The 129,120-nt window shown below is 35.0% G+C and overlaps 5 protein-coding genes and 1 pseudogene across 9 annotated transcripts; 3 read left to right on the forward strand and 3 right to left on the reverse strand.

Annotated features, from left to right (window-relative positions):
- The first annotated feature begins 6,678 nt into the window (after window positions 1-6,678).
- On the forward strand, window positions 6,679-35,603 carry LOC126966811 (uncharacterized). Its single transcript, XM_050811069.1, has 6 exons — window positions 6,679-6,821; window positions 21,707-21,870; window positions 26,096-26,312; window positions 31,841-31,968; window positions 32,691-32,874; window positions 34,235-35,603. The coding sequence occupies exons 1-6, from the start codon at window positions 6,788-6,790 to the stop codon at window positions 34,285-34,287; spliced, it is 780 nt and encodes a 259-aa protein (XP_050667026.1). The 5' UTR covers window positions 6,679-6,787; the 3' UTR covers window positions 34,288-35,603.
- LOC126966812 (histone H2B-like) lies at window positions 30,185-30,556 on the reverse strand (annotated as a pseudogene).
- A 14,560-nt stretch (window positions 35,604-50,163) lies between the features above and the next one.
- Window positions 50,164-64,263, reverse strand: LOC126966801 (uncharacterized). 2 transcript variants are annotated; one of them, XR_007729821.1, is made up of 16 exons: window positions 64,019-64,260; window positions 63,646-63,757; window positions 63,287-63,434; window positions 60,927-61,350; window positions 60,271-60,484; window positions 58,643-58,950; window positions 57,813-58,005; window positions 56,562-57,459; window positions 56,269-56,446; window positions 55,677-55,834; window positions 55,397-55,555; window positions 55,166-55,266; window positions 53,763-53,973; window positions 53,142-53,247; window positions 51,902-51,995; window positions 50,164-50,217 (listed from the first exon to the last, which is right to left on the reverse strand). XR_007729821.1 is itself a non-coding variant. In XM_050811053.1 (8 exons), exons 1-8 carry the CDS (start codon window positions 64,080-64,082, stop codon window positions 56,526-56,528), a joined length of 2,397 nt encoding a protein of 798 aa, XP_050667010.1. In that variant the 5' UTR covers window positions 64,083-64,263. The 2 variants fall into 2 exon arrangements, 1 of the variants encoding a protein (XP_050667010.1); XM_050811053.1 differs by lacking the exons at window positions 50,164-50,217; window positions 51,902-51,995; window positions 53,142-53,247; ... (3 more) ...; window positions 55,677-55,834; window positions 56,269-56,446 and having other exon boundaries at window positions 56,526-57,459; window positions 64,019-64,263.
- Window positions 64,264-67,021: 2,758 nt separating this feature from the next.
- Window positions 67,022-69,773, forward strand: LOC126966810 (26S proteasome non-ATPase regulatory subunit 8). Its single transcript, XM_050811068.1, has 5 exons — window positions 67,022-67,253; window positions 67,357-67,532; window positions 67,938-68,145; window positions 69,029-69,199; window positions 69,471-69,773. The coding sequence occupies exons 1-5, from the start codon at window positions 67,146-67,148 to the stop codon at window positions 69,612-69,614; spliced, it is 807 nt and encodes a 268-aa protein (XP_050667025.1). The 5' UTR covers window positions 67,022-67,145; the 3' UTR covers window positions 69,615-69,773.
- LOC126966805 (nuclear RNA export factor 2) lies at window positions 69,763-119,567 on the reverse strand. 4 transcript variants are annotated; one of them, XM_050811062.1, is made up of 20 exons: window positions 118,452-118,507; window positions 117,909-118,244; window positions 113,328-113,401; window positions 112,215-112,265; window positions 111,328-111,363; window positions 107,511-107,558; window positions 102,689-102,925; window positions 101,208-101,349; window positions 98,595-98,751; window positions 97,467-97,538; window positions 95,467-95,562; window positions 93,563-93,632; window positions 90,807-90,977; window positions 89,708-89,828; window positions 87,586-87,802; window positions 81,438-81,636; window positions 80,560-80,732; window positions 78,366-78,563; window positions 70,357-70,472; window positions 69,763-69,907 (listed from the first exon to the last, which is right to left on the reverse strand). In XM_050811062.1, exons 2-20 carry the CDS (start codon window positions 118,223-118,225, stop codon window positions 69,811-69,813), a joined length of 2,592 nt encoding a protein of 863 aa, XP_050667019.1. In that variant the 5' UTR covers window positions 118,226-118,244; window positions 118,452-118,507; the 3' UTR covers window positions 69,763-69,810. The 4 variants fall into 4 exon arrangements, with proteins under 4 accessions (XP_050667019.1, XP_050667017.1, XP_050667018.1 ...); XM_050811060.1 differs by having other exon boundaries at window positions 118,398-118,485; XM_050811061.1 differs by having other exon boundaries at window positions 118,391-118,483.
- On the forward strand, window positions 73,946-76,888 carry LOC126966807 (nuclear valosin-containing protein-like). The gene has a single exon (XM_050811065.1). The coding sequence runs from the start codon at window positions 74,027-74,029 to the stop codon at window positions 76,634-76,636; it is 2,610 nt and encodes an 869-aa protein (XP_050667022.1). The 5' UTR covers window positions 73,946-74,026; the 3' UTR covers window positions 76,637-76,888.
- Window positions 119,568-129,120: the final 9,553 nt, after the last annotated feature.

A 129,120-nucleotide genomic window follows, 5' to 3' on the forward strand; every position in this document is an offset into this window, starting at 1 on the left:
TTTACGTTTTGAAGACCCCGAAACGGGGCCCATATGTCGGGCTCGGGTGTAAACACCCCATACCGACTAAAAACCTCCTCTGTGCATCAGCAATGCTCTGGGCTATCAAGCCCTGAAGGCTTTTACAGCGAAGCCGGGCGGGGGCCTTGGAGGCCGAAAATGTAGCTCACAGGCGCGGGGCATCTCGGAAGAAGAATCGAACCTCGGACCGTCTGCTCACTAGGCTGGATGGAGAGAAGATCACTAACGATCTAATATATCTGTTAGTCCAGTGGACTCTAGGTTTGAAAAGACTTCGCACTCGCCGGCGAGTGCGGTGATATAGGTATGAGTGTTTGTAAATATGTGTGAGTGTATGTAAGTGTGTGACTATTTGTGTCCGGTTATTACGTAATAAAGTGATTCTAGTATTAGTGTGCAGGCCATATTTGTGTACTAAGTAATTGTAATCTTAGTGGTCAGCTGCGAAACCACAAACAATGCGGTTCAACGGTACGTTTCTATAATATTATAATTGTGTCAGAGAGAGACCTTTTATAAAATTTGTTCTATTGGGATAATAAGTAAAACTTGTATATTTCATACATTTTCTCGTTCATAATTTTTTGACGAATTTCTGAAAGAGCAAACGGTGCAAGGCTTTCAAGGAACCATTTCTTTGGATTTTCGGAATAATATGTAGGTTATATTCCTCCCTGTAACACACTTAATCTAAACTAAAGTGTTTGGGTTGTTTAGAGGACATACAGAAAACTTTCACATTTAATTTTTAGTTTGTTACCTTTGTTGCGAGGTTTTTTTATGGTATCTAGTATGTCACTACTGCTGCCCATATTCTCTTGCGATTATTTCTCTTACCAGAGGAATCACAAGAGCGAAGCGTTGTATAAATAAATATATGGATTTGAACACAGATACATTAGTACCGAAGCTTTGTACCTTTTTAGGGTTCTGTAGCCAAATGGCATACATCGGAACCCTTATGGGCTCGTCATGTCTGTCTGTCTGTCTGTCCGTCCGTATGTCACTTTTTTTCAAAACTATAAGGGCAACTATAAAAATATATATACTGTTGAAACTTGGTAAGTAGATGTATTCTGTGAACCGCATTAAGATTTTCACACAAAAATAGAAATAGAAAAAAAACATTAAATTTTAAATAAAATTTCATCAAACCCATACGTGTGGGGAACATATCCATGGATAGTCTTCAAAAATGATATTGAGGTTTCTAATATAATTTTTTTTTCAAAACTGAATCGTTTGCGCGAGAGACACTCTCAAAGTGGTAAAATGTGTTAATTAAAAATACTCTCTTATTGAAACATCGATCAAAGTTACAACGAACTACAAGAAGTTTTATTTTATGTGTCTTGGTGCAACAGAACCCTTCATGGGCGAGTCCAACTCGCACTTGGCCGCTTTTTAAATAATGTTTGAAGTCCATAAAATATGTTCATTGTAAAAATGTTTCGTCATTTGTGTACCTAATAATTATTATTGATATTTATCGAAGTCAATTTGTTAACAAAAATACGCTTGAGTTACCAGGCTAATAATATATTGTAGAAAATGAAATGAGGAGAGGGTGGAGTTATCTATAAATGGGGATGTCTCAATGGCTACGCGGATACTCCATAGGGAGTACCGCTTGCACCTTTCTCTCCCCAAGAGAAGGTCGCCTTCGATGAACGCTTATAGGGCACTTGCCCAAAGGCAACCTCAGATAGTGTTTAGTTGTTAGGCACTTAGCTCTAAGGTGAGTCCCTCATTACCAACGCAGACATAGGCTGCGTTGGTATGCATTATCATTCACCATTCCCTCCCGTCGTTATCCCGGAAGGTAGCCCTTTCCCTTTGTCTGGGCGCATAAAAAGTGCCGAAGGCACACTTCCGCTTCAACCAAGATCAAATTTGTTATAAAAAATCCCTATATTTCTCTCTTATTTTCTAGAATATTAATAATACTACTATGTGCGGTTCACTAACGTATAACGCAATGTATTATAGTTATCTCCGTCCTGAATAAGTTACAGCTTTTAGGATCATAGCAAAACCTTCATGTGTTTATCAGAGCAATTGCCAAAAAATGTTGATACTGGCGTACACCGCGCTTAAAACTTTACGAAATTGTTATTTTCTTTTACACCGACTTTGAAAAATGAGAATCCGAATTCGTAGATTCTTGTTAATTTTTTTTTATGACAATAAGGGACGAGACGAACTTTAAATAATAATGATAATGAACTAAATTGAATAATTGCGTGTCCTTAGTGCTATGCTTCCTGTCTCCAAAAACAATTCAGATTTATTTTATTGAATCCATTTACCGACCGTTAATGTTAATTGAGGGAATTAATTATATGGAAAAACAACCATTCGTATCCTAGCGGCTTGAATATCTTGAGATTCTTCTTAATCAAACGTATAAAATATTAAGAGTTTATAAAAAATAACAACTTCGAATCTGTGTGTAAAACAACTTAAATAGGGTATGATTGTATCGAGCAGACAACTGTTGTTTTGAAGTGAAATATTGTATAAAGAAAATTATGAACTTCTTTTTTTCTTTTTAACGTTCTGATTATTATTATGAAAATTGTTACAAAGGGCTTATAATCTTAACATATATAAATTATGTGACACGTTGTTTGTCCGCGATGGACTCCAATACTAATATACGGATTTTAATGGGGATTAATTCATGGAGTGCACTTTGGTCCAACTTGAGAGATAGGATAGTTTTTATTTCGATTTGGGACCCATAATTATTTTTATTTTCAATATTTGTTTTGTATGGACATATTTTCTATGAGAGAATTTAGTGACGCACGGTTTGACAGTTCCGCTGTGAAAAAATTTCATTATAACAACAGGGAGCATTTTTTACGAAATAATTCTTAATGTTTTGAAATATTATCGGCAAATTCCTATAAAACAGTATTTTTTTTTATTATCTACAGAACAACGTCTGTCGATGCAACTAGTATTTATATACATATTTGCAGCTTTGTGGCTAATATTTTTTTTTTATGGAACAGGAGAACATACGAGCGTACGGGTCACCTGGTGTTGATTAATTTAATTTCTAAATAACCAAAGACTGCTGCAACTGACTGCATTGCGATGACCGCCTATGGGCCTTGTTGAAACCTGCGACTGTGTGCTTACTGCTCTAGCTATAAAGCTTTGCTTTACAATATATTCTGTGGCAAAAAGCGGACACGTATGAAAGCTAATCTGTTCAAAACAATCCTGTCAGAAATTCAGAAAGATCCAGTTTTTTATTATGTGGCACTTTTTTGCTATATCTAAGCATGGTAATGTAGGCAAGGTTTGAAAATTGTATATTTTTCGATTTCAGAAAATCATCATCATTATATCAGTCGCTAGACTGCTGGAGAAAGCCCGCCCCAAAAGATCTCCAAAACGACCGGTCCTGCGCTACCCTCATCTAAGCAATTCCGGCGATCTTGTACCAAATAAATAACTTTTCAACTATAAATTTCTTGGGCGAAGATTTGATAGTCAATAAGTATAGAGTAAAATTTTAATCACGTTTTGGCAATTTGTCACGTAGAAAGAAAGAGTTTAGACAGCATAGTGCTCTGTATATTTTTTGTGTTCTATGCTCGTTTGATTAATTTTGTGAAGTTATTTGTTACATATTAAACAGATATAATTATATCTATTATCGCATTTCTGAGCTTATACCTGAAGTGAACAAAGAAAAATTGGATGCCAAATATGATTGATAAACGGGGAAAATGCACTAGCAAAAGATCTGAAATATTAAATATTGCTACGGAATATTATAAGCATATACAAAAAAGCAAAATATTTTAATCTCAATAATATAATGATTGATGACACAGATGAATCAGAACATATACAACCTGTTCTAGAAGAAGAAAAAAAAACTATTGGAACGCAGAGTTAGGAAAAGCACCCGGTCCCGATCAAATCACTAATGAACTTCTTAGGATATCAATGTCAGTAATTGTACCAAAACTAACCAATTTATTCAACGAAATTATTAAGATATATTCCTGAAAATTAGGTGAAATCTATGATAGTTTTGTTGCACAAAAAAGGGACAAAGGAGACATTGGTAACTACAGACCGATAAGCTTAATGTCGAATATATATAATAAGATCTTCCCAAAAATATTACAACTAAGACTTACCAGCCTAAGTAGCAAGCTGGATTTAGGAGTAACATCTCGACTATAGATCATATCTACGACAGATACGATCAGAAATATAAAGAATACAATAAAATATACTATCTGGGTTTTGTAGACTTCAAGAAAGCTTTCGATTCGTTGAAACATCACTATATATCGGAATCATTAGAGCGACAAGGGATTCAAAGAAAGTACATAAGTAGTTTAAAAAACATTTACTAGAAAAGCACAGCACTAATAATACTACAAACGACAGGCGACGAGTTTCCAATTGAAAGAGGCGTCCGTCAAGGTCCTATATCGCTGAAATTATTCTCATCGGTGTACGATTATTATCCAGTAGAAATAATAATGTTAATCTAAACGCAGTACAATAACTGTTAAAACCTTTTTGTTTTCAAACAATTGACCTTTAAACAAAAGAATGCCACAATTATTATTGTACATTTTCAATGATCATCCATTTTTGTGTCCGAACATTATCTATTCAACTTTAAGCTGTTTAGATTCATTTTAATTACACTCCATTCAATCAATTAGCGTGCGCTCCCGATTATTATGGCTATTTTTCAACTGTTATAAATTGAGCTCTCGTTACCAACATGAGCAATAAAATTCTGCTCTTATCCCTTCGTAATAGCGGTTATAAACTTAAGTACACGGTTCATTGGTGATTGGAGGATATTTACCGGTAGATTCGTTTGTGTCGGAATTGTTCATTTATGCAAAATCATGAACTGCATGAAATTGTATTTATTGATGCGGAATAACTGGTGTAGTGAGGTGTGGCCGAATTTATAATCTATGTTGCTTCTGCTTATTTTGATTTGATAATGAGATCAGCTTACAGTTTGCTAATTTTCTATTTGTGATTGTAGATAGAATTTCGTTCTCTCAGTACTTATAGTATAAAGATTCAATTCAAATGAAGTTTAGAACAACATCTTAACATTCAAGAACGATATTAATATATACATGTTAGGTGATTAGTTAGTAATGTAACATGATTTTAGATATAATTCAATGTGGATAGTAAAAAGAACCCATTGCATATAATATGTATGTTTATTTTATTTAATATTTTCAAGATCCTTACAATTTCTTTATAACTATCAAGATAATGAGGACTTCACTTGATGCAAATTTTATTTCCCTACGTTGCATTATCGAATCTTGAAAACCCATAACAGAGGCTTAGAGTGATGATGATTGCTTGATTCAGATGAGTCAACATGTTAGGAGTTACTAGCTGAATACATCCACTAGCTACGGGTATTAGGGTATGTACTTGCTATTGACATACTCAGGTATACCCCGTTCTTTCAAGCTATGTGTAGAAACGCTTCCGAAAGCAGCACGATGGACAACTTACTTGAATCTTTGTTTAATGTTTGTGAATTATTGTTTAATGATATGGTGAGAAACGATGGTGGATATTCTTTTTTTTATGAAAATAAGGGACGAGACGAGCAGGTGTTCAGCTGATGAAAATTGATACGCCCTGCCCATTACAATGCAGTGCCGCTCAGGATTCCTGAAAAACCCCGAAAATTTTGAGCGGCACTACAACTGCGCTCGTTACTGAAGATGTTAATTAGTCTCATTTGCCCAGTAATTTCACTAGCTACGGCGCCCTTCAGACCGAAACACAGTAATGCTAAAACATTTCTGCTTCACGACAGAAATATGCGCCGTTGTGGTACCCATAATCTAGCCGGCATCCTGTGCAAAGGAGCCTCCCATTGGTGTTCTCATCCAGTCGCCAAAAGGAAAAGTTGCAATTTCATTCCATGAATAGAACAGAGTTGCAGCAGCCGACAGCCTTTTAACTGTAACACAAATTGTGCACATAACACTTTGATTAAAAATTAATGGAACTAATTAAACTTGTGTTGCGGCTATCACTCAACATTAGGGTGACCCACACGAATCGTAGATATTGAGATAGTCAATCAAACAACAGAAAAATGGCAGTATATAGAGTTTGCCGATACAAATGAGAAATCGCAATGTTTAAAATCAATAAAATTGTTAATTTAAATTTATTTTTAAAACTAATTTTCAATAGTATATTGATCAAAAAAAACACTATCTCAACAATGCACAGTATATACACATTGAACTTTTCATAAAATCCATTAAATTTCACTTATACACAGCACTAATGTTGCACAACACGTCTGCTGTATAGCTACAGATATACTGCTATAAGCATTTCGGTGACGCGAACTCACGAGATTTCACCCAAAAAGTGTCTAACTACCTATTTATATATTTATTTTTTAATTATTTATTTATCGCGTGCGACAGTCATGAGCAAGTGCCCAACGGTAAATAAGTTTTCACTACAAAAATGAAATGACCTCATAGACATGATTTGATATAACAACTTTTTTTTATAAAGACCGTGCACCCACATCATGCGAATGTGTATTAATCAATTGTCATTGTGCGCGCGCGCCGCTTCAATCTACCACTTACTAGTAATAATATTCATGTAGTATTGTCAAAGCTGTAATGTAGCATGGACGCGCTGAGTCACACGTTCCATTGTAGTGTCAGTTCAGTTTGAATTGTGTTTGCTTCACGTGACCGCAGAAATGTACTTCAAAATTATCACGTTACATTTACTAGGTACGTGTCAATTACACTTTATACATATAAATAGTTTTTATAGTTATCAATTTGAATATTATGACGATATAGCAAAATCGAAGAATAATTGTACAATCTTATTTCCGCAATTCCATCTACTAGGCTCCGTAAAATTGCTAAATCTTTTAAAGTGGCCTGCGTTGTATTTTATAATAAACTCCCAAATGATCTTAAATATTACCAATTAAAGAATTTCAATGTATCGTAAAAAATAAATTAACATCTAAGGCCTATTTATAATGTGAAAGATTATTTCAATGATAAAGATAGTTGGGATTAACGTTTCTAATTGTTAATGAATATTGTTATACTCATTTGAATGCTACTGTAACTTTTGTACTTCATCCTGACTTGCAATAAATAACTTATAAAATTTAACAGTGAATAAAGATTTTTTTCAATTTAAAGTTCACTTATAAAAATATTATATATTAATTCGTTTCCAATTTCACCAATTTGTATAACAACTTATTCTTTATTGGTGTAACAATCTCTGCGAGCTATCCCGGCGTGCACCGCAAGAACCGTTTGAGTTTCACGTATGTAAAATAAAATGGAATTGTTTATCTTAAATATTCCTACAAAAAAGCCCGTGATCACCGCCGCCCACATTCTCTTGCAATACCAGAGAAATCACAGGAGCGGGCGGGCAAGCCTTTAAAGGAAGATGTTCGCGCTGTTCTTTGAAGGTACCCATGTCGCATTATCCCGAAAAGACCGCACAAGGAAGCTCATTCCACAGCTTTGTGGTATGTGGAAGTAATTTCCTTGAAAACCTCACTGTGTAAGACACACATCTAGATTGTGGGGATGATATCCAATTTTGTGGTGTATCAGGCGAAGGTGGAATTCGGCGGTTCTTACCAGCTTTTCAGAACACACCCCGTGATAAATGCGGTAGAAGACACACAATGAAGCGATCTATCTATGAGTGAAAACAGAATTCCCTTACGTAAGGTGGCTCTTCCGTCAGTTCTCAGTTCTGCAAAATTCTACTTTAGTATATGTAAACTATTACAGTACAAATTTATTTACTATTGTATTATATTTCATTATTACTAGTGTTTTTTTGCAGACATACATATCTCTTAGCTTTTTTAGCAAAATTATTATATAAATCCAGTTATTTCCTTTTTGGAATCACCTCGTGGTTTTTCGTATTTCTTATGTAAATTTTAAACAGACAAGTCAAAAATTTGTAAATAAACCTGAAAAATAAGTCAACAGATTGACCATTATTATGTTTGTGAGAAGATAATTTCCCGTCTAGAATCACATAAAGCTGATCTGCTCTGATGGCGGGTGGAAGGTAGTGGTTTGAACTTGAACAACTAAGGCTCGATCGAAGCGAAGTATAGCCTCCCAACATAATGTGACAATCTCGATCACTTAATCTGAACTCCTAAAAATAACATTTACCAGATGTTTGTAATAAGTTCTTACAAGTACCAAATCATACCAATAAATTAAGAAACAGGCAAAACCAAAGAACAACGTATATAGGTACGAGCTTTTACAATGTTATGCAAAACTTTGGAACAGAAAAATAGTGAAACCTAGTCAAAAATAGTTCAATTTAAACCTGTATAACCGAATAATATCAAAAACAAACAATTAAAATAGAACAAATAATATAAGACTAAGGCTGGCGACAAACGATATTTATTTTTGGTTTTCATTAACTTTTCGCACAATATGGAAGAAGCATCTTCAGTGGATAATTAACATATATAAATCACACAACATGAAAGACTTATGATACTCCATATTTCTTCATAATATACACGTTATACGGCCGCGTGGCTATATTTTTTTTATTCGCCATTTTGATTTAATTATTATTTTTTACTATTATATTATTATTTGTTGGTATAACGACAATTGTCACATGTCAAAACACTGTGAATGTGGATTGCCATATTTTGAATTTATTGCTCTTGAACATATTTTTTCCTATTGCCCCAAATTGTCAATTCCTTTATATGACCTTCTAGCGAAGGATATCCCTCGCCCAACCAACATTCCTTTTATTTTTACTTTATGCCATTCCCCTTTAATAAATTCTACGCTTCTATTACTACAACTTACAACTTTCTACGGTATAAAATATTCCCACTTACAGTCATACATTTCTGCCTTAAATTTTGAAAAGATACTAACAAGTTTGCTAATATTATGGGTGTTTATTACTAACCGTACTTTTGTTGTCTATTCTTCAGTTCACAAAAGGAAACCACAGACACATCAACCGATCATTTTCTTTTACTTAGTTCTTTCTGTACTTCAACCAGCTAAATAAAAATAAAAGATCTCTTCACCTTGACGTTGGCTGAATCGATGACATCCAGTCGACGGTGCCATTTAACTAAAAAAAAATGTGGCTTATAAGTTACACCCCGCGGTTTTACGAGAAGAAGAGATATGTTATAAGCGCGCACAGGTTGAGATAAGAAAGCGTTCTAATTGGGGCGAGTTTTGGCAGTAACATACGTTTGCTTACAATCACCCACAAATGACATTTTCTTTATTGTTCTAATCACACCATCCTTTTTACATTCTTTGAAACTGCCAGTGTATTGCACAGATTTTTCAGTTTCTTTGTGCGATCGGAGATCTATATTATATATACAGACGACCTGTATAGCCGAGTGGTTAGCGATCCTACCTACTAAGCTAGAGGTCCTCGGTTAGAATCCCGGTAGGTGCAAGCAATTATATGATGAATATGGATGTTTGTTTCCGAGTCATGGATGTTAAAATGTATTTATGTATGTTTAAGTAAGTATATTGTATTAAATATATCATTGTCTTGTAACCCATAACACAGGCTATATATGCTTAACTTGGGACAAGATAATTTGTGTAAAAAGTGTGTCAGTATTATTATATTATGATTTCCTCATTTAAAATTATTCTATGTCTCGAGAGTATAGCCGGTTAAAGTAAAGAAGGTATTCATTACAAATACAACGCAGTTGACAACGTATAATATAACCTCCACAGTTTTATATTTATTTTTTCACATGCCATTACTACAGATGTACACTTAATTATACTCAATTGAAGCCAATTACTTAAGCAAAGATGTCTATAAAGGGAATTTAACTTCGCTTGCTCTTTATGGGTCATATAAACTTAAAAGATTACTTTTAAAGCCGTTCAGTTATGGATTTGGATGCTATTAAGTTTGGATGGAAAACAAATTTACAGATTTAAATAAAAAAAATGTTTTTATGTGTTTACACCTGTTCGTAAGAAGATATACTTATATATAATACCAAAAAAAATTGTAGACCAAATATATTTTGCAGACTTGATGCAAATATTCGCCTTTTCTCAACAATATGGCCCCAGCGAAGTTGAAACTATTTGAAATACAAAACTCTGTGATACTCTGATGTCTTAGTTACCATACTAATCTGTTCTTACATATTGACAGTGTCGCGTACAAATATTCAGTGTGGCAATACAATAACGACATTAAACGACGGTTGTCGATTCTCCGGGCCTGCAACGTGTACGGCGAACGAACTGCCGATTAGCTAATACCTCGCTTGCTAAATGAGCTGCCCTTCATTGAGCGGCAAAATTTAAATACTAAAAACATTAATTATAGAATAAAAGATTATCTATTACATAAATTATAGCAGCTAAGAGAATTTGAACCTGCTAAGTCATATTTATAAGTTAGATTTATTCGTTTTTATGTCTTTTAAAATATTTTTACTGTTGTTCATTTAATTTATAGCATAAGTTGTGAGTTGTGACGTATTATTAAGTGTTATTAGCATTAGATATTTACCTTTGTGGTTTTTTATCGGTTGACTAGTTGACCTAGTTTTATATCGGTATATGTAATATGATAAATAAATAAAAAAAAACATACGGGTACTACTTCATCGTAATTATAAAAAAATATCCAAAAAAAATACATAATGCACCTAAATTAATCAATTTTCCATCACACTGACTGACCGAGCAAACGTCGTATTGCCATATAGCATATAAAAAAAGAAAATATTATAATTTTGATGTAACCGATTTTCAGACCTACCAAATATATCGTACTACAATTATTGTATTCGATTGCCATCTTGCAACCCTACATCGGTTTCGTGGATGGAACATAATAATATAAAAATAGTTGTAGATCGTAGAAGGGCGAAAATTTAAAATTGTTTGTATTTTTCAATGATGAATCATAATAAAATAAAAATTTCAAAATTTCATAAAAATTTTTGGGGTGGACTACATTTAGGGGAATGAAAAATAGATAGTAGCCGATTCTCAGACATACTAAATATGCATATAAAATTTGGTAAAAATCAGTAAAGCCGTTTCGGAGGAGTACGGTAACTAACATTGTGACATGAGAATTTTATATATATAAAAATGAATTGCTGTTCGTTAGTCTCGCTAAAACTCGAGAACGGCTGGACCGATTCGGCTAATTTTGGTCTTGAATTGACTTGAATTGAATTGTCGAAGTCCAGAGAAGGTTTAAAAGGTGAATAAATATGAAAATACTCGGAATAAAAAAAATAACAATTGTGTTTTTCCTTTGAAGTGTTCCGTCGTCCAGAAATCAAATTGAAAGTATAGTTTATAATAAATAACTAATTATAATTTTTCTAACTTTCTAAGTTTCTCAGGAGGTAAAAAATAAACTTAATTTTAGCTTACTATAGTAGGTAGATTTACTACAGTTGTTAACTATCTATCAGATTATTTTTATGTAGATTGATAAATCTGGTTTTGTCACAAATTAAAATTAATAAAAATCATTATTTTATTTATTATATACAGAACAGCGTCTGTTGGGTCAGCTAGTATAAGATAATTTTGGAACATCCTGTAAGAAATCTAGTTGCCGTACGGTACCGTAGGTACTGACACTTACTTCGTGCCGTCTCATGAGAAGACCACATAAGAGGGTGATTAAATTTTGTTTCCTAAATGTATAATTACCTAACTAAACTGATCAGCCCAGCAACGAAAATTGTAATTCTAGCCTGTAATAAAATTGTATTAATGATTTGCTTGGTTTTTCTTTGCAGTTCTTTTTAACCGACTTCACAAAGGAGGTTATCAATTCGATCCGTATTTCTCTATTAACTGACAGTAAAAAGTAAAAAATAAAAATATAACTAAGTACGTTTAAAAAAACCGACTTCAAAAACTGAAAAGTATCAAATACCTAAAAATTTAATTAAATATCTTTACTTTTAATATTAATAAACACGTGTGTCGAGTGTAGGTACTTAATAATAATAATAATAATAATAATAATAATAATAATAATAATAATAATAACAATAATAACAATAATAACAATAATAACAATAATAATAATAATAATAATAATAATAATAATAATAATAATAATAATAATAATAATAATAATAATAATAATAATAATAATAATAATAATAATAATAATAATAATAATAATAATAATAATAATAATAATAATAATAATAATAATAATAATAATAATAATAATAATAATAATAATAATAATAATAATAATAATAATAATAATAATAATAATAATAATAATAATAATAATAATAATAATAATAATATTGACACACTCTTTACACAAATTATCTTGCCCCAAGTTAAGCACATATAGCTTCTGTTATGGGTTACAAGACAATGATATATTTAATACAATAATAAAATAAAATAAAATAAGCCTTTATTGCTGTTACTAACAATAACATTATTTAAATATATATCCTTAACTAATTGCTTACTATTTTCTTAACAGCTTGTCCTTCGACATAGGCCTCCTCCAAAGACTTCCATCGTTCTCTCTCTCTCGCCATTCTTATCCATTCTGGGCCAGCCACTCTCTTAAGGTCATCCTCCCATCGTTTTATTTGTCGCCCTTTGCTTCTTTTGCATTCTCGTGGATACCACTCTGTTATGATTTTTGTCCATTTTTCGCTTTTGTCACGTAGCATATTATGTCCTGCCCATTTCCACTTTAATGTTTTGCACACAGTTTTGACATCTTTGAATTTAGTTGTACTCTTAATTTTTGTTAGTTTTATTTTATCTCTTCTTTTAATTCCAATAACACTTCTTTCAATTCCGTTTTGGCAGATTTCGATTTTTTTCAACAACTTTTCTGTTAATGCCCATGTTTGGCAACCATACGTTAGACATGGCAAAATGCAGGTATTATATACTTTTCTTTTTTCTTTAATTGGCATATCTACATTTTTCATAATCTCGCTAAGAGACCAAAATCTTTTCCAGGTGTTGGCTATCCTTCTATCAATTTCTTTAGGTATGGTGTCAGTTGCGGCTATAAGCTGACCTAGATAAATATACTCCTTTACATATTCTATTTGTTTCTTATTTACTGTGATGTTATAGGATTCCGAACCATTGGTCAAAATTTTTGTTTTATTTGTATTCATCGAAAGTCCTGCAATGGCACTTTGATCTGACAGTTGTTGTAACATTTGCTCAAGGGTTTTTGGACATTCAGAGAATAAGATTAAATCATCTGCGAAACGAAGGTGAGTTAGCTTTTCGCCATTGATGTTGATTCCATTCATATCCCATTCTAGGTTTCTGAAAATCATTTCTAGGGCCGCTGAAAACAACTTCGGTGAAATTGGGTCACCCTGGCGGACGCCTCTCTCTATAGGAAACTCTTCACCAATTGTTTCGAGCCTAACTTGCGCTGTACTTTTTGAATAAATATTTTTAATTATTTGTATATACTTCTCTTGTATTCCCTGTCTATGTAGTGCTTGCCAGATATATCCGTGCTCCAAGGAGTCATACGCTTTATTATAATCAACAAATCCCAAATAGTATGTCTTGTTATATTCTTTATATTTTATGAAATCAATTTCATTCTTGTGCAGTCCATTTGGGGAAATCCAAGTCCACCTTTTTGTTTTCTTTTTTTGATAAAAACTATTCAAAATTCTCAGTTTATTTTCTATAGCAAATGTGACTAATCTGTTACCATTTTCACTTCTTTTACCTGTTCCGTATTTCCCTACAGTGTACTCTTCTCCATTATTACGCTTTCCAATATTACCATTAAAGTCGCCCATTACGATAACATTTTTGTGGGAATTTAGAACAGCTTTTCGTAGATCGTCATAAAATCTTTCAATTTTTAGTATTTCTTCTTTTTTGTTTGATTCAATTGGCGAGTATGCTTGAATTATAGACCATTTCTCATTGTTCTTTATTGGCATCTTTATGTCCAAGACTGCTATTCTTTCCGATATACCATTAAATTGTTCGATGTTATTGGCGAGTCTCTTTTTGATTAAAAACCCTACGCCGTACAGACCTGGTGTCTCGCCTTTGTGGTATAAAATGTAGTTCCCATGGTCTTCTATGCCTTCCCCAAACATTCTCATCTCGCTGATGCCAATAATATCCCATTTTACTTCTGATAGAGCGAATTCGAGTTCGAGACGCTTCTCAGCAGTTCATAATGATCTTACATTGTATGTAGCAATGTGTATATCTGTGGTTATATTCGAGGATTTTTTTTCTTTTTTGAGAGGGTTGTGGTCTTCTTCCCCCACGATGACCAGTCGGCTTGGGGGATTTAATACAATATACTTACTTAAACATACATAAATTCATATAAACATATATAAATACATTTAAACATCCATGACTCGGAAACAAACATCCATATTCATCATATAAATGCTTGCACCTACCGGGATTCGAACCCGGGACCTATAGCTTAGTAGGTATATAATAATAGCATTTTATTAATATTAAAGGTAAAGCTGTATTAAATAAAATTTTTAGTTATTTGATACTTTTCAGTTTTATAAGTCGGTTTTTTTAAACATAGTTTTTTTATAACGTTAAAACATTAAGTTTTGCCATCAACAGCAATAGGTAAACTCATTAGATATAAGTCTCAATGTTTATTTGTTATTGATATACCCAAGTGGCAATTTGAGTCCGCCGGGTAAAGTAAATATCTTTAACTCCCTTATTCATAATAGTCTGCTAACTTAAAGCATTGCTAATTCTCACTCTGTCCTCTTCTATTGACCTAAGTCAGAATGAGAAAAAACACTCCTAAGCGGCTGTTTAAAGTTAGCGAACCATAATGAATAAGGGGGTTAGTCTTTACCCGTGTGTTCATTAGTATAATAGTGGAATATTAAGCCTGTAACTGTAACAAAATTCACAATCAATAGCTATAATTTAACATTTGTTCTAGCTTCTGAATTAATGTCAAGTAGGTACTATTCATATCATTACTATCAATAAATATACCTATTACTTACTTAAACTCAGACTTTATCTGCATTCCTCAAATGGGAATTGATTCCTTTCAACCCTTATAAAATCACTCTCCTGTTCAACACCACAAAACATTCCTTGAAAATAAAATACGTTGATAATTGGCAAGAAACAAAACAAATATTATAAAAATGAACCAAACCACTTCAAAAATTTCATTTTCATTAACCGTATGTATCTTATTAAATGTGACATCGCTTACAAATTACACAGTCTCTCAATCTGTCTCACAAACTAATTCCACATAGATACTATCATAAATTGATCTTCCCGCATCATCTTCATTAATTCTATTTAACAGCAAGCATATTACAAGTGATGTCCTATATACAGTATATTAAACATTAGAGAGTGCAGTACACATCAATTCAGCACATTAAGATTGTTATTGTGAGAATGATGTTGTACTAAGTTCTTAATAGGAACACTTATTTTCTACTATTATTTTCAGTTAAGAAGTTGTGTGTGCATTGAAAAACTGTAACAATTAATGTAATTTCTGCATCTACCAAATCCAATCAAATCTAGCTAAAAGTTACTTTTCAACTATGAACCTATACGTTACTGGATCATTGTCCGTAGTTCTTGTGGCTAGCATCGTCGAGCAGGCCGTTATCTTCTTTGAAATGTGGTCGAGAGAGGTGATGGCTGTTCTACGCGTCACGTTCGTAAAATTTTATAGTTATAATAACTTCATATGTGTGAAAGTTCAAGTAAAAGTCAAATTAGTGATTATTAATTTACACGCAATCAGTTCAAGGGACTTTCTGTCGATGGTGTTTGGATCCCTTAACAAATCAAAGAAGCGATTGTGAAACACTGCAATTCTACCATATACAGCACAGTGTTCGAGAAGTAATAAAAGTATAGTGATACTCCTCCGCGTTGGAACGCGGTATTGGGTGATAATACTCTGATGGTCTGACAACAAAAAAGTTGAATTTTAAACTTATAGCTGCAAAAACAAAAAGTTACGTTCAAAGCGACCTATCTGCAGTATTCGAATCACTATGATTTGCAGGAGCCATCAATTCTGAATGAATTCTTCGTTCCGCCAAAAATAGGCGTATAGACAAACTGTCGAGTGGCATGCACATAATGAAATTTAAGAAAAAAAATGAAATACCTGTCCAACTGTGCTGTACAGATCGAATGTTATAAGTCTCTTATTAAGTCAGGCACTCAGTACATTAAATGCCAAGGCTTGGGATACGCTGATCGCAACTGCAATCGTACACCACGATGTATCAAGTGTGGATAGAATCACTTCACCTGGGAATGCAAGAAAGATAGACAAGATAGCTTGCTACTGTAACTGGTAACAAGACCACCCAACAGATTATGCACAGTGTAGAGACAGTAAAATAAATTAACCATAATAGCCCAACGTAATGTTTCTCGTCTCTATAGCCAATGAAGCACCTTTCAAGGACTTTACTGCTCCACCAGCCATCTGTCCATCGAACTATATAGAATTCCCACTGCCACTTCAGTTTCGCATTAATCGGGCTATGTCGGTGACTTTGGTTCTCCTACGGATCTTCTCATTTCTGATTCGATCTCGCAGGGAAACTCCGAGCACAGCCCTCTCCATTGCCCTCTGAGTGACCATGAGCTTTATCATCAGGCACATGGTTAGCGACCACGTTTACGTCAGTCATCACTGGCAACACACACTTGTTGAAAACCTTCGAAAAATTACAAGATCCGATATCAAAAACAAGAAAATGTCCGACTTCCAAATTGAGCTTACTACTGCATCTTATAGTTTAGTTAATAGGTATGTATATCAAAACATGTGTGATCTAATCTAGAAATTGAACGGTTCTGTAAACATTTTGGTGAAGCGTAAAATCGAAAGCGGATCGCTTTAGCAGTGAACACTTTAAGCCTTGTGGAACCGGACTCAGCAATCAACGAACTATGAGCTCTCCATGTTATACTTACAAATACAGCTAGTTCAAATAGAATTTGTTAAATAGATTGTACTCAATTAGTGTATTCAATAAAATGCTTCTTAATTTTTTTTAGCTAAATATGATGATAGTTAAATCATTGGTCATTATTAATTATGATTTAATTAATAAATGAAGCCTTTTTCTAGCTAATCCATTCTAGATTTGACGTCTAACCGTCAAATTTTTATAATTATAGTATGTACGTGAGCGTGAGCGTTCGGGAAGCTCCGTAAACTCTTCCTAAATTCAACAGTGTCTGAAGACGAAGGTTTTTAACCAGTGTGTGTTGCCAGTGACGGAACACAGACGGCAAAGGGTAATGGAGAGCGCTATGCTTGGAGTTTCCCTACGAGATCGAATAAAAAATGACGAGATCCGTAGGAGAACTAAAGTCACTGACATAGCCCATCACATAGTTGCCAAAATGAAGTTGCAGTGGGCAGGGCACATATCTCGACGGACTGATGGCCGTTAGGGCAGTAAAGTCCTCGATTGGCGACCACGTACCTGAAGATGTACGAATTTATTTTATTAAAAAGCTTCACATTTTATACTTTAATGTTCCGATTATGGGTAGGCACACGTACATAACCCAATCACAATTTTAAAATTAAATTTATGTAAATCATGATAAATCCAATAAACCCAAACATGGCTACGATACCTTTCTTCCGGTTTCATGATTAGTGCGATGGCACGATTTTCATTAAAACCAGAAACAAGAGTAAGTATATCTCAGTCAATAAAAACAAACAAATACATACACAAATATAATTTGAAAACAAAATTTTATGATCGATGTGGGACTCGAACCCGCGACCTCTCACGTTCCGTGCGAGTGCTCTTCCAACTGAGCTAACCATTCGAGTGTTGTTTTTTGTGTTAATACTACTACTACTTGGGTACTTTGTTTTCAAATTTAATTTGGGTATTTAATCCCAGAAGTAAGGGTATCACTTTAAAAACATAACAAATTGTGTACATATAGATAACCTCCTCGTTGAATAATCTTAACAGCAATAAACTCTCAAAGATAAAATCTCCAGTAAACACGTAGGCAAGTTGGGGTGAACTACTTATTAAAAAAAACGCTATAAAACTAATGAGATATGACAGCGCTCTGCACAAGTTTACTAATTTAAGGAGCCGTCGATGCATCAACCAATCTGTGTTGTTAAGAGGACAATGACCCGCATGGTGAAAGAGCCCTCATATTTTCATTAAACATTGACGAGAATCAGATTTGATCATTAAAAATACTAAAATTGTAGAAGCATACTTCAATTCCGATTAAATATAAAATAGTAAAATGCAAAATAAATGTGTTTTCAGCAATGCACGTACACTAACACAAAGTGTCATACAAATTACAAATCACGAGTGTAAGACGTAACTTGTCACGCACACTAAAGTATTAAACCTGGCCTTTTTTTATCGGTTGTCTAACAGGAAGAGACACCATCAAGACGTATTAGGAAGTAAAAAACCAGTGGGAGGCTCCTTAGCACAGTATGCCGGATAGATTTATGAGTACTGCAACGGCGCCTATTTCTGCCGTGAAGCAGCCGTAGCTACTGAAATTACTGGGCAAATGAGACTTAACATCTTATATCTCATAGGAACGAGCGTAGTTGTAGTGCCGCTCAGAAATTTTTGGGTTTTTCAAGAATCCTGAGCGACAGTGATGGGCAGGGTGTATCAGTACCATTGGCTGAGCGTCCTGCTGGTCTCGTCCGTTATTTACATCAAAAAATTAAACTTTTTGATTCATTTGTTATTTTTTTCTCGTAAACGCTGACGATAAAACCTCGTATTTTGTGCAGGCATTTTATACCTATTATAAAAATTTTATATGTAACTTTAATAAGTGAAATTAATATATTTCACTTCGAAATAAAATAAATTTTACTTTCATAAAACATAAAATAAACCCTTACGTTGTATACGAGTACAAGTCAAATTATTATTAGGTTCTTGCTTTTTTTCTTTTATTTTTGGTTTTTGGTAAAAAAATGTGTCCTAGGAGATTATTTTTACGGGTCATCTGATGTTATGTGATCACTGCAGCCCATATACTCTCTAACATTTGATCTAAAAATAAGCAAACCGTAGGAAAAATCGTTAGCTAAGGCAAAGAAATTCCTGCATATAGATATATATTTATGTATATTATCATGCCTATATCTATTAAGGGACAGCTAGAGCATTCAAGATGTTCATGTCAATGTTTTCTGTATTACTTCTTACTTTGTGTAAGCATTATTAAATTTTATCCATATATTTGATCATACCTTTTTTTAAGTATTGTCTACGATATCTTACTTCTGGGACCTATTCGATATAAATATGGCGAATAATTGTTTGTAGTTTCCTTGAAAAAGAAAACAGCCAAGATCGGTTGCAATTCACGTAGTATAAAAATTTTTGTGTTCCTATTTATTTCTTTGCAATTATGTTTTCACCTCTCCAGCACGAAAGGGTGCTATTGCTACGTGAAAACTCGCAGCAAAAAACGCGCTTTTTGCTGCGAGTGATTTAAATTTCGAAACCCATGTGACCATACATCCGGGGATGGCTCCGCTTTTAAAATATAAACAATGCGATCCGGTGCGTTCCGAAACTCATTTAAACCTAGCGTATTATGACATTGTCAAAAAATTTATACTTTATTACTTATCGAAATTTAGATTTTTAAATTTTACTATTGCCTTTTTTAAGATTTAATATTTAAAATAAATACTAGTAAACATTATTATCGCTTAATTAAAAATATCATGTTTGGTTTTCATAAAAATTTCAAGCAGAGCAGTTTCCGTACGCAACATCCAAATAAATAAATATTAATTATTTCTCTTACTAAAACCTATAACACTTTTCTCGCTAGTCGAGGTGAAAAGTTGTATGTTTCACAAGAGAGCAAATTTTTTTTTGTCTCGTGTCTTTAAATCACTCACTACCTCAGTAGTCTATATTAGAATCACTCGCTACGCTGGACAACTTCGTCAATTCGTGATTTAAAGTGAGCACTCGCAGCAAAAAATAACTTTGCTCACTTGTTGAACAATAACTATTGTGTTATTCCTCGCTTGGCTCGCACCTAATTTTGTGTTTATATTTCAAGATCTGATTACCAACTAACATCAAGTAAAAGCCACTCCGAAAATCCTTTATTGGCCAAGTGCGAGTCAGACTCGCCCATGAAGGGTTCCGTAGCACCAAGTAGCGGAATAATATAAAAAAGTTCTTGTAGTTCATTGTAACGATTTATGACGTATTAAAAAAATTACTTAATAGATCTCGTTCAAACCAATTTTCTTTGGAAGTTCGCATGGTAATGTACTACCTACATGGTTCACGGGAGGGGGGCACATTTTACTTTGGAAGTGTTTCTCGCGCAAACAACATTTTTGTCTAGAAAAAAATGAGAGCAGAAACCTCAATATCATTTTCGAAGTCCCATCCAGAGATCCTAGATACCCCACCCCACACATGTGGGTTTGAAGAAAGATTTTTTTTCATTTCTAGAGTTTCAGTTATAAGTAATATTTTGTTTTTTTTTTTATTTTTGTGTAAAAATCTTAACGCGCTTCACAGAATACATCTTCTTACCAAGTTTCAACAGCATAGTTCTTATAAGTAAAAATAATAATATAATAAAAGGATTCCATTTTTTGCCAATTTGGCTACGGAACCCTAACAACGTAATTGCGTGCAGGAAAGGATAAAAATTATCAGTTAATAAGAATAATGTTGTAGGTACATTTAATGCACACGGGCCTTCGTGGTGGTGTTGCCTCATCGCGTTTATACTGCTCCCGTCATTTGCATATTAATTATTTAATCCACTCCCAGTAGGCCGATTTGAGTGGATAAGCTTTCTTTCTTAAATGTAAAATAACATGTACAATAAGGGCCTACGTTTATACTTAAACAACTTTACTGTTTAAGGTTAGTAAAATTGAGATTGGAGGAGTAACTTCATTTTCTGGATGAACTATTTTATTTCTCATTTTTAAATATGTTTGTTTGTTCTTTTTATTTTACTTCTTAGATACAAAGACCTTCAAAAGAGCTCATGCATACATCTAAAAGCCCGGCAACGATCTTGTAGGTACCCTGGTATTGGGAGAGATAATGGCCAGCGGTGATTACTTATGATCTCGTCTCCTCGTCCATAAAAAAGAACGCAATGGCGTCGAATAATCCAAATATACCTTAGATTATTTATTGCCATCTGTACGGTAAGGCGTATCCTGGATGTATTAAGTTGACTCGAAATTAGTTTTATGTAGAATACTTTGAAGCTATTGGGCCACCTAAAGATTTTGTGATGTATAAACTTAGTCCTAATTATTTGGAAACCCTTTAATGTGATTGCTACATTTTAACGATGTGATTGATTCTGAATAAGCCTTTTATTGTCGGCACATAATTATTAAGCCTATTACAGAAAGAGATATAGTGTAACAACCCAAGAATTTTCTAATTTGTTTTCGGTTGGAAATAAAATACGTTCACAGGGTTACCACGTAATAGGACTAAGGTATTTTGCAATGCAACCGCTAATAATAACTAAAGGATGTTTATTATTTTCAGTTGGAGCGCTTACGATTACAGCTATTGATTTGGATGTAACCGGGGAATGGAAGGCAGACCTGGGTTGGGAAGTGATTTGCACCTGGGAAACCTGGAGAAATGATACGCTGCAGTCCGTGAGACTATATAACAACGGCCAACAGTTCATGATATACCGGCCCGAGGTGAGAGAACTACTCCAAGTGCCTATTTTCTATTAAACCGTTAAAATGCTAGAATGTTATGTATCAAATTATAGAATAAAATAGCATATTTTGCACAGGATGCCGGTTAGATTATGGGTACCACAACTGCGCATTTTTCTGCCGTGAAGCAGTAATGTGTAAGTATTATTGTGTTTCGGTCTGAAGGACGCCGTAGCTAGTGAAATTACTGGGCAAATGAGACTTAACATGTTGTGTCTCAAGGTGGCGAGCGGAATCGTAGTGCCGCTCAGAATTTTGGGTTTTTCGAGAATCTTAGCACATAATTTCAATGGGCAGATGATGGCATGACTTAGAAATTAACAAGAGTTGGGACCGAATTGACTCCAACTCTGTAAGCATTGAATACTTACTGAGACTATTTGTACAAACTACAGTTAATATTCTTGATTTGGAAAATAATAATATTACATATCTTTATCGAAACACCTACAACTACATTTGTTTGTTTTTATATTTATTTTGCTATTCAGGCAAAACTTTTAATCCCACGCACCAATCGTTTTAATGACAGTAACGAGAACGAGGACATTTTTAATGAAAATAATTGTAGAGAATTGTTCTGTTAATTTAAGAGTATGCTAGAGGAACTATGATGAGTCAAAGATCCGCGCTATTTAATTGTTGATCATGACGATAAAGCGTTGTTATTATGTCTCAGCGTATAGGTTATGCAACATGTGGGTAGAGTTTAACTGAATCGTAAATTAGTGAATTGTCGAGTTGCGACAGTACTTTTTAGGCAATTTTCTAGGAATGTAGGATCCCTAGTATCAGCTCGAAGTTTAATAATAATAATTTAAAGTTTTATTTGGTTCAAAAATACAGAAATCTTATTACTAATAACAATATTATGGACATTACAGAACCAAAATGGTGTCTAGTCAGCGTTATGTTGGGAAATCTTACTTCTCAACACTGGTATTCTCTAGACACCGAGGCACAGACTTCGAGAATTAAATATTTATATATTTATAATCCCCCAAGTGTACTACTACCATTAACTTTGGCAATGAAAATAAAATTATATATATATACAAAATATATAAAAATAAAAACTAAATCTGTTAGTAACTAATACACTTATCAATTTGAGGAAAATAATAATAACATAACATTAAATCATAATATCATAACATTGGTAAGTATTCGGCAAAATTTTCTTTTTCTGTTAAGTGCCTAAAATTAACAGAAGACAAAATTTGCGAATAAATAAAAATAGTTTTGATAATCAATGTCATGTAATTTTTATATTAGACTCTTAGGCTGAGACCTATAAAGCGGAGGTACTAACATATAATAGAACTAAGTAAAAAGATAAATAAATTCTCGTGCGCACTTTATGAGCTTGCAAAAGTCGCTAATAGACAAACTGTCCTGACAGCATATCATGGATTCGTTGTATCCAACTTACGATACGGTATAATTTTCTAGGGAAACTCATGCGAAAAAGCATTAAGTCAATGTGTAGTCTTAAAATAACGGATAGTTGTAAACCATTCTTTAATCAACTTAAGATTCTTACTTTGACCTGACTATATATTTATGAAATAGCATTATTATTATAGCTGTTTTATGTTAGTAGGGTCGAAGCAAAGACTAACTACGATCTATAAATTACAGCCTTAGTACCAATTAATTAAAAATTTCACATACCCTTTGATAATTAGTTCCATTTTTGCCATAGAAGTTCTACAAATGATTTAAGTTTTCTTTAGTGTTAATTCCGCCAATATTTGTTTTTAAACAATTCGACAGATTTTGGCGAGACAACACGTCCTGAGGATGCCTCGTGTAGAGGCGAAACATGTGTCAAATTGTTTAAAAACAAATATTGGCGGAATTAATTATGGATTTCCGCACAGTACCGCCTACTTAAATAAATTTTATAGAAGTTCTGTAAATTATGTGACTCTGTAACCTACAACAACTTAATGAATAATTTTGTAACACGAAAGATAGCATGAATAACAAAGATATAGTGATCGTAGGTTTGCTTACGTCATCTCATAATAATTCCCTAGTAAACTAAACATACAAAGACTTGTCCCAATTTCGTACAACTACATTGTATGTTTTATGAATTCTGACTGAGTAGCTCTACTAACACACACAAATAAAACTGAAAACAAAATTTTATGAACGATGCGAGACTTGAATCTGCGACCTATCGCGTTCTGTGCGAGCGCTCTTCCCAACTGAGACAACCGTTCGAGTGACGTATCGTTTATAAAATCTTGTATGCTTTGTTCAACTCTCAGGTCGCGGCTTCATCTACATGATCTACTTTACAGTTGATAGCCTGCTCAACCCCTATATTTGCATATAAGAAATTGCAAATCTAAACAATTTGTTATGTTTTTAAATCGTTTCAGTTTTATTTGTGCAATGAATCCCAGATATCAGTGTTATCACTTAACAAATTGTTTAGCTCTACTAAAATGTTCCATACAACTTATTTGGTACAGAAAACCACATCAATTGTAGTGACTCCAGAGCCAATAACATCAAGTCAATGAGAAAACTTAACTTTTTTCTTAGCTCTCTTTGATTCATCAACTTTAAATGTCTAATGTGTCTCATCCGTCGGTCGTTGGTCAGTTCCTGCTTACCATATACCAGCATGATAGCTTCAATAGATGAAAGGAAGCTTAATTAACTACTTGAGTTTTGATGTTACGAAATATTAAGTATGGAACTATTTGTATGATGCTTGTTATTGAATTTGGTTTGAGTCACATTATTACTTATCAAATATTTAAGAAATTCAAACAACTTATCAGTTCCTACCTATCTAAATATTGGATTTATTATAGAAAAGGCATTTATTTTCTTAAAATTGATTCCTTTAGAATTCTTTTTGATGTCATTTCTAATATACTAGATACGGCGCAAGAAACTATACAATAAACAATATTGGTCTGTCATTGCTATTGCTAAAATATACTCATAATCTAGTACCAGGCTATCCGATCACTTAGATATTTAGCTGTGGAGTAGTAGAATTTACGACAGAGATATTTAAAAAAAAATTAATTTATTTATAGATAATACCTGAACAGTGGCTGGAACTTTATTATAAAAGTTTATACATTTACCCTTAAAGCTATTAAGTATCTTATGAAGCCCACTTGAATGAAAATTAAGGTTTTGCGCGTTTTTTTTAAGTGAATACTTATTTAGCCGCGTTGGGCATTTTTTGGTAGGGGAAAATCTTATGTGTTCGCGTCACCGACATGCTCATGATTGGCGCACGCGATAAATTAATAATTAATAAAATAAATATTACGAGGGCAACACTGAAATGATCGGGAATAGAATATTTCGGAATGAGTTACAATAAAACCATTTTAAGGATTTGAATACTGGCCTCTTAGAATCTTAATTAATGTCATAGGCACAATTAAAAAAAAGTTCAAAAACAAAATCTATGTTGGTTTAAAGTTGACACGTCGTTAACAGAAATGGAGCTCACGCGTCATAATTTCCGTGCCATAATTTGTCACAATTTTCGTCGCGGCTTATCTCAAGATAAATGTCTCAGCGAACTTGTTTCGATATGTGATGTCATTATTTTACATCACGATAATGCGAGCTGTATGTCTTCCGAGCCGTTCCATACGGCTCGGAAGACATACGGCTCATTAAATACTTTTTTGAAGCAGGAAAATGTTGAGCTGATGGTCCATCCTTCGCACAGTCCTGACCTGAGCCCAAACAATTTCTTTACATTCCCTAGAATGAAAGATTTAGTACGCGGTCAACGGATTGGAGACCCCGTAGCAGCTATAGAAGTGTACAAATCAGCCATCAACTTCAGACTGGAATTACTGTTTGTATAGTGTAGTATATGGGGACATGGACTTAGCAAACTGTGTGAAGGCATTGTGTTTGTTAAGAAAGTTTTTTTTTATTTATAATATTACCCAAATCGCAGAGGAAATAGAAGTCGGGTGGGATCAGCTCTGGCGAGTACAGACGTTGTCAGAGGGCTTCTAAGTGTATGCGTTGTCTGGAGCTAATGAAAGGCATTTATTTTCTCAAAATTGATTCCTTTAGAATTATTTTTGATGTCATTTCTAATATACAACACACTACTACCGCTTCGGAAACAAATGGCGCTCAGAGAGAGGAAAAGCGGCGCGGACAAGAAACTCTCCCAATATAATAATATATTCATTTTCAGAAACATGGACAATCTCGGACGGAGATATTTAGAACACCAGAGAACATTATGAACGTAGACTGCGCTATTACTACAGATAAAGGTCAAAAAGGGAGGTGCATATTGATTTTGGAACCGTATCAACCTCCATTGTACGACTTTACATACACGTGTGAAGTGTCTGGGGAGCGACCCATGTTTAGAATGGGAAAAAAGGACTTCCACGTGAGAGTATTAGGTAAGTTCGGACAAGTTATTTCTGTATTTCTGACCGTCATGCAGACTCATGCAGCATCGAAAAGGAAAAATTATTATTTTTAATATCGATTATAGGTATTTTCTGTTGACTTATGTTGTTACGAAAGAAGTAATAAGCACTCAAAGTAAAAAAATACTATCAGGTGATCCATCACCTCAGTCTCAGCTAATAGCATCATCCTGATATTAGCTGAGAGATCCCAACGATCAGAGAGCCCGCATGATGATAATAATATAACATACATGACTATCTTAATGATAACATAGATTGGGTGCAACCGCCCTCAAAAATAATAAGTTTAATTATAATATATTACTTTGTAACCATTCTTATGAAAAAAAAAGCCCACTGAGTTTGTTGCGCCCATTCTTCTCAGGTCTTTCAATAAGTGATTTTATAACCTATTTTAAATTTGGATTTGATGGTTAATCCTATTCTTTATTAATAATAAATAATTTATTTAATAACGGCACGTTATCATATTACAACTCTGTGATTATACTTTTACAATACCCATTGAATAATTATTATAGACATTGTATTGTTGTTCATATTATAATTTATTAATTGAAATAGAATTAATAATTAAGTTATAATACTTAATATACTTCAGGCGAAGAGTAAGCAGAAAATACGCAAACATGGTGTTTTTAGACAAGTTTTGTGGTGAAAGTATAGCATTTCGAGCTATGAACACTACTTAATCCTGTTACACGCATCCTTAAGTCTTATTTGTAGGTTGCTAATGCTTGCTGTTGGTTATAGTTATCACTGCCGAGCCTTTTTGAACTACCACTTTTCTTTGAAGTTAAACAAGTTTTTTGGCATGGCGTGACGCTTTTTTTGGTACTTCTCTCAGAAAAGTTATTCTTATAGCTTGTACTTTTTTGTGTAGGTTCATTTATTCAGATTAGTAGTGAATAACGAAGATTGTAAGCATATAAACTGTTTTCCACCCAAGAATTTTGAAAATTTTGGCTTTGTTACATAGATGGCGGGCCGGCAGCCGTGAACTCATATCGCTCAAGGTCGCTGGCTTTAAGTGTCGCCTTAAGGAGTATTAGAGTGCAACGAGTTCTAAAGCGGGAGTTTACCCGTTTCAGTTCTTCTTTTATTCAGGGCTCAATACTTATCCTAATCCTAACTAATATTATAAATCCGAATATAAGTTTTTGGTAACGCTTTCAAGCCTAAACTTGTAAATCGATCACCATGGAATTTTAAAAAACCTATTATCAGGGGTTAAGGTAAGAACAAATTCAGGAAAAACAAAATTCTTTCCAAGTGATAAAAAATTGGTCGTAACTTCATAAAGTCGTAAATTGTGAACAAAGATTTGTCAACAGATAAACTTTTGTTGCTTTTTAACTTTTAATACTACTAGTACGTTTTTACTTGAATAACAGCTATTTAAATAGATATCATGAAATACTGTTTCGTAAAGGCAATAGTACCTACAAACCTACCAACAATAACCTCTTTGATGGTCGAAAAATTACTTGGTGTAAATAGAGATATTTGTTCTGCCGAGTTTCCAAATGTTAAAACATTGATGTAAGGACTATCCTCTGATTTTATTAGAAAATACGACACAAAATTGGGATAAGAGGTGTTTTAAAATTAATTTAATTAAATGCAAACAGTGTCTCGCAGTATACACACCTACTTTTCCTTCATCAACGGGCTTTTCAAACGGGAGATAGTACCTAGATATTCTCAAGATTGGGCGAACATTTACATTTGATTAATTTCCTAATTGCAATACTTTTTCACATTTAATGTCAGAGGCAAAATAACTCTGAACAAACCCAGTAAGTACATAGGAATAAAGATTAAAATATTACATAATATATTGCTTTCTCTCCTATTAAAATTCAATAAAATGTCTCTCGAAAGTGAATACAAAATAATTATTTAAAGAAGTGAGTTCATTTATTATTTTCCATTTCACAAGGTGTCTCTCGGGTGCGCTAAGCTAACCTACTTCTAAACACCGCTTATCTTTAGTTGCAACTCATTGAAACTTCACTCCAGTACAGCCTACGAGGTCAAAACCACATTCATTCGTAGAAAGCCTAAAATTCAACGGCTGATAGCATCGCATTTTAGGCATTTTGAAGATTCTTTAGACTATCGTAGGGTCAAGAATATCAATGTATGTTTTGCGTAGATACGACATATTTCATCTTTATTTCCAATCTTTTTGTATATCATATACCAAGAGAGCTTTTTCCATGCGTTTTTTTTATGGAAGATAAGAATAAACAAGCGTACGGATCGCCTGATGTTAATTGATCTCCACCGGCCACATTCTCCTGCAAAATCATAGAAATCACAAGAGCGCTGCCGGCCTTTTAAAAAGTTTACGCGGTTTTTAGAGTTCCGAAGCCAAATGGCAAAAAACGAAACGGAAACGGAAAAAAAAACAATAAGTTTTACCAAACCCACCCGTATCTATGGATAGGTCTTCAAAAATGATATTGAGGTTTCCAAAATCATTTTTTTCTAAACTGAATAGTTTGCGCGAGAGACAATTCCAAAGTGGTTAAGTGTGTGTGTGTGTGTGTGTGTGTGTGTGTCCTGTACCTTCTAAAATACGAGAATGATAAAACTAAAAAAAATATACGATGTACTTACCACGCAAACTTCCACCGAAACTTGGTTTGAACGAGATCTAGTTAGTAGTTTTTTTTAATACTTCATAAATCGTAAACCGGAATTTATCTTTCATTCAATCAACTCAAATGTAAAAAAAATACTCTATTATGAAAACATCGATTAAAGTTACAACGAACTACACTTACAACGAACTTTTATATTATTATATTACTTAATGCTACGGAACCCTTCATGAGTGAGTCCGAATCGCATTTGGCCGCTTTGAATGAAGGTCGTATAGTCGTTTGGCTGTACGTGGAAGCAAGTTTCTTGAAAATCGTATTGTAACGGTACGCCACACAACTTGGATATCAGCCTTTGGATATCCAAATGGAGAGGCTGATATCCAAGTTTGTAGCATGTTGTTCGAAGGTGACATTCGACGGCACAAGTCAGATTTAACAGTTCTTCGGAACTCTTCCCGTGATAAATGCGGTATAAGAGACATAATAAAGCCATAAGATACATAATAGCTTTAAGGGTAAAAGTAAACACTTCTATAATAAAGTCCCAGCCACTGTTCAGGCATTATCTATAAATAAATTTAAATGTTTTATAAAAAAAATGGCTCTGTCGTAAATCCTATTACTCCACTGCTGAATATCTAAATGATCGGACAGCCTGGGACTAGATTGTGATTATTTTATAGTGACTGTACAATATTGTATATTTTTATTGAAAAGAGCGCATAAAAAAAGAATGCTGGGAGAGTTTCTTGCGCCGCTTCTTCTCTCTCAGAACGCCATTTGTTTCCGAAGCGGTAGTAGTATCTAGTAGTATAAGAAATGACATCAAAAAGAATTCTAAAGGAATCAATTTTGAGAAAATAAATGCCTTTTATGTCACATCACTTCGTAACGGCATCTCTAGTCGTTCACAAAGACTGGATCCCCCGACAATTCAGGCAACTCTGCGTTGCACGCAGTCAAATGGTTCGAGCTGATACTGAGGTGCACCGGACCCGCGCTTTCTAAAGCGCTCGAATTCGGGCCAGCTTAAAGTATTACCATGCTTTATTTATGACCCCATTTTATTAGAAGCCAGTTTTGCTTAGCCTTTCTAGTCATAAAATTATAATATTATTTTATCGACACCTAAGTTGTGTAATATTTTTCTACAAAGTGCGAAAAAATGCCTCTACGAGTTAACAACACCATGTGGCGGTATTTGTGTCGTCCTCACTTTCTTCATCATCACTTTGAGCTCGTGTATTTGGTGACCGCCTTGGTGCCCTCGCTCACCGCTTGCTTGGCCAGCTCACCGGGCAGCAGGAGTCTCACGGAGATCTGCATCTCACGGGATGTGATAGTGGAGCGCTTGTTGTAGTGCGCAAGACGTGACGCCTCAGCCGCGATACGTTCGAAGATGTCGTTCACGAACGAGTTCATGATCGACATGGCCTTCGACGAGATACCGGTGTCCGGGTGCACCTTCTTGAGCACTTTGAAAATGTAGATTGCGTAACTTTCCTACCTTGTCTTCTTCTTTTTCTTATCAGTCTTGGATATGTTCTTCTGCGCCTTGCCGGACTTCTTTGCCGCCTTACCGCTCGTCTTCGGTGCCATTATACGATCTGGTATTAGTAGTAGTACTAAACAAGAGTCAGAACTGTGTGTCGGTAATGTGCTGGCCCTTGGGCAATTGAGAACAGATCGTTTGATGAGATTTCTAGTTTCAATTATTGCATATTATAAGTAGAACTCCCTCATCACATAGAAAGCCTCCCTTCAAACCGGAACATTTTAAAAAGCAATAGTGCAATGGTATCTTACGACAGAAGTTTTTCCCAAGATGTTAGAGGATGTCGAGCGGACTGGATAGCATTTCTCCCATCGTGTTCAGAATCTACCACCGCCTTGTTGACGCCGGTGCTAACGCGTTTATTCCGACACTCATACTGAAAAGGCCCGGATTCATTGCCTAGGGGCGAAGTTAACATGGTCGTCCAAATATTAATTATAAAGAATTGCAAAAAAGTTATATATCGGGCGTCGCGATTAGAGTTTTAAAAAGCACTTCTATTTCACAATATTTAATGTTACTCACATGATAACTGGTACAAGACTGATAAAACAATATTTTAATAATAAGTAAAGATAGTTATGGGACAATGGCTGCACAATCAGCACTACGTCGGGGTACAGTGTGCCAACGCATGCACGTTCAGCCGAGTTGGACCGGCGTAACTAAGTATTTAGATAGATAGATAGTAATAAAATTATTAAAGTTCTTAAATTCTATAAATGTTATAAAACGAGGTATCTACACATAGCTGGGGATCCAGATTGAAACATTTTATTCCACATTGTGAATTTTTAGGTCTGCCGTGTTTCCAAATGTTAAAGCATTGATGTAGGTATGTACTATCCTTTGAATAACAGGAGTTTTAAAATTCATTTACAATTCTGTAGTTTTTACGGCAATCATCAGGTGCAAATGAAAAAAAAATGTAAACATTGTCTCTCAGTATACACACTATTACACCTACTTTTCCTCATCAACGGGCTTGTCATACGGGAGACAGTACCTCCATATTCTCACGATTGGGCAAACCTTTTCAATTAATTGATTTCCTAATCGCAATCCTATTTCTCATTTAATGTCAGAGGCAAAATAACTCTGAACACACCGTATAAGTACGTAGTTGTGAATTTTTAGGTCTTATTCATATTATAATACCAAAACAAGTTATAAGGAATATCTAGGTAGGTAGATGTTAACCCAGGTCACCCGTTTGCCTGATTTTGTTTTATTGTAACACTCAGATTAGTACCTAAAGATAACAGAAAACACCACTTACGCTTCAAGGGATTATGGAATACATATTAATGGAATTACAATCTTTTTAGTGCCACCATCAAAGGCTGAGTTAACGGTCATCACCTCAAACGATCCGTCATCACCGCGAGTTACTCTGAACTGCTCCTCGTCAGGGTTACCAGCGCCATCACTACAGTGGACAGTTGGTGACAATAAGGTATGTCAGCTGTTAACGGATGATTATGGGGCTTATTTGGCGGTTGAGATGTTTTTGTTGTTGTAATTTATTTAAAAAATCTTCTACTGGAATATGCTATTATTATTATAATAATAAATCAATTCATTAATCAATCAAATAATTTTATTTGTAAACATAAATTTGCTATGAGGTATAAATTGATACTTTTTACGTTTGGACTTCTCATACGCTCCCGCGAACAAGCGTACCTACACGGCAAGCATCGCTCCCGTGTACAAGCGTACACGGCAAGCAATTTTATGGTCGTATGTATGTTAGATAGATACGTATGTAGCTACGTGGACACGGCCGCCACAGTGCGATTTTCAAGGAATTTTCTTCCACGCACAGGCAAATTGAGAAATTAACATCCTTGCGCCGTGTTTACAGGACGATACAACATGGGGTCGGGTAAAGCGCGTAACCACCGGCATCGCTTCGGATAATATGCGGCGGAGCTTTATCATGTAAAATTGCCTGTACGCTCGCTTGGCCGTCTATTCCATTACCTACAGAAATGATATGACAAAATGTAAAAAAATGCTTATGAAAAATATAAAATCAAATGCACTAAGTTTAAAGCCAAACACTGTAGATACTGTTTTCTATTTAAAGCTTCAAAAGTATATGAAGTTTAGCTTATTTAAGCTAAATACTTAAGATATTTTTTTTTAATTTGAAGCGTATTTATTTTTTTTTAGGTTCAAGCTGATTTCGCACGAAGAGAATGGAATGGTACATCAAAGCTCTGGCAATCGTGGTCATCGTTCACTTATACACGGAGTGATCCAACTCAGATTGTTGCCTGCACTCCCGAGGCTAGCTCCAACAGCGAAATCATCAGAGGCAAAAAGGCAGTATATAGCTCTGCTATTTCAAATCAATGTAAGTTGCCTACACCTTTAAAGTGTCTTCGTAAGCCTCGAATTTTTTTTTATGAAAATAAAGGATGAGACTAGCAGTACGTTCAGCTGATGGCCCAGTACAATGCAGTGCTGCTGAAAGTCAGGTCGTGATTCTTGAAAAACCCTAAAATACTGAGCGGCACTACAATTACGCTCGTCACCTAGAGATTAAGATGTTAAGTCCCATTTGTCCAGTAATTCAACTAGCTACGGCGCCTTTCAGACCGAAACACAGCAAGTTTTACACATTACTGCTTCAAATAAACACCGTTATGGTAATAGGACCATAATCTAGTCGGCATCCTGTGCAAAGAAGTCTCCCACTGGTGAAATGTACATGAGTATTTGGAAAACAAGTAGGTAGATACAATTTGCACTCTTGTTACCTAATTGGAATTAATTGATTAATAAATGACACCACCTGCAAAATACGCGATTGAAATTACAAACAATCACAAGGGCAAAAATAATAGGTTCTTCTCGGAGATCTAACCCACAGCTTCTTGATAGTCTAACCAACCGGCTCATCAAATTCTGCTACACAGAAATGAGACAGAACCACTGCGAAATCAATGCATAAACTTAACCTCTGCGCATATTTATAAGGATCAAATAATCGCACAATTCTGTCAAATTATTACAAAGACCTTTAAAAAACTTCAAAAAATTATCGTGACCCTTATTGGTACTCCATGGGATCTTGAATATAATCCGCATACGTGAACCATAGGTATCAATACCTCCATATCAGTAAACAGGACGAACTTGCACAATGTGTATTGGATGATCGCTGATGCTCATACCCTCGTTTTTCTTGTTATTTAAGAATGACGTAGCTTTTTTTGAAGACACCTATGTTCTTTCAACCTGGAAATCTTTGGAAGTTTCTTCCGTATTCTACCTTGTTGCACTTGAGATCTTATTCGTTATCGGCAATTCAAATCCTATTATAAGGATCTCTCTTCACAGTGCACAGAGTATTGAAAGTAACTTCACCATTTTAATAGTTACCAGTTTAAGGTAATGGTTCTAGAAACTTTTCAATATTGTTAATATTGTGAAAACGAGGTACGTCGTGAGTCAATGCCATCCACATTTTGATAATAACGTTTCCCACACCCGGCTCGAAGGACCATTAAGATGTCTGGTTTGTACAGCAGATAATGCTGCTACGTTGCTAATTATATATTTGCTAGTAACTTACACAAAAATGAATTGCGAGACGGTAAACGTGTACATTTTTACATCATATATAAGATATACAAATATTGTTAAAGTATACGTGTATAGTGCGTAAAAAGGCATGTTGTATACGACTAATAATTATAATTTTATTTCAGGTTTTGCACATCTGACATACATCATGATAGCGATACTGAGCTACTCGAGATGAACCAGCGGGATACTTAATGAAATACATTCTCGAATAAATTGTTTTTATTTCATAGTACATCGTTGTGAACGATTAGACTTAGTACACCAGCCTTACCATACAATATTATGTAGAAATTGAAATTCGTTTACTATGTAACAATGTTAACTATTGATATAAGTACAGTTCTTTGCTCCTTTCGTTCTCACTGTAATATTAATGTTCGTATTTAAACGAAATGATGGTGAAAACAGTTTGGAAGATTAAAGGTATCTATGAAAAAAAATATAAAATCCACCACATTCTCATAAGTTAATTGAAAATTATCTAAATTAAGCTTAGATTTTTATACTTTCGATCGTCTCAAATGTTAGATATAATGTTATCCTCCGGAAATATAGTATTGTTCGCCAAGGAAAAAACTTGTTGAAATTTATAGACAAGAGGCGAGTATTTCTATTGAATATTTTGACGTAAATCAATTTTTGCCCATTTCTTTTAAAATACAAACTGCGGGAAAGACACTCTCGTAGGAATCACTAGAATGTTCCCCTTGGTGCACTGTACTATTAATTTGATAATTTCTTTTATTATATAAATTGGAAACTGATCTATAGAATGTTGAGGAGTAGGGGAACCCGTTGAACCTTGGCACTATGTGTACCGAGGCCATTAGGCTGGTTTAAAAAATTCCCGCGATGTTAAATTCTATTGTCTCGTGTATTCTGTAAATTATTTCACATTCACGTAATATAGTATTCCTAATAAAATATAAAATCTTTGTCTCATTAGAAAAAAGAAACTATGAATATCATTTTGATTTTGTTCAGATTTTGAGTTATTTTTTTGTTAATAATGTTATTTAAACGAATAAAACGGTTTAAGTTAAGAATAGTTATATTTTTCATAAATTAACCCTTAATTCCTCAATGTGTCCTAGGTACCCCATAGTATTGGCCTAGGTACATAGGGTATGTTGTACCTTGGCCATAAATCCCTTTTTACGTTTTAATTAATAAAACACATGTAAGTATGAAATATACATTATTAAATTATTGAACTTTTAAAATAAGCAAAAGTGGTTTGAGTACAGTTCGTCAAATAAAATAAAAAATAGATATCTAAAACACTGTCCTAGGTACAACAGGTTCCCCATTGATTACACACATGGTATGATATTGGTATTATTATTACAGTAAGTGCGAAAGACCCTTAATTAAGTACTATTTGGCATAGTTTATTGTTAGACAATATTGACATACATTTAAATATTTTACAACAGAGCTCCTTGTACTATGTGTACGGAATGTAAATAATAAATATTAAGTTAGTGAAAATTATAACATTTTTATTTAAAAACGATAAACCAAAGTAATATACTCAGTAATGAAATAATGTGAGTCGAATGGCTTGCCAACAAATATTAAAAAAAAAATACCCACACCAAAAAAAATGTTTAAAACAAGATAATTAAAAAGTAAAAACAATATTTTATATTTGTTGAAGTTGGTGCAAAGTTAGTTATTCAAAAACTACATCTCATACTTATAATATTCTCTTTGAGAGTAATATATTTCGCATTTAGCAGAGAACTTCAGAATGTTTAAATGTTAAATTTTTGACTTTGTAGTGACCTGTTGTAATAATGTAATGATGCCGGCATTTTTTTTGTAATTTTCCTTTATCTTAAACTTTTCAGTTATAAACATTTACTATTAGACCCAGTATGCATATATCTTGTTAAGGACAAAAAATCCTACACATATAACTGAATAGCGCAGATATAACGCAGGATATAGAAACATAAAACTAGATATGCTTCTACAACAAATAAATTTCATTCCTATAGCCAAAGCTATAAAGTTTCTAAATAAAATAAAGTAATAATTGTGAAGCAATTCGGTTAATATTTTGATTCATTAGAAATAGAATTACATTAATAACAAGATCTAATAGTATGTTTGGTGTTCGCCCGGAGCAATAAGTACTGCCATTGATTTGATTTCGAGTGTTGCCATTGGTTGACAATAACGAGCAAAGGAAGCGTTTACATGGCGTCGAAATGCGATGTGTGAACGCATTTGTTGTTCTAATAATCATTGTTCCTATTTAATCTACGACTTGGCGTTGCGAAGTAGAAACTAAACAAAAATTATAAATTGAAAAAAATCATACATATCTATATGAAGCGCGAGTGGTTGAATAAATAACATAGGAAATAACATAACTTGTGATTCGCTTACACCAACAAACGCCATGTAATCCCATCTTTTCTTCACATTATAAGCAACTGTTTACACTCTTTCTGTCTTATATGTAAAGTTACTCCAAGTTCAAAATGCCTTCTCCCTGTCATGAAATTGATTAATTAATTCATTAATTAAGTGACAATGGTAAGATAAAGACATATTTTTTTAACTTGGAGTAACTTTACACTGCGTTTATGAATAAGACTGATTGGGTGCCTTTGAGAACTTTAAAATATATGTGTATAGTAAAAGTAAATAACGATATATTAGGCTTAACTCATTCAAAGGTTTTGTATTATATTCAAAACTAACATCCGATAGTAGAAAAACGCCATTACATATCTACGCATTAGGATAAATAAAAATTCAGCATGCTTATATGTTGAGTTTTCAGTGCCTTTTATCAACATTAGATTTTACTTAAGAAAACGTATCTTTAAAATAATAAAATACAGAAACAAAAATACAAAAGTTGTATAATATCTTATATTATGTATCCTTCCGACTATATATTATTGAATGACTTCACATTTTAAAATATATAATAAACACAACCACAATTCTTTAGAAAACCTTTATATACATAACTTAATTTTAAAATAACTTTAATTGTAGATAGTAATTCAATGTCAATACAATATTACTTGAACAACAACAGAGTAAGTTTTATACCATAGATTAAAATTACAAATTTAAAAAGAACAATCTTAACGTGTAAAATATTTATTAGAACATTGACTAGAAATGCATAGTGGGTTTATATTGAAGGGAATAACATTTTATTTATACACGATATTTAAATACAAGTAATAATTAATCGAAAACAATATATTCTAGCATCATACTAATTGTTTTATAGTCTAACGGCAAAACGACCGATTTATTTATATTAAGATACAATTACAATTCTATTCTCAATATACAGAGGAAATTTCCTTATGAGTATATGGTATATATTTGATCCAAATAATTTATTGGCTTGCCCTATGCCTATGTACCTATTGGAACTGTGCTGTCGGCATATATTTTCAATAGCCTAGATAAAAAATAATTAAATTTCGAAAAAAAATGAAGAAAACGCTCAATAATAGGACTATATGAAATTATATTCATAAATTTTGATAAATTTGATTCGCGTTATTTTAAAATTCATGAAACTTATTTATGTGAATGAATATGCACGAAATGAAATTTACATTACTATCACAGTTATTTTTTACGATTTCTCATACTTTCGTTCCACACGTACAAATCTACACATTTCATTTCAAAAAATAATAACAAGGCATACGAAACAGTCAATAAATTTGACAAAATGTAGAATTTAACACTAAGACTAGAGTAAATTATTAAGTCTTTATGAAGGGAACTATGCTACGTTAAATTAAGTTTTAATTACATAAAAAGCTTAGTTATATGAAAGTATTGTGCGTAAAATACCCGTTTCAAAATGAGGTACTAATATATTATCGAGATCTGGATGATAGTAAAGAATGGTATTTGTAGTAAAATATTATTTTATTATTTAAGGAACCGTTTTATTTGTTCATCGCTCGTACGAGCTAGCAAAGATCGCATCGTATTTCTCTATATTGAATATATATTCTGCGTGTCTTGGTTCTATGCGCGATGTGATGAGTTCGATCGACGAAATCACATCGCGTTTTCGCTGAAGCGAGGAGTACTTAGAACAATGACTTAGGTGCGTACTCCAGTAGGCGTATCATAACTAGTAATTAAGTGTATTGTTGTCACTTTCTTCATAAGTGTTCATAAATGAAACAACAATAACCATGAATTCTGTATAGTCGTGAAATATACGACTTGTAGTAAATACTAACTTCTTTACGGCACGACGGCTAAGTGAGTAGAAAAAACATATTGAGGCACGAGAACATCAAACACATGCAACTGATTACACGAGCGTGTATCCGACACGCCTAAGTACAAGTACCGGTGCGCATTTGAGCGGACCGGTACTACCGCGGACGTCGCGACGCCCCTATTCTCCGCCTTGTAGCCGAGTTGACTCACTAGTATTTATTTCAAATTTTGATATTGTATTATATTAATCGTTTGTCGTCCAGATATATAGAACCATACAGGCCTATGCCTAGTTGGCGCCAAAATAATTTAAGTACATATAAGTGCGACATGATTTACGTATTCAGAAGCCACGACAACAAGACCACGGTAAATAAGGTACAACTCTAGTTGAAAAAAAAATTTCAAAAATATGATAATTAAATAATTCTATGTCAATCTTTTTGGAACAAAAGCGCTAAGAGAGAGCAGGACGGAACACAGATCGGACTCGTAAGTAAAGTAAAACTCTATATTGTTGTTTCAGAACTTAATATAAAACTTTTCGAAAATAATTTATGAATGTTATTTAACTGCTTTGATCGTAGTTAATTTTTATCTCAAATGGTGAAAGCGGTTTTATTACTCTCTTCTCATTTCCTGAGTATGCGTAACGTTAAAGCCTAAAAAAGTAACACCACCACCCAGCGCTTAACACCGAATACAGCACGATATTTCTATTACTTCGCATTTAAAAAGACCGATATTTTATATATATATATATATAAATTCCAGTGCCAATTTGTTTAATTTCAACGCTTTTTTTAATGGACGCACGTCATATAATGTCAGTATGACTATAATTATATATAGCACTTATTACACTATTATGTTACTGAATCGCGACGAAGTCTAACTTGTCATATACGAGGATGGCTCCAGACACCAAAAATTGGTCTTTGCCTTGCTAAAATAAAAAAAAAAGCACATGGGTAAATAAATATTTGTTATTGCGCGGAAAGTAAGCAAAAAAAAGCAAATATGGACATTATATGGGTGTTTTAGAACCAGCGAACTTCAGAAATCATCTACGAATGGATTCGAGATGGTTTGACATATTTTAACTTTAAATACTGTGACACCGTTTATTCAAAAGTAATTTACTATCCTACGACACTCAGTAACTTAATGCGATTACATTTTCCTAAATGCGTTTCTAATTAAGATTCTAAATGATTCAGTCTGTCAGAAACCATCCTTATTTCTGAGTTTAGGATGCTAATTTTGCTGAATGTGATTTTTTGTCTAAATTCAGTAAACAACTGAATTCAGACGACTAAATTCAGTGAAGTGTAAATAAGCGCTTATGTCAGAATAGAATATATTCATTCTCCATACTCCATTGATTTTTATACTACCTATTAACGCCATTTAACGACGTATCATTTATTAGCTCAACAACGTAAGCCAATAGAAAATCCTAACTAATGGATATATTATGTTAAAATTATAACATGACCTACAAGAAATAGGATAACAATACTTTTAGGACACTTAGGAAAACGGGGGCTTCCAGATTTCCGCTTAAAGATTCCGTTAAGTTTAGGAATTTTCATTTATTCCCATTAATATAAACTACAATCTGGTTGCCCCTCAGTACTATCTACAAAGGACACTTTAATAATTGGTATTTGGAATAACAACTCGAATAAAATATTAATTACAATCTAAGGGACGATAATATTTAACGTTGAAATTATTTAATGAGAAAAGTCATTGAATAATACTAAATTGTGAAGGTGTGTCATTATATTAATAATTCAATATTATGTTATTAAGTGACAATTAATGAATTAATAAGACTTAAATTATTTTAATAAAGTTAACCAGTACTTTATAAAAGTATTAATTGTTATGAACAGTATTGCTATCTAAAGCTACATAAGCAGCGATGACTAGTCGATTCAATTACGGTTGCTCTGCCGTAACTGTGTTTTGTCAGTCGATATATTATTTCATACGTAAAATAATAATTGTTAGGATGCCGAGTAACTCCTCCGGTAATTTAAGGTTTTTAGGCATAGCTTTTAAATCTCAATAAACAAGTAAAGCCGGTTTTACACTAATCCAATACAGTTTTTGTGACTTTTTCACAAATATCAAATGCGAAATCCACATGGTATATAATAGACAACCAACTTCGTAAAGGTCGCAGGGCTCCACTTGATGTGGAAGACGCGAGAACAGTCGTTGTCTTTGCTAATATTGACACCTTGATCTTGTTTGCAATAAGTTACAATTAATTTATGTCGCGACAACATTTCTGATAAGTATGCCAAAGGACATTAGCACCTCACTACTCCCGAACCTAATCTTCAATGATTCCTTTTCAAGGCGTTGTCTGCAGCCATGCACGCAGTCCTCTGGCCCTCTCTATGATACCGTCGTGAGAATTGTCGTGCACAGTTGCTTCAGGCTGAAATTAAAAAAAAAATAGAGAGTTATTATTAGAGTTTGAGGAATGCTCTTCTCCGCATGGCTATTACTATACAGTACAGTCTTAAGGATGTTTTGACAAGGATTGTTCGTTTCGCAACCATGCAGCGTACGGGCCTGTTACAAAAGTTTTAAGCCGTAGACCAGTTCCAATACTCAGGCTTAGTAAGAAATAACACCAGCAATGGGAGCCAGAAATACGTAGAAGAATAGGCATGGCAGCAACGGCAATGACTCAACTGAACAAGGTGTAGAGAGACAGAAATAATAGCAATCGAACTAAAATACTCCTGGTTCGCACACTTTTCTTCCTCATCGCTGTCGGCGCAGAGGCATGGACTTACAAGGCCGTAAATAGACAGTATCAAAACCCTAGTGGTGTTGGCATAGGTACTATGCTCCGAATACCATGGACGGCCCATCGCACAAACATCTGCATCTCAAGCAGCTCAAGATAGATGATGCTCAGCATCTGTACATGGTCTGCTTACAGCGCCTAGGGCGATACTTTTGCGATGTTGCACGCAGAGGAGCCTTTTTAGTATTTGTGGTATAGGTTCCTACAGCAGAAATTACTATTTAGATAAAACCACTACTACATATTGGGACTGCAGCGACCGCCCCAAGTTAACACAGTAAAATTAGTAAACTTTATTACAATGCCATTATATTAAAAAAAAAAGAGCTGGCTGAGTTATTTGGCTATCTTCTTCTCAGGTCTGCGGCATATATTTTCGGAAGGATGTTTATATTGTAACGTTGAATTGGTAATTTGAAAATCCTTTTTTGAATATAAATATTTGAATTGGAATTTATCGAGGCGCAACTAAGACCTTGAACGTCTTAGATCTTGTATCTCGATATCGATGATACACGTCCCATATGCTTGTAAATGTACGAGTGCTAAAACATTGACCAGCAGTATTGACACCAGAGGCAGTTTGAGTCTTCCGGACAGATCAGCAAAAAATTGTGCCCTTTACAGATTTAATTATAAAGGCCGGACCGCATTAGAGCGGCACTGAGCCGCGCGTCGCTTCACGTCGCTACACGGTACCTATCGTATTACAACTGCAGAAAGCGGCAACTGGTGTCATTTCTGTACCAGTTTGCGTGCGAGCAACATTACAAGATGAGAGTTAGTGACGATGATTTGGTCATTATTTCTTTATTATGTGCAGAAGAAAAATGAATTATGAGAGAGAAAAAAATAAGAAGAAATGGATTGCTGAAATACCAAGGTCACGCTTTCAAGAAGGCGAATATAACTATTTTTGTTTCCTTCTTTATTTCAGACTTACTTCAGAATGTCAAAGACAAAATTCTATAAACATTACAATTATGTTAATAGTTTGTATACTGAAGCGACGCGCCGCTTGCTGTGTCGCACTGAGCGGTTCTGCACTGCGCGTCAAAATATTCTTTCGGAGTCAACTCTGCCGCGACGCGCAGTGCAGCACCGCTCTAGTGCGACATGCATCATACAAAATGATTGAAATTATATTTTGCTTTTTTTTTTCTTTTGTGCCGCGCAGTGCAGCGCTGCGCAGCACCGTAGTAATGCGTTCCGACCTTAAATGTTAGCATTAAATACTCACGGCAGAAAGTGTCATCCTCGTTTGTGATGTGGTCGGCATGTACGAGCTCACCTCAGGCGAAGCTGTAACGATATAAAGTCACAGACAAATATTTTTATTGAAGTAAGTACATAAAAATATCTTCAATTAAATTTTTCTACTACCTACTACAACTACCACCGATTCAATAAGCCGTTTAATTACCAAAAAAGATACGGCAACAAAATCGGAACGAGGCTAAACATTTGCGTATTTTTAAAATAATATCAATATGGTACTTGTATTACTATTTTGTAATCGTATTATCAATAACAATTACTTCATACACATTACTAAGCTAAAACGCATCGAGAATTATGACGACAATAGCAGTATAAACTTAAGTGACCCATATTCTCTTGCAACACTAAAGGAATCTTTTTCATACCTGCGAAATTTCAGAAGTATCGATGTATGTCGTATCCAAAAACATTTAAAGAGATAAAAGGCATTTATTTTCTTAAAATTAATTCCTTTAGAATTCTTTTTGATATCATTTCTAATATACTACATACTTCTACCGCTTCGGAAACAAATGGCGCTCTGAGAGAGAAGAAGCGGCGCAAGAAACTCTCCCAGCATTCTCTTTTTGCGCTCTTTTCAATAAAAATATATAATATTGTACAGTCATTTCTGTCGCTATAAAATAATCATAATCTAGTCCCAGCTGTCCGATCACTTAGATATTCAGCCGTGGAGAAAAAGGATTTACGACAGAGCCATTTTATTATAAAACATTTAAATTTATTTACAGATAATGCCTGAACAGTGGCTGGGACTTTATAATAAAAGTATATACATTTACCCTCAAAGCTATTATGTATCTTATGAATACTACTAGAATTAGTTACAAACAATCCCTTATTTCTAGTGTTATAATAAAGAAAATCACTATTAAGAGCAAAAAGGTGACGATTTTTGAGAACGTATATTAAATTTTCATAAATGTACTGAAAATGAACAGTCATAATATTTATTTCTTAAAATTTTTCTTTGAGAGACTGTCTATAACCAAGCTGATATATAGCACGAACAACTCTCTTTTGCAGAGCAAACACTATATCAATGTTAGCAGTATGACCCCATAGTAATATACCGTACGTCATGATGCTGTGAAAATAACTGAAGTACACTAATCTAGCGGTCGCAACAGTCGTGAACTCTCTAATCTTTCTAACGGCATATGCTGCAGAACTCAGTTTATCTGCTAGTTGGGCAATATGTGGACCCCACTGAAGCTTTTTATCTAACGTGATACCCAAGAAGACCATAGAGTCCACAAGTTCCAATCTCTGGTCATTTATAAGACCAATGCAGGCACACATTTATAAGTCCAATGCACGCACACTAACACAGTGTCATACAAATCGCGAGTGTAAGACGTAGCTTGTCACGCACACTAAAGTATTAAACCTGTCCTGTATTTTTCAGTCAACTTGTTTTGATTGTCTTACAGCAAGAGACTCTTTCCAGGCATATAAATTATCTAAGGGTTAATTATTATCGCGCCACGCCCATACCCCCCGCAAATATTTATTAACCGCGTTAATAAATTTTAATGGAATAGTTTGTATTATTGGTCTAATCTCTTTTAATGTCTTTGGTCGAATCACAATCTGAAAACAACAACAAAACTTTTCCACAGTTTGTTGTAATTGAAAGAAAGTTCTTTGAAACTTACCGGTATGAGGCCGCCTTGCATCCAACGCTCTCCATATATCTCTAACATCAGCATGCAACGCTCTTAGAGACCGCAACACCGCCCCACCTTGAGCCCCGTCCTCTAAAGCCAGACTATCGTCTAACCCCAGCCCAAGAACCCCGCAGTCCGCCAATACCTCCACTTCAGCACCCTCCCCCCCACTACCAGAGGACGCTTCGCTCGTAGTCACTTCCTATGTAACAAAAATATGATTTGTGTGCTCGTTATACACTACAGACAGTTACAGATGTAAGCCAGAACAGATATTTTACAGGCATCCTACATAAAGCTCAGCGCGGCACAATTTGCGAATTTGTGTTCAGGAAGTCACTTAGTACAGGCACACTTGCAAGTGATGAGTATAATCTTCTAAAGAAAACCTTGTGACTATAATTGAAAGATGTCATCATTTCTTATCATGTAGAGAGGATGAGTAGACACAATTAATTTGTTTTGTTTTTAGGATCTACTTTACAGTAACGTTACGTAAACGTAGTAACCTGCTCAACTCCAATATTTGAATACTAGGAAATTGACATCAGATGTCGCTCTTCTAAATCTCAACAATTTGTCATGTTTTTGAAGTGATGACCCTGACTTCTGGGATTAATTACACAAATAAAACATAAAACAAAATTTTATGAACGACGCGGGACTCGAAACCGCGACCTCTCGCGTTCCGCGCGAGCGCTCTTACCAACTGAGCCAACCGTTCGAGTGACGTGCCGTTTATAAAATCTTGTATGCTTTGTTCAACTCTCAGGTTGTGGCTGTCCCGCATCGTTCATAAAATTTTGTTTTCAGTTTTATTTGTATACACAATTTACGGAAGAAGAATACTGGGAGAATACAAATTTTGGAAGATGGCTGGGAAGTATCTCAGGACGGTGAGAAACAGTGCTCTGTAATCTTTGATTTGTACTGACTGTATTTCGGATTTGTTGGTTCAATAGGAAATCTTAGAATTTTAGCTTTTTCTACATCAGCGAAGGTTGTAGATACGTACTATGTACATTATACAAGATTAAATTCATTATTGGGACAATAACATTTATTAAAAGACACCGAAGTTAATATATTGCAGCAGACATACAAAAAAATGCTATTGCCACTACAAAAAAAAAATAAGACGTTCTAATTGGATAAGAGGACCCCTGACTAATAGTAGTCTTAAAGAAATAAATAAGGAAAGCGGAGAATACGAATTAAAAACATGGCCAATATGAAATAATTTGAACATAGTAAGCAAATTAGGTATTTAAAGAGTGTGCGTAAGATAATATGATGAAATATTTCTTAGTGTCGTGAGAAGCAACAAAAATATACATAGCCCGAAAGTAACTTGTATTTGTATATTAGAACGAAATTATTGATAATGCAAAGGAAAGGCTCTAATACATTTGCGTTAAGGCGCTTATATTTTTCGCTTGTGCATGTGTCGCTAGAGTTGTTCACTTGTTAAATGGGACTGTAAACACCAGCTGTATTCATCCATACGAATCGCTCTAATGCATATAATTCGATAATTCGTCAATACCAACATCAATACAGAGAGTATTTAGTGCTCAGCCATAGTTTTGCAGTAAAATCATTTGTTGCTGTTGTCAAGACTAATTGAAAAGTAACAAGACTTTTTTTTATTTGGACCAAAAAAATCTCCGAGATTTTATTATAAACTTAGGTATTATATGTATTTTTTAATGTAATAAACATTTACAACCACAGCGCAAATAAGAGTAGTTAGAAGTGAGAGGTGTTAAATTTTGTCGTATACGATTAATGTTCACACACTTTTACACTTGGCCCGTGAGGCCCAGAGGCGTAGAGAATGTACATCGCGCCTCAATAATGCTACAAGAAACCCAATCGCTGGCAGCTCCGTCAACTGATCAGCATACCTTTCCAACGCGGAAATGCTGCCAGTATTCTTGGTACACTTCCACGTAATGATAGTTTTAATTTAATATAATCATATTATTGTAAATATAGTTATAAGATTTATTTCTTATAATTTATAATTAATAATCAGTTATAAATTATTACTAATGTTTTATACAATTTTTTTGTTTAGATTTTTTAGCTTCATTATATTGTACGCCTAAATTACATACATTAAAAGATCTTCATCACATAAAATACAAAATATTTTCTATTTTATGAAAGTGAAAAATAAATAAAAGTTTTGTAATTTTAAACAGATTGTGAACTGATTTCATTAAGGAAACAAACCCTAAACTTAAGGGCATATTGTATATTATGTAACATAATTGCAAACTGAATGGTATTATTTTTATACTTGTAAGGTTCAGTAAGTCATAAAAAGTAGCATTGTTTATCCTCTCAAAACTGATTCTTTCTTACACACTTAAGCAACACTTATTTTACTGTATTGGTTATACAGCGGCATTTAGTATATTAGACCGCTTACGTAGAGTAACTTCTGCTGTACGCGAACTCCACCTTTTTTATGACAATAAGGGACGAGACGAGCAGGACGTTCAGCTGATGGTAATTGATACGCCCTACCCATTACAATGCAGTGCGGCTCAGGATTCTTGAAAAACCGAAAAATTCTGAGCGGCACTACAACTGCGCTCGTTACCTAGAGACATAAGATGTTAAGTCTCATTTGCCCATTAATTTTACTAGCTTAAGGCGCCCTTCAAACCGAAACACAGTATTGCTTAAGCATTACTGCTTCACGGCAGAAATAGGCGCCGTTGTGGTACCCATAATCTAGCTGGCATCCGGTGCAAAGGGGCTTCCCACTGGTACTTCAATACTTCTAACTACTCTTTATTTGTTCAGTGATTGTCCCTAACATAATACGCGTTAAACATTAGATGCATATGCGAGGAACGCATGCACAAGCGCGTATCCGTGCGAAGTGAACCTGCGTGATCGCGGGGTGCGCCAGCCGCCGCAGCGAGCGCTCGATGTACCGCAGCCTTATTTCCTTCTCACCGAGCAACGCGCGCGCTCGGTGTAACGCTACCTCTACTTCTGTCGCTTCCCGCTCCTCCTAATTACTTCAACTATTACTCATCACGTATATATATCAGCGTTTTGCAAGAAATTTCTTGCCTCGCACGGCCACTTTGTGGAATCAACTACCGGCGGCGGTCTTCCCGAACAGATACGACTTAGAGACCTTCTAGAAAAAAACATACTCCCACCATAAAGGCCGGCAACGATTGCCTCACCTCTCCCCGTCCCGTGAGCCTCTTGCCCGTTTACCCCCTATTATATTTAAAAAAATCTCCAACAAATTCCTATCACAGTTAAAAATACAAACAATACGACGATTAAAGTTTGGACGACATAATATTTTGGAAAACTAATAATTAATGGCAAATTACTCCACAAATCGATCTTAATGAATTAAATGTCCTTAAATGATCAACTTACCCATGGAAAGACTTTCTCGTATAGCTGTTTTCTGATGATACCTTACAGGTTTCCTCGCTGACCATTGCAAGTTGAATGAGTGCATGCAGATCTTGCCATGAAGCCACCGAAAACCCGAAGGTCATCATGCTAGATCCCATTATGTGAGGACATTACTATCGTGAGAATGGGCCCTAATGCTCCTGCTCCTGCATTACACTCCAGGAAGTGCACTCCTTTCAATCTCCGAGAATTATAAGCCTCTTAAAGATCTAGATAAGGGAGCTCCAATCGCTGAAAGAATTCGGGAGAAAGCGATTTCTAAGAGAAACCGATGTAAATAGGTCTCGTATATACATCGGTTATTCACCTCCAATAAATTCACTACACCTGCGTGTAGTAAATTTTAACACAAATCGTGAGGGGCGATTCCAAAATACGCAAAACATAGACACAAAAACACAAAATGGATAGGATAGGCTTTGAGGTTCTGATTTAGGCACAATATATCTCCAGCTTTGCAAGAGAAATTTCCTACTAGTGTCGATTTTCACACCTCCAAGGTGGAATTAGATCTAAAAAAGTGTGTCATGGAATTAAATGACTTGCATCTGAGCAATACAAGATACCCACGCATCTAACAGTTTCCACACTAAACTTACTCAAAAAAATATGAGAGCGTACCGAGTGCGTTTTTGACGCGGCGCGGTGTGGAGACGCGGGGCCACGCGTGCGGTGCAACTCAGCGGCCCGGCGCCGCAGTGCGGTGCGAGCGCGGCGCATGCTCTCCCGTTCGATGGCCGCGCGGTGACGAACGAATTCCAACTCGGCTGAGTCCGCCCGACTGTTGCGCGGGCCTCCTGCGAATTACCCAATTAGTATACAAACTCAGCGTGTCCCACACATTGCCACATTAGAAAATAGACTCAATGTGACCCGACCCATACATTACCTCATTTGCAGAACATAATGATGGAACAAGCCCCAAGGTAAACGTAAAATTAAAATTATAAATTACGCACAACTATTGAAATGATGCAGGCATTTAGACAAGATATTTTTTCATTGGATTCCCCTGAGTTTTCTATTAGGCATAAAATTTCTCCGAAAAATATATTTATATTTTCATAACATTATTTTATTTATATTGACTGGTAGTTAATTATGCTGCACCTGGTTTGCCTTCGGTAGTATGTTTAATATTCAGAAAAATAAATTGTTTGAATTAAAGACAATTAGAGAATAATAATTCTATAAGCGTCCTAGAGCATGTAGAATATGGATTTAATAAAACAGGGAGTGGACAAACCTATTTCAGCGAAAGGGTACCGAAAGCTGTAAGGCAGCTGACCCGCCAAGTCTGGGAACTGATCTTCGAGGTCGTCCAGTTTTCTGAGTTGTTGACGCAATGATTCCAGCGGACTCGACCAATCCTCAACCCGTCTATAATAAATTTACAATTTTCAATAGTTACACTTTTGGCGTGTTAGGGTAAATTATGAGAGTGAATTATTACACACACTCGCACACAACGATCTACACCCAAATTCGACACCCTGACGATAGTTAGTCAATTAGACTTCTTTTATGACACTAAGAGACGAGGCGTGCAGGACGTTCAGCTGATGGTAATTAATACGGCCTGCCATTAAAATGCAGTGCACTACAATTATTGCGCTCGTCACCTTGTGACATAAGATGTTAAATCTAAATCTGATTTGCCCAGTAATACCATTAGCTACGGCTCGTCACCTTGTGACATAAGATGTAAAATCTTAAATCTGATTTGCCCAGTAATACCATTAGCTACGGCGCCCTTCAGATCGAAACACAATAATGCATACACATTACTGCTTCACGGCAGAGAAGGCACACGGAACACGGCGGCGCCGTTGTGGTACCCATAATCTAGGCGGCACCCTGTGCAAAGCACACTGGTGACCTTACTCCGCACCGATGGTCAGCTGTTTACTAAACTACAAATGATTCAATACTTTATGATGCTAATTGGTTATTCTTTGTATTCAAGACCACGTAATAGCCATCCGTCATCGCTCCAGATAAAATTGAAAATCAGCCTAATGGACTATAGACTCAGGATGCGTCAGGAGTCTCTTTTATTTATAGATCAAAACTCGATATTATACCGGCAATGTGTGACCGGGTCTTATATTAATTTAGAGCCTAACTTACGTCCGCGAGCACATTAGTTTACCCCACTGGAAGATCGCTAATACTTCCAGTGGGGAAGAGCGCTAATTACGCCAGTAATCAGCATCTTGCTGAAGGGAACAATTTTTGACAAAATACTATATGTATTTCCCTGCGAGATCTAATCAGGAATGAGGAGATCCATAGGAGAACCAAAGTCACCTCAATAGCCCAAATGCTTGCGAAACTGAAGTGGCAGTGGGCAGGGCACATTGTTCGACGGACAGATGGCCGGTGGGGCAAAAGTCTTCGAATGGCGACCACGTACCGAAAGACGCAATGTTGGTAGACCCTCGACAAGATGGACAGACGATTTGGTCAAGATCGCCGGAATACGTTGGATGAGAGCAGCGCACGACCGATCGTCATACAATAAGTGACGATGGATAAAAAGAGTATAAATTAACAATAACATACTTGGGTGAATAATTAAGTCGAGAGGTCGACGCCGATTTCAATCTTGTAAACCGGCGACGCTGGAAGTGCCCTGCAAATTGAAACATGATTAATATTAGTCTCAATTATTATCAGTATAACCTTAACATTGTTTTAACAAATGGATATTGAAATAAAAGAAGTATTAATAAAGTAGTTTCAAGGGAACGAATTAACGGGTGAAATTTTCGCTTTCAACATGTTCACGACTTAGGGATTGTAGTGTACTGACATCTAGTCTGAACTAAGATTGTGTTAACTATCAATTGTCACTGTCATGACATTAACCGTGTGACGTTGAGTGCTATATAACGAATGCACAGTAAGCGGAAGGCCAGTTTCAATCGGCTATGGGTTGGGAGCGGACGTGCCCGGGTGTAGTGCTACATAGTAAAGATTATTTGTTTCACTCGTGAACAAACGTGGAACACTACAGGGATAAAAGGGACAGATTAAAGGTCAGTAACACATTTCTTGACCTCTGGTATTGTTCATGGACATGGGCGATTGGTGTTTTTACTCCCTATCAGGTAGGCCACTATGGGCTCTCCAAACAAAAAGAGCATCTTTTGCGATGACCACTTATTTGTTTTCCCGTTGGCTGCAAGTAAGATCATGCTTACGAATGTGCTTCTCTGGTATTGAAAGTACTAAGTATACTACAGCTAGACTCTCAATCGCCTATTAAAAGGAAATACAGAAGGCTTGTTTTACAGATAACATTAAAACATTCATTCAAATTAACACCTTATTTCGTGGCAGTTATGTTCAAAGTCTATTGTATATACTCACAAGCTCATTGAGTATGGTGTAAAATGTGCGAAAGAGATGGACGTCGCGCAACGTATTTTGTTTTAGCAATTGAAATGTAATTATTTAGGAAAATGATTAAAAACGTCAAGTTCGTTTCATAATTTTGATAATTTAAAGGGCACTTACCTGAAATACTACTCTCCATCCTTTTTAAGTTTGAATATGCTGTTATTTGGACAGTTTTTCACTCAACACATTGTCATTGCGTGGCGTTGAATTTAAAGCGCGGTCAAAACAAAACTCTGCCTAATAGACACGTAGGCAGAGTTTTGTTTCAGACATGTATTTATGTTATGTTCTCTGGTCATCATACTTTTTGCTAGAAGGAACTTTGCTTTACTCTACCTTTAAGGTGACTTTCTGAATGATAACATGGTGATTGTTGTCCACTTCTCTTTTTAGTAAAGGTCTGATAAAGCTCATATTACTTGAAAGCAGACACTAAAAAATGATACATGATATATTATGGCGAATTACTCATAAGTAATAGGATATGTCAGATATGTTATGAAATATTTTTGCTTGTATTCACAACATTCTGACTGGATCAACTAACAAAAATAATGCTTCATTATTATTCATAAAAATATACACATTACAGCCAAATAAAGAATAGAATTGTAATCGAAGGAGTTTTTTGCATATGAAATAAATAATTGCGACAAATTGAACATATTTTCCTTGCTTCAAATATTAAACAGTAATGATTATAATAATAAAGTATAGAAAACGAAGGTAAGCAAAAGCGTAGGCGACAGAAAATAGATTACACGCAGTTACCACAAAAAATATAATAAGTAGATCGTAAAATATGCATGGAGATTACTATTAATTGAATTAACTCATAAGTTGTACTTATCGTATTCCATAAACACTGCACATTTCTATTCTCTATCGGCGCAGGTTCCGGAAAAGTGTCTTACCATTGGCCTCCTTGGATCTTTCATCAGCCGTGGTCGCGTCCGATGAGTCTTGATAGTCTGTGGTGGCACCTGATAAGATGTCAACACTTAGGGCCTGTGTCATTTCATAATAATTGTTTCAAGCGCCCAATTTTCAAACACTAATCTTAAACTATAATGTGTTACTTTGGATTACTTTTACTTTAGGACACCACATTCTTAAATATCCCGAGGTGATCTTTGTGAAAACTTTAAAGCTAATGATAATTGTATTTGTATATTACGTAGATATACATTCTAAATTTAAATCGCACATATTTAATGTGGTGCCAGGTCGACCTGTTATAATAATACTGACACACTTTTTACACAAATTAACTTGCCCCAAGTTAAGCATATATATGCTTGTGTTATGGGTTACAAGACAATGATATATTTAATACAATATACTTACTTAAATATACATAAATTCATATAAACATACATATAATACATACAAATATTCGTCATATAAATGCTTGCACCTACCGGGATTCGAACCCGGGACCTCTAGCTTAGGAGGTAGGATCGCTAACCACACGGCTACACAGGTCGTCGTCGTCGTTGTTATAGTTAATAAATCATTGTATTTGTTGGATGGAATTACAAACTGTGACAGTAATCACGACCACCATGTTCACGAAGCATCCTAACACAAAAAAATTGTTCAAGCTCTAAAGGTTGATACATCCAAATCATTCGATTTTGATTCTGTTTGCAACTTATTATTAAAAAATGAATAGATTACTAAGATCAAAAATTATCTTGGAATCAAATAAGAATTCTACAACGAAAAAAAATTATACTGTCCCGTATGCTATGCTGAGATTATGCTTAAAGTATAGTGTAATAATCAAGGAGAAACCAAAACACATATTTTGTGATGTGTAGATGTTCCAAACCCAAAAATGTTTTTAATTTCAGTAATAATTTAAATCGGATAATAACAATTGGCATCGGATACAAATATTTAAATACCGATCCGCAAAATCTTGGGAAATGAACATTTTTGACTTCATCAGAGCTGAGACTGGCCTTTACCTAGTCCGGATATTAATCAACATATCCACTCGATGTTTTATAGTGTCCTTTAACATGATGTGAAAACTTCACAGTCTATAAGATAGGAAGTGGGGAAAGTGCGAGTTTAAATCGTTGTTATTATTATTATTCATTGATGCGTAATAAATCATAACATCTAAAATATAGCTTTAAATCTCACCAATATCTGTATCCCTTTCCCCCCCACGACGTGGAGGTTCTCGAAACGCAACACAAGCTTTTCTATTGCGCGACTGTTTCAGAGCTGACGTTAACGATGTGGATGCCTATTGTTAAATAAACAAGATTTATTATCGTTATATAATATCCTCCAAAAATCTCAAGAAAATCAGACTTTCATTCTCAAAGAAAGCTTAAAACTTCGGTTCGAAGGACCAAAACGATGTTTGGATTGCAAAAATAATTATATATTAAATTTAGTTTAGAAACCAATATTAATATAATAATGAATTTGATTTTAAATCTGTAAGGGAGGAAAACGAAAATATTATAACTTCGCCTACGGTTTTATTTCTACAAAATGCCACTTCTGTTCATTAAGCTCAGCCTTTCCAAAGTGGTAATTGCAAAAATTGGTTTTTCCTACGTAATTTTTGACCAAAATACATAAAAAAACGATTTACTACTACAACCAATTAATGATATATTATGCAGTAGAAGAAGCAGAGACACCCAACATTCCTACGGAATGTGAAAGGGTCAGGTTGCCACCAGAACCAGATGGTACTGGACAGCCGCCGCTAAAGTAAGAATGGTATGGAGAAAATCTAAAAGTACTCACAGAATCGCGATCATGTTTCGAGTCGTCGTTATTGTTGTCTACAGTCTTGTGCCCACTCTCCGAGTACGTGGTCTCATTGTCGTTGCATTTGCTGGTATGATTGTGGTTGCTAGTTATCGTGCGCTCTGTCTCCCTTGTTTGTTCTATTGTTCTAGCTTTAGACTGCGGCTCTACCGCAGCACTTATCGATGTTTCGTTCACTTCCTTACACCTGCATTAAAGATTTTGAATAAGCTTTAGGACATCGTCTTTTTAACGACTCAACAGCTCTTTAACACAACCTCAAATTAAATTTACAATTTCGGACAGTAACATTTAAAAAAATAAATACCGGGGCCCAACCCTGTATATTGTTTTTTTAAGAGAAAAAGTCGAGAGAGACGAGTGTCACATAAGTCAAAGTCAAAGTCAAAAATCTTTATTCAGTGTAAAACTTTATAAGTTATTTAGTGCAAGTCAGGTTGAAGTACAAAAGTTACAATAGCATTCAAATGACCATAACAATATTCATTAACAAAATTGAGAACATTAATTCCAACTTTCTTTATCATTCAAATAATCTTTCACATTATAATAGGCCTTAGATGTTAATTTATTTTTTTAGATACATTTAAATTTTTTAATAGGTAATATTTTAATTTTATTTGGGAGTTTATTATAAAATATAACACAATCCACTTAAAAAAAAATTTGCAATTTTACGGAGAATAGTAGATGGAATTGCGAGTTTATGTTTGTTTCGAGTATTGACACTGTGTACATCACTATTCTTTTTAAATTGGCTAATATTTTTATGAGCTTATAAGAGGTTCTCGTATATGTACTGACAGTACGTCATAATATTTATTTCACTAAACTTTTCTCTCAATGAATTCCTTGAGCGCATTTTATAGACTGCTCGAATTGCTCTTTTCTGCAGCACAAATATGTTTTCAATATCTGCAGCCCTACCCCACAATATAATTCCGTAAGACATAACACTATGAAAGTAGCTGAAATATACAAGTCTAGCCGTTTCAACATCTGTCAGCTGCCTACTTTTTTTTATTGCAAATACTACAGAGCTTAGTCGATTACATCAGTTTTTATGTGAGCACCCCATTGTAGCTTAAAGTCAAATGTAATGCCTAGGAATGTTGTCGTTTCTAATAATGGTGATATGCCCAGCTCGTTACAATGCAGTGTCACTCAGGATTTTTGATAGTACCTAAAATTCTGAGCAGTATCGCAATTGCGCTCGACACTGTTAAGATATGACTGTCTCATTAGCTCAGTAATTCACTAGCTACAGCGCCCTTGAAACATCGACCGAAACACAATAATGCTTGTCTCACACTGGGTTGGTGATCTCATACCAAGTCATCCCAATGCTCGTTCAACGATGACGAAAATAAGAAACTAACCTTTCTAATGATTGCGTAGCTTTATGGGAGTTAGATTTCTCCGTCTCTGAGCCAGTCGTCATACTCATCTCGCGTCTCTTGTTTCGCCTCTCTATGGACATCTGAAACGAACATTATGATATCAATGACTTCTAAAGATATCTATTGACGGGACAGTCTAGGTTTGAATTAACAACTAAACAACTGAATCTTGTCTGAAAGATGCTAGAAACTCCCCGCTCAATCACTCACCTTAACATCTTGCTTGAGCCGTGCGTACTTCTCCTTCAGACACTTGTACTTCTCGCTGAGTGCGCGTTCGTCTTGTTTCGCAGCGGCAGCTCGTTCCCCGGCCAATCGAACACGAACTTCTTCAAGATGACAAGCGTGTTGACAACGAAGTCGATCGATCTGAATTTTCGGTACACAATCTAAGGTTTACTACTCATATTTAGCAATTTCGTATAACAAGTTTACATGTCGTAGTAGTAAAACAAAAGAACTGAAATTCACAGTTCTTCCTAATACACACCTCGGCTCTATAATCGTGAGATAGGTCGCTAATTTTCGCCGAATGCTCTTCTCTGAGTTTGTCTATCGCCGCTCGATTCTCCTCCATTATTCTAGATTTCTCCTTAAACAGACTCATCTGGAGCTGTTCCCTTAACTCCGATATCGCCCGTTCATTCTCTATGCAATAAAATAATAAAGAATACAGAAATTACAGGCACGCACAAGAATTGCAATTTAGATGAAATTTAAATAATATTTTTAAATTGAGATTACTTTTAGAGATTAATAAAAAGTGGTTTTGGTTATTTCTGATTCAAAGTTAAGCACACTCTGTTATAAACAAAAACGCGACATTATAATCTTGTTTTGCTCATTTTAATAGATCACTAATGGAAGTTCCACTCTTCATTATCTTTTATTTTTAACTATGCCAAAATACATGGACGATGCGGAATTCGAACACAACCCTTCGGAGTTTACGAGACATCAACTGGAGATTTGAACAATCATACCAAGACTTATAAATGTTGTGGGTATCGGATTGTTGGCTTAGCAACACCTGTTGGGTTCAATGTTAGATAACATAAAAGCAAATAAACTGTTCTTCTCACCGATTTCCAATTGTTCCTTTTGTTCCAACAATTTTCTTTTGCATTCCTCGCCAAGTTTAGCTATTTCACTTTCATGTTGTCTGTGCACTGATTCTACATCATTTATGTACTTCACCTCCAATTCTTTAAGAGAATTCTGTAAAAATTCTTGATGACTTCGCTCACTAGTAGCTAAGGCCTGTCCATGAAAAAGAAAATTATTTAAATTTATGAAATAAATTGGCAGAAATTATTGCCAGCATATTGTACGAGTTACACTACAGCTTATTAAGGCTTAGTAGAAATCGACTTACTTCTTCCAATTCCTGTTTATGTCTTTCAGCTTGTTCTGTCAATCTTGTCTTCTTATCAATTAAAAACTTTTCTTCGGATTCCTTCAGCTCTGTTTGTAGTTCAGCTCTCATTCTCCTCTCCTTAGCTCCAAACTCCATCCTTATCATTTCCAAATCTTTTTGTAGATTAAACTCTAACCGTCTTCTCTCATCTGCCTTATTTCTTTCCATCATGTCTCGCACCCCCATGTCTGGTATTGGTGACTTTATCCTTGGACTCTGGTCTTGAGTTTCAAACTGATAAACCACAACGACATTATCCGAACTCGATTTCCCTTGTGATAACATAACTCCGTCTAACCTAGGACTTAAGCTTTTGCTCAAACTACACGCCGAGTCTGATTTCAGCGGGGTTACAGGTTTGTTAAAAGGTTTAAATGTTGATAAAGGACTTGAAAATGGCTTGTTGAGATCTAATCTTGGAGATCGGTCCGTACCCAAACTAGGTGTTGGAGACAATTTTAATTGAGGCCTAAAGTCTTTAGGTATATCTATACTGTTAGATCGAACACTATTCTTTGGTTCATCTTTGTTTGACCTTTTCGAATCTTCAGAGTCGGAATGTGTAAACTTATTTTGTTTAACTAAATCTAATCCAGGTATATTTAATTGAGGTATTGGAATGTTTTGGTTTTTATTGTCTTTGGAATGTGTTTTTTCAGATTCTTCATCAGCTTTAGCAGATTTTTCTATATCTGTTTTGTTATCTATTTCTTCTTTTTGATCCAAATTGTTATCATCTAAATCATTTAAGTCTAGATTGGCAAACTCCCTATCCGGAGAATCAATTGATGTTTCGGATTCAATACTCTCCATCAGATTTATTGAGATTTTGTTTTTAAGTGGAATGAGTGGTGACCTGAAAAAAACGATTGCTTAATTTCCATAATAGTAGATATATGGATTACATTCAATATTTCGCAAACATTTTTACGGTGAATATTGATGTTTCCAAGTCATGCATCTATAAACATGGAAATATATAATTAATATATATTGTAGTATTAAATATTCTGTTGTCTTGCACCTATGTACAGGGTAGTTTGGGACAAGAGAACTTGTGTAAAAATGCGTCAATATTATCATTATATAAAAAATATTTTAAAAAAATAATGAGAACTAAAACAAGTACTAACAAAAAAATATTACATAATACCAAAATTCAGAAAGTGATTTTTAGTAATAAGTACTATAACTAATTAAGCCACATACCTTGGACGAACTTCTTTATCTGAAGTAGGATCCTCTAAAGTAATTGGTGTTGGTTCAATGTCAGCTCTGCGAACCAAATCAGATATTTTCTGAAAGTTCTTCTGGAATAATCCAGGCTTGATGTACTCAGACGGTGGCGGCTTCACTAAACGTCGGCGAGGTGATGCACCACGACTCTCTCGACTCTCACTATCTACAATGTTCCACTCTTTTTAGTTATAATATTTGGCACAGTTCCTTATTGCCCAGTGGTTAGTGACCCTGACTTAATAAGCTGGTGGCACCAGATTCAAATGCCCTCAAAGCATTTGTATGGTGAATATGAATGTTTGTTTGCCATTCATGTTTAATGATTGTTTTAAAATATATTGTTGGCGTGGCATTGGCTAGGACTGGCTAGATAATTTGTGTGAAAGCGTGTTAATTAATTGTTAGTAAAGTTGAAAACAGGTTCAGTAAAGTAACTTAGTCAAAGTCAAATTTATTTATCATATCACTATAAATATTTATTTACAATTACTAGTTCTACCATAGACACCACAGAACACACCATACATAATCACATATACACAATACACATGTTATAGTTTCTTACCTGCATTTATCTGAAGATAGAGGAACCAAAACATATTTTATTGCAAGAAAAAATTAATGGACTGCCCACTTTCTTTCAAGTACTGGCATCATCTGCCTTTGCATGACATTATCATAAGTTTTGCAAATCATGATAAAGAATAATGCAATATGATTTTCCATTATTAATGCCAATATTGATAATAACCCTCATAGTTTTAAAAGTTGCAAGATAATCACAAGCATATGGTACATACCAATTGAATCCCTCTCAGATAATGAAGTGTTCTTATCCCTCGGGCTGTCAATTCGGGGGGGTATTGGAGGTCTGGTAGCCAGTGGAGAAAGCACAACTGAACTCAGTGATACTTTGTTAGATATTGACAATGCACTTGGGATTGGTGATAGTGGGTTCATCTTGAATGTATGTGACATTGTTTCAATATGAATTGAATTTGGTTTATGTGTGGCAGCACTAATAATAGAACTCTGGCCTTCATTCTGTTCAGAGGAGCTGTTGGAACCAGGACTAACTGTAGGCTCCGGATGATTCTCTATTTGAAACCTGTAACAATTATGTGTTTATAATATACTTATATGTGGACGATCGAGCCTTGCTCGGATTTTTAAGAATGTACAAAACTTGAAATAGAAACTTATAGGACATGTGGATTTGAACCGGGGTCTTCTGCTTTCCGGATCACCCAATGCCCATCTGAGCTATTGTAGTATGTATATAGTGGCGAAATTTACCTTTATATTCTAATGTTAATGTAGCCGTTTCTCATTACAACACGGATAAAACTACATTACGATGAACGGATAACACTACTTACAATTGAACTTAGCTAGATCGATTTATCGCCCCCGAAATCCCCTGTATACAAAATTTTATGAAATTATATATATATACAAGAATTGCTCATTTAAAGATATAAGATATAATGATTTTAGTTTGTGACCACAATTAAAATAACAAATTGTTTAGATTTTAAAGAGTGACATCTCAAGTATTGACTTTTTGTGTAAAATATTGTGGTTGAGCAGATTATCAACTGTAAAGTAGATCCTGTAGATGGAGCCACAACCTAAGAGTTGAACAAGTCATTATAAAATTTATGATTCATGCGTCACTAGAACGTTTGGCTCAGTTGGTAAGAGCGCTCGAACGGAACCCGAGAGGTCGCGGGTTTGAGTGCCACTTCGTTCATAAATTATGGTTAAAAATTTATAATAATTAATTCCATACGTGAGGGGTATCACTGTAACGGTAAGGTGTGCAATGTTTTGTGTGAGTGTTGTTGCACCTATTTGTGTATTCATTTATTGTATTAATTGACTTCATTTTATTCACCATTGATTGTGTGTTAATTCACTATTTTAACTATGTATAAATATTGCATTCTTAAATTCATAGTAAAACAAGACAACTAACAATTAGAAGGAAATCCAGGAGATTAGAGCAACTAAATTGCGATAGAAAGTTTGAATTAAGACAACATAGGTATTTCCAAGGAACAACAAACCTCTATTTGTAAAAGTAAGCGGTGTGAAGTTAGGTTATTTGATTTGTCTTGAGAGGTAACTAACAGAATCCATAGTCTATTTTAATTCAATTCACCTGCATAGACAGCATTCAGTTGCCTGAGATAGCTAGAAAAAATTAATATGGATCGACACACCTCATGAGAGGACCTAATAAATGGAGCAAAAATACATGGTTGCAAGAGAAATAGGGATAGGCAAATTAGAAGATGCAAAGATGAAATAGTAAAAATGACTGGAAAACCTGGGAGGCCTTTGCCAAGAGGCACAAAGACGATAATTAAGTATCTAGATAGGTTTAGTTTTTGTCTGAATAAAAAGCTATTATAATTATATATACCGAACACTTTTCTTGTCATCATCAAAACTTCCAGTCTGCTTTCCTTTCCCAGATATGACATTTTCAATCTTCCGTTGAATGTAATCTGAGGATTTTTCGCGCAGGATACCTTTCGGAGGATCACTCTTAGTAACAGAGTCCAAATTTGATGACTTCTCTGTATCTGGACTCGGAAGATTTGATCTTGATATTCGGAGGAACATGTTCCCTTTTCCTGTGGATAAACATTCAAATTGTAAGAATAGACATTATAAAAACTAAACTTTTACGGCGTTACAAATAAACTTGGTATAAAGCTATACCCAAGTAGAAACCAAGAATATAAAAAATATTTACAAATAGACATTTTGCTGTAGATTTATTTACTCGGACGTATAACATTTCCCGCGTTTATTTGCAAGGCTGCTAGACTTCGGAAAACTGCAGAATTATTTAAACTGATATTTAAGATAAGTAACTTGAAGTTGTCAAAAATATCAAGTCTAGAGGATTTTTGCTTATTATTGTCTCTAAGATAGGCACTCCAGAGTTGTATAATTTTGCTGATTATATAAGGATAAAAAATTGAAATATGGTTTTGATGATGATGCTAAGAATTATTGGGATCTATTTAAGTTAAGGAGCATAAAAAAATTTGATATAATGTAGTATTTTACCACTAAACGGTATCCCTTTATCTACTTTGGTAGATGACAGCAATGGACTGAAATTTTCTTCTTCTGGGCTAGTTAAAACATGCATTTTTAAATCAATTATCTCTGACTGTTGTTTGAATAATGTTTTAGGTCTTTCAAATTGTGGTCTATTTTGATCCGAGCTGCTTCTATTAAGGTTAGGTTTGATGGATAATGTGCTATCAATGCTGCGCCTTAAAGGTGATATTCGAATATCACTCAGTTTCTTTTCAAATCTTGATAAGGGTGCCAGTGGTGGTTTCCCTATTGAGCGTTTTTGTCCAGATACATCTTTAACATCTGATGGGGGTTGCTCACTATCTGTTGTAAGGTCATCATCATCACTCTCAACCTTAGTTTCAACTCGTTCAAGCAGTTTTGTATTTTCCTCTGATGTTAGTAAGTCCTAAAAAACAACTGAATTTTAATAACATATGAAATACTGCCAATTTCCACTTAAGTATGCTACAGAAGAATAATAAATTATTGTATGCAGGTTGAGGTACAGTGGCGGACATGTAATTAGAAACACTTCATATGAATCATGGAACAATAAAATCTTATTAATTTTCATTAAAATTATGTAAATAAAATTCTCTTAAATATATTACATCGACCGTTATAAAAGTCACAGAACTATTGAAAATGTTCTTAGAAACAAGTGCAACCAAGAAAAACATTGCCAGAGAAGATATAATGCTAATTGTATGTGTTGCTAAACAAAACCCATTTTATTTTTAGGCTCTAACCAGATTAAAATGAAGTTTTTTTACCTGATAACCCTAGAAATATCTCATCAAAACTGGTATGTCGAAAATAAGTGGAAGTTAATTAATATTCTTCCAAATAAAGTTAAATTGTTTGGGAGGATTTCTCAAAAAGTAGCGCTGCTTACCAAGCAGCACCTAAAGAAGCATTTATTAATATGTATGCAAGAAAAAATATGTAAATTGGATGGAATGACAATGGAAAAGTGTTACTCCCAGATGAAACAAAATTAAATAAATTCAGACAGAAGGCCTATGTTAGATGTCCAATAAGCCATGCTTTCAATTATACTATTACACAAGAGGCATGTATGGGGATGTTTTTCCAGATATGGAGTTGGACTTGTTCGAAAGATTGAAGGTACAATGAATCAATTTCAATACAAAAACATATAAGAGCAATGATTCCCTACTCTGATGACCATGTGCCTGTAACCTGGATCTTTCAACATGATAAATACCCTTAACACATAGCAAACCATGTCAAATGTTTTATTAGGGAACAGCAAATTTCTGTCTTAAATTGGCCTGCCAATAGTCCAGATTTACATAATATTGAAAATCTGTGATATGTTGTTATAAAAAAGAAAGTCTCAATCAAACACAACTCTAGTCACAAGGAACTGTATGAAGCTTCTGTTTGACAGAAGCTTCATACAGTTCCTGCATGGAAGTCAATCCCAATAGAAAATGTCTGACATTGCTTGAATCGATGCCACATCTATGTAGAGCTGTTATTGATAATAGAGGCTACATAACTAAATATTAAGCCTGTGAACAGTATAATGTAAACAATACTGATTACTTATTCTTATTAATTATATAAGTTTTTACTGTATTTTCTTGTTTTTTCTAATGAGTTGTCCATTACTGTTGATACCTTAAAAGACATTTAGTTGTTTGTATGAAATTTTGTGTTTCAACTGCAGTTGTTAAGTAGGATTTTTGTTGGTTAATAAATGATAACTCATTGAATATATTTTATGCCAACTGTTGTGTCATTTTCATTTCCCTCTATGTCTAAAAAGTGTTACTGCAAAGTATCTTGTAGTGTTTATGAAAGTGTTTCTAGTTATATGTCCACCACTATGTTTATATGAAAAAGCTATTGTACCATCATTAACTAAACTTATTGTTAAATATAATTATTTATGTATTTTATAGTGATATTTGAGAAATTAATGAAGAAATCTGAAAGCACTGTAATGAAGATTTCATATTTTAGTTATCATACATATTCCAGTGATTTGTTATTTGCAGTTTTTTTTTAAATGGCTAATATTGTTAAATAATTATTAATCATTCTATTAAGGCATTTCATCCAGCCAGTGCTGTAAATGGTCAGGTGGTTTATGGAGAGACATAAGATGCAGGACACCAGAGTTAAACAGTAAATTATGCACCCTATGCAGTGTTAGTCTGTGATCCAAGGTAAAGTACTACCAACATTGGCTTGTTTGTTAGATGATCACAGACCCAGTAGACAATAGAATCATTTTGATTTAGCATGGGTGTGAATTAAAAAGGAAATATTTATCATTCTATATTAAAAACTACTATAACTATAATACTAACCTGCACAGATGCACAAGTATCATCAAGCATTGATGTATCTCTTGCTTTCTTAACCAATTCCTTATACACATGATCCAATGGATGCTCCCACTGTGTATTCTTTGTTTCTTCATTGTAATAATAGTGGGTTTGAAGTTTTTCATCATAGCTGTGCAGAATATGTTTATAATTAATAGATTTAATGATTATTTTGAATTAATTGGGGTTAAAACTATATTTAAAATATTTCAACAATGTATGTACACAATATTACAAATATATATAGGTACCATTAGCTCATATAATTTGATGTTATTTTTAAGAGATCTTTTGAATTTCATTTTTGAACCATTAGCATAGTATGACAAAATAATACCTACAATGCTTTCCATGGTGCTGGAAGTGCTTGCATAAGTCCATCTCGGGCCAGAGGTAGGAGATGGCTCTCACTTTCAGGATCTATTCCCAGTTGACAGGCATATTCTGATATCTCTATGACAAAATATAAATTACATATATAAATTATTTACTCCTGTTATTTACCCTAATGCCAAACTGTCCTTTTTAAATTATTATTAACTATGCAAAGCAAAATTGAAATCAAAGTGAAACTGTACCATTTAGAGTATAATACTTGGCTCTATAGTAGTAAATACTACTTATTTACTCATAGTTCACATTTTTTAAATATTTTATAAATATAGGATGGGTAGAAATTAATAAATACGCTTGCTAAAAAATATTAAAACAAACCCTCTGCAGAAGGTTGGCTGTTTTCATCAAATATTTCTCGACAAGCTACAACTGATGAATCCATTTTCAGGTTTATTATTTAGAAAAGGTACTGATCATTTTTCTATACGGGTACGATGAATGTTCTTGATTAGATAATATTTCATTTTCATCAAATATGTTCCGCTTCAGTTTCACTTTATTGTCGGAAAAAATAAATTTCTAATCTCAGGTTTGAATTTTCAAATTTGAAAATTGTAATTTGAATTTACAGATGTCACTTAGATAGGAAATGACTTTGAAGTTTGAATGAAGGGCGGTACCTAATATGGCACAGGTTATAAAACAAGTCAAATGTATTTTTTTTATATATTATTGACACACTTTTTACACAAATTATCTTGCCCCAAGTTAAGAATCTATAGCCTGAGTTATGGGTTACAAGACAATAATATATTTAATACAATATACTTACTTAAACATACATAAATTCATATAAACGTATGTTTATGTATATAAATACATTTAAACATCCATGACTCGGAGACAAACATCCATATTCATCATATAAATGCTTGCACCTACCGGGATTCGAACCCGGGACCTCTAGCTTAGTAGGTAGGATCGCTAACCACTCGGCTATACAGGTCGTCGGTGCTGTTTTCCTTGAAATAGAGATAAGGACGCCATACGTAACTTCCTGACGTTAACCAAGTGTTGTTACAATATGTAATGTAATGGTAAATAAATATTGTTATATTTTATTCACACCAGGATATTTTGCTGTTGTTTAAGATAAGTTGGCTGTAGCCAACAATATCCAACGATAATAAACATAGCAAACAAAAATGTGTAATCACTTACTACAACTTACCCCCTTGAAGTATCTTACTGTCTTTATAACGTTTCAATCATATTATTAATTCATGCATTCGAATTTAGTTCCATCAATTTAATGCACGATGTACCTATCCATAAGCGTTAGTGCTATGCTGTGAGACTAGATCATTGAAGTGAGTTATTTGAGTGAGTGAGAGTCTAGATTATTAAAATTTTAGAAAACTATGCCTGAGAGTGCCATGACCTTAAAAAATGGAATAGTTTCCGTTTTTGTATCCATAAATCAATATTTTTCAATCAGAGTGTACACAGGAATAAATACAATTTTACTTAATTTCATTTCTCCATTGGAATGGAATGTATCGATAGGCGAAGTATACCATTTTAGCGGTGGGATGAACGGTTCGGTTTCTGGATAGCGGCGAAAAACGAAAGAAGGGATAAAAAATAGATTACTACAGGATGGTACCAGACTAAGAACTCTTGGGGAATCAGTATAATAATACCACTTATCCGCGCCATCTAAACATTTGCTACGGAATTGGTGTCTGTACTTAACCGTCTTTTCTGGCTCTCCTACTCATCAGGCGTAATTCCAAAATTATGGATGTCAGCCTTAGTGCACCCGTCTCTAAGAAAAGTGTGCGCTCCACTGCCATAACCACCATTTTGAGATATCTAGAAAAGCACCAGCTGACCAACCAGTAGGGCTTTCTTCAAGTTCACTCAGCTGGTGATCATCTTGTATATCGAACCCATAAATAGGCGCTCGCGGTTGAGTCAAACCACTTAAAGCGAAATTGCTATTCTTCGGGCTTACCGAGAGGTTTTGCAAATGGGTCAGTAACTTTTAGGCTGGTCAAAGCATCAAGGTGTAATCTGTCGTGTCAGTTAATGTCAAAGCCATTATTACATAAAAGCAGAACTGCTTACCTTTTCTCTGCTAACTGTCTTTGTCAAGTTTATGTTTATCTTTGTGTAGTGTGCTATAACATCATACTTTTATACCATTTTAGCAAGAATGGCGGCACCATCCTTATTATAGCACAAACATTGAAAATAGAGGATATACCAGTATGGTTGTTAAAATAAAATGAACACCATTTTTTGCATCTGAAATAAAACTTGTAGTTAAAATTAATTTATTAATAATATTTATATTAATCAATTGTTAATCATAAACGCTGTGGTCAATATTGTCATAATGATCATCATTATCGTATTAAAATATTTATATCTTATTCATTCTACTTTTTGTGATCATTGTCAATTAGACACAGTTTAGTCATTGCATCATATGCCTTTTATACCTTTAATATTAATAAAATACTATTATTTGTATGTGCTACCTCTTGATAGAGTGCTTGCCCGCTTGGGTTAACTGGTTCTAGATGAAGCTATTCCGCTCAAAGTCACGCGTGGCGAGTGTAGGTACATTAGTAGTGCTATTACATTTGGAAAAAATAAACAAATAATAAGTAATTAAGAAATACAAGTATAACTATCAGTAAAGGGAAATTTTGCTTATTGCGGTAATAATAATGCTTAAAGTTAAAGTCAAAGTAAAAACCAAATAACTAAACTGTAAAAATATTTCACGACTGAGATTCGATCCCTCGACCTCGCGGTATTTCGGCTTCTCAATCACAATGATTCAAACACTTCTCCAATGACCGTATGATCATTAAATACAAAACGCCGAACTATCTATAGCACAACAGCATATTACTTATATTAACACTTTTTTATTTAGCGATATTTTGTCGATATTACAATGGCAAGAACTACCTTACGGGAAAAAAAAGATCTGGATTTGAATTGAACTCGATTGCTGCATGTTGCCTCTTTCTATCGCACTACTAGGTATATTGGATGGAAGAGTGCCACTACCTAGAAAATATTCAATAAAATACTCGCTCTCCAGGCTTAATGTTAATGCTCCTAGATCTACATATTTTTTTTACTGTACACTCTGTAACTTGTAAAGTCACTACTTATAATCACAATATGTTGTTAATTTTGCGTTTAGACTATTGTAATCCGACAGACTAGGCGGTATAGTTAAAGGACACAGAACACTATTACTCTAACAAGTTACTCTAACGAGGTAAAGGACTATAGCCTGCCTAGAATGGGCGATTAAAAAAAAAGTGAATTGTGACTTGTATATTTTTGACGGAAAACATAAAAATAATACAACTTGAACTTTCAGATTCACAGTTTGCTAATTTGCTAAATCTCATTATACGAGAGTTTCAATAGAATTGACATTATTTCTTTTTGTTTGTATTCCACTTAAGTATAAATTATGACTTCAATTAAAGACGTCGCTACCCTATACCAAAATCTTAAAACGGAATGGGCAAAAAAGCCTCCAAAACTCGACAAATGCGGTGAACTTCTTAATAAAATAAAGGTAACAATACCTTTGTAATAAAACATACTGGCTACTGATTAATCGAAAAGTATAGAAATTAATTAACTTCATTTTTCATTCAATGTTATTATCTTTGTTTCAGATAGCACTCACTCATCTAACATTTTTACCAAGCAATAACATAGCAGCCAATCAAAAGGAACTTATTTTGGCAAGGGATGTTCTGGAAATAGGAGCGCAATGGGCAGTTGCTGCTAAAGATATTAAAGGATTTGAAAGATACATGTCACAACTCAAGTGTTACTATTTTGATTACAAGTAAGTAAAAAATCAACCTATAATCAGTTAGTAACACATTGTACTCCAGGAGCTTATCACAACACATTTTTACCTGGAATGTTGACCCCATTATGGCCTGTGTTCCACAGATGGACTGGTTCATTTTAGTTTCAATTCCTCTATATTATTATAGTAACAATGTTAATATTATTTATTTAGAGCATTAGTAACAAGACCATCAGCTCAAACCAAAATACAATCAAAAGTCAAAGTCAAATAAACTTTATTCAAATAGGCTTAAACTAAGCTCTTTTGAATCACCATTTTAATAAAATGTGGTTTTGATTATTAATTAGTAATATACTTTTGATTCTAACTACCACATGTAAATTCAGATCATAATTTATATTCCAACAAAGATTAAGAAATATTTACCTGTTTCAGAGATCATTTGCCAGAGTCAGCATTTATGTACCAGCTCCTGGGTTTAAATCTACTCTTTCTGCTGTCTCAAAATCGTGTGGCTGAATTCCACACAGAACTTGAAAGATTACCAGTTGATGTGATTAGAGCTGATCCTTATGTGAAACACCCCTTGGCTTTGGAGCAATACCTCATGGAAGGCAGTTATAATAAGATATTTTTGGCAAAGGTTAATAATAAATTTAATCACAATAAATTTATTTTATGATACAAACTATTAAGACATCTACTTTTAATAATATCAGTTATTAATCTGCCCAATTTTTTCATATAATCTTAACTTCAATAATTTGAATATAAGATATATAATAAGAGTAATTTCTTTCAACCTCTGGCAGAAAAGAGACCCCATGATATTTCCGGTTGAAGAACTTGCCTTAAAATTATTATTAGAGGTTAGATGTGATGGTCAACATCAGAACATGTTATTTTGTTTTTGAATCATAATTTTGTAGTCTTATTTCATCCATGGATATAAATTGAGCTAAGACATGTTCAGTATATTGTTGTAACAGGTCCAAAAAAGTTCAAGAACTGTTCAGTCTCATTTGATTTTGGGTAATAGGTAAGCATTCTGGGAAGGCAGTGTGTAGTAACTTTTTTCATCCTTAAGTATTTGTGTAAAATAAAAAGCACATTCCTTGTCAAAATCTTTGTTTCTTCGGCTATAAAACATACTGTCACATGACAATCTGCTAAAACATTATTAATCTTTATTGGATGCTATATTAAAACACAACAACATTTAATTGTGCACTGTGAGGCATTTGTGATTTGCACCTAAAGTATCCTATAAATCTAGACTTGTTCCATACTGAAATTTTTCTAGCACAGATACTTAATAGCAGCACACAATTCAATTTTATCATTTTTCAACAAATTGACATAAAAGACTTCCATTTCTAAAAAAAAAAAAAAATTAATTATTATTTTTTAACTTAATCAATGTTCCAGCTTTAATTTTTTTTATTTCTTAGAATTTGCACATCATTCTCACAATTTATTGAATGCCATTCAAATAATGATAGTATTATGTGATAATCAAACTGCAGGATAATGTGCCAGCAGAGAGCTACACTTTTTTTATGGATACACTTTTGGAAACTGTGCGAGGAGAAATAGCTGCCTGCATTGAGAAGGCTTATCAAAAGATTCCGGCATCAGAGGCAGCAAGACGACTGAACTTAAGTTCACAGCAAGCTGTACTTGAATATGGCAAAAAGGTATATCCCTTAATATACAGGTATTAAGCAGTTTACTAATGAAAAATAATAAGTCAATATTATTTTGGGACATTGTATTCAATTACATTGTTGTAAATGTTAAAACCATAATATCCTGAAATATTGTTGAGTATCATTTGGAACTTTCAGGATTTACTGTTAAACTATATTAATTATTTATTTTATGTGGCTTTCAATTTAAGTTTGATGATAAAATAACTTTGGTTTTTTTCTGTCCTTTTTGGTCTAACTGTATCATTATTGTTCCTAGCGGAATTGGGTGCTGGGTGCTGATAACAGTTATTTGTTTAATGCAAGTGAAGAAACATGTGCTGCAGCAGCTGGTGTTTTTCCTTCCAATGAACTTGCTGAACAAACAATTGAATATGCAAGACATCTAGAAATGATAGTTTAAATTAATATATAATGTATTATTGTACTGATCTTTATTAGGTATATTGTAATATTTTCTCAATCAATTTATTTGTTAGAACACATTTAATTGATCTTTTCAGAAGTTTTAAAAACAGTGTATTTATGAAGGCAGGATAAAAATAAATAAGTAAAAACATTATATGTGTACTTTATTTTTCTGCTTATTAATTATATACTTATTCCTTATTCAAAAGGTCTATATTATCCAATTTCACAAGTTTTACAACATATTCCAAAGCATCTTTTATATTCCAATCCTTTTCTGTTAAACACCTGTAAATTAAATTAAATTATATCTGAGTTAATGTTATTACTTCCAACATTTGTAAGGTTATTCCAAGGTATATCAAATTAAATCTCACTACTACCAGCCTTCCACCATAGGGTCGATTTCAACATTAAATCACAATTGTTAAATGCTGATTGGCAATCATGGTAAACCATTCTTTTGGCATTCAAAAACTGATCTATGGAACATTTTGGAGATCTTTTTTTTCAAACCATCTATGGAAAGCAATTTGTTTTTTAGCTTAGTATTTGTATGAAGTGTCTACTTACACTATATGTGGTAAAAAGGATAGTGAATTGAAAAATTGTACACATTATTTGATTGGGTAAGTGATACATATAATACCCCACATATGGACCCAGAGAATTCTTAATTAGATAGATTCACTAGGAAGATAATAAGTCTTATGAATGTGAAACATATCCTTACATACCTTTCGCTTGTCTTGGAGCCCAATGATGTTAGTTTTGTAAATATTTTAATCAAATGCTTCTTAATTTCATCATCAGGAGTGCCTTCAAACTTTATGCTTAAGGTTTTTGTAGGAAGCTGTAAATAAAGAATACAGTCTTTGTATGAAACTGCCTCCTTACAGAGAAATGAGATAATATATACTATAAAATTATAATCTACTACAGCCATACAGCATATTTCTGTAAATATATATAAATATATATGGTGATGCCGTATACACGGGCCATGCAGGTCTCTCTCGGGAAAACGTCGACCAGTGCCGGGTGAAACTTGTGTCTTCTATCGAGTCCTCTCTCGAGAAGGTCGCGGAATGGGGTAAGTTGAACCTTGTCCAATTTAACCCCCAGAAGACTCAAGTTTGCGCGTTTACCACTAAAAAAACCCCATTTGCCGTATCACCGCTCTTCGAGAACACTTCCCTTAAAGCCTCGCCTAGTATCGGAATACTGGGTCTCGAAATCTCGAGCAATTGCCAATTCCGTGGCCATCTGGAGGGCAAAGCCAAACTGGCTTCAAAGAAACTGGGCGTCATAAATAGAGCACGGCAATACTTCAAGCCGGCCCACATTCTAGCGCTCTACAAAGCGCAGGTCCGGCCTCACATGGAGTATTGCTGTCATCTCTGGTCTGGCGCACCCCAGTATCAGCTCGATCCATTTGACCGCGTGCAACGCAGAGCAGCTCGAATTGTCGGGGACCCAGTACTCTGTGAACGGCTGGATCACTTGGCGTTGCGTAGAGACGTCGCTTCATTGTGTGTCTTCTACCGCATTCATCACGGGGAGTGTTCCGAAGAGCTGTTCAACCTGATTCCTGCCGCCGAATTTCACCTTCGCACGACACACCACAAGTTACGATATCATCCCCACCATCTGGATGTGTGGCGGTCCTCCACAGTGCGGTTTTCAAGGAGCTTTCTTCCTCGTACCACGAAGCTGTGGAATGAGCTTCCTTGTGCGGTGTTTCCGGGACGATACGACATGGGTACCTTCAAGAAAAGCGCGTACACCTTCCTTAAAGGCCGGCAACGCTCTTGTGATTCCTCTGGTGTTGCAGGAGAGTGTGGGCGGCGGTGATCACTTAACACCAGGTGACCCGTACGCTCGTTTGTCCTCCTATTCCATAAAAAAAAAAAAAAATATATACATATAGCCATGTCGTATTGGCATAAAAGGAACAGTACTCGAACTTATTAAAATAATAAAATTCGGAAAGTCGATGTGAATGGCAGGATTTCCTGGGACAACCCTCCTCCTCAGTATGGGGGTACCACAAGGGTCGGTCTTGGACCGTTCCTCTTCCGTATTTAAATAAATTATCAAAACTTATTCTTGTAGAAAAATACACATAATAGTATAGTTTGCATGGCTGATGGCGCTTCACTTAAAATAAAAAAGGAGCCTTCTCTTCTTCGGAGAATTCTTACATATTATGTAAGAACAATTTTTTTTATCGATGTTGAAAAAAAATTAGGGAATTGTGATGTTTGTACCATTATCCATACTTATATTAATTTTTTAACACAGTCTGAATTAACTTTTAGTATTTCCAAAAAACTACGACGAAACGAAATATTAATGAAAATAACAGTAAAATTACTAACGGTATTATTGAGTATATACTTAAAAATTCGATCAATACAAACTTATAGAAATAAACATTGCGAGCGTACAAAGTACACGTCAGAAGTGAAACCTGCATGGTGCATGAACCTCTAAACTGCATATGAATTCCTGGTATGTGTTGCTAGGATTACACATGATTTCAACCGCTATGAAAGACATTCCTACCACCACTAAAATATATAATATATTCTCCTGGTGTCTATGTAGTAATACGTCGTGCGCTTGGAGTCAGAATATATTAAGGTATACTCGCGCCATACTTAAGACAATCTCTTCTTTAACTATGATCGCCTGGTACCAAAACATTGTTTTATGCTTCCTATCTCATTATCTCCCATGTTATATTATGAATTGATGTGACTGCTCTTTCTACTGTCGCTTTTTCGTTTCATCGACTTTCAAATCACAACGATGATGAAGAAGTTTTCACTTCAATAGTATGCATATTTATGTCTCATTCTTTGCCGGCTTCATCCTACACATTTTTGTATTTGTGTCTCTTACCTGACGTTTTTTCTGTTGCATCCGGTTTGAAATCACAACGATTCTAAAGAAGTTTCACTTCAAAAATAATATTAATTTGTGTGTAATAAAATATTTAATTCTAAAGATTGATGTCACCTGAACCAGTAGTTCTACAAGCTAGATAAGTTGTTTCAATATCAAAATAACATAACGATGTTGTTTGTTTATTACCGGTAATCTCTGAAACGACTGAACCAATTTTGTTGAGATTTTCCAGTGAAATAGTAACTAAACTGTAATAAAGAAAATATACAAAAATGCTACTTAGACAGAAACGAGGGGTGGCGCTTATTTTCAACAGGGTAACGAGAGCTATATATTAGTCTTTTGTAAATAAGTAGGATAACTTTTGAATATGGTCAGCATGGCATCTCTGCAAAGAAGTTTTCTTTTCTTACCCTCCATCTGTTGTTAATTGCATTTCAAAGTTAGCCAGCCATAAATGAAATAATAATTTTACGGGTGTCATCATGAGGTTTAAGATCTTATTGTTTAGTTTGAAATGATTGTTGAATACTGCATATAGTTTAAATGTAATATGTATAGGGCTTACTAAAACATATACCCAATACCATAGCATGTACATAAGTTTAAAAAAAGGTCTTATAATTTAAATTTCGTATTAAAAAAAATGTTTATATTGCATTATTTCTAGTTACACAAGCAAATAAAGACTTTTTTCCTGTAGTCAATACATTTAATGTTAATATTACAAAATGTGATCATATGTTTGTTTGTCTTTTTCACGTTAAAATGTATCGGCAGGTTTATGTGAATTTTGTATGAAGACAGTCAGAGGGCTCTCGGAACAAGAGCTACATTAATTTAACGCAACAGCATGTTTCTCTGTTTCTTATCTTCACACTTTTTTATTTATGGATATTATGTCGGTATTGTAGTGGCTAGCACTACCTTACTGGAATAAAAATCACTGCATATGGATTTTAATTGAAGATGATCGCCGCATGTCGTCTCTTTCTATTGCACTCCTAGTATGTATTAAATGCGCGCTACTAATATTATTATATTAGTACAAAATTTTATAAAAAAAAAACCGCTGAGTTTTTGCGCCCGTTCTTCTTAGTCTTACTTTTTGACGTTCAATAAGTGATTTTACATTCTACTTTGAATAAAAATATTTGAATTTGTACTATGTTAGACTTGTTGCTGTGTTTGTAATTGAGCATTCGCAATATATTCTCATACTTAATCTGTGTTTTGACAAATGAAACAATTATTCGTGAAGCGCTCTCAAAGCGAAAGTGACCGAAAAAACACACGGCTTAAAAGTCTTGTTACCAGGCCATAAAATCAAAAAAAAAAAAAAAATGAAACAATTGTCATTTTGCATCTAATAATTCGTATGTCATATGTCAATTCATCAATAATTGTCAAATCAAAGAGTGACTATTGTATCGAACACGGCGTGGCTGTAAGAGTTTTTTAAATAAAATCTATCAAATATATAAGTTTATAAAAATGAAGAAACATCAGACGAGGCAAAGGACTATGAGTGATCCACTTATTGTCTCGCGTGTAAAAAACTACCTCGCTGAAAATGTAGATAAAACGTTCGTCGATGTTAGTCAAATGTCGCGTTCCCTCAAAGAGCGCTATCGAGAATACAACAACAGAAGTGATAACGCTTTTTGTCAAATGGTTGAGAGTGCTTACAAAGTGGTATTAAAGAGTTATGGGCTCGAAGGGGCGTCGACTTCGGAGGGTTCTGAAGAAGAGTCAGACCTAGAGTTATTAGACGAAAACAACAGCGCCATGAATGATCGTTTGCTTACAATGTATAACTTGCAAGATAAAAAAAGGTCTGCGGCATCTCGGCGGCCCACAGACAAATCTGGTGAACCTATTGACATCATAAGTAGTGACGAAGAAGGCAGTGCGGCGCCAAAACTTCCTAAAATTAATGACCAAATAACTATTACCCCTCACATTACCATAAAAAGTACAAATCCTGAGAGCATTCAAAAAAATATTCAAAGTCAACATGTCACAGAAAAAAAACGAAAACCAGAAATGAATAAGAATGGCCCATCAAAGAAAAAAGTTGAAGTTGGCACTGTTAAAAAAGTAAATGTGAGTTTTGATGATATCGGTGGGGTTTCTGAAATAATTACACAGATATGTGATTTGGTATTGCATATGAAGCATCCCGAAGTGTATAATAAATTGGGAATTAAGAGCCCAAGAGGTGCCCTTCTGCATGGCCCACCAGGAACAGGTAAAACATTATTGGCCCATGCTATTGCTGGCAAGTTACGGTTACCACTTATAGGTATAAGCGGGACCGAGCTAGTTGGAGGGGTATCAGGTGAATCTGAGGAAAGGATTAGGGAACTGTTTGATAATGCAGTATTGCATGCGCCTTGTGTTCTGTTCATAGATGAAATAGATGCAGTTTGTGGCAACAGAATACATGCCCAAAAAGATATGGAAAGACGAATGGTTGCCCAATTATTAGCAAGCTTAGACAGTCTTAATAATGAAAATATATCAGTATTAGTTTTAGCAGCTACAAATAACCCTGATACACTCGACCCAGCATTACGAAGAGCTGGTCGTCTTGAACAAGAAATAACATTAGGCATTCCATCTTTGAAAGCAAGAAAGGAAATTATCTCTATACTCTGTCAAAAGCTTTCTTTATATGATGATGTAGATATAAATGTATTAGCTCAAATCACTCCAGGTTTTGTTGGAGCAGACTTACAGGCTTTAGTAAATAAAGCTAGCACATATGCTGTGAAAAGGATATTTCGAGAGCTACGTAATCAGGAAAAACAGCAGACACAACAAGCCATTGAGAGTATTAAGCTAAATAATGATATTGATGTGATAGAGAAAGAGAAGATCCCAAATGGGGATAAAGAATGTGAAGCAACTAAAGACAAAGGGACAGAAGATGTTGCTGGTGAGGTAATTGAAACTCAAACACCACTAATTGATGATCCGGTTGTCTCCGTTGAAGCACCATCCACAGAGAAAATATCTGTAGAAGATTGCGATACTATAGCCCCAGAAACAGAAAGCATTTTTGATCCAATCGGTGAAGTAATAGAGTTACTCGAGGATACTATGCCATATTCATCAGAACAGTTGAAGGGTTTGGCTATACGTCAAGATGACTTTTTACAAGCCCTTAAAACAACAAAGCCTTGTGCTGTAAGAGAAGGTATTGTGACAGTACCAGATGTTACATGGGATGATGTGGGTTCATTAAGTCAAGTGAGAAAAGATTTACAGCTGGCTGTTTTAGCACCTGTCAAGTATCCAGATCAGATGAAAAAATTAGGATTAGCTGCCCCAAGTGGTGTTTTACTCTGTGGTCCACCTGGCTGTGGTAAAACTCTCTTGGCCAAAGCTGTTGCAAATGAAGCAGGTGTAAATTTCATTTCAGTGAAGGGTCCAGAATTATTAAACATGTATGTGGGTGAGAGTGAAAGGGCTGTACGAACTTGTTTCAGAAGGGCAAGAAATTCAGCACCTTGTGTTATATTCTTTGATGAGTTTGATGCACTTTGTCCCCGGCGTAGTTCCCATGATAACAATGGTGCTGCGCGAGTGGTTAATCAACTGTTGACTGAAATGGATGGCATTGAGAGCCGCGAAGGAGTGTTTGTATTAGCAGCTTCGAATCGTCCAGATATCATTGATCCAGCAGTTTTAAGACCAGGTCGACTAGATAGAATCATGTATGTGGGAATGCCAGCTCAGGACGACAGATATGATATCTTACAGAAACTAACTAAGAATGGAACACAGCCCCAGCTTGGGCCAAATGTTGATCTAAATGTCATTGCTGAGTTAACAGCCGGATACACAGGTGCCGACTTATCTGGCTTGGTACGAGCTTCAGCAACAAATGCCTTTACAACTCATATATCAAATGGGACTCTGGAAGGGGAGATATTTGTGACATTCGAGGATTTCAGAGCAGCTCTTAGTAAATGTAAGCCTTCAGTATCAGCTAAAGAAAAACAACATTATGAGAAATTAAGGTTAAAGTATGCAGGTGGTGATGAGATGGAAATGGAGACAGAACCAGTCATCGAGGAGTCAATGGACACTATTTAGCATATTAATTAAGAATAATAATTTTATCATATTCTGTATTCTTAGTGTTGATTTATATGTAGGTCATTTGCTAATAACTCGTTTGACCTAGTTATATTGAATTTGTAAGAATTATTCAATATTTCCATGCCTTTTAGTGTATTCAGTAAAATTCATTTTATGATCTATTACTGGAATGTTAGCACTAGTACCCATCTCACTAAAATTGTTTCTGCAAATCTTTGTATGAATAAAGGTATTTTAGTATTTAAATTGATTTTATTTGTATCAAGTGTTTATTTTTGATGCTATGCCAGAACTTTTTCCTTTTTAAACAATATGCCTAAGCAGTAAGCTTGCTAATTTACTAATGGCCGTTTTCAGTAACATATCTCTAGTTACAGATACATTGCTATCACTATTTAATGACAAGATCTTATCTACCCATAGTTATAGTCCAATGCTTTATGTCGATAGGTTATTGATATGTAAGTAAGTGTATAAGGATAGATTTGTCTACCTCTAGTAAGTTAAAATAAGGATAGATTTGTCTACCTCTAGTAAGTTAAACTAAGGATAGATATGTTATTGAAAATGGCCGTTAATGAGCTCAGACACCAATGATATGATTATAATTGCAAAGATATTTCAAATAGTATATCTGTCGAGTATTGAGGTTGTATTACCTAAAAAAAGTATAATTTTGCACGTTAACATAGGTGCAAAGCAGTGTATAAACTCAGCATATTATGTTGGCCATTTAAACAATAAATTTTATTGTAGCAAAATTTTATTGAAATTATCGAGTTTCTTGCGCTCGTTCTTCTATTCAGGCATATATTTTCGAATGGGTGGTGGATTTTGACTTTCAACATGTAATAAAATCCTATGTTTGTATTGCAAAAATTATTGCGCATTTTAATCACATCATCCGCAAGACATCCACTGCTGGACAAAGGGATCGGTACTGCGCTGCCCTCATCAAACGTATCCCGGCCCTCTTGACCAGTTCGTCAGTCCATCTTGTGGGGGTCTACCAACACTGCGTCTTCCGGTACGTGGTCGCCATTCGAGGACTTTACTGCCCCAACCACCATATGTTCGCCCAACTATGTGCCCTGCCCACTGCCACTTCGGTTTCGCAATAATTTGGGCTATGTCGGTCGATCTTCTCATTTCTGATTTAATCTCGCAGGAAAACTCAGAGCATAGCCCTCTCCATTACCCTCTGAGCGACCATGAGCTTTCTCATAAGGCCCATAATTAGCGACCACGTCTGCGTACAAGTCATCACTGTCAACAGGTTGAAACCTTCGTCTTTATACACTGGTATTTGGGACGAGAAGATTTTACGGAGCTTCCCGAATTTTAATGAATAACTAATAAATGATTTTTCGAGATGACTTCAATATACATGATATAAGTAGTGACAAGACGAGCAAGAACGTCCATACTAGAGCGTAAGTGATAGGGCAGTAAGTCTAGGTGGTAGGTATAATTGGCATTGCTTTAATTGACTTGAAAGAAATAATTTTTTATATAATAAATGCCCTTTAGACCTCTTGTTTCTTCCATCAACCATTTCATGCAAACTCTCATCTTTCTTTTTTATGGAAGAGGAGTTTAAACATACTGGTCGCCTGATGGTAAGTGATCACCGCCGCCCATGCTCACCGTAATCGTAAAAACTCGCTTTTTGACCACCTAGTGAGAAAATTGCGGGTAGGTAAACATTGAATGTAGAACTTACAGTTTTGTGGAACGCTTGAGCAACACATTCAGCAGTGGGCTCGTCCCAGTACAGCATCTCATTGTGGATCTTGTATTCCAGTCCACCATAGACCTTGAGCACCACAGTCCTGGAGTACGCCAGCAGATGCTCGTCGTCAGCTAGCGACGATGACGTCACAGTTAGCACGCCACTCATACGGATCACTGTCGTTGAGTCCTAATGTTTGATTACGATTTAAAAATAAAAAAGTTAATACCGAAATAATAAAGGTAGTTGAGGTTAAAGATACTATCACATATCTAATTATAGTTTGTTAAGTTAGTACCCCTGCCCGCTACGCGTGGTATAAAATACATGCCAAACGAGATAAATATAAGAACTGTTATAATGTTTGTTAATGGAAGAATATATTGTACCTATCCTGTTATGACGAATAAATAAATTTGTCAGGGATCCAGTGCTCTGTGAACGGCTCTCCGCTCTATCACCTGTCGTTGGGTAGAGACGTTTCATTGTGTGTCTTCTACCGCATTTATCACGGAGTCTTCTAAAGAGCTGTGTGACCTAATTCCTGCCGTCGAATTCCACCTTCGCACGACACGCCACAAATTTAAATATCATCCCCACCATCTGGATGTCTGGCGGTCCTCCATAGCGGTTTTCAAGGAACTTTCTTCCACGTATATTAAATCTGTGGAATGAGCTTCCTTGTGCGGTGTTTCCAGGACGATACCACTTGGGTACTCGTGATTCCTCTGGTGCCGCCCGTTTTTTGAGCTAGTTGTAGCTATCATACAGTTTTGTCTCTTACTGTCCAGAATCATTAACTTAGGACCAGGTTTAATGTTTAGATATCGTTATAAGACAGCTTGTTCTACCTAGTAATACATTTCCACGTTTGCTGTGTACAGACCGACATACCTACTCTCTCTAAACATATACTTTCATCCATGTGATGACCATACTACTTGGACATTCCCTTTTCAAATAATCTTTTCTAATTTTAATTCTTAATTAGACTCTGAAACTAACTACACTTTCGAGACTGTTATTTCTACCGCATTTATTCTGCATTTAATCTTCTTTTGCCACACTCAGCATTCACTCCTGTAAGTAAGCGTAGGCACTAAAATCTCTATGAACAGCTAGACATGCGAGACTTAACAGCATATTACTAATTATCCTCTCACTTTGTCTTAAATATTTTCATTCCCGATCTCTCGTGCAAAACTTTCCCTGGTAAATAAACACTTTGACTAGGTTCCATTTCTTTCTATTACAAACCTAGCTTCGAGACTGACCTCCGAAAATCCGGATTCTTCCTGCAAGGAGGGGCTACATATGGAGAGCTGAAAAGCCTACTACATAAAATCACAGGTCTTCGTCGTCCGATAGCTTTAATTTCTGCAATTATTATCTCTCATGTCCAGTTCAGCATAGACGGCACAAGTTTTGTTAGAGGTTTCTAGTATAGGGATTGCCTGGTATAGCATACTAGGTGCTGCCCGCGACGTTGTCCGTGATGAAGTTATAACGCAGCAACAGTACTATTATTGCATCTAGCATATCAATATGTAGCCTGAACAATGTTGTCTCAACCTCATAATAATATTTATCCAAAAGTTTAATTATATCCATTCAGTAGTTTATGTGTTTTGTCCGATCATACAAACGGACAAACACTATATAAAGTACTTTTTTGCATTCGGTTTTGTTTGTAGAACACACAGAAGGTGTTCTGTAAAAAATATTCAATTTAATTTTTTTATAGTACTTATAGTATCTGAGCCGACAAACGTTGTTCTGTACATAGGAAATAAAATACTTTTTTAAGAATTTGTCAATAATATTTCATAATATCAAGAATTATTTCGTATGCTCCCTGTTGTTATAGTGAAATTGTTTCAGAGGAGAACTGTCAAACCGCGTGTTAATAATTTCTCTAATAGAGAAAATGTCCATACAAAACAAATATTAGAAATAAAAACAACTATGGGTCCCAAATCGAAATAAAAACTATCCTATCTCTCAAGTTGGACTAAACTGCACTCCATGAAGTTATCCCCATTTAAATCCGTTAAATAGTTTAGGAGTTCACTGGAAACAAACATCAGGACACTGAATTTATATATATATCAAGATATATTACGTGGCATACGTACCGGGGCAAACTCACACGAATACTGCCAGAATCTAAGGTGGATCTACTCACATCATGGTACATAACATCGACGAGCATTGAGGTGACATCGTGCACGAAGTCAGGCCACCTCTTGAACTGCCTGACTATCTTTTCCACCCCATGAACGTACGTTCTGTCCTTTTCATTAAGCTCTCGACTCATACAGAACAGACTTCGAAGAGCCTTCGCGTCTCGGCCGAAACCTGCGAAAGAAAACTATTACAATTCAGATTGGCGATATGCTTCTCCTAAAAGAACTGGTCCTGCACGTTAGTGTTGTGAGCAGTGACATTTGGCCAGTGGAGACCCTTACTATTAAAATAAAATCGCATTGTCGTTTCAGATCCCATTTCTGTTTCAATAACTAATAATTCCCTTTTATATGATAAAATGCTTGCCGGCTTGAAGTAATGCCGACCTCTATTTATGTCGCCAAGCCAACTTGGATTTGCCTTCCAGATTATCGCGCAATAGTCAATCGCTCGAGATTTCGAGGTCAGAAGTCCGATACAAGGCGAGGCTTTAAGGGAAGTTTGACGATGAGCATTGATACGACAAATTGGTTTTTGTTTGTGCTAAGACTGAAGTTTTACATTTAAGTCGGTTCGATTCCCAGACGAGACAAGTAATTTTTAGAAAATCTTTTAATGCAGAATTACTAACTTTTAATAATAACATAAAGTCTTCTTTCAGTAAAATACCATATCTACGATATTTAAGGTACTTTCCCTTCATGTCCCATAACTTTGGGACAGCCTGTATAGACGAGCCTTATAATTACACGTTTATCGCTACTAATCAGTAAAGATACACGCCATATGGAAAAGGAGAGTAAATGAAGTACGTTATTATTTATAACCATGCGTCATTTAGCACAATTAACCCAAAGACCCTGTGATAATACTCACGCAACTTACTCCTACAGGTAACAGTTAACATGGCGTCTGCATGGTACAAGGTCTGTATACTCCTGCGCTCTCCTCTTGGCAGATTGAGTAGCGGAATAAACACGTCTATGAATTTTTCTACTACGGGTTGGGCGCCTTCTGGGCAGTAGTTCTGCTTCACCGTCGGCATGTCACCTTTCAATGTTATTGGTATACCGTCCTAGAATATAATACATTAGGTTTACAAATTCAGTCAAGTGGATGTTCAGATATTATTGTTATACATCGAGTACCACAAGCTCTACTACAAGTAAACCGGCCTAAAAACATTGTTGTGAAGGTATCTTCTAGGATTCTAAGAGACAACATATTAAGTGCATTCCGAAAAAGAAAAGACATTACATCGGATCAAATAGGCATATCTGGAACGCCTAAACCAATTTATATGAACGAGCATTTGACGTTAGAAAAGAAAAAGTTGTTTCGTATCTGTCGGGAAACTGCAAAGAAAGAAAAATATCAATATGTCTGGATCAAACACGCAACAATACTTGTGCGGGAATCTAACAATCATGCGGCTTTTGCGATACGATCACAGAGTGATATATCTAAGATTAAAGCTGGTGGTAGCAGGATACTTAATGTCAACAAATAATTTATGTTACTTTGTTTTATCAATTTGCTATATTGTGCTATTTAAGTATTTTCACTGTTCATGTTTCCTTTTATGGTGTTTAGTTAAATATTTTTATACGAAAATAATCTCTTGTGTTGTATGTCCGTACATAACGAATGGCGCTTGGATTGTAGGGAGTATAATTCAAACTCGGATCTCATTTATTCTACATTTTATTATCTACGTTTATATAACTGAAATCGCAAAAATTGCTTTGGTAACGTACAATGGGCTTTATAATAATAAAGATGGCTAGCATTACATGCTACTATCAAAATTGTAGGGGCATTCGCACTAAATTACATACGTTGTACATGAATATTCTTTCTCACGAATATGACTTAATTATATTAATAGAAACGTGGTGGTCGTATTGACAATAGTGAGTTCATAGACCAGCGCTACAATGTTTACCGTTGTGATCGCAACCGAAGTGCTACGAATAAAAAGGATGGGGGAGGCGTGTTAATAGCTGTCTTAAAGGGTCTACGACCAATGCCTATAGATTTAATTTATCATAGTAGTTCTTTACAAGGAATGGAACATGTAACTATTTCTCTTCCCAAGTCAAACGGTTCAAACCGACATATTATCACCGCAGTCTACATACCACCGAAAACGTCAATAGAGTCGTATATTGCGTACTTCGATTTATTAATAAGTACTCTAGAAGAAACAACTATAGAAAGTTTCTCGCTTTTTGGGGACTACAACATGCCAAATATAGAATGGGTGTCCAAGATCGATAGTCTTAAAGGCTTTGATTGTAAGGGCACATCCCCACTAAGTACTCACTTAAGTAACTTTTTGTCATATCTTGGGGCAGTGCAGTATAATTGTATTAGAAACGGAACAGGAAAAATATTAGACTTATTAATATCTAACAAAGAGGTTGATATCACTGTACCTACTATTCCACTTTTACCCATAGATAACCATCACCCCCCATTTTGTGTTTCAATCGCTTTTAAGGTTGTTTCTTATCATATGCCGCGGTGCCCACTATTAAAGTATAATTTTTATAAAGCCAATTTTGACTTTATAAACAAGGACCTGGACAATCTTGACTGGCCTACGATACTCAGTACAAGCGATGTAGACGAAGCTGTTGATATTTTTTATAACTCAATTTTTGGTATAATTAAATTATACACTCCTCTAACAAAGCAAAAATCTACTAGATACCCTATTTGGTTTTCATCATCGTTAATTCACATTGCTAAAAACAAGAAAAAAGCTTGGGTTAGGTGGAAGAAGTATAAAAACGCTTCTGATTATGAACAATTTTCTTTATTCAGATCTAGGTTTAAATTAGAATGTAACAAATGTTTCACAAAATATTTATCGTCAGTTGAAGATAGTATAACAAAAAATATTAAACATTTTTGGTCATTTATATCAAATAAAAAAACAAAATGTAGTATTCCTTCGTACATGCGTTACAAAAATCTTCAATCGATTGAACCTTACAGAATTTGTCGAATGTTTTCTGATTTTTTCCACTCTGTGTATGAACCTTCCTTTCTTTCACTCAATACATGGTCGCCCCCGCCAGAATCAACGGCGAATGATATAACTTTAGACTATGTACACCTCACCGAAAATAAGGTTCGAGTAGCATTAAAAACCCTGGATTCATCAAAAGGTACTGGCCCTGATGGGCTGCCTGCATTTTTCCTTGTTAGAACGGCTAATGCCATTTGCAAACCTTTACACCTGATTTTTAATAAATGTATTCTATATGGTGTTTTCCCTGAAGTATGGAAACGTGCAAACATTGTACCAGTTCATAAGAGCGGCTCTAAACATTTAGTGGAAAACTATCGTCCCGTTTCTATTTTATGCGAAGTAGCAAAGGTTTTTGAACGACTTGTTCATAATGAACTTTATCCTGTTGTCCATAGTACAATTTTAGAGGAGCAACATGGTTTTGTTAAAAAGCGATCTACTATTACCAACCTAATTAATTTCACTTCTCTTCTATTTGATAATATGGACAATAACGTTCAAACAGATGTGATTTATACTGATTTTATGAAGGCATTTGACAAGGTGGACCATGAAATTTTGGTAGGTAAAATTGCTTTTAATGGTATACGTGGTAATTTGTTACGCTGGTTTTCTTCTTATATTGCAAGAACTCAAAAAGTAGTTATTAATGGATTTAGGTCTGAAAGTATAGATGTCACTTCTGGCGTACCTCAGGGCTCCATACTTGGACCTCTCCTGTTTATTATTTATATTAATGACATAAAGCAGTGTTTTGATAATTGTAAATTTTTACTATATGCTGATGATCTAAAAATATTCAAGTCAATTACAAACCTCAACGATTGTGAGTTAATCCAACAGGACCTAAATAGATTATCTGATTATTGCAGAAAGAATAAATTAACATTAAGCCTACATAAATGTAATTCTATCAACTTTTCAAAAAAACAATGCATTATTAATTATAATTATTCTCTTTCTAATGTTACGTTGAGTAAAGTTTTATCTGTTAGGGACCTAGGAGTTATCTTGGATAATAAATTACACTTAAATCTTCATATTGACAAAATTGTTAACACTGCTTTCAAAATGTATGGATTTATCATGAGAACATCCATTGACTTTAAGAAGCCCTATACTTTTTTACATTTATATAAATCCCTTGTACGTTCCCAATTGGAATATGCCGTTCCTATTTGGCACCCTTTTTATAAAAAGTATTACGAAATGATAGAAAATGTCCAACGTAAATTCTTAAGATCCATGAGTTACAGATGCTATGACAATTACAATATGTCGTACGCAGATTTGATAGATAAGTATAAACTACTATCCCTTCAATCAAGGCGCAAACTTCTTCAATGTATGTTTCTGCACGGCATTATACATAGCAAATTTGATTGTACAGAATTGACCAACAAATTAAATTATGTTATTCCTAGAACAGCCCATATCCGGGGACTGTGTAATCGTAAACTTTTTGCAACAGGTAAATTTCGTACTAATGCAGGAATAAGATCACCTCTGCATCAATTAGTTGACAATTACAACAAAGAATTCATTAGTGTTGACATTTTCCATTTATCCGAGAGCCAGTTCAAGTGCCAAATTAAAAAAAAAATACTGGATAATATTTGATTTATTTACATACATTCTTTTAAATACCTACTAAACATCATAAGTACTTTAGGTTAATATCATTGTATATATAGTCATAATTTAGTGTAGATTTGTGTAGATAATTATTTCTTTTGTTTTTCTTATTGTGTTTATTAATTGTTTGATTTTTATAAATTTAATTTACTCCAACTAGCCATAATATTAAAAACATTGTTTATTTCTCTTTAGTTTCAATTAGTATTGTATAAACATTTATTTTTGTACCTAACATTGAATACCACTAAGTTTTTCATAGTAAGATGTGGATAGCGTATCTGACTACAATTTTATTAGACTTAATTGTTATTTCTTTATGTATCTACTTTGTAAGTTGTAGTTGTTTGCTTTTCCTAATAAAAAAATAAATAAAAAAATAGAGGACATCCTTAGGGCGCTTTCGCACTACGTCCGATCCGAATCCGATCCGTACCCGTTAAAACACGATCTGAGGTAGTCGTAGAACTATTTCTATGGTAGTTTACGCACTAGATCCAGCTACCGTCATCCGATTTATTTTCGCCAACCGTTGGAAATAGTTCTACGACTACACGGAACCGTATTTCACGGGAACGGATCGGGTTCGTATCGGACGTAGTACGAAAGTTCTCTTACCCTATCCTTACCGAACAAACCCCTATGTTCGGCGATTTTTCACTTTTCGAGTTATGATGTTTTTTTTTCGTATTTTTGTCGAATTCTGAACTACAAGAAGTAATTCGACAAAGAGACATCAATTATTGGCTAATTAAGGTGCGTACAGACGAGTGAAATGTAACATGAATCATTTTAAACAATTTGCTATATTTAAAAGCAAACACAAATTTAATGTATAACGAAATTTACGGACGATGCGGTACTAGAATCCGCACTTCTCGGTTTACGCCCCAGAACTCTGACCAACTAAGCCAACGGTCCGAGTGACACATGATGAGTAAATCTTGATATGTTCAGTAATTTTTTTTTTATGGATTATGAAGATAAGCGTATGTACGGATCAACTAATGGTTAGTGATCACCATCGCCTATATATTCTTGAAACAGCAGAGAAAGAACAGGAGCAAATAACAGTTCTTGATTACATCAAACACCGCTGAAGAGGAACGCTTCCACAGATCAGTAGCTGTCAGTTAGTAAATTATTTAAAAATGGCAAAAGAACTGCCGATAGAAGTAAAACCTTAGAATTATTAGTATTAAAATTTGAAATTTCATAACGTTTAAATTAAAATTATCAAAATCAAACTGGTTTTCACATTTATTGACTCCGAGCAACAATTATATGCATGTTTATATGGTTTTTTTATATATAAATATATTACGGGCAGATGTACAAGATCATGATAAAATCTTATATATAAAATTTTCGTGTCACAATGTTCGTACCCGTACTCCTCCGAAACGGCTTGACAGATTCTCATGAAATTTTGTGAGCATATTGAGTAGGTCTGAGAATCGGCCAACATCTATTTTTCATACCCCTAAATATTAAGGGTGGTGTTTTTTTAATTTTTTTGACATTTTTTTTTAAATTTGTTTGATTATGAGTCAGCATTAAAAAATACATACAACTTCAAATTTTCACCCATCTACGATCAACAGTTACTTTTGTATCGCGATTTTAATATCGGCAATACAACGTTTGCTGGGTCAGCTAGTATAAATATAATTCATTTGAAATAACAATTAATATTCTTATTTCAACAATGCACAGCATCTTTATTGAACTTTTCACAAAATCCATTCAATATCACTTATCAAAAAAAGATAAACACAGAGAGAAGCTGTCTAGGTTATTAAAGACAGAGTGAGAATCGCAGGCATCCGAAGTAAAACTAAAATTACCGATGCACTTACTTTCTCCCTCGAAAGAAAATGGAAGTGGGCGGGGCACGTGGCCAGATACACTGACGACAGATGGACACACAGAATAATCAGGTCCGGACCTCGAGGCATTAGAAAGAGAGGCAGGCCTTGTGGTAGGTGGACAGATGAAATAGTGGCGGTGGCGGGGCAAAGTTGGATAGAAACTGCAAAAACCAAAACTAAATGGAATTCTTTGGAGGAGGCTTTTACCTAAAAGGGGTCCATACAAAACCAGGGATAGTAACTTAGAAGTAAGATGAAATAATTGTAATTTTTGCATGGAATCAAATAAAGCTTCACTTTTATTATTATTATATTGTTGCACAATACGTCAGCTGTATAGCTACAGATATACTGCTCTAAGCATTTCGGTGACGCGAACCCGTAAGATTTTCCATTACTAAAAAGTGCTCATCGCGGCTATAAAAGTATTCACTTCAAAAAAGTATTAAAAAAGCTCGGAAATAGTTCCTAAACTCACCAGTTCCCTTAAGCTTGGGAATAGAGTCCTCACAACTTTGATGTAATGATCTCCATCGACATAATTCCAACAAAGCGGGTTTCCCTCCAGCGACAGTGATCTCAGCATAATGCCCTTGCAAGAGATGAGCGAGATGACCCTTTCAATCTTGTTGTGGGATAGATTTAGACGTTTGAGGTTAGGCGTTGTTCGGGCTAAATCAAATCCCTCTATTTTGCTATAAATATTAAAATATCTTAAGTTTGTATATATAATATAATAATATAAAAGCAATCAATTATCAAAAAGCAGAAGGCCTAACATCAACTTTCAATTAGCAATTCAATTCCGATGCAGTTCTGTTTAGGTACCTAAACTGAAATTTGTCTGTGAACCGCGGTGTGAAAAAGAGATGACACTGTACAGTCGTTGTATAAGCCTGTCTCTCTTAATCGGACCATATGCGTTGCAAAGCAGTTCATATTAGGTCGTCAATTGAATCGCAATAATGAGTTCATGGTAGGCCCACAGGAGGGTAAGGTAACTTGCGGTTCACTTGAAGGTATTATAATTAAGCTTGTTTTTATTGGAATTAACCTAAGTAACGCCTACTTCAAATTAATTTTCTGGAAATAATGCCGAGCAAATCTGTGAAAATAACAAGTGACATCATAATAACGTACTCTTATCCGATCCAGATAAAATCTCAATATGCCCGTCACCCTGAGAAGAAGTGCTTCGTTTGCAACAATTACACGGGCACCGTCATCATCACAAGTATACCGTTATTTTACTGCTACTAAACTAGTAACAAAACAGTAATTTTCTAAGTTTTCAATTGTTAAAACTTAGACTAAGGATTGGTCTCCGCTGCGCTTCAACTAGATACCGTACTCTTTAAGAAGAATAGCTTTTTCATTACAGCAACTTTATATTCTAGTGTGTAATAGTTATTTGTAAAGATGCTTGTGTGCATGGCATATTGACACTCGATGGCATCTTTTAAAATTTGTAACTTATATAGTATTCGTGTAATTTCACATTGAAATTAATAAAATACAAAATACTTACTTACTGATGATATGTGGCCGCAGTGTCTTTGTTATTCTAGTAGTATTCATTTTACAGTTTAACTACGCAACCCGGCATTTTAGTTTCAATTGGACGTAGTTCCTTAAAAAACGTTCCTAGCCACAAACATCACATTTTAAGGAATTCGTGCTTAAAGTTTAATAAATATTAGTGTATTCCATACATGTGGGTTGGGCTACTAAGTCATGATGTCATTTAAAGCTGCCATTTTTTGTCATTCCGTTAGTATGAGTCACGTGACCAGTTTTGTGTTCTTAACTCAATTTCGACAAGATTGTGGTTTGGAACGTTTTTCCTGGAATTACGTCCAATTATTAGCAAAGTTTACCAGAACATGTGGCACGTCAACGTCAAACATTGTTCGAGACTGGCTCGAGTACGACCACTGGGCGTAGTATTAGTTGCCGCACTTTGCGACTACGCCTGCGGTATCTAGTTGGAGCGCAGTGGAGACCAATCCTTAATCTAAGGGAGATATACAAAATAAGCGGGGGAAATTTAATTTTGCAAAACGCATCAATATTGATGGAAGCAAGACGATGTGATGACCACTTGCCTCGTTGTCTGATTTTCCCTATTGTACTGGTATTTTTTTTTATGAAAATAAGGGTCGAGACGAGCAGGATATTCAGCTGATGGTAACTGATACGCCCTACCCATTACAATGCAGTGCCACTCAGGATTTTTAAAAAAACCAAAAATTCTGAACGGCACTTACAATTGCGCTCGTCACCTTGAGACTTATGTTTAGTCCTATTTGCCCAATAATTTCACTAGCTAAGGCGCCCTTCAGACCGAAACACAGTAATGTTTACGCATTACTGCTTCACGGTAGAAATAGGCGCTGCTGTGGTACCCATAATCTAGCCGGCTTCCTGTGCAAAGTAGTCTCCTACTGGTAGTGTTTCAGAGAAAAAAAAATAGTTTCCTCTGGTGTTTGTCATTATCTAGTGCAATTGCGAATAGTAATTATAATAATATTATTAAATGCGCTATTAAAATTATGTACAAATTGAATGCATTTTCTCCATACTTGTAATAGTAAACTCACCTTATCCTGTTGTGAGACAGATCAAGTTCTTTCAGGTTTTCCCAGTTGATCTGCGGTACACTAAATAAATCAGCCTGATTTGCGGTTCGATGCATCGGGAAATATATGAAATGACTTATGTCTGAAAATAATTGCGGGCATCAACGGACGCAATGATGGATAACAAAACATTCTTAGATCATTTATATAGACTATGACAGGTGTGAAAACGTCGAAATAAATTGAGTTTAGAGTTAACCTCTGTTTTGAGCAAAGTACGCGCACTACCACAGTCATACTAACCGCGAGTGTAAGACGTAGCTTGTCACGCACACTAAAGTATTAAGCCTCGCCTGTTTTATCGGTTGTCTAACAGCAAGAGACTCTACCTAGACGTATAAATTATCCAATATAAAATTTATATAATTTAAATAATGACGTTCTATACACATACTAGACAAACTAGTCGTACCCGCCCGCTTCGCTGGGCAAATTTTAAAAGGAAATGAATTAAATTTTATTCATCTTATTACAAATACAATAAAAAAAATAAGTAGCCATAAATCATCTAAAATGAATTTCGCATCGAATGGTGGTAGTTTCATGTCGATACGATGAGTGGTTTAGGCGTGAAAGAGCCTCAAACAAAGACCATTTCATTATATATATACTAGCTGACCTTCAAGACGTTGTATGAATTTGTCAATAATTTTTCATAACATCAATAATTTTTTTTCCTGTTGTTATAATGAAATTGTTTCACAGCATAACTGTCAAACCGTGCGTCAATAACATGAAAACATGTCCATACAAAACAAATATTGGAAACACAATTATGGGGCCCAAATCGAAATTAAAACTATCCTATCTCTCAAGTTGGACTAAAGTGCACTCTCCTGTGATCTCCTTTGGTGTGGCAAGAGAATGTGGGCGACGGTGATCACTTAACACCAGGTGATCCGTACGCTCGTTTGTCTTATACCATAATAAAAATAAAACAAAAAAATTACCACCGCTAAAGTCATCGCTTGGGCATATCGTTCACAAAAAGTAAGCACCTTTCTTAACGCCTTAAAACTATTTTTATTTATTTATGCTATAATTAAACGGGCATAGTTACCAGGCTTCAAAGTAAACTCGCTTAGATCGAGTTTGTGGTTTTCAGCGTCGTAGCAGCTGTTTAGTTTGGTCCGAAGAACGGTGCGCGGGATAAAGTCCAAGTGTGTAGTCTTCGTGTAAGTCACTGCCAATGAGACTATCAGATCAACGTCACCCGCGGGGAGTATAAGACCTGAAGCCAAGAGATTTTTTTTGTAATGAAAATGAGGGACGAGACGAGCAGGACGTTCAGCTGATGGTAATTGATACTAGAAAAGCCTTATAAATTCTGAGCGGCACTGCAATTGCGCTCGTCGCCTTGAGAGATAAGATGTTAGTCTCCTTCGCACCATGAAAACCAGGCGAGAAAGAGGTGATCTAATTGAAACATATAAAATACAAAATAATTATTATAATGACCAAAATTTTTAGAGCATGTTTCCAAGAAGGAGCAATCCTAGACTAAGGGGACATGAGAACATGAAGCTACAAGCTACAAAATATTAATTGGAATCTTCAAATCCATTAAAACATGGTTTTCAAGGAGCTTTCTTCTTCGTACTACAACGCTGTGGAATGAGATTCCTTGTGCGGTGTTTCCGGGACGATACGACATGGGTACCTAAAAAAAAAGCGAGTACAACTTCCTTAAAAGCCGGCAACGCTCTTGTGTTTCCTCTGGTGTTGCAAGAGAATGTGGGCGGAGGTGATCACTTAACACCAGGTGACCCGTACGCTCGTTTGTCCTCCTATTCCATATAAAAAAAAAACACTTTCTGACCAAACGGAATTGTTCATATATGGAATTAATTGCCCAAGAATGTCGCTACGTCTAGATCTGTTAACCAGCTCAAAAATAGACTGGACAAATATTTATTTAAATAAAAATAATAAAAATGTAATGATTGGAAAATTTTAAGTACTTCCCCAAATGATAGAGACGCATCAGCGGAAGCTGCTTCGTCTATTATAAATAATAATATAATATGTGGCATTATTAATAAGAATCCAGAAACTTATAGAATGATCTAGGTAAGTATTTAACAGTGGAAGGCTCCTTTGCACAGGATGCGGGCTAGATTATGGGTACCACAACAGCGACTATTTCTGCCGTGAAGCAGTAATGTGTAAACATTACTGTATTTCGGTCTGAATCTAGTGAAATTACTAGGCAAATGAGACTTAACATTTTATGTCTCTAGGTGACGAGCGCAATTATAGTGCCGCCCAGAATTTTTAACCTTTTCAAGGATCCTGAGCGGCACTGCATTGTAATGGGCACGGCGATTCAATTACCATCAGTTGAATGTCCTGCTCGTCTCGTACCGTATTTCATAAAAAAAAATATAGGGCGACGCTTTATTGACGGTTAGTTGATCACATCAGCAAGACGTGAGGTTATGCTCGATCGACTATACATCATACGACAAACAAATCCACCCTTCACCTATTTTTTTACATATAACAATACTAGCTGACCCGGCCAACGTTGTTTTGCCATATAAATTATTTTAAGTGGTCCACCATTTTTTAACCGACTTACTCAACAAATCCGACTACTACGAAAAAGTCTATTCATTCTTCGGGTTAATATATTTATATAAATACAAATTCAAATATTGTTATCCAAAGTAGGATTTAATATCATTTATTGAATGTCAAAGACTACCACTATGATACTCAAAAAATTGCAGTTTTCTATTGGTAACAGAATTTTCAATGAATTAGAAACGCTATAGTTTCAAAGGAACCTTACCAGTTACCCTTTTGCATACCTTACCTATCCAGGTAAGGTATGCAAAAGTTATAGGAAGCTACTGCAATATGCTCCTATAAACTATGTTAATAAAAATAAAAACGAAGTAATCCCTTATAAGTAACTATTCAACACAATATGTTCAGAAAAGTTAAGTGTTCATTTGTCTATTCATCTTTTGCTTGCTAGTCGATAAGAGATGGCGCTAGTTAAGTTTTCATTTGTATATATATCTTTTGCTTGCTAGTCGATAAGAGATGGCGCTAGTTGAGGTTTCATTTGTATATATCTTTTGATTGCTAGTCGATAAGAGATGGCGCTAGTTGTATTCATTAGTAACAATCACACTTATTATATATTTTGTTTAATTCACACTAGAGTTTTATAAATTATAGTCTTTTTGTTATTTTGGTGTGTAAGCTATATTATTGTGAAGTTCCATCAAAATCTATTCAGTAGTTTTTGCGTTAAAGAAGTTCAAACAGACATCCAGACATACAAACTTTCACATTTATAATATTAGTAGGATATGGTACTGTTGACCTATCCCCGTTTTTAGTACATCCCCTTCATTGGAATGTTCTTTTAGTAGGCTTCATAATATACATAATAGCTTTAAGGATAAATGGCATTATCTATAAATAAAATAAATTTTTTATTAAAAAAATGGCTCCTTCGTAAATCTTACTTCACCACAGAGGAATATCTAAGTGATCCGACAGCCTGGGACTGGAAATAATTCTGGGAGAGCATCGCTTCTTCTCTCTCAGAGCGCCATCTGTTTCCAAAGCGGTAGTAGTATCTAGTATATTAGAAATAACATCAAAAAGAACTCTAAAGGAATCAATTTTGAGAAAATAAATGCCTTTTATGCCTTTAAGAATCACCACGATCCAAAATTGCCACATTGATTAAACCATCTCAATAACAATCACATCCTCTTCTGGAGTTAAACCTAATGGCTTATTTAATTATAAGTATGTCAATCCGTTGTGTTATTACGAGGCTATTTCAAATCTTACCCATCGCATGTAGATTGAGCAGTGCCAGTCTAGAGCGGTTGACTAGGAACTCGCATTCCTTTGGTGTGAACTGAAAATGAAATTGTTACATCATATCTGAGAAATTAGGGTTAGAATCTATACATGATACTAACTAGTTAAAAAATATTTGTTAAGATGCACAAATAGCGAATCATCACCTCATCAATCATTACCAGTGGGAGGCTCCTTTGCACAGGATGCCGGCTAGAATATGGGTACCACAACGGCGCCTATTTCTGCCGTGAAGCAGTAATATGTAAGCATTATTGTGTTTCGGTCTGAAGGGCGCCGAAGCTAGTGAAATAACTGGGCAAATGAGACTTAACATCTTATGTCTCAAGGTGACGAGCGCAATTGTAGTGCCGCTCAGAATTTTTGAGTTTTTCAAGAATCCTGAGCGGCACTGCATTGTAATGGGCAGGGCGTATCAATTACCATCAGCTCAAAGTCCTGCTCGTCCTGTCCCTTATTATCATTAAAATAAAAAAAAATCATCATCAGCCGGAAGACGTCCACTGCTGGACAAAGGCCTCTCCCAAAGATTTCGACGATCGGTCCTGCGCTGCCCTGATCCAACGTATTCCGGCGATCTTGACCAAATCATCGGTATATCTTGTGGGGGGCAACACTGCGTCTTCCGGTCCGTGGTCGCCATTCGAAGACTTTACTGCCCCAACGGCCATCTGTCCGTCGAACAATGTGCCCTGCCCACTGCCACTTCAGTTTCGCAATCATTTGGGCTATTTTTTTTTGGTTTTTGGTTCTCCTACGGATCTCCTAATTTCTGATTCGATCTCGCAGGGGACTCATCACCATCATCATGAGGCTTTCAAATTTTTATATAATTAATATTATAAATATTTATACACAAATGGCGAATATGTATAAAAGTTTCCCACATGTTGGTACTCCTAGCGGCAGTATTCTAACTTAATGTTTAATCAAAGGTTCACCCTGGAGGTATTATATGCGATATTAATTCAAAAAAGCATCACTAATATCAAATCATAATGGGCAGAGAAATTCGTTCAAGAAAAACACACGAATTATAAACCTCCTGACGAATAAAATTACGTAAACTGTGATGCAATCTATATGTATAGTAGTAGAAATTCCAGGTTTTCCAGCGAATTGAGAAAAGCTTATACATAAAAATAATCACATTGTTATTTTATTTCTAACAAAAAATATGATCTAAAAAATAACATTTTACGTACGTTTTACTTACGTTTGAAGTTAAATTTAGAACAAGTATTTTTTTTTTATTTTTTATTTACAATAATCGGGTTTAAGCACATTGTCCAATATTGCATTTTTCGCCATAAACAAATAATTACATTAATAATACCATTGACGTATTTATTATTACTAATTATTATTGGTTGTAGTAGTATACTACAACTAGACTCCCAAGCGCCTATTAAAAGGCCGTAAAAAAACGTCCGAGCGGCGTTGTATATACGTATACAGATAACATTTAAAAATAATTAAAATTAACACCTTATTCGTGGCAGTAATGTTCAAAGTCTACTGCTGTGGTGGTTGATAAGAGGTAGTTAAACTTCGTCACGCACGAGACGGACGCGAGTATGACGCAAGAACACTTTTTTTTAGCAATTGAAATGTATTTATTTAGCAAAATGATTAAAAACGTCAAATTAGTAATACAATTTTGTTTATTTAAAAGGGCACTTAGCTGAATACGACAATCCATCCTTTTTAAGTTTGGGTATGCTGTTATTTGGACAGTTTTTAACTGAACAATTTGTCATTGCGTGGCGTTGTATTCAAAGCGCGGTCGAAACACAACAGAACGAAAACTCTGCCTAATAAACGCGTAGGGAGAGTCTAGGTGTTTATTGTAGTCTATGGATAACGCATACCTTTATAAAACAAGGAATGAAAGAGATGTCCTTACAATTCTCTAGTACAGCGTCGAGAACGTTCTCTTTGGTCCAAGATGGCGGGTACCCAGTGACCTGTAACATTACGTTATTGCTGTAAACTTATTTTCTATAATCAATAATAATTGAACCTCTATGCAGTTAATGAGTTGGATAATATGAATATATTTCCCAGATATTGCGAAGTGTGAAATAGTAATTAAAATTAATCAAAATATTTGATACAGCTTTTTAATGGAAATTGGCGGTTAAAAAAGCATACAGTTCAGCTGATGGTTAGTGATCACCGCCGCCTCTTACAACACCAGATAAAGTGGGCACCTAGGTAAATAACCCGTTTCACTGGGAACTTTAGATTATTTTATAATTCCAAGTAGCTTGTATCATAATACTTTAAATACATAAGCAAAAAGTCGTTTCTGTCAATTTCGTTGTTACATTTCGATGGAATTACTGAAAAATGATCGCAGAGTCTAAACAGCTAGTTGCGTAACTGCTCATTTACAAAAAAAATCAGGCTAAAAACTTTAGTTAACATAAAAATAAAATGTTTAAAATTAAGTGTCCCTCTTGCTAAAATGAAAGCTTGTATTAGTCCGGGCATGCTATCGATTCTATTCTTAAATGTTTTTTTATTCCTGCTACTTCCTTAGCTCCCTGATGTTATGCGGAGCGGGATCCCAAATGTGCTCTATAGGATTGAGGTCGGAACTTCGAGCTGGCTAATCAAAACGAATGCCCCACCTCTTTAATATACGCTTTCACACCGTCTGAACGGTCAGCGCGAGCGTTATCGTCCATAAAAATCAAATCTTCTCCAAGAACCATTAATGCGGGTTGTACATAAGGAATTAGGACTTCTGATATATACCAGTGTGAATTCAAAGTGCCGTTTTCTATGAAGACTAACTCCGTACGGTCCAATACATAAATCGCTGCTCAAAACATAATTGAGCGTCCACCATAAGGGGTTATTTCTTTAAAGCAAACTTCTGCGAAATGTTCCCCTTGCCTTTATAGTACTCTCCGACGGCTGTCCTGACCATATAGTATATATTCTGGCTTCATCCGAGAATAATTTTCGAGCGAAGCTAAGTCTAGCAACTCCGTGTGTCTCGCGGGTAAGTAATTTAGCGTCACGGGCTGGACGGCGACTGCATATATTTGCAGCGATAAGCAACCTGACGTTCCATAAGCTGGTTTGCACACCTTTCACTTCCTCTAGTCTTTTGAGGAAGCCATAAGAATTTTTGCGGTTTTGTCAATGTTTGGTTCACCAGAAAGCGGTCACCTGCAGCTTCTGTGCATGGTTTTCTTGGAACCAGTCTCTTGATATCGTTGCCAAGTCCTATGGATAGTCGAACGACTCATATTTATAGCCTATGGGATACATAACACTGACCTCCTCAAGTAGCGCTATAAATTTGCTTGCTTTTATCGTTCTATCAACCATTTTAGAGACCGCTTACCAAGAAAATAGGACAATCCGATAATAATTATCTAAAAATGATTTAGAGTAAATACGAAATATCAACGATTCCCGCCACGATACGCAATTTAACTGCAATTTTTGTAACAAGTCGGACTATGTCTTAAATTTGAATTTGGAATAAACTTTTTTATGCACCACAACACTTGCCAGTAATATACACAATGTGCCAGTAATATTCTCAAATCATTAAAACCTCTTTTTTGTATTGTATTTTCTAAAGAGACGGAACAAATTAAAACACCCATATTTTGCACAATTCAAATCAAATCAAAATATTTTATTGCAAGTCACATTTATGTCAAATATATGCGACGTAGATGTAAATCTTATTACTCCATAGACTATAAAGCCGGTCCACTTATAATCGCCTTTACTTATTGTGGACAATTATGTGCACGTTTTTCTCAGGCTATTCTAGTATATATAATAAAGTGATTGAATTTGGATGAATTTTACCATCGAAAATGTTCTACTGAACCATACATACCAACACATCAATGAACACATTATCCTGTTTGTATTCTTCGTCAAACTGCTCTTTCTCCAGCATCATCACCGTCTGTAAGATATTTCGTAGTTATCAAAGTATGTCGATACTCCTAATATTTATTGGGAATGCTAGCAGCTTTCATTAAATTTATGGGCTAATATAATAATAATAAATCATTTATTTTCAGGCATTTCACCCATAGATCTACAAACAATTAAGTTAAATTACATTCCATAGTTGAGTTTAATTTGATTTCAATTAAATTACAGATAAAAATTTAAGATATCTCATAACCACTCAATAATAATAATAATTAAATTCGGAAAAAAATCCATAATAATTGTTAGTAAAATGTCCTAAATTATCTTAGTATAATTATAACTAAATAGGCACATTAAGCCGCATAAATGCCTTTATAATTGGCGCATCATAATGCCTAGCAATGGTTTGCAGAATGCTGTTAGGGCTACCCCGCAACCTCTTCAGCAATGACGCGGTTCTTTTGCGTTGGATGGCATGGAAGCCGTCCACCCTAAAACTCAAATAAATATAATCGCTTTATAAATAATGATCGCTTTCGAAATTCAATATTGGTTATCAAGGACGGCAAACTTAGAAGACAAAAAAAAATATACCACAAGCAAACATACAGAATTCAAACTTAGAACAGCCTTCTTTATGTATCGGGATTAAAAATTACAAAGTAAATTAGGTAATGTAAGGTAATCTTGATCTTATATTTAATATATTTTCTCAGTAGCACGCCCGGCGAAGTATTCCAAAATATCTTTGATATGCAAAAGAAATACTATGGGAGACAACAGACAACTTTATTGAATTACTCGTTATTTTGCCGCAATGTATAGCCGTAGCTAGTGAAAATACTGGGCGAATGAGACTTAACATCTTATGTCTCAAAGTGACGAGCGCAATTGTAGAGCCGCTCAGAATTTTTGAGCTTTTCAAGAATCCTGGAAGGCGCTGCATTGTAACGGGCAGGTCGTATCAATTACCATCAGCTGCACGTCCTGCTCGTCTCGTCCCTTACTTTCATAAAAAAAAATGACGGTGACTGCTTAAGGACACCGGGTACGTCATGTTGTACACAACAAGTGTTCAACTTACTTTAGAATGGCGTCGATAAGCCCTCCTCTTGATTGGTATAGGATTGGTCTTCCATGGCCAGCTGTCGCGGTACCTCATGACAATGGGATCCTCACTCTTAATGATGTATTCTCGTTCATGGACAGACAGGTATTGCTCAGTTACATCCACAACTTCCCTGAGGTCAAAACCATTGTATTAGGTTTAAATAACTTTATTCTCATTAAGACCCATTGTCATTAAAGTAGGTACTTACAAACAATGATTTTGGTAGGTACGTAATGCAATGTTAGGCAAATAGATAAGAGATAAAACAACCCAGTTATGTTATTGAAACATTTCATAATTATTGAGAAAGAATATGCCTTAGAAGGCTCGCTTTAAAAGACGTCTATATTTTGGCATTTCTTATTTCTGAGGGTAGGTTATAATATATCTGAATCTGTATTCGCTACGGGAAATATTTATAATGCAAGTATTTGATACAATGTAGATATTGAATACCTGGAGCGTCCAGGAAATGTATGAAATATTATTTTAATTTTATTCTCAATTTCCTCTACCTAGGTAATAATTTAAATAATTTATTTATTTCAGACACAGAGATCTATAAAAAATACAAGACATGTTAGTAAAATAACTTAAATTTATGTAAGTAAACACTTATATATTATAACTAGCTGTCCCAGCAAAAGTTGTATAACATTAAAGAAATGAAAGAAAAAATCAATAATTAAAATTTTTGGGGTATAAAAAATACATGACGGCCGATATCTCAGACCTACCATATATCGTACATAAAATTTATCGTACTACAATTCGATTGCCGTCATGCAACCCTATTGCGGATCCGTGGATGGTACAGAATATTATAAAAATCGCGAAACAAAAATAGCCTATTGATCGTTAACAGGTGAAAATTTGAAGTTGTCTGCATTTTTTAATGCTGAATCATAATAAAATAAAAGATTCTGTCGAAAAAATTTAAAAAAAAATTGGGGTGGGTCACCCTTATCATTTAGGGGTATGAAAAATAGATGTTTCCGATTCTCAGACCTACCCGATATGCACAAAAAAAACACACCGACGAATTGAGAACCTCCTCCTTTTTTGAAGTCGGTTAATAATATTTCATACATATCGGTTCGGCCGTTTCGGAGGAGTTTGGTAACAAACATGAGAATTTTACACATTATACTGAAAAAGGCTCTTATTCCGCGAACAATGTATATACCTATATACAATTTTTAGACAGTGTCCAGAATTCCTGAAACGAGTAAATTCATTTTATAACTTAAATGATCGATTATTTAAAGTACCGTCTTCAAGTCGCTACTTTTTTTGTAAAAATTATTCTAATGAAGTCATCCAAGGTATCAATAAGTATATAAAATAAAATGTCAAGATCAACTACATAGAAATATATTTATTCACCATAGGGAGTGACAATAACATAACATATTGTAACAAAACTTTTTAAACGTCATGGAGAAACATCGGTTCGTAAATGACACGGGGAGAAGAACTGATAAGAAACTCCCAGCCCATCTTTTAAACCATATAACTATTACTTAGCCTATTTAATATACTATACAATTTTAGGTGGCCTACGCAGAACCATGCATCATTATCCTCTATAAAATCTATTATATTAGTATTTTTTTTATGAAAATAAAGCACGAGACGAGCAGGACGTTCAGCTGATGGAAATTGATACGCCCTACCCATTACAATGCAGTGCCGCTCAGGATTTTTGAAAAACCCAAAATTTCTGAGCAGCATTACAACTGCGCTCGTCATCTTGAGACATAAGATGTTAAGTCTCATTTGCCCAGTAATTTCACTAGCTACGGCACCCTTCAGACCGAAACAAAGTAACGTTTACACATTACTGCTTTACGGCAGAAATAGGCGCCGTTGTGGTACCCATAATCTAGCCGGCTTCCTATGCAAAGGAGCCTCCCACTGGTAAGCCGTTTTCGTCAAAGAAGCTTTAATATATTTCTTGAATTTGTACTCAGTCCTAGTATACTGTCTGGTATTTTATTGCATAATTGAATACCAAGTTTAAAATTTCATACCCAATTTATTTTTGAATTAATTAATTTAGGCGTAAAATTGAATCAACCACATCAATGTACATGTGGCGTTTAGGTAGATGCTCTTGGGTGTCACGGGTTATCCTGCCTAAAATTGGCAGGCCGTATCAGACGTCACGCCAGCATTTACGAAGTCATCTATCCGTGGAGGTATCTATATATATGAAAATGAATTGCTGTTCGTTAGTCTCGCTAAAACTCCAGAACGGCTGGACCGATTTGGCTAATTTTCTTAAATTAATTGTGGAAGTTTAGAGAAGGTTTAAAAGGTGAATAAATATGAAAATGCTCGGATTTAAATAAAAACAACGATTTTGATTTTCCTTTGATGTGCCCCAGTCGTTCAGAAATCAAATTGAAAGAATAGTTAAAAATGAATAACTAATTAGAATCTTTGTTTCTCAGGAGGTAAATAACGAACTTTATTCTAGCTACCAATACTTAGTGGATTAACTACAGCTGTTAACTATGGTGGCAATACAACGTTTGCTGGGTCAGCTAGTGTGTAATAAAAATAAATACTAGTTTTCTGTACCTTACAGACTGTTCTTTGTCGACGGAGAGGTTGATAGTGAGCTTGGGTTTCTTCGGCTGACACATTACAGGCCCGAGCCTTTGGAACGCACTTAGTCGTTTCTGACCGCTTTCCTGACTTGAATTGTCTTCTAACTCCAGACCTGGGAATAAAAGATATAAATAAATAGTTTTGATATAAAACAATGACTTTCCTCCCGCATCTTATAAAAGCTCAACTATTTCGAAAAGAGGTAAGGTAATATGGCAAAATGTATAATCAATTTGGTATATTTTAAAGTGATAACCTAATTAACCTTCACTTCTGGGATTAATTACACAAATAAAATTTTAAATCTGAGAGTTGAACAAAACATACAAGATTTTATCAACGATACGTCACTCGGACAGTTGGAAAGAGCGCTCGCACGGAACGCGAGAGGTCACGGGTTCCTGTCCTGCATCGTTCATAAAGTTTTGTTTTAAGTTTTATTAGTGTAATTAATACCAGAAGTGAGGGTTATCACTTTAAAACATAACAAATTGTTTAGATTTGCAAGAGCGACATCTCAAGTCAAATTCCTAATATGCACATATTGGGGTTGAGCAACAAAACATACAAGATTTTATTAACGACACGTCACTCGAACGGTTGTCTCAGTTGGAAAGAGCGCTCGCACGGAACGCGAGAGGTGGAGGTGGTGGGTTCGAGTTTCGCATTGTTCAAAAACTTGTTTTCAATTTTATTTGTGTAAAATGTATAATTTAGCCATTCGTAAATTTACTTATATAAGTAAATTATTTCTTACTTAGGCTATCATTTTTGTTGTCCTGGAATCAGCGCAGAAGAAAGTTCGTTTAATAGTTCCCTTGAAAACCACAGTCTAGACTCTAGATCATTGTCCAATGCCCACACATCCAGATAGTACGGATAAAACTTAAATCGTGTTACAGCTGGTTCACAGATAACGACAGTGTAACAATAGTTATTTATGCAACTGTTGTGTAATAAGGGGTATTAAAACACGAATGTGATACTATTATCACATTTGTGTTTTAATACCTAATTATCAACAGTTGCATACAAGACTTTATCTACACCCATAATATGAATCCTCTATAAAAGATTCTGAAACAGTTAGCTTGCTGCTAACATTAAAAAAGCCAGTCCTAGTAACCATTACATCATCCAAACGAGTGTTGTAATGAAAACGGATGATGTAATGTTGTACTGGATTTCATTACAACACTCGTTTGGATGATGTAATGGTTATTAGGACATTGAGTGTTTTTATGTTGGCAGTAAGCTAACTGTTTTAGAATCTTTAATACAGGTTTAAAGCATGGTGTAGTTAACTTACGAATGACTGAGAATGTGTGTATTAAAATATAATAACTAATTATTATATTTATTGGTTCCTAAGAATAAGGAGACCTTTTACTGTGTTTCGTTAATATTATTATAAATAGAACTATATATCAAATCATTTCTAAAAACTTTACCTTGGATACCTCCAGTTTCTTCATTGTAAACATCGGTCGGAGAGTATTGTTCGACGGAGGGCTTATCAGATATATCGGAGTAGATCTGATGTAAACTGTTAGATGGAATTTGTAGGGTCAGATCGGAAGTTTGAGACACCATATTGGGCGATTGAGCAAATGTTTGATGATAATCTTTTATAGTAGGCTGATGATCTAGTTTTCCAGCATGTGTCCATTTATTATATTCAGAGATTTCTGCAAAACATCGAGACTATTTATATTTTGCTAACGTATAATGTGCTCAAATCAGTCTATTAGTTCAGATTGACTTGGCAATCTGCAAATTTTCTGGTTGAGTCAAAGTACAAAAAATTTATAACTTGAAAATCTGCAGACTAACGAATAGTCATACGGTTGGATATAAAACAGGTAATTAGCTTAAATTTAAATTTCATTGGATTTATTTCTTTAATTTCTAATACGTCGATAATATTTTTTAATGATTGGTAATTCAATTCTGCTATTTTATCATATTTGCTTTTATTCAAAACTAGCTGACCCGACAGACTTTGTATATAATAAATAAAATAATGTTTTTATATGAATTTGTCAATAATATATCATAAAAATTACTCCGTAAAATATGCACCCTGCTGTCGTAATAAAATTGTTTCACAGCAGAACTGTCAAACCGTGCGTCAAAAAATTCTCTCATAGAAATTATGTATGGACACATCAAAGGAAAAACAAATTTGTTGTTTTTATTTAATTTAGCAGCATTTTTCGATTTATTCACCTTTTAAACCTCCTCTGGACTTCCACAAAAGATTCAAAACCTAAATTTGCCAAATTGGTCCAGCCGTTCTCGAGTTTTAGCGAGACTTAGGGTTCATACGCACTATGCGGTTACCCGCAATGCGGCTAGCCGTCCGGCTGACCGCAGGATGCGGTTGCGAATGCGGCCAGCCGGATCGCGGGCAGCCGCATTCGCAACCGCAACGTGCGGTTGAAGAACCGTTGCGATTTGCGGTCATGTCGATCCATTTCAAAGATGGACGCGGACGAAGTTGCAGCTATTTACTACATTTACACACGTTACGTAAAGAAGAAAAAACAAAGAAAGAAGTACTGGGTGCATCCTTATTTGCAAACACGGGATGAGAGCAAGCATTTTGCAATATTTTTCGAAGAACTAAAAAAATATGAAGATAAGTTTTTCGGATTTACTAGAATGAGCATAAAAACGTTTGAAGAATTATTGAACATTATAAAAATATTTATAAAGAAGCAAGACACACAATTTCGCAATAGTATTAAACCGGAAGCAAAGTTAATAATAGTGCTACGGTAAGTAAAATACATATTTATAATTAAATTTTTATTCAAATAATGAAGGTAAGTACACATTTCAAGCATCATCGTCAGTGATGGAATTAAAAAGTTCCAGATAATCACTATCCTGAGATTTTTCGCTTTGAGTTGAAATTGGCGATTGTGCATTCGTCGGACTCCTCACAATTTCTTGAGACGTGTCTCGTCCAAACTCCGAAGACTGCACAGGCTGCATGTGGACATTACTTCCTGAATACTGTGCCGTTTGATATCCCCGGTAAGAATTAGGTCTTGGATAATCAATGTTCGAATAATTGAAAATTTGCGCATCTTTAATTACCTTTAAAATATCTAATTTACTTTGCATTTGCATATGTTCTGGATTTTTTTTAAATTCTTTTACTAGAGACAAGAAAAACAGGCGATCCTCGTCATCTTCAACACTCTTTCTTTCTAAATTTCTATTCAAGGCCCCGACTAACTCTCTACCGATAAGATCATCACTATTATTTTTCTTGCTTCTCTTTGGTGCCCATGAAGTATTTGATGGAAGTGTTTCTTCATTTTGCATAGCTGTGTTACCATCTTCATTTTCTGTAGTTACATTGCCCGTTGTGCTATTGACAGTTACAGTATCTTTTAAAAATAACAAACTATCGTAGAAAACATATGAAGTCTTTTTTTTTGCCGCTGATCCGCTCTTAGTCTCTTTCGCTTTATGGGCCTTCACAAAACAGTCGCGAATATTTCTCCATTTTTTTTGAATACTCAAACCTAAAAAAAAACATTGTTTCAGATATTTGGCGTCAGGCTGTTCATTCGCAGAATTGCATTATATGATTAAGATTGGAATTAGTACTATCGCCGAAATAGTTCGAGAAGTATGTGCAGCTATATGGTTTTGCTTAAAAAATATATGCCTACCACAACCAACCAAAGATATGTGGCTTCAAATTGCAAATGGTTTCTCTACTAGAGCACATTTTCCGAACTGTATAGGTGCTTGTGACGGAAAACATATTAGAATTATAGCACCTAACAATAGTGGATCAATGTGCTTCAATTATAAAGGATATTTTTCTTTGGTATTGCTAGCAATTTGTGACAGCAGCTACAAATTTGTGATGATTGATGTTGGAGCATATGGAAGATTCGGTGACTCAGCAATATTTCAAAACTCAAACTTTTATAAAAAAATTCAAGAGAACCGCTTGAACATTCCTGAACCAGCACCTATTTCAGGAAACAATGCAACTTGTTTTCCCTTCGTTTTTGTAGGAGACGAGGCATTTGCTTTAAGTACGAGTATGATGCGCCCTTATCCGAGAAATAATTTAAATATTACAAAAAGAACATTCAATTATAGACTGTGTGTGGCTAGACGTTACATTGAATGTACTTTTGGCATACTTACGAATAAGTGGCGCATTTTTCACAGACCAATTAATGTTCACATCGATTTAGTTAGTGATATTATTAAATCTGCTTGCATTTTACACAACTTTGTAAGAGACAGAGACGGATATTCTTTTAGAGACTCATTAAGTAATCCACTAACTGAAACTATTACTCGAGATAACGTGCGAAGAAACAATAGAACTGCTTTCGGATATCGAGAATTATTTGCAGAATATTTTATGCATGAAGGGAGGGTAGAATGGCAGGATAATTACATTTAAATAAAATTTTGATAATTACCTAGTTTTTGTTTTTCCTCCTTTGTCAATTCCGTACCGTGATAAATATGCACTAACTCTTCCCATGCTCTTTGTTTTAATATTCTATCAGAATACTCTGGTAATTTGGTGTTCCAAATTGCTGGCCGACTCTGGATTTCGATGATAAATTTTTCGGTATCGAATTCCATTTTACCAGACGTAACCACGTGCACACACTCACTCAATGGCGGTCAGCCGCACGGCTGTCCGCATTGTGGGTAACCGCATAGTGCGTATGAACCCTAACGAACAGCAATTCATTTTTATATATATAGATAGATAGTATATGATAATATCACTTATTGAAAGTAAAAAACTACCACCCATTCGAAAATGTTTGCCTAATACCTGAGAAAAATGGGCGCAACAATGTCTCCATAAAAATATGACTACAAAGTAATATCGTATAATTAAAGTAATTATTTTAGGTTCTGAGGGTGGTCACTTCATTACCAATTCCCCATTCACTCCATTCTCAATTATTTATGATTTCGATACTTGGGGCTATATAATCACTACTAATATTATAACTGTGAAGGCATGTTTGTTTGTTACGCTTATACCCTGGAGCCGATTTCGATGAGACTTGGTGTAGCGATAGACTACAGCTTCGGAAAGGACAAAGGCTACCTTTTACCCCGAAAAAATCCATGGTTCCCACGGGACTTGTGAAAAACTGAAATTCATGTCAATGAGCTATACTATACCAATAGTAGGTTTGCCGTAGCAAACTTCCTTGAAATAAGCTTTAATAATATATTGGGAACGAGAGCGAAAACGGAAACTGGAATAGGGCATGAGATAATCTTAAAACTTGCTTTTAAAAACGCTTTAAAGTCGCGGGCATCAGCTAGGAGTATATAGCTCATATATTTTATTCCGCAGCAACGACAATATTGCAAATATATTACAGACACCCATAATACGTAAGAATAAAGCTTAACAATTAACATCATTGTGTTTGGGTTCTAGATGGTCTGGATCAAAAGCTATTTAGGTTCAAACATTTCCCATAGAGTTACATTGGCAATGAGGTTTGCTAGAACTAGAAGAGTGACTAGTTATACCCACGGACTAGTAAAAAAGTAAGGACTCCATGTCACCTTACATAACAGTGTAGCACTAAAACAAGCCGATTAACGTGTAGTACATAGCCCCACGCACACACTTACACTACTACAGGTCCATAGGCGGCCATTATGAGTATTGTCATCGTCTGTGACAGATCAGTTTGCGTCTCAATAAAATATTTTAAAAATGCCGTCGTGCGTTGTCAAAAGTGTAAAAACGATACTTTATTTGTGGCCATATATGATTATTTAACGGAGAAAAAATTGTGTAACTAGTATCCCCGGTGCTTCACTTGCTAATATCATGGCGCGGAGTCCTTCTTTTTTTACTCGTCCGTGGTTATACCAATAATTTCTTTGAAAAGGTTTTAAAATATAAATATAATTATGTAAAAACAAATATATAAATATAATTATGTAAAAAATACAAAATTGATGTAACGAATCTATTTTCTGCAGGCCCAGACCTATTTTCCAAGATTTTATTGGCATTGCAATTATTCAAATATACAAAAGGTACATGGAAAGACATCACTCGCTTGTATGAAACGTTAGTTTTACTTAGGTAGTCCCTCCTCTTATTACCTACGTAGTACGTACGTATTTATATCCTCTTTGAAGGGTGGGTTAATTAAAGTAATTTTATGAAATCTAATATAAATATATAATATGTATTTAAGATTATATTGATTTTAAGAATAAAAATGACAGTCAACTTACTTTTCGCTTCAAAATTTTTTGCCAGGAAAGACTTCGGTATTCCTGTAACTAATGAAAACATACTTAAGGCGCTATAGTCCTAGAAAGTAACATTTATAAAAATCTACATAAAATACTTCTACAAATACTGCGGTTCCAATTTTTTGACATGTTTATCTTCATTTCTTTATCTAAATTATCGCTGTTTCGAAAACACGATTACTAAAAAAAAACTCGATAGATTTATTTTTTGAAAAATAGTCTTTTTTATTTGAATTGTTTATATTATCATAAAACTATGATAGCTATAAACACAAAACTTATTTTATTCGATAGTTTATTAGTATTTATCAGTTATCACTGTGGGATTTATCAATACCCTTTGTGAATTATTTTATATTAATTTTTTTCGTAATAAACCAAACGCGACGCCTTGGTTGCATGCTCGCTCAAGCCAGCAGTACCCCCGTGACCACTGTCAAGGAAGGTACAAGATGGCCGCCGCACAAAATTATGATTTCAGCAATATGGATATCGTGTCCGAGGTTCTCGAGGGTGCAGAGAACGATTGTGTGATCATATTTGAAATCCAAGATGGCCGCCGCACAAAATTATGATTTCAGCAATATGGATATCGTGACCGAGGTTCTCGAGGGTGCAGAGAACGATTCTGTGATCATTTTTGAATTCAAAGATGGCCGCCGCTCAAAATTATGATTTCAGCAATATGGATATCGTGTCCGTGGTTCTCGAGGGTGCAGAAAACGATTTTGTGATCATTTTTGAAATCCAAGATGGCCGCCGCTCAAAATTATGATTTCAGCAATATGGATATCGTGTCCGAGGTTCTCGAGGGTGCAGAGAACGATTTTGTGATAATTTTTGAAATCCAAGATGGCCGCCGCACAAAATTATGATTTCAGCAATATGGATATCGTGTCCGAGGTTCTCGAGGGTTCAGAGAACGATTTTGTGATAATTTTTGAAATCCAAGATGGCCGCCGCACAAAATTATGATTTCAGCAATATGGATATCGTGTCCGAGGTTCTCGAGGGTGCAGAGAACGATTTTGTGATCATTTTTGAAATCCAAGATGGCCGCCGCACAAAATTATGATTTCAGCAATATGGATATCGTGTCCGAGGTTCTCGAGGGTGCAGATAACGATTTTGTGATTATTTTTGAAATCCAAGATGGCCGCGGCACAAAAATTATGATTTCAGCAATATGGATATCGTGACCGAGGTTCTCGAGGGTGCAGAGAACGATTCTGTGATCATTTTTGAATTCAAAGATGGCCGCCGCTCAAAATTATGATTTCAGCAATATGGATATCGTGTCCGAGGTTCTCGAGGGTGCAGAAAACGATTTTGTGATCATTTTTGAAATCCAAGATGGCCGCCGCTCAAAATTATGATTTCAGCAATATGGATATCGTGTCCGAGGTTCTCGAGGGTGCAGAGAACGATTTTGTGATAATTTTTGAAATCCAAGATGGCCGCCGCACAAAATTATGATTTCAGCAATATGGATAATATGTCTGAGGTTCTCGAGGGTTCAGAGAACGATTTTGTGATAATTTTTGAAATCCAAGATGGCCGCCGCACAAAATTATGATTTCAGCAATATGGATATCGTATCCGAGGTTCTCGAGGGTGCAGAGAACGATTTTGTGATCATTTTTGAAATCCAAGATGGCCGCCGCACAAAATTATGATTTCAGCAATATGGATATCGTGTCCGAGGTTCTCGAGGGTGCAGATAACGATTTTGGGATCACTGTAAGTTTTAAAAAATATTACTCGGTCTTTCTGGGTCGGCGGTCGTTGACCCGCATCGCTCGGTTCGTTCTCAGCCATGCCCGACGCCCGTGTCCATGCGTACCTATCGAATCTAACGTTCGCGCAATTTTTACCTAAAGTGTTTTGAAAACCTCGCCTTAAATTAATATTTGATGCATGGTTGATTTTCTAATAGTCTACAGATATTCATACAGCCTTTCTCTCACTCACCATCTAGTGACCCTTGTGCTCGTTTTACATCCTCTTCCATAAAGAAGAGTTTAACGTAGCTACATTTTTCATTGACATACCACAAGATAGTGCTAGTATGCATCAACTTTTAATTATACTAAAAAGTGAGCCATGATTAAGGATCACCATATTTTTCATTGACGTCTACCGTGTGTATTACCGATGCTACCAGGTCTCTGTCGTCGCCCCTCTCGGAACAGTCGGAACGAAATGGTCGAAACCATTGCCTCGTCAGGAGTGTAGTGCCTATCCGACGCCCACGTCGCAGACCGCCAGCGACCCGCCGCATTAGGCACTACAAGTCAGCAGATTGGGATAGGATGCGTTTCTTTTTTGCATCCTACCCTTTTGGACAAGGTTTGTTTCCCTTCGAATGGTCCTAGTGCCTGCGCCGTTGCAGTAGCCGATATGATACTGGGCATGGATATTTTTATATCAAACTCTGTAGTACCGATCGGTGGATCCGTGGGACAAAATCGGCGAGCATCTTTCTAGTTACCCAGCTGGAACACGCAAGTTCTGGGCGTTGTCAAAAGTTGTAGGTAACTTCAAACAGCCGTCCCTGCCACCGCCGCACAAGAGGAATGCCACCCTGGCCCTTACAGCAAAAGAGAAAGCCAATATTCTGTGCACTCTTTTTGACTCCAACTCGACTCTTGACGATAAAGGAAAAACATCGCCGACCATCCCGCGTTGTCACAGCTATATGCCTGAAGTACAGCTCAGACTGAAAACTGTTCGCGCAGCTCTGTTTTCGTTGGTCGTTAAGAAGTCGACCGGCACGGTTGGCGTTTCTCCCATCGTGCTTAGAACGTGTGCCCCTGAATTGACGCCGGTGCTAATTGGTGCTTTTATTTCGGCACTCATACTCAAAAGGCGTAGTCGCCGATCCAGAAAAAAGCAGACAGTTCGGATCCGGCAAACTATAAAGCAATAGCTATAACCTCCGTGCTCTGCAAAATCATGGAGAGCATAATTAACCGCCATTTTTGGTATACCCAGAAGATTGATTAACTACCGACAGTACGGCTTGTAGTTTCAAACGAGTCCTCTTTTAAGAAGGACGCGGAATGGGTAAAATGTTTATCATTAAAAAACCATTTTTCGTATCGCTCTTGGACAACTCCTCCAAACATGGCTTTAAGCCTCGCGAAGTATCGGAGAATACTGGGTCTATAAATCTCGAAAGATTGCCAATTCCGCGGTTATCTGGAGCCAAATTGTCTTCGAAGAAGCTGGACTTCATAAATAAAGCACGGCAATACTTCAAGTCCACATTCCAGCGCTCTTCAAAGCGCAAGTCCAGCAACATATGGAATCTTGCTGTCATCTCTTGTCTGGCGCACCCCAGTATCAGCTCGAACCATTTGACCAGGTGCAACGCAGAGCTGCTCTCGCTGTCGAGGGGAGGCTGGATCACTTAGCGTTGCGTAGAGTTGTCCTTGAGAGAGTGCAAAGTGCGGTTTTCAAGAAACTTTCTTCCACATATCACAAAGTTGTGGAATGAGCTTAGTAGTGCGGTGTTCCCGGAACGATACTACAAGGGTACCATAAAAAAAGCGCGTACACCTCCCTTAAAGGCCGGCAACGCTCCTGGGATTCCTCTGGTGTTGTAAAAGAATGTGACCAGTTGCCAGCACCAGGTGACCACACACCCGTACTCTCGTTTGTCCTCCTTTTCCATAACAAATATGAGTTATCCGATATTTTGTGTAGTTCAGAAATCGAGACAGATGACTTGCTATATCCACTCTATAGATGATTCTATAATATTTATAATTGTTTCAGATAAAACAATACTAACCTTTACGAAGCTGTGCTACACCGGGCGTGGTAAATGCTGAAAATATATAAAACATAATAAATATAATATTGCAACCAGATCTAACAACTAATTTATAAACAAAATTAAAAAATATTAATACATTTCGTTTTTGAAAAAATACCACGGGTTACATTTTTAACCCGGTACTTTACAGCATCTCATACACAATATTACATTTTTATATGCCCTAAATGTTCATTCTTTTAATAAACACGCTTTTATTAGCTTGATGTATATGAAACAGAATCTTTAACGTGATTTTCACCCTCTTTAAAATGTCGGATTGAAGTGAAACTTCCACACTTATCAAGGACCGATGACAATATATTAAGTTTGTTTGTATGTAAATTGGTACGTTGGCAATAAAAAGATTTAAATAGTATGTCCCATTACATATCTTTACCAAGTTCTTCAGGTTTAGAGATTTCTTTCAAGAGTTTCAACAGATACCAAGGAGTATCTTTGTACCACAGAACAAGCACAGAAAAAGGCGGTAACTCAATGCTACGAAGTTATCATCGTTTTAAGACTAAAAAAGCAAAAATAAATAAAAGTTAATAAAACTAAATAAACACGCTTTAATAGAAAATTATTTTCAATAAGTATTAATTTGGAATATTGTGATTAAAAAACATTGTATTTAAAAAAACAACATACACACACAAGATCATTATTTGTTAGCGAAACTTGAAAGTTTCAATCGATAAATAAATGACCAATAGGACATCGTACAAGGACGAACCTCGAAACCAATGGCTTGTGAAAATATTATATTACAAATTGGTTAGAAAAATTATATTTTTTCTACCTATTCGATTAAATAAATTCAAATAATATAATATAGTATAATGAAGAGACATACTTACACTGCACATTAGAATTTTGATTGTAACCACCGCTTGTATTAGGTTTTTTTCCTGGAAAATAATCATATAAACTATTTAATAGTTACATTGCATCAATGTTAACCAAAGCTATGCTCTCACGTCCCGCGCCGTGCAGACCGTTACGAGTTACTAGATTGGTTATTGTAAACAATAAACCTAATTTTTGGTAGAATCATGCTGTGAAATCGCCGCTCTTTCAGAGTTGTACGAGAAATTGTGATTATTTTGCTAAACGCGTCAAAATAAAAATGTTGCAATTGAATTCTTTGTATTATTTTTACTATAGTGGACACGTTATAATAGGATCTTATGATTTCTTTCAAAAAAAAATTTTTTTTCTAGAAAAAAATTTCACAAAATAATGCTCCCGTTGTATGCTAAACAAAAATGGCCGCCGCCAGCTTAATTCAAATAAATTCTATATTTTGTCTTCAAAAGCGTTGAGTTTTTGGCAGTTTTTTGACGGCTGTCTTGCCGTGTCCACGTAAACACAGGAGCACATTAATGTTTACCACAACGGCGCCTTTTTCTGCAGTAATGTGTAAGCATTGTTGTGTTTCGGTCTGAAAAGTCTCATTTGCCCAGTAATTTCACTAGCTACGGTGCCCTTCAGACCGAAACACTATAATGCTTACACATTACTGCTTCATGGCTGAAAAAGGCGCCGTTGTGCTACCCATAATCTAGCCAGCATCCTGTGCAAAGAGCCTTCCACTGGTAATAGCTCGTCTTGTCCCTTATTGTAATAAAAAAAAGCATTGTGTTTCGGTCTGAAGGGCGCCGTAGCTGGTGAAATTACTGCGCAAATGAGACCTAACATCTTGTCTCAGGGTGACGAGCGCAATTGTAGTGCCGCTCAGAATTCTTGGGCTTTTCAAGAATCCGGAGCGGCACTGTATTATAATGGGCAGGGCGAATCAATTATCATCAGCTGAACGTCCTGATCGTCTCGTCCAGTATCTTCATAAAAAAAAAGAACATACAACCTTTTATATAAGACCACTTTAACATAAGAAGACCAGCATGCTTGCCTGACTTGCATTTTCTTGCAAATAAATTGATTTAACATATTATAAATATAATTATTTATACCTTTCTTTTTAGTCTCATTAACCAATTCAATATTATTACTCCATATATTTTCAATAGGCGCTGGGCTCACTTTTCTGAAATGGATAAACATTTTTATTAATAAGAACATAATCTTTCTCACTTTACTTATTTGAACTATTTATGTAACTATTTAGGTGATTATTTTAGATTTACGAAAAAAAAAATTTTAACAAAAAAACAACCAACTTCAAAAACACGATTCCGAAACAATAGATATAATATGCACTAAAAAGTATAAAAATAATTGCGTATTTTTATACAATCTAATTCAAGTAACGATTATTATTATAGCAAATTTAAAACTTTTATGGATGCCAATGTCATACATAAAAAAATACCGACGAATTGAGAACCTCCTCCTTTGTTGGAGTCGGTTAAAAATGAAGACTTGTGTGAAAAATGTCATGTGCATTCGGAGAAACAAATTAGCAAGGAGGTATAACATGAATGAAACCTTAAATCCTATTGAGTAATTAAAATTAAACAATATTTGTCAGATGTTCCGTGCAAATGTAAATATTAGATTACCCCGAGTAAATATTTCTTGGCATTTAATATGAAAACTCAAGTCGATTTTTCAAAGTTCCTTAAAATTTCATAAGTATAAATGTGCCGATTTTTGTGCTAACTTTTTGCCATCTTGTAAGTACTCACATGATTTTTTTTTATTAATGAAAATACGGGACGAGACGAGCAGGACGTTCAGCTGATGGTAATTGATTCGCCCTGCCCATTACAATGCAGTGCCGCTCCGGATTCTTGTAAAGCCTAAAAATTCTGAGCGGCACTACAATTGCGCTCGTCACCTTGAGACATAAGATGTTAAGTCTCATTTGCCCAGTAATTTCATTAGCTACGGCGCCCTTCAGACCGGAACACAGTAATGCTGTAAGCATTACTGTGTTCCATTACTGCTTCCCACTCCTCTCCATCCCGTTGCTGTGGAAATTTTTGGTCTTTAATAAATAAAAAGCATCAAGCAGTTTTAGCAGTTCTCTCTTTATGTTGACCTGACTTCAGACAGGTGAAACTCTGAACCTGCAAGGGCTATATTTTTTTTAGAAGGGCAAGGGCAAACGGGCAAAAGGTTCACCTGATGTGAAGCAACCGCACATCCACAACACCAAAGATTGCGAAGTCGGCCTTTAAGTTGGGAGTATGCTCTGATCTTGAAGGTGCCTAACGGCCGTTCCCAATATACTATCTACAGATAGAGATAAATTATTACCTTCTGCTGTCAATAATCTGAAGCTGTCCCAATATATCCGATATGTCATTCTTATCGCCTTATATTTAGACGCGTGAATTGCAATTTCCATACAAACTACTATCGCTGGTAAGTTATACGTCCTCCCATTGGCAGACATCTCGTGCCGATACGGTTAGTTACCGTCGATTAATTTATTGGCACAGAAAAGTCAACGATAGTTACGGTTTTTATCTCCAGTAGGCCACAACCGGAGATAGACTGATATCGATAGTTCTGTACAGCACTAGCGGACAAAGGTCAAATCATCAATGCTCTTCCCATCCCACCATACACACAGCATCACCTTATTAACGCGGGTTTTGCCAGTCTGTGAAGCCTGACCCACCTTTGACCACAATCTTCTTCGGACGTTCTTGTCCTACGTGTTACACTTTTCATCAAGACATATGATTTTCATAGTAGTATTTTAAATTAAAAGGTATTGAATTTCTTTATTAGATTCACTCATTTTAACGGCAAAAACGATATATTGTTTTTATATTTCGCCTCTCAAGAAGAGCTGTTGCTTCTCTGAACGCTGAAACGAGACTCACAAGAGGGAATCGAATAAGCAGTGTTACCGTTTTGTAGTTGGGAATAATGCTAGATTTTTACGACGATAACACTAAAAAATTGCTACACTTTAATATGCTAAAAAAGGTCTTGGTTAAGATTAATAAATGAAAAAAATTATAATAAGGTAGCGTATAATTAAAAATGCAGTGCTATAAGTAAGCAAATTACCAATATCTGCCTCGTCTTGCATTTGAACTCAGTGTCTTGTGATGTTGATGGGCTATCTTCAAAATCAATAGTTATTGGCATCACAAGCGATTCTAATTAAGCATATGTGCAGATATTCATCACATCACAATCACAGTGTGATCAAGGCGTGAATGTGACACCAAGACGTTATATTTCTATTAGTATAAAATTATGTTGCAATGTTGTTGACGGAAAAAGTATAATATGTGTCCTAGTGTTTAGAGGCTTGTGTTCCATATTGTCATGATTCAAATATTTCTACATTCAGATTACATTAATTGATTACTATAATCTGATATTGTAATAGTCTTGGAAACTTTCAGATCTTTAACGACCGTTCCCAATATTCGGTCTTCTCTTATCTTCTATCTTTTACTTGAGATAAAAATCATAACTATCGTTGAATTTTCTGTCCCAATAAACTTATCGACGGTAACTCACCTTATCCGTACACGCTGTTTGTCAAAGGGACGACGTATAGCTAGCTTATCAGCGATAGAAGTTTGTATGGAAATTGCAATTCACGCGTCCCAATAAAAATGACTTATCAGGTATATAGGGACAGCTACTTACTATTTTTTTTGACAGTATTTACTATTTTTTAGAAGTTATTAACAAAACGAATCACTCTCCGCTAAGAAAGTAGCAACTTTGTTTGAATCCCTTACTTTGACACATAAGCTATCCAGTTTAGGTTGAAAAATTACCTCATGGTACGAATGAATGAACAAACTAAAACAGATTGCGATTCATTTTCCGACTTGATTTGACGTCAACCTAAATTGCATAGCTCTAATGACGTAATACATAGTTCATTTTAGGTCGTCAATTGAATCGCAATAAGAGTTCATAGTAGGCCTGCAGTTCGTCTTTTCCGTTTGCAAAGCTAAGCAGTAAGCACGTTGTTTAATTTAATGAACCTTAGAACTGCTTTATTCATCTTGTTAAGCCATATTATTGCATTAGGTGTTTGCGTAGAAGTTACATTAAGATAACGATTCTGCAAATGTCAGGAAACGTTGGGTTAAATAAAAAAATGTAAGTTTTACGGCAATGATTGAGAAAATATAATATATGAATATGATTTCGCGTAGTTTTGATAGAAATAATCGTCGAAAAATATTAATAGCCTAGATAATAAAACACTTAGTGTGAATGAATTTTGGCAATGAATTTAATATTACATAAAAATAATTTAAATGAATTTTGATTATAATAATAACAGTTATAAAAATATTAGTTTAGATAATCTGGTAGTTAAGAATTATGTTGAAGTCAATATATGACATAACAGTGATGAATATAATATATGAAGATGATTTGAATGACTTTTCATGATAAATAAAATGTATTAATATAATTTAAAAACATTAATTGTGTAATAAAAATAAACGAGTATATTTAAAAAGTGATGATGATGAGTATAACATGAACATGATTTTAATCAATTTAAATTGAAAAAAATTTAACAGTTAAGATAATCGAATTTCGATAACGAATCAAACATGAACATGCTCTGATTGATTTTTAGATGGTGAACATAATTAAAAGTTGAATAACGAGAAACTTAATTTATAGACATAATTTAAATAAATTGTGACAATGTATGTAATATAAATGAATATGTTTTAAATTAATTTTCATGATAAATAACAAGAAAAAGGCCAAGATGTAGCTGAATTTTTAAAATGAATATAAGAAATAATATATGAACAGTATTAAGATGAATTTTTAATATTATTGTACCATTTAATGTAATTGGATAACATGTAATTTTAATGGATAATTAATGTAATAACTTACTTAGTTACCTGTTGTAATATACCTATGTACACATGCATACCACAAACAAATGTAAACATTTTGTCTATTCATCACAATAAAACATTATGATGAATATAACATGTGAACATAATGTAAATGAATTAAGATGAAATTAACTGAACAAATTTTATTCAAATGATTTAAGTTTTCTTTAGTGTTAATTCTGCCAATATTTGTTTTTAAAACAATTCAACACATGTTTCGCCTCTACACGAGACATCCTCAGGACGTGATGTCTCGCCAAAATCTGGCAGTCTCGTGCCGGAATATTGGTGAAATTAACACTAAAGAAAACTTACATCATTTGTATAATTACGGATTTCCGCAAAGTAACACCTAATTCAATAAATGAACAAATTTTAATTCATAACATTTTGTATTTTATGATGAATTAAAATAAGAGTATCTCATTCAACTTGCATAAGTAACAAATGAAAAGAAAAAAAGAAATTCAGTAATTCTCATTCTTGACCATTTTATTTAAGTGGTCACATTAGAAGAGGAGTTGCGGTTTTTAGGCGGATCTTATGGAGCACTGAAGCTGAAAGTTTTCTTAAAAATATGGTGTATTTAAAAAAAAACCTTTGCTACGAAGTTATAAAGTCAGCATTGGTTTGTAAAAGTGAAATAAATACCATTATTACTGTTAGTATTGTAATTCATGACAGTCTTGATAGTCGAGAGACTGCAGACAGGTATAAAAATAATTTAACTTAACTCACGGCATGGTAACTGCTGGTGCTTTTGTAGTTTCTGATGATTCAATGTTATGAGTTCCACCTTGAGTGGCTTTGGAAATATTTCTTCTTAATATAATTGGAATTTTAGCCTCTGGTCTTGATCCTCTCAATATAATAGTGGCAGGTTCCACATCGATACTAGAACTTTCCACTGCTTTTGAACACTGTACATCTAGCATTGGTTCATTTGTAGAGGTCTCTTCAGGTTCTTCAAAATGTATGAAGTTTTTGTCATTTTCAAAATCATCAAAATACTGATTATTTGTTGAATTGGATCTTTGTAGATAAGATTGCGACATTTTATTTACAGCCACAAACCTGAAAATATATTATAAGTAGGTAATTGCGGTCTACATTGACTTTTCTATGGTATTTAGTATTTGTTTATAGGGGATGTTGTATGACTTTAGGTTCATAAAATGTGCTAGTAGATAAATAAATTTACAATTTATATGGCAAACAACCTCTTACTTCGGATTATAAAAGTAATTCATACATATATATAACAAATAATAATTTTCGTACAAAAAATAAGCTCAGCTGTGTTTTCAGTTTACCAATACATCAACAATACATAAAACTTTTGTTTTTGTTTCAGAATTCAGACTTCTGTCACTTTTGATGTGTTTACCTAAATGACAGCTGACATTATAATCGGGGTCTGACACTTGACTGTGACTTTGACATTGTCTTTACTGTAGCACAAATAATAATATAATTGTTTTTATCAGTTGCAGCCTAGCGAAAATCTCTAAGAAAAAAACAAATTCACTCGATTGTATGCAATCATTGATAGATTGAGAGATGACGGCTATAATAAAAACTGTTCACTTTCAAACTTAGCCGAATTATACTTCGTCGCCAATCGCCATACTGTAATTACTTATTTATCTATGTCAAATCACTGCACCTTTCATACTTTTAATTTTTTACTTTTGCACCTAGTATTTAGATTCTCTTTAATCAGTTGCATTGCCCCACATATGGCACGAGGAAAATTACTATAATATACAAGATGTCCAATCAGAAACATACATACATTGCACTATACACCACCGCACTCACCGGCGAGTGTATTATTTATTTTAATCAAATGTCCACCGTACTATTTAATCATATTATTCGTATTAGATCGTAAGCAATCATCTCTCCTACCCCCAAGTACATAGCCGGTCCGAGGTTTGAGTCTCGAATACCCGGGCCCGGCATATGCCTGTTTTAGGGCCCAAAATACGTAGTTAAATTAATTAATTTTCCTCCTCTCAAAAAAAATTCGCCAGTCAATTGTCTTAATTTTTTAACGGGGTCCGCGTAAGCATCAGCTTCTTAATGCTTAGAAACAGTACCAACTATCAACAATTTCCAAGTGCACGTCATTTAATTGTTTTGTTTTCGATTAACATAAATTTTGTGCTGAATCAATTCATTTGGTGTCATCAGCAAATGGACCATATCAACAAAAAGGGCATAAAACGATAAATCATTAATATTATACATTAAAAATAGAAATGGGCTTACAATCACATACATATCTTTATCTAAAAATGGTTCATTTCTAGAGGTATCTTCAGGTTCTTCAAAATCCATGAAGTTTTTATAATTTTCAAAATCATCAAAATACTGATTTTTAGTTATGTAGAAACGTTGTTTTTGCTTATATTGCGACATTTTAATTAAAGCTAAAAGCCTGAAAAATAAAATATAATATAGTTAGGTTAATTAGGATAATTGGCTATTGTATAGTGTCTAAAGAGGAAGAAAATTGAAAGTATAATAGGGAAAACTTAAGGAAAAATATAGTTATAGTTAGTAAATAAAAAACGATGGAATTTTTAAGGCAAAAACACTCTTACTTCGGTTATAAAATAATTTATGTAGGTATATTGTAGCACAACAAATAATAATTTTCAAACATAAAACAGCTCAGCTGTAAGTTTTTTAAGTTTACTAATAAAAATATAAAACTTTTTTTTGGCTTCAGAGATCTGACTTCTAATATGTAATATATAAATGACAGTTAAAATTGCAATTGGACACTGACATAGAGATTTTGACTAATCACTGAAAGAGTTTGAGTCTTTTCTTTAACACAAATAACATATTATTATTTATTTTTTTCAGCCGCATTGCCCTACTTAAAGAAAATTACTTAATTATATTGTAAGATGTTCAAATAATATGTTCATATAAGATGTTCAAACAGTTCGTCGGTTAATTGCTTATATTTATGAATGGCGGAAGCATCAACTGCATAAGTCCTTAACCCTTGCTTAGCTTTATGGCAGCTGTTACAATATATGTATCATGTCTCCATTGAAGTTTTTTTTTTATCAATGTTCATCTTTATAATTGTTTCATACTCTCTTAAATTTTGGCAAGGCATATTTTTAACAAAAAATAAAATTAACTCCCAGAAGATTCAAGTTTTATCGTATCACCGCCTTCGACACCTCCCTTAAAGCCTCGCCTAGTATCGGAATACTGGGTCTCCGAATCTCGAGCGATTGCCGATTCCGCGGTCATCTGGAAGGCAAAGCCAAATTGGCTTCGAAGAACCTGTGCGTCATAAATAAAGCACGACAATACTTCAAGCCGGCGCACATTCTAGCGCTCTATAAAGCGCAGGTCCGGACACATATTGAGTATTGCTGTCATCTCTGGTCTGGCGCACCCCAGTATCAGCTCGATCCATTTGATCCGTAGAACGCCCAGCAGCTCGAATTGTCGCGAACCTAGTACTCTGTGAACACCTGGATCACTTGTCGCTGCGTAGAGACGTCGTTTCATTGTATGTCTTCTACCGCAAGGGAGTGTTTCGAAGAGCTGTTTCACCAGATTCCTGCTGCCGAATTCCACCTTCACACGACATGCGACAAAATAGGATATCATCCTCACCATCTAGAAATATCTTCCACGTACTACAAAGCTGTAGAACGAGCTTTCTTGTGCGGTGTTTCCGGGAAGATACGACACGAATCCTCCTGTGATTCTTCTGGTGTTGGAAGAGAATGTGACCTGTGGTGATCACTTAACACCAGGTGACCCGTTTTTCCTCCTTTTCCATAGAAAAATCGGCTGCGTCGCATTTATCATTATTTATTTACCTTAGAGGCTGATCCTCCTCGGCGGTTCATTCTTCAAGATGACGTGAAATTCCTATGAAAGTAATCCTATAAACTAAAAAGGCACAGTGCGTTAATTAGCCGTCTCTCTAAACACAGCATTAATATTGAATGCTGAAACGCAAAATGTTTATTTCATTCAATTTAAGTTTACTTTATTAGCCTTCAAAATATGCTGCTTTTTTAGAAACGATAAGCTTACGCCAACGAATAATAATAACGAAGCTTTATTTAATTCCATGCATAGTACATATTATACGATAACAACTGGTAACTTAAAAACCTATTATATTCAATTATATTTATTAAACTTAGATTATTCTGATTTCCAGTTATAAACTCTATTTAGTAATTAGTTTAATCATAATTTGCTTTATTTATCAACTACCTAATAAAATTATATAATATATGGACCCGTTCGGGTAAAAGCCTCCCCCAAGGAATGCCATCCTTCTCTGTCATTAGTTCTGTCTAGCCAACTTCCGCCCGCGCTACAATTTTGTCTGCTCATCTGGCCTTTGGTCGACCTCTTGATCTGGTGCCTTTTGGCCCAGACCACTTTACTGACCGTAGAGTCCATCTACCGTCCTTGGAACGGCGTCACCAGCCCACTTCCATTTAGGGCCATTCCCAATATTCAGTCTATCTCCGGTTGTGGCCTACTTGAGATAAAAATCGTAACTATCGTTGACTTTTCTGTCCCAATAAGCTTATCGACGGTAACTCTCCTTATCCGAACACGCTGTCAATGGGCGGACGTATAGCTTACCAGCGATAGAAGTTTGTATAGAAATTGCTATTCAAGCGTCCCAATATAAGGCGATAAGAATGACTTATCGGGTATATTGGGACAACTTCAGATTATTGACAGCTAATTACTGACAATAGAAGGTAGTAATTAATCTCTATCTGTAGATAGTATATTGGGAACGGCCGTTAGCCTTCATTGCAAAAGTTAAGTCATCGCATACTTTTGTTTTCTTTCGAATGTCAACGTTTTTTACGTTATCCTTCAGTTTTATACCTAGGTTCAGTTTTAAATTTATATATGCCAACGAATAATCCAATCCAAATATTATAAAAATCCAAGTATAATATAAACTCAAGATAAGTTAAAACTATGCAACCATATTCAAAAATGCTTCTAACTAGTGTATTACATAATGTGATTTTAGTACAGATTAGTCGGAAGTCTTTCGTGTTTCGTTTTACAAAAGCCAGCACTTGTACTCACAAATTTAATTTTGAATCCAATATAACTCCGAGGTCTTTTGTTTGAAACACCTCCTCGAGCTCAGAGTTAAGTAATAATTATAATATACAGTAGGAATGTTTTTCATAGTTATCCTAATCACGAAACTATTTCTTGTGTTTAGGACGATATTGTTATTATAACACCACACGTGTATGTTGTTGAGGTCAGCCTTCAATCATAATAGGTTATCTTCTAATATATAAAATTCTCGTGTCATGGTGTTAAACTTTGAACTCCTCCGAAACGGCTTGACCGATTCTCATGAAATTTTGTGTGCATATTGGGTAGGTCTGAGAATCGGACATCTATTTTTCATCCCCCTAAATGTTAAAGGTGGTCCACACGATTTTTTTTAATTTTTTTTTACATTTTTTTTTTAAATTTGTTTGATTATGAGTCAGCATTAAAAAATACATACAACTTCAAATTTTCACCCATCTACGATCAACAGTTACTTTTGTATCGCGATTTTAATATCGGCAATACAACGTTTGGTGGGTCAGCTAGTTACTCTATAAAATATTTTAAGTCATGGGAGAACGGGGACGCAATATGATACCTACAATGTTTATAGATAATTAAAAGATTATATTATATATTTTTTATTTATTTATGATTTTATTATATTATTCTTTAAAGTCAGGTAAATATTGTTTTAGTTGCCAGTTGTAGTTTCATTACATAGCAGACGGAAATCGGTTAGCTCTGCACTGGGTTTCTTAGCGAGTCATCCAGAGGAATTTGATAGATTGAAGGTGCCTCTTTGTTTCCGTTTTTTTAGACGAGCAGGACGTTCAGCTGATGGTAATTGATACGCCCTGGCCATAACAATGCAGTGCGGCTCAGGATTTTTGAAAAATCCCAAAAATTCTGAGCGGCACTACAACTGCGCTCGTCACCTTGAGACATAAGATGTTCAGTCTCATTTGCCCAGTAATTTCACTAGCTACGGCGCCTTTCAGACCGAAACACAGTAATGCTTACACATTACGGCTTCTCGGCAGAGTGGTACTCATAATCTAGCCGGCATCCTGTGCAAAGGAGCCTCCCACTGGTAATTTTTGGTCGTTTTTAGACTGACACTGTAAATTATATTAGACATGAAGAACAATGTATGAAATTATTATTAATAATAAATAAATGAATTGAAATACTAAAATAATTAAGACATGCTGAGTCAGAACAACCCTCTTACTTAGCTAGTCTTAAACTCCAAACACTTACGACGCACCTGGCTTTGGAGCCAAACGGAGGTCCTCATAGGATTCCATTCATCCATGGGGTCCATTACATTTTCATAATTTCTGTTGGCATATGAGCTGATTGTCATGCAGAACAACAACTACTCTTACACAGTAGGATATGTCGATTAACCGACCAATACTGATAAGCGTATAACGTCACTAGTACGGTATGCGACGTGACCGGCTTTGTACTGGTCATCATGGAACGCTGGTGCACTAACAACGAACTAAAGGTTAAATCAACCCTAGGTATCCAACCCTTTTGTGTGCTTGTACCAAGCAGCAATACGATCAAAAACATGCTACGGTCTGGTAGTTTAGTCGCCAAGAACTAATAATAATAAACTTTATTGGCGACATAATTACACTGATAAAAATTGGTCATTATTATATAAAACAAAAAATATATTAAATATATTTTTGTTTAACAGCGTAACAGCGACTACGGTATACAAATACTACCTACATCTACAATTACAATTTAAAACACATATTACTATACTAAAAGTAAAATTAATAAAATATAAAACTGTTATGATGTTTATAATTTTTATAACATTATAATTATAGCCAGTACTTTATTGTTGAAAGTTGTAAACATCACGGACACAGGAAAAAAAATTATAAATTGATAATATTCACGCTATTTGGCCTACAAATGATCCATTACAACGATTACAGAGGTTGTATATATAGGACCTGTATGACAGCCACCGGATGCACGTGCATAACTTTCTGAGGGCCCGGTAGCATTATTTGAGCTGTCGCTTCTGCATCTCTTCACTTAACAGGAGGCGACAGCCGCGGTAATAAATCTCTAAAGGCAGGCTACCACACGCCGAAAACCTCGACAGGATACCCAGTCAGCAAATTTTTGTTAAAAAATATGAGATATTGCACGAAGAGCCATGGGAGTCCAGTAGCAGAAATATTATCAGTGTGTACATCATGTGATGGCGAAAGCAATACTGCTGGTTATTGATATCAACTGGCAAGCTTCTCTCTAATATGTCAACACCTGGCAGTTCACGACGCTCTCTACAATTCTTGGGAAGAGGGAGATTATAACAATAGCCCTGAAGTTAACAGGGTTAAAACTGCTTCGTTTTTATGGATCTTTATCTTCATGGATGAGATCTGACTTCCATGAGTTTTTAATCTTTAGTATAAGTGCGTTAGAGAGAGTCAACTCTGGGGCAGTTTTAGCATAGTAGGAAAAATGCGATCCGGACTCTTGTTTAAGCGTACATAATACACGTAGTATTGTGAATGTTTATTAAAGGATACCAGAGTTGCTAGAACAATTTTCCGTGCGAAAAATACTTCAGGAATAATATATTTTACACTACGGGATGATTCATGTCTTTCCATTGTCGTTAAAATCGAGTTGAAGGCAAAGAGAAGCCTTGAGGATCGGCAGTTTCATTCGCATGGTCCACGGCGTTGTTCTCCAAGTGCAGCAGCGGCACGAATGGCTGTTTGAAGTTGTCAGTAGCAGCTTTTGAACGGGGGTTCATGTTACGGAGTGGTGTTATGAAAGATGTTCGTCCATTTTCGACTGGCATCTGTATTGAATACTACACGGCACGGCATTATTCGGCCTTTTATCGCAAAAAATATTTAAAAATTATATGCTCAACTAATAAATAATGATGAACTAGAAATAATAATATAGTGCAGGTACAGATTACTCTTCATCACGATTATCATTTCAGCCGGAAGACGTCCATTGCTGGACAAAGGCCTCCCCCAAAGATCGTCATCGGACCTGCACTGGTCTCATCCAACGTGTTCCGGCGATCTTGACCAGATCGTCGGTCCATCAAGATGTGGGGGGCTTATTAACGCTACGTCTTCCGGTACGTAGTCTCCATTCGAGAAATTTAGTGACCCAACGGCCATCTGTCCGTCGAGCTATATGTCCTGCCCACTGCCAATTACAGATTACACAATTTGTCCAAATTCATTTGTGAAAGTAAAAGTATATACTTTTATTTTACACTAAGTTTACTTAAGTCTTTGCGAAGAGTCTTTGTGAACAGATAATGTCATACGTCTTCGTTATCATTCGTATTGACTTTATGATACTCCAAGGGAAACAAATGGGAACCCTATTACTAAGTCTTTCCTGTCCACAGTCTAAGGTTGAGATCTGTAGAGTGTGTGTTTGCTGATAATGCTAAAACTTAGCTGAGTATCATAAAACGCGAACTTGACTATTGCGTTGGGCTGTCTTAGCTTATGCTAAGCATAATTTCAGCTATAAAATGTCTATAGAAACGAAATCAAAGATTACGCTAAGCTTACACTTAGTTAAGTTTTACGTAAGGGAGGTAAATTTAATGGTTCCAAAGATTAAATGAATATGTGGTGCCAGTCATATACATCGAGAAAGCGGGGCTGAGGAGTGTTCCCAGTTAAATTTAAAATGAAAAATGCTCTGTTGAATAGCATTGAATAACTCTCACTAACTTTTGTTCAATGTTATTCAACAATGCTACATGCTAATTTATGATAGCTTATGTAAATCGTTTCTTTTTTCTAATAGTAATAATTCTAATAATGTTTAGTTCTAAGTTCTAATAGTTCAGTTTAAAGTAAGTAGTATTTAAGTAGGAATGTACACATAATAAAATGTTTTTTAGCAAAATAACTTGCCAAGAAACTGTTAAAGTTTGGCAAGATATATCAATGAGTTAAAAGTGTACTTATTCAATATAAAATATATAAAAAAAACGTAAGTGTAGTCTGAGCAAAGTCTAAGTACATTTTATACATTTTAGCATTATTATATAATCTTAATTGAGCGAATCGTACGTGACTAAGGATTATCTAATTGCCAATTCTTAGTTCGATTTAAACTTGAAATTGAAACAGAAACCATCTTATAACATTATACTTTTTGGGTCTCCAACTTTGCCTACATAAAGCAAAAGAATACCCGTACGAAATGCAATATTACTTGTTAAGCCCACTTAACCTACAGGTCTTGACTATACAGGATGTTATAAATTTAATTCTTGATAAAATAATGAAGTACAATAGATATTGAATTATTTCGCTATTTTATAACATTAAATTAATATTGTAATTAATTTTATATGTTAAAGTATTAAATTGCCGTACTGTACTAAAAAATTCAAATATTTTATTTGTGACCAAAATATTTAAATCTCATTTAAAGTTTGGTCTCAATTTATTACGGTTGCTCGAGCCGTGCGTGTCATTATGGATCATTTTTCGAAGTTCAGCACATTATAGACAAAATGACATGAGTACCAAACAGTTACCATCACATATCTATGGGTAAGCTTTGCTTTAGGATATTCGTCATTTAATAATAATATGTCATTTAGTCCAGGTATTTAAAACCCATTACAATAAATTGAATAAAATTGAATAAGATGTTACAATGAAATTACAGTGAAACTTGGTTAAGTGGGACCTGTATAAGTGAGAAACCTCCATAACTGGAACTCATGCTGAGGTCCCAACACTTTGGCACTGAATTACCTCTGTTAGTGGGACGAGGTAAACCTCTATATCTGGGATTTGTTCTTTCGATTTATCATCATAGATAACATTGTTTGTTTACTCATTCTTATTCTACCCACAAATTCCACACGTAATTCCAAGTACGTAAGTACAAATTTTGAGCTTCAATTACCTTCAGTTTTAGTTTCGCTTTACTATCATACAGATGTTTATTTGAAAAATGTCAAAACGAAAGCTACAATCGTTATCATTACGTGAAAAACTGAAGTTAATATCCGTTTATGAAAGTGGGAAGACACGCGAAGAAGTTTGTGCCGAATTTAATGTGCCAAAATCTACTCTTTGTAGAATAATTCAGAGTAAACATAAAATTGAATCACAATGTTCTGAAGGACAAGGAAAACTAAAACGTGTACGTTTATCAGAATATCCTGAACTTGAACAGTGTTTGCTAACATGGGTTAAGCAACTTCGTAACAAAAACGTTCCGGTATGTGGACCGATGATTAAAGAAAAGGCACTCTATTAATGGAACCCTCTGTAAATGAGGCAGATATTTATTTATACCTGTATATCTTAGACACTGGGTAAGTGGAATACCTCTATAAGTGAAACGACATTGCAGGTCCCTTGATGTCTCACTTAACCAGGTTTCACTATACATGACAGTACTTAATAAAATTACTTAAAACTAAAATTGCCCCAAAGGCTCGTACAAAGAGTAATATACTGATAAAACTACTTCCGGTTATTGTCACGATGCACCGAAAGCGAGTATTGGGGTATAGGATTCTCCGGGTGCTCAGAGCATACACTGATAATTTCGCATTTGACCTGGATATAACATAGAGTTATCTTCTAATAAAACGTCACAATTCACAATAAAATCCTATCATTTCTGTTTCGGTTCAAGATGATAGAGCTACCGCTGTAGGTGTCCTAATATTTTAATATATATTTAATATTAAATATGATGCGGCTTCTACCGACGCACTCAATTCATCATTATAGAAGTGAAACTTCTTTAGAATCGTTGTGATTTCGAACTGGATGCAACGGAAAAAACGACAGGTAAGAGACACGAATACAAAAATGTGCAGGATGAGGCCGGCAAAGAATGAGACAGAAATATGCATACTATTTTATTTTTATGTATGACATGAGTTTGTATACCTTAATATATTCTTATGTCATACGCGCGACTTATAACTGCATAGACACCGGGAGAACATAAATATGGTAGCGGTGTTAGTAATCTCTTTCATAGCGGTTGAAATCATGTGTCATCCTAACAACATGTACCAGGACTTCATATGCAGTTTAGAGGTTCATGCTCAATGCAGGTTTCACTTCTGACATGTGTACTTTGTACACACGCAATTTTTTTATATGAGTGGCTGGTCTGGTATTCTTTGGATTCATTCTTCGATTCGACATTTTCTCTGCTGTATATACACGGAAGCGATATAAGCAAAAATTAACATATGGATTTTTTTAATGGAAAATAAGGGACGAGACAAGGAGGACGTTCAGCTGATGTCATTTGTTACGCATTATAATGCAGTGTCGCTCAAGATTATTGAAAAACCAAAAAGTTCTGTGCGGCACTACGACTGCGCTCGTCACCTTGAGACATAAGATGTCAAGTCTCATTTGCCCAGTAATTTCATACACATTACTGCTACACGGCAGAGAAAGGCGCCGATGTTATATTAATTGTTAACAAAAGTATTGTAAAAATCGATGCCCGTTGAATGTTTGTGAGCGTAAGGATGGAGTCGTCAGTTAATTTGTAAAGTGATATGCAATTGTCAGATGCATTGACCGTGCATCATGTTTATGACATTCTTGCCCTCAATGAAAATACGAATGGTCATTTTTTTCGCTATTTTATGACCACAAAAATTGAACTGCAATAATTGAAACTTCAAATACTTTACTAGCTGTCCCAGCAAACGTTGTATTGCCAATTAAAGTATTTAAAAGAATTTTTGGGGTATAAAAAATAGATGATGACCGATTATCGGACCTACCAAATATATCGTACATGAAATTTATCGTAAGACAGTAATCATTAT

Source organism: Leptidea sinapis, chromosome 11, assembly GCF_905404315.1.
Source record: "Leptidea sinapis chromosome 11, ilLepSina1.1, whole genome shotgun sequence".
Taxonomy (NCBI): Eukaryota; Metazoa; Arthropoda; class Insecta; order Lepidoptera; family Pieridae; genus Leptidea; species Leptidea sinapis.

Bases quoted from the DNA above. Each gene is read 5' to 3' on its own strand.
- LOC126966811 (XM_050811069.1), top strand. From the start codon at position 6,788: ATGTACTTCAAAATTATCACGTTACATTTACTAG. The intron at 26,313-31,840 runs GTAAGTTCGGAC...CAATCTTTTTAG, and splicing joins CTTCCACGTGAGAGTATTAG to TGCCACCATCAAAGGCTGAG. The intron at 31,969-32,690 runs GTATGTCAGCTG...ATTTTTTTTTAG, and splicing joins GGACAGTTGGTGACAATAAG to GTTCAAGCTGATTTCGCACG.
- LOC126966801 (XM_050811053.1), bottom strand. From the start codon at position 64,082: ATGGATTCATCAGTTGTAGCTTGTCGAGAAATATTTGATGAAAACAGC. The intron at 63,435-63,645 runs GTAGGTATTATT...TATTCTGCACAG, and splicing joins CCAGCACCATGGAAAGCATT to CTATGATGAAAAACTTCAAA. The intron at 57,460-57,812 runs GTATGTGGCTTA...CGTTTTTTTCAG, and splicing joins GATAAAGAAGTTCGTCCAAG to GTCACCACTCATTCCACTTA.
- LOC126966810 (XM_050811068.1), top strand. From the start codon at position 67,146: ATGACTTCAATTAAAGACGTCGCTACCCTATACCAAAATCTTAAAACG. The intron at 67,254-67,356 runs GTAACAATACCT...TCTTTGTTTCAG, and splicing joins AACTTCTTAATAAAATAAAG to ATAGCACTCACTCATCTAAC. The intron at 68,146-69,028 runs GTTAATAATAAA...ATCAAACTGCAG, and splicing joins ATAAGATATTTTTGGCAAAG to GATAATGTGCCAGCAGAGAG.
- LOC126966807 (XM_050811065.1), top strand. From the start codon at position 74,027: ATGAAGAAACATCAGACGAGGCAAAGGACTATGAGTGATCCACTTATT.
- LOC126966805 (XM_050811060.1), bottom strand. From the start codon at position 118,420: ATGAATTACTTTTATAATCCGAA. The intron at 90,978-93,562 runs GTAAGATTTGAA...TCTTGGCTTCAG, and splicing joins GCTCAATCTACATGCGATGG to GTCTTATACTCCCCGCGGGT. The intron at 81,637-87,585 runs GTGAGTTTAGGA...ATTATATTCTAG, and splicing joins TCCCAAGCTTAAGGGAACTG to GACGGTATACCAATAACATT.